At 37.9% G+C, this 144,179-nt stretch overlaps 1 protein-coding gene and 1 long non-coding RNA gene across 3 annotated transcripts; one reads left to right on the top strand and one right to left on the bottom strand.

The window, feature by feature from the left end:
• Positions 1–50,066: 50,066 nt before the first annotated feature.
• On the bottom strand, positions 50,067–72,873 carry LOC140332149 (uncharacterized). The gene is made up of 5 exons (XR_011921036.1): positions 72,763–72,873; positions 60,267–60,345; positions 52,678–52,732; positions 50,628–50,733; positions 50,067–50,166 (listed from the first exon to the last, which is right to left on the bottom strand). It is a non-coding gene; the product is annotated as an uncharacterized lncRNA (long non-coding RNA).
• A 189-nt stretch (positions 72,874–73,062) lies between these two features.
• Positions 73,063–123,684, top strand: SNRK (SNF related kinase). 2 transcript variants are annotated; one of them, XM_072412356.1, is made up of 6 exons: positions 73,063–73,386; positions 100,013–100,705; positions 110,842–110,983; positions 111,224–111,436; positions 113,084–113,218; positions 113,782–123,684. In XM_072412356.1, exons 2-6 carry the CDS (start codon positions 100,117–100,119, stop codon positions 114,995–114,997), a joined length of 2,295 nt encoding a protein of 764 aa, XP_072268457.1. In that variant the 5' UTR covers positions 73,063–73,386; positions 100,013–100,116; the 3' UTR covers positions 114,998–123,684. The 2 variants fall into 2 exon arrangements, with proteins under 2 accessions (XP_072268457.1, XP_072268458.1); XM_072412357.1 differs by lacking the exons at positions 73,063–73,386; positions 100,013–100,705 and adding an exon at positions 108,269–108,784.
• The last annotated feature ends 20,495 nt before the right edge of the window (positions 123,685–144,179 follow it).

The following is a 144,179-nucleotide window of genomic DNA, read 5'->3' as shown; positions in this document are numbered from 1 at the left end:
GGCAGCTATGCCAGCTGCTGATAGATTAATGTTTTGAAGATGCAAAGTCTCTAGGTCTTTTTTAATGTTATATAGGAGAGGCGTATAAATGAAGGATCTGTGATATTGGAACAGATAGTACCAAGGTACCAAGATAGGTGATAACTTTGGAGCTGGAGAGAGATGATTTCAGAAATATTTGTTTTTAAAATTGCGAATTGAAAAGACAATCATGATGCTTTGTATGGAATCAATTATTCATAGCCCATTAGCTAAATGTTCTGTGACAATGACGAAAAGAGGAGGAGAGATCGGTCACCTCTGTTTAGTGCCAATAGTAATAATATAGTTATTACAAGTAATAAAATGGGGTGACAAGGACCCTTAATCAAAAGTCTGTCATAAAGAGAGAAATAAAAAGGCATAGATTTAAAATGAAATCCCAGGCCCAACTATTCAAATGCAATGTGAGAGGGGTCCTTTTTTGTTGCTGCTTCCCCTTCTGTGTCCTAGCACAAGGTGAACGTTTCCAGAACATATAGACTAACTATATGTTAGTTTTTAAGTTAGCTTTAACTATAAAGCCTGGTAAGACTGGCGGCAATTCAAGTGGGAAAACTCCTTCTGTAGTCCATAGTTGCTAAGAAGATGAAAGTCACTGTTAAATCTATTTAGGGGGAGGAAACCAGAAACCGACCTTATAATTGGATGTGATGAAAAACAAGGAAGCTCGTAAGTCCAAACACACAGGCGGAACTAACTGGACTACAGTCCAGTCTTAAAATGTGGCATAGAACTTTCAACTTTCAAACTTTCAGGAACACAAATCCAAGTATTAAAAAGCAAAGAACTCATCAGACAATCTAAAGATACTTCCTTGGGATCTTTTTACTATGGTGCTTTTGCTAGTGTGTGTGGGTGGAGAATCCTGGCAGACGAGGCCTAAACTGTCAATTCAGTAGAGAAATATGTGGAAGATCAAAATTACCTAGGAAGACAGGCAAGTTACCCAGGTAATGACATATATCAGATTTACGAGCATGTTTAGTAATAAGCTGGAAGGGAAATCCTCATCGGTACTCTATCTTTTCTACTTGGAGCAATGTACCTTCAGAAAAGATTTAAGCAATTTGCACGTTTAAGGTTTGGCTGGAGAGATCAGAAATAAGTGTATTGCAAAGACAATAAAGGTGATAGCATCTTAGTACTTAGCAGCTTGTAGGATATCGTTCTTTTTTTCTTGAAGAATCAGTATTTTAAGAAATCAATTAGGTATTTTAACCATCATTGAGGCAGACTGGAAATAAAGGCAATTGTAAAATAGTCAGAATTTTTTTACTGCTTTTATTTACTGCTTTATTTACTGCTTTTATTTTGCAAAAGAATATGTAGTTTTATAAAAAGTGAGTGTGGCTTTCAGTGTAATGATTGTGTGCAAAAGTCTCTAACTAGCATTAATATTAATGAAGAGATCCTTTTCTATTCTTAATTCTAAAATGCAAAGGAAAAATGTTTGTTGAGCACTATGAAACCTTTTTTACTGCCAATCTGGAGTTGCACAAAATTGTGGATTTGCATCATACAACAGGAATGAAATGAATCCCCCATGCCCCTTCTGCGTTCCCTCTTTTTACCCCTCACTCTAACCTCACAAATAGACATATCTTTGCAGGAGGTAAAATAATGAACATATCACTTGTAATACCTAATGAGTTACACATTGTTAAATAACACTTTGAGATAAATGTTTACAATCTAATAGTTTAAGGCATATTTTTTCTGAACCTAGGACCTTTAACCACTTATTTTCCCAATATGTGGTGGACTCCTCAAGCACATGGATGAAGGTTTTCTCATTAGATGAGACTAGAACTGAATTTGTTGGCACCATCGGAAACTCCAAATATGTTCCAACACTTTTCATCACCCTGAAACCACAATTTCCCAGGTTTGGTGCAGGGATGTTTTTTATTGGCAAAAAGGAAAACTGGCCAAGACTTGAATTGAATTGATGGAGTTAGGACAGTTTTACCTTGAAGAATTGGGGGAAATCCCAGTTGCTAGATGTGCTAAATTATTAGAGGCATAATCTGAAAGATCTGCAGCTGTAATTTCAGCGACTCTACAAATACTAGGGCAGACAATAATTGGTTGGGTCAAAATAAAAAAAATATTTTGCACCTTCAAAGTTGTAGGCATGTTGTGTAAACAAATCCTCTTTGTAGCATCATGCGGTTTTTCTACTTTTGAACTATTTTACAATTAGTAATAATAAAAAAAAAAGGTAAAAATTGTTTTTTTGAGTCAAATGTGTAATGGCAGCACAAGAGGTACTTCACAGAACAGGGTCACTTGCTCTGGGTAAAATCATGGGTTTTGTGCATTGTACCTCTTGGTGCTTTTGACCACTTGTCTGTATCAATATTAAAAACCAGTTAATGATAACTAAGAACAAATATGTAATCCTGGATAATCACTAACCTGAACCCTAGTAAATCATTATCTCTAGCTAATCACAGTCTATTATTGGGACATCCTGTACATCCGGTTAAGGAACAATAGGTTTAAGTTTGCTGTTTTACTACACACACAGAAACATCTGTTGGAAAAGATTCTGCATTCCACAGAGATGTACTGCTACTTCCTATGGTATCAGTGTTTTATGATTTCTAAAAACCATAAATATAAGCATTGCTCTTAGTGAAGCTGGCAGCAAAAACAGGTACACAGGTTCCCATTAGAGTCTGTATGCACTCAGGGGATATTCATATTATCCATTAAATACTGTGAAGCAGTCATAATGGTATAATGTACTTGTCTAATGAATCATATATAAAACATTTGTGTATTTTAGAGTGCAGAGTGAACATGACCTAAAAATTGCATATTTTCATACATATTAATGTTTAAATGTAATACTTACAGGTGTAATGCACGCGGGTGTGGACCCACTGTGCCACTGACTGGGTATGCTCCGGAGGGGCATAACTAAGCTGCTACCTGGTCTTCACTAGAGCCTCTGATGGTGAGGATAGGCTTGGGCTGCAGGGTAGCTGCCAGGTGCCACTCCAGAGCAACCCCCAGGTCAGTGGCAGCTGACCAGAGAGGTCAGGGTACTCGGTGCAAGCACCGAGGGGGTTGCGTGGCCAAGAGGGTGATGGCAATCAGACAAAGTCCAAAAACAAGATCCGAGGTCAGGGTCAGGGGGCAATCAGGCAAAAGTCCATAAACGTAACCCGAGGTCAGGGTCAGGCGGCAATCAGGCAAAAGTCCATAAATGTAATCCGAGGTCAGGGTCAGGCGGCAAACAGGCAAAGTCCAAGGGTAAGTGAACAAGGTCCGGTACACAGCAAAGCAAACAGAGGAAAAACCTTTGCACTAGGAGTTACACAGGCTAAAACCTTGATTTTGCTCAGGCCACTTCCTGTAGTAGGAAGTGCCTTTAAATACTAGCAGAGATCCAGCCATAGGCTGTAGAAACAGAGAGCGTGTATGTGTTGCCTCGTAGATGAAGAGAGACACACCCACTTTCAACTAGCTTTATTGCGTAATCCAGGTACAGGCCGAGGTCAAACACAAAAGGGCAGTCCGATAAAGAGAGGTACAGAAGGATGAGGCAGGAGGCGTAGTCAGGGACAATCCCAAGTCAGGGCGGGTAGAGTTCATGCAAAGTCAGTAATCAGACCGGGTCGCTGTTGGTAACAAGTCCAAGCTGGTAACAAGACACGAGGGAAAACAACAGAGGTTAACACGGTAAAGCGATATAAGAACGCACCCCAGCACACTGTAACACAGAGGCTATAACGGGCAAGGGTGCTGATGACAGGGCAGAGTGCCCAATCACATTGCACCACCTGGCGCCAAGGGATAGGATGAACATGCTGAATAATAATCCCCTGCAGCAAAGATTGGCCGCAGGGAATTTAAGAAATATATGCCCCACCCTGGGGCGAAGCAGTCGGCTGCCTCGGCCCCAGGGGTTACAAAAGGCACGCGCTTCTTACAGAAGGACCCCTGGGCTGGGCTGTACTGCGCACGCCCGCAGGAGTGCTGAGGGCGCATGTAGTACTGTGCACGTCTGCAGGGATGCTGGGGAACTACTGTTTGGCTGGAACAGATCCCTCCGCCAGTGAGGAGGAGCACGCTGTAAGCAGAGCGGCAGCAGCCCTGGCCGAGCTGACGGCTGCAGTGGCTTCCCTCATGCTGCCTGCGATCCCTGGGGACGCCACGGGCGAGGGCCAGATGCCAGACCCGGGGATCCGCCTAGTGTTAAATACCTGCGAATTTGGGCAGGCGAGACCTCGCTTTTGCCAGTGGACTAGATCATTCACCCAAGTTCTTCTTTGCTTCCATAGATATATATCTATATATATATATATATCTATATATATATATATATATATATATAAATAAATATAATAAGAGGTTGTGTGCTGCACTAAGTAGTGAATAAGCAAAATTAATTTTTCTACTTACACACGAATTTCCTTTCTTTCAGATCATGTCTGGCTCTGCTGTTTCTCGTCGTAAGTGCCAAAACAACCCTGATTCATTTTGTTATATCTGTGGCAGTTTCACCATTCCTAGTCACAGGGCGAACATCAGCACATTTGTAGAGCAAGCCTATTTGGCATATTTCAAAGTTAAACTTGGTGATCAAGATAAATCTTGGGCCCTTATAAGGTGTGCAAACAGTGTGTTGATGGTTTACGGATGTGGACAAAGGGAACACGTGATAAGATGTAATTTAGTATACCTATGGTTTGGCGAGAGCCAGGAGATGATTTCAGTGAATATTACTTTTGTATAGTGAAAACTTCAGGATATAGCAAGATAAAAGAGTATCGTAGTCTACCATCGGCTATACGCCCAGTGGGTCATTCAGATGAAATCCCAGTGTTGGTTTCCATTACACTACCCTCTCTTGAAGAACATGATTATGGTGATGAACAAGGTGACAACAATGATGAACAGTTTGAAATTGAAGAGGATTCTGTTCGTAAAGGATTTGATCAGCATGAGTTGAGTGATTTGGCACGTGATTTTGGACTATCGAAGAAGGCTTCAGAACTCCTAGCATCAAGACTGCGTGAGAAAACCTTACTTGATAAAGGAACAAAGGTATCGTACTTTCAAACCAGAGAAATTGCATTTCTGCAGTACTTTAGAACTGACAGTCGCTTTGTGAACTGCATAACATACCTGGTTTAATGGAGGAATTGGGAATTCCAAGCTGTAACTCAACTGAATGGCAACTATTTATCAATAGCTCAAAGTTGAGTCTAAAGTGTGTCCTCCTTCACAATGGTAATATATTTAGGTCAGTCTCAATTGGCCATTCAGTTTCTCTTTGAGAAGAATATGCAGACATAAAGCGAGTCATTGAGTTGTTGCAATATCACCAACACAATTGGGTCATCTGTGTTGACCCTAAAATGGTATGCTTCCTTCTTGGTCAACAACGCGAATACATCAAGTATCCCCGTTATCTGTGCATGTGGGACAGCAGAGCTCCTGAGAGGCATTGGGTGGAAAGGAATTGGCCTCCAAGATCTGCCCCAAAACCAGGTGATCCAAACATTCTACATGAGCCACTTGTTGATAGAAAGAATATTACATTCCCGCCTCTGCACATGAAACTGGGTCTGATGAAGCAGTTGGTTAAAGCTTTGCCAACTGAAGGAGACTGTTTTAAGTACCTCATTTTGGCATTTCCTAGCCTGTCATTTGAAAAATGAAAGGCTGGTGTGCTTGATGGTCCACAGATTCGGCAGCTCATCAAAGATGAACATTTCATCAGGACAATGTCAGAAGTTGGAAAGAATGCTTGGTTATCATTTAAAGCCATTGTCAAGGACTTTCTTGGAAACACACAAGCAAATAATTACACAGAATAATTTCATTGCATTTTCTGCAATGCCATCTTTATAACTTACTGAAAAACCTCGGTGCAGTCAGTGATGAGCAAGCTGAATGATTCCACCAAGATTTGAAGGTCATGGAAGGACAGTATCAGGGTAGATGGGCTGACTATTGTTGGAGCATCCGGGGGATTGTCCTAACACTGAACACTCGAGGAAAAGCTATAAGCATTAGTCTTTTTACCTTAACCACTTACGCAATTAATTTTCATATATTTACATGTCATAGTGTAACAAATCCTTTGTATGAACAAAAGAAATTTAATAAACCGTACATTCAAGTTATTTCATTATTTTTTCATTGTATGTAAAATTTGTATGTTTTTTGACAAAAATTTAGGGTACCCTGTATCGTAAAAACTGGATGTGATAGCAAAAAACTGGGGACATTTCTGGATTCACCACCCAAAAAATAGTAAAAAACAAGTGTTAGATCTAACTAAAAAAATGCGTTCCCCAGTGTTATGGAATGTCCAACTGTCAAAAAACAAAAAGCCAAATTTCACGGACTGTGCACATCCCAATACAGGCAAATTCTTAACAGCTGTACAAAACGTAGTTGTTTGATGCGCATCTTTCTGCGCCAAACCTCAGGTGTTTGCTGAGCATTATTGTTCGCCAACGCGGACCTGCTATGTGCCCGTGTCCTATCAGTTGAAAAACGCACCAGCCACTTTTACAGAGAAGGATCCCCATTTGGATAAGTTTTTCTTTTTAGGTGTATATTGTTTGTTTGCCTTCATGTGCACTCATGTATGTACATACATGCATATATGTATGTATGCATTTATATGTGTGTGCATATACATGTAAAAGAGAAAATATAGGAAAAAATATGCAAAGAGGGTTTTATTTTGGCATATTGCTTTACATGCTTCAAATTGAAAAGATTGCCTATTTGTTCCTATGATTTCTGATGTCATGGGCTTTGCTTAAAACAACATTCATGGATGATATGGCTTCTGGTTAAAGGAGGAATCCACTTTTATGTGCTTCCACTACTGGTCGGCCAAGGTCTTAAATGCCATTCAAACCTGCATAAACACCCTGAAAAGCTGTAAAAGCAAGAAAATATGTTAGGCACAAAGTGTATTTGTCCCTGGAAGTTTGATATACTAGTACTATTTGAATTGTGTAAACACTTAAATAATGCATACACTCCACTATTTATCAGAATTAAGTTAAGCAACAACACAACATCTGTTCATTTCTAAGAGTGCCTGACCCTGCTTGTGAGCTTGGCAATCAATGTGGTTTGATGTTGTGCTTGGAACCTGGACCTCCTTCCATCACCATCAGGTGTGTTAGAATGAGTATGCAACTCAGCTGGACAACTAATTCACAACCAGTTTGGACAGCAAGTGGAAGTGTGTTTGTATACAATAGTGCTAAGATCAGGCAGCACAGCACAATGACAACAAACCTATAACACAACTACAAATGGACAGAGAGTTGTGTAGAATAGTGGCAGCAAATGAACTTATTGAGCAAATGTCAGACTATGAAAAAAAACAAATACAAGAAATAAAAACCATGACAATTTATTCATAAAAGGAATATGGTCATATTACATTTAAATGACAATATAACTTTGAGAACTGGACAAAGGCAACGAGGGGGGTTAAATAGCAATTTGTAGTTGAAACCATGCATACATTTGTACTAATTATTTGTGGATAAAATGACAAAACATTGCTGAAAAATTGCTAAACAACAGAAAACATAATTATAAACCAGGCACAAAAACATTGCAGCAACAGATGAAGCTAACAATAATGCAGATTACAAAAAGTCACATCAATGCATAACATCCAAGCAAACTTACTTGATTAACCCCCCAACAAACCAGTCCAGTTAAAATAGTAAAAATTAAATTGCCTATGTATTTATATTCATTTAAATTTATTTTTGACATACACACACAAGTGAAATCATGAAATGTTCCTTAATACACAAATTATAACATCTTTGGCAAAAATCTTTTGATCAAATATTTGATTTGTCTAATGCTAAACTATAATGACATTTGAATCAGATCCAAAATGCTTGGTCACATTTTTTTTACATTCATACTATTGTGTGATGACATATTATAAATTACTAATTATTAAATATACAGCTTGATATAAATTATTTTGCAGTGTTGCAACCAAACAAAAAAGTATCAAAACAACAACTGCAACAAAGTATAAATTAGGCAAGTTTGTGAATTAGTATAATGTAACCTAAAAAAAGTAACATAAAAAAGTAGCACAAAAAAAGATCAAGCAACAATGATTCCAACTGACCTGTAATGGACTGTATATGCGCACAGAACAGGGACCAGGTGTGCCCCAATTGATTGCAATGACATCACCACTGGCTGAGCTAAACAGATCCGCTAAACAGATCCTCTTGAATCGCGCAGCTGAAATTAATCACGAATTCTAGACCCCATTGCTCATTTATGAATGCCAGAAGCCGGCAGGCGACTGCACTAGCACTTGGTCCCGGCTCGCAATTGTCGAGTGGCACGCATTTTCTCTTTGATGCACACCGAGCCATTGGAAAGCAAAACAAAAATGTAATTAGACTTGCAATAAAAGGTTGTTGAATTGTACAAAGCAGAAAAAGGAAGGAAAAGGAAAAGGAAATTAAAAAAGTGGAAGGATATGAGTTCTTTTGTTACCAAGCTACAGTCAAGTAGACCAGTGGTCCCCAACCTTTCGGACGTCACGGACCACTAAATTTGCGGACTCCGGACTGTGCATGCATGGGGAGCCTTGTGTCACTCAAAGGGGAAGATACTTCCCCCAGAGTGACGTCATGATGCCAGAACCTGTCCACTCTCCCATTGCCGGTCTGAGCCAGAGACACAACCCGCCCACCGCCCTGAGCCCAAGATGCATACAAAAGACATGGTCCATGGTTCTGGCCGTTGCAGCCCCCCAAGCAAGGTCCTTCTGCTGATCTTACTGGGGAGTGCACCAGCCAGAGCCATAGACCAGGACCACAGGTTGGGGACTGCTGAATTAAACCAACCAAGATTTCAACCACTGTCAGGAACATTTGTTGGGGTGCAAAAAAACCCCACAATCCACTTCAGCTAAAATACAGGCTCTCTGCAACCAATTGGTGAATTTTAATGTGCCAACATCATAAAACAGCCAAATTACATTAAGCCAAACAACATCTGGACAGGCCTCAAAATATTAGGAACAAAGTCCTATAGAGGGATGTGACCAATATTGAAATTTATGGTCACCACCATGAAACACTTTGTTGATTATGTACACTATCCCTACTGTACAGCAAAGAGATTGATTGAAGAACAAGGATGTGGAGGCTTTTTTGCCAAAAAGAATGTGTAGTCACCTGACAAATTTAAGGAACTCGGCTATCTGAAAAGGACTGCATGCTATCATTGATGCTAAAGGGGGTGATACACAATATTAAGAACTAATGGTTTGCAAACTTTAGAACAGTGATCATCTCATAAGTTTCCTTGTTGTAATGTTTTGTTTATTGGTTATTCTGTAATGTCTTATAGTTTATTTGGATCTTATTAAAAGTTAATGAAATGTGTTTTGTCTGATTGCTCATGTTTCCCTTAAAGAAACAAATTCTCCCAAATGTAAACTGTATTTATACTGTATTTATACATATAAAGTATGAAAAGTATGTTAAAAAAAAATTGTCGATTAAAAAAGCATAATTTTCCAGCCTTGGATTGGCATCAGGGGCAATTTTGGTCATGAATATTGGTTGTGTACGGTCACAAAATTACAGATCTTTTCCATTTAGCTTTTTTTGTAATGTATAAAAGGTACGTAGCAAATCATGTTTGTATAATAAGTACATTCACCAGATGTATTCACCATGCTGTTATTCACCAGATGTAGTACCATTAGTAGTCTAAAAGAGGGCAGTGTTTACTCTTAAATTTTCCACTCTTCTTTAAAGTCAACAGAATGTTGGAAATACATTCCTTCAGATGTGCTGAAACAGAATGTCAAACCAAATACCGGACAATTTTTTTTTTTTTAACAAATTGTTCTGTATGCGCAATATTTCTGTCATTATATTATGAATTCATTCGTGTCATTTTATAACTGAAAACCAATTATTGCAGTGAAGTATGTATTTGTGTTAGCAGATTTCTGTTTAATAATAGCATTTTATGTACCTGTAATAATGTGCAATGGTATACCACATCATGTCATTATCTGTAAACAGATCAGTCGGTTAGATTTGCCTACCTTTGTGCTAGGATTGTCAGGCAGGAAAGCTGGCCCCCCACTGATGATCTCAGAAGCCAATTACAGCGTTATTGTTCAGGTAGAAGCCATATCAAATACCTCCCCTCACTGATGCATTTCACCTAATTTCTGGTCTTAATTGTAGAGATTATGAGAGCCAGAATAACCTGTCAGCTAAAAAAAGAAAAATTAGGTTACCTAATTACCAAACCTTGATGGCACAAGAATAATCATCTGGCCTTATGGTTCTCGATCTCTACTGTGATGTATGTTTGGTAGGGTCAGACTTTTACAAGCGCAGCATTAATTCATGAATCCATCCTTTATTGTGCCAGCAGTATAGAGGTGGTATAATGGGAAAAGAAAATTTATCAGCACACATTAGACTCCCTAATACCAATTGAGCATCATTTAAATAACAGAACGTAAATGTAGGGTCTTTGCTGACCATGTGCATCTTCCTATGGATACTAGACAATTAAATCTAATATTTATCTAGGGATTTTATGAACAGCTAGGTTATCTAATACACACAAATATTAAGATAAAAACAAAATGTTATTTATAGACATTAAAACAATTACAAAAGCCAATGTGCAGCATAATCAAATTGAGTTATCAGGAACAATACAAGTTTCATACAAGGCTTGTACTAGATCTCCCAAATCAGTGTTGCTCAATCACAATTCTGTAAGTTCCCTATTGTTTTCAGAAGCTATAAACTTAATGCGTTTCACAGCAATAAAGAGAAAATTAGGAGCAACAATTCTTTACTGTGTTGAAATGGAAAAACAAACTCATTCTAAGTGGATTTTCCATATGGCATCCCTTCCATCCCCTCCAAGGGATGTTTCCAACCAGCTCTTATAGTAACCTTCCAGATACAAGGCATTATTCTGTAGGGGGGTTCCCAGAATTTGTGCATTCTCCTGTCCTTTTCTCTAAAACAACCTGTTCCAGAAAGCTTGGCATTCCTCATAGAAGGGCCAGTTCAGTCTCAAGGAAACCCACCCAAATGGTACATTTTGTAGTTGCCATACTGCTAATATAGATCCACTTAGTGGGTGTTGAGTAGTATTAGTATTATGTGCTTTTGATCCTCTTTAGCTTCCTCTTTCTGTTCTTTACTCAACATTTCATTTGAAAGATTAATGGCTTTCAATAAAGGGTCAGTCCATATTTTATTATATTTTCTATATTCTATACTATTTTATTAATAGGGGTAGTTTTTAAGTCTAAGTCTTCCGTTGGACTCTTGTATTTCTAGAGTATTTCAGAAAGAAAAATGGCCTGGACAATCAGGATAGCCTGAAAAATATCTGAAACCCAAGAAAGGACCTGGTGAAGATGGGGGCACCAGGGATGCCATTAATACAGATCAGGCAGGTACAATTATTTTTTTGCAGAAAGGGACACCACTTGTCCCTCCTGTAATAAACAACCTGCCTGCTGGTTGTAAGTTTACTTCCACTTTATCATTTTTTAATAGTTGGAAAATGGAAATCTGCTGTAGGGTCGACTTCTCCTATGGGCTGGTTGTGTATAGTATTTTGTGGATATTTACCGGTTTAGTGTATGCATATCCCTAGGGAACAAAGCAATTTTAGCATTTCTGCTATTGGCTTAATTATTTGGTATTACCTTTGTCATTCACAAGACATATCAAAGAAATGCATACAGTATATATTTTTCTATGATAAAAGTACTTTGTATGTGTAAAAGGACATGCATGCTCATGCCTTTGTGTGAGATTCTTACAGCCTGTATGTCTGATCACAAGTTTCATTTGCCTTTTTGCTTTCTTCTTCAGAGGATACCATCTTTGTTTCAACAGTTATCAGCTGGTCATCATCATTTTCTTTAGTTTCTGTGATCTGATAGCTTATTCTTGGTAACTATCCTCTTGTTTAACCTAGATTGCTCCTAACAGCTTCTGAGCAATACGTTGACTTGGCTTTGGACATTTTACACGAAAATCTCTGTTAAACCTCTTCATTACTTTGAGGGCTGTTTTTAGGAGTTTTTGGGTTACTTTTAGGAAAGTAACCCAAAGCATATTATGCACTGTAATGAATGCTATATTTCTTAGTAATACATGAATCCCTCTTTTACTTGATTGTTCCCATTCCTTCTTAAGTACCTTAACTGGACCTGAACTCAAAATATGATTTTTTATAATATTGTACCTAAATAGTATTCCTAAAATATGTACCTTTGACTGCAACTTCCCTCTAGAATTAGCAAAGAATGTCTTATTACTTCAAAGCTGAATATCTAAAGCACTGCTGCCTCAAAACATGAGAAAAAAAAAGTTACATGGGGGTAAGACATGGTCACTAGTTCTTTTTTTGGGTAGAGGAATTCATGCAGAGATTCCAAAATTCCACTTCTCTTTCAATACAATTGATAAAAACATTCCTTTCTAGAGATATTTAGTAATCAACTAAGTGAAATCTCTTGATCAGATGAAGACCTGCACAAACTCTTCTTGCTAGAAAGTAATGCACCTATTGTACCGCATACCAATGTGAATGATGTTATCAAAAGATTTGTGTAGTGGCACGTTGTGACACTGCATTCCAATGATATTTTGCATCTCTTCTACAATAGTTAAACACTTTTGTAAGTCTATATATTTGTTCACTATTCAGAATTTAGTAAAAGAACAAATTCTTCACACATATGATAGGTATAACTTGCTCTCCAACCAGAGCCTGAAGTACACTGATGATGTCACAAAAGGTCTATTTACTGTATGATAATAATTTGAAGATGTTTTACCAGGATTAGACAAGCTGATAAAATATTTGCATTATATTCAAAATGATACATACATATCAGGCATGCAAGTGCTCCTGGTTTGCTTTTATAACTACAAAAAAAACCTCTCTTTTTCAGTTTAGGACAGAATAGGAAATAGTTAGAACCCCTGATGGGAGGATCTTCTCTTATTTCCTATTGTTCCTGACCTAAGCATTATTTTAATATGACAAAATAATACAAATTATGCCAAGTCACTCCAACTTGTTATGTCTTGCCTATATTTTGTTCACCAACTCCAAGGTATTTTAAAAATTATTATATCACGGTAAGGTAGCAGACTTCATAGTGGGGATAAATGGTCTTTTAAAAAAACTATCGTATAAAGGTAAACTCAGGACATGGTTGAAGGTGCCTGCACGATCCATACTTGTAAAGATCTATGGATCTAAGTTCAGTGTACACATAAACATTCTGCTCATTTGACCAACTGTGAAGAATGAAGGAGAGAGCCATATGTAGACTCCTCGGATGGTGTAGATAATATAAAATAATAATAATCAAGGGCTAGACTAATATGTCCAGTCTCTAACCTCCAAGATTTCTTACCGAAGATCATCTGCAGGTATCTATAGTTATGAGAAATTGCTTGGATCAGATGATGGTCATCCCAGGTCAATAAATAACTTTTTTTGTGTGTTAGTTCCAATTGCACTAAGAGGTCTCACTATTGTGCTCTGGTATTTGTGTTGGCCATACATATTGTATTGCCTCTATCATATTTTATTCTTGGAAAATTAGAGAATTTCTACAATAAAAAATTATTTTACCTTATACAATGAAAACATGAAAAAAATGGAGTCAGTTTGTCTTTAAACACTTATACACGCAAAGCTAAGCATGCCAAATCTTTTCAGGTAACTCCAAGTCTGGATTACTAATGTGTATAAAAGTATCTACAAATACAGTTGCAACTGTATCTGAAAGAAGAACACTACATGATTCTGTTATAAATAATACATGTGATCAAGCAACACAGGCCTTTAAATAATTCAAGCTAAAGTATTTTAATGATTGCCAAAAACGTCACTGTCAGGTTTATAATGATGTACAATGCTTGATTTTCTAACACTAAAACCTACAGGTGATATTCTTAATTACTGTAATAGCAAACTTGGCTTAGAGCTCTACATATGATGGACTTATTAATCACTTCTAAAAATTGTAATTAGCTGCTTCAATTGTTCTTGCCAGAAAAAAAAAGGGAAGGGACATGCATACAGAAAATTACACTGAAACCAGCTCTTTCAATAGAGCAATTAAAATAATTACATTTTATGCAAATCACTTGCTGATTCCGCTGAATTTCTTGCTACATTTTCCTTTGCATATAAATCTATTTGTGTGCGTGGCTTCGCACATTTCTTGCAGGTTAGGAATTGAACTTTTGAAATATCACCTGCTGATTGGATAGGGATGGCTTTAGCTTAGAGGTTGACTAGCCAATCAAAAGCAAGCAACTGGCCTGTTCACTTTTAAAAATTAGGAGAAAGGTAGAAATTCTTTCTCTGGCAACACACACAGCTATCTTCAGTAAAAATGATCTACTTTTAACCTCTCTGTGCCACCTTTAAATTACTAAAATGACCAATTAGACTAATGGTTCTTATCAGTTTTACTAAACCAATAAAGTCCATTGCAGTCCTTTCTGCTACTCCCAGAAATGTTGGGCTTGAAAATTTGTGGCCACAATAGAGTTGCATTGTGGCCACTTCCATGTAGCACTGGTGGCCATTTAAGTTACTATTCAAGTTATTTCTACCAATAATTCAAGTAGTTTGTACCTTTCGTTAGTACCATTCAAATTATTTGGGTTTTTGATTTTTAATTTAGGATGATTCCAGTAGAGAAATTATCACTGAAAGACAAAAATTTATAAAAGACAATTCTTAATCTGATTGCGGGTGTTTTCACAAATAGACACTGATTTCTATTGCTTCTATTCTAAATAAAAAAATGTCATCAGAATTAAAGTAATTAAAGGTGGCAATAGCGCAGCTGAAAAAAAGTGATGATTGATACTATTTAAAACATAAGCCTTCAAATATTTAACAAAACTTGCCTGTCTACTCTGTGTACATTTTAAAAACTGCAAATATAATGTCCAGCCAACAAATAGTGCCTCTGCCCAAAGTGCCTGTATCCCTCTTAGACTGGGACCTAGAAAAGCTGCCTAAATTTTGTCTAGATCAGAGGTTTCAAACTCAAATACACAGTGGGCCAAAATGAAAAATTTGGATGGGGGCCAACCTTAATATTTATTGAAAAAAAAACAATTGAGGAAGGTTGCTAATAAATGTCAACAGATGAAGGGGCGCTTGTGGGTCCTGATTGACACTCCAGCAGGACATTCTGGGATTTGTAGTATTAGCCGTGCGGGCCAGCTCTAGAAGACATTTAGTATTTTCTTGCGGGCCAAATATAATTACAGTGTGGGACAGATTTTGCCTGCAGGCCTTGGGTTGACACCCCTGGTCTAGATTTATCAAAGCTTTACAAAACTGAAGAAAATAGACTATCATGGGAGAACTTGGGTGATCCAGCAAACCTGGAATGGATCTCTTGAAATCATTTCCTATTAGTTGGAAAATGTTCTCCCATTATAGTTTATATTCTCCAGTCTTGGAAAGCTTTAACAAATCAGGCCCATTAAATCTTGAAGCAGATTGGCTACAGCAGCAGAATTCCAAACTTGGAGGTGCCACTCCTGTCAACTAAACAAGCATTTGGTCTGATAAATCTCGCTTTTACCTGCAACATTCCTTGGTAGGGTCAGAATTCGTTGTCAAGAACATGACAGCTTTGATCCTTCTTTGTATAAACATTTCAGGCTGGTGTTGGTAAAAGAGCTTGCAATCTAGGAGGTGGGGGAAGTAACACACAATAGGAGGGGAGATATGTGGTGGTGAGAAGTAGTGAGTGTTTTAAAATACAGGAGAAGACGGGTGGGCAAGTTTGAAAAAATGGGTTTTGAGTGTTCTTTTTAAAAAAACAGAAAGTGGGAGCAAGCCGAATAGGAAGATGAAGACCATTCCAGAGAGTGGGGGCGGCTCTAGAAAAGTCTTGGAGCCGTGTGCCTGATGGCTACATCCAGAAAAATACTGCATCATATCACAAAGATCAAATCATCCCAACCTGGTATTTTGAGCATAACAATTATTTGTACTGTCACCAGATCTCAGTCCAACAGAGCAGCTTTGGAATGTGGTAGAACGCTATATTTCCATATGGCTGCACAGCAAACAACTGCATGATAATATTATTACACAGTATTTATATAGCTCTAACAATTTACACAGCGCTTTGCAAAGTTAATTGTCATATGACTAACTGTCCCTCAAAGGGGCTCACAATCTAATGTGCGTACCTCAGTCATATCTCATTAACAAAGTCAATTTTTTGGGGGAAGCCAATTAACCTAACTGCATGTTTTTGGGATGTGGGAGGAAACCAGAGTACCCAGAGCAGACACAGGGAAAACATACAAACTCCATGCAGATATTGTTCTTGCCGAGATTTGAACCTGTGACCTAGCAAAGGCGAGAGTTCTAACCACTGAGACAACCATTATTATGTCAATATGAACCAAAATCCCTAAAAAATGTTAGCAGAACCTTGGTTAATCAATACCACAAAGGATTATGCTGAAGGCAAAAGAGTTTCAACCCAAGAACTTGCAAGTTGTACCTAATAAAGTGTTTGGTCACTGTATATTACAATTATTACATTATATTACAGTAAAAAAAAGAAGTCTGTATTCATGGTCTCCCCCTCTGATAATCCAGGCTTTACAAGTCAAGAACATTATTAGTTATGGATGTTACCTATAGGACAGCAAATCCTAACTTTTTAAACTCAGATGCACTTTAATGTTTTATGGTTAGGTACAATGTCACTGAATAGAGAGGACCTCATTCACAATTCTACTAGAGAAGATTAGAAAATAAAGAGAAATGTAGAATTTATGGACAGCCCAAACACAGAGGTACATTTTCTTCTTTTCCCAGCCACCACTGAGCTACTCATGCATTTATTTGTATGTATTTAGTTGGAAGCAAAGGTTATTTTTGCCCAATGCACTGCTGCTAGGGGCATGCCAACAATGAAACAATGAAGAAGAGAAATGGTTCTGTGTGTTGCTAACCTCCAGGTTATTTATTTATGTGCAGACGTAAGACGGATGAGATTTTCACAGACTAATGACTGGGATTTGTGCTATTTAAATGATTTATTGTAAATGTTTCCTTTTAATCCAAATACAGCATGCTGGCACTTGATTTGATGACAAACGGCATGTATCAGAACAAATAAATTGGGAAATGTAATAATAAGGAAGAGGTGCATCAATAATAAAACTCCAGGAAATGAGAAAGCAAAGGCCTGAGGCTCAGCTGCGGCTCTCCAACCTGTGGATTTAGGGATTAATGATAACTGTGAGGAGTATTTAGTCCATGCTAGAAATAGCTGCAGCTGTACTAGGTCATTTGAATGCATCAGTTACAAATCACAGAACGAAGGGGGATTATTCCATGCTGAGCCTGATGTGCTGTGCTATGTCATTGATGACAGATTTAACGGCAGAATACTTTTTTGGCAAGCTGGTTCAAAAAATGCCGGAACAATTAATTGTTGTCTTTGGCTTAAGCAGCTCTGCATGCAACTAAGAAGAATATTAAGTATTTTATCATATAAACATACTTTGAAGACAGATGTATCTTGTGTTCCTTTTAGATCTGTGTTTATCATTTGGGAACAGTTATGTTTCTAAAGAGTTTTTTTTCCTTAGCTCTATTTCTGTACTAAGACTGCTTATTATGATTTCACTTCATTTAGGCAACATCTCACATCTTCTGCATTTGAAGCTGCAGCAAATCAAACAGCATCCGCCTAATTTCTTGGCTGATGGACATTCAGCATTATCTATCTCTTCTTTCCCAGTTTTACTGTCCATGACCCATTCATTAGATGTTAGTCTTTTAAACCTTGATTGCTTAGCATTACATGAGAGTGGTCTGCATGATGCAGGGTGTAGTATAGCAAGTATAGCATCCTGATGCCTTTTACTATTCCTTGTACCTCCTGTTGTGTCAATGGGACCGGACATGAAGTACATTTTTCCCAATAGGACACCGTTAACCAAAACATTTTTTTTTTGTTTACCTTTGCCTATTTTGTCCAAACATTAAATATTTTTGGCTTTAGATATACTTTAACATGTACATATTTATTTGTAGTGTATGTAGATTCTGCAACTTTCTTTAATAATAAAACAAACCAAATGATTTTGTCATTGTCCTTGGTATGGCAATTTCTGGTGTTTCTCCATATTGTGTGTGTCGATGTATATTGCACACACATGTTCTGCCATTGCCCCCATCCAGAATCCTTGAAGGTGCCATACAGCCAAGTGCAGTGCTGCATATAAACAGAAAATAGATGAAGGAGATAAGCAGCACTAAGATGCAAAAAATTACTGAAAAAATTGTAAAATAGTATTTTGTGTATGTATGGGTTAAGTTATAAAGTAACATTGTAAAGCAAATTTTTATGAAATACACACTAATAAATATTTAATCACTTTGCCCTTTTCACCACTCCACTGTGGGTAACAGGTTTTATACATTGATCTTTGACTGTAAGCCATTGATTGGCTATTGATGATATATGATTAAGTTCAAAGAAACAGCATGTATCTCTAGTTAACAACAATTTCAGTATATTCACAGAAATCAGCACCTCTTCACTCCTAGGTTTCTATGTGCTATTAAACATTTAAAGGAAAACAGTGAAATAGAAGGTCATAGATATCTATGTGATGCTTGAACACCATGAAGGAGTTCATGCCAAGATGACAGGTGCATCCTAACCACCAACCAGTATTTCCGATTAAGCATTCAAATGAGCATTTAGAATCATTGAGAACACTTGGCAAAATTTCCTAAATTAAGATGCAAATTCATGTTTTTCTTTCTTGATCGATTCTTCCTTTGTCTCTTATTTTGTCTACAGGTGTGAAACTCCATGAGGTAAAAGAGCATTCTCCTCAACCAGATGTCAGCACTTACAGAGGATGTTAAAATGGGACAAATTAGGTGAAATTTTTTTTAATCAACATAGAAAATTAGAATCCAAAAAATATGTTGTAAGGAGAGAAAACTGGAGTCAAACATGTGTAAATTTGCTGGCATCTGTATGGCACTTTTACCATTAATTTGTGGCAGTTTCTGAGCATCCTGTGCCAGATTTGGACTAAGGCCAAAAAGGGCCAATGTAGCAACCTTTGACCCTTGCCAAAAGTGGGCATGTAAATGGGTCTATAACATGGTTCAAATAATAAAGATGTTTTTAGGCTGTATAATATTCAGGAGTAAAGTAAAGTTCCAAGAATTTGGAAATAAAAAATGAGAACATTAGAGAATAAAAAATGAGGTTTAAAGCCCAGTTGAAGCTTCAAATCTTTTTGTCCCTTAATAGCTTCAAACCAAAAAATAGTATGAGTTATATATAATGCTCTGTAGATGTGTTTCCATTTAAAGGTAATGGCACCCCGACACACATCTACAGTGAGTTACAACAAATCTTCACTATAGTTTACCATAATGCACAGATTCTTATGTTCTGCGCATGCTTTGTTCTTTTTTGTTTTACCAGACCATTCAAAAGTAATGGACTGCTAAATGAAAATGGGCACCATAAATTGTGCATCGCATCTGTGTTATAGTGTAAATAAAGTATTTTCAGCAGCTTTTATTAATTGAATGTAATGCTAGTAAAAAAATAACTATAATAATAGTATGCTGCTTCCCCACTTCCTGGATTGTAAACTCATTCAGGCAGGATTCTCTCCTCCGCCTCCTGTGTCACTGACTTTAACTGTCTGTCATTTGCATCCCCTATTTATTGTACAGCATTGCATAATATGTTGGTGCTATATAAATACTGTTTATTAATAATAATTAAAATATTAATGGGCACAGCAACAAATATGTACACAACTGACCCGATCCCTCTAATCAAAGGGCCATTCCAGTATGAAAATGTATCAATAGCAGATTCTTCCATTCATATATATATCATGTAGAGCTTTTATCAATGTACCTAAGTAAATCATCATTCAGAATTAACATAAATGTGTGATAATTCTGAGCAGGTCTGTTTATTATTTGTTTATTATGAGAATGTTACTTGGTGGCACTGTGTTCTGCCTTGGTGGATGGAGGCTCCTGGCTGTGTATTTGTACAGAAAGTCTGTTTTTTTGGCCATCTCCCTACCCACTACCAATTTTTCTACATAGACGTATGCACTGTTCTAAGCAGTGATGGCATGACATGTCTATCTGGTCTATATTGTAGCTTTATGTTGTTATTTTATGTTGTATTGAGTGGTTTATATTGTTTATTGTGTTATTGTTTAGCCCTTTCAGATACACACTAAGTAAGAGGTTATAACCTTTCAGTGCTCTGTTCAAATCCAATCTGGTTGGACATAAATTTCCGTTTTTATAAAAGGATGTGACTGGAGTATTTTTACTATTCTTTTTAAATGCTGAATACACAGTTGGATACAGCAAGAACTTCTCCTAAGTGCTGACTGTTCCCATATACTAAGCCCAGAAAACAAACACTACAATAGAATATAATAAAATACAATAAAATGTGGATTAATAATAAATATTCACTAATTCCCACCCCCACATTATTTTATTATTTTGTTCCATAGTTAGAAGTAAACGTTTCCACTGTATCATGAGGAGTTAAGATATAATTGTAATGGTTTATACATATATTAAAGGCCTAAATTATAAAATAGTTCTATATAAAAAAATCTTAGGAAAGCTCCAGTGTTAAAACTGATGATTTATAGTAATGTCTTTGCTCTGGTGGGTGTGGTAGTATTTATAACACAAGACTGAGGGTGATTTTTTGATCATTTGTAGTGACATAATATTTCACTACACCTTACTAGTTATTCTCTTCACAGTTTTATTTGATACCTTAACCCAGGGGTCAGCAAACCCATATCAAGAAGGCACACTAGGCCGAACTCTCTCTGGAGTCCTGCGCTGATGGCTCCGCTCCCCACCAGGAACGCCCTTGAAAGGAAATGCCTCTCCTCCTCAATGCATACGGAGGAGAGGGAATGTCCCCCTACCCTAGCGGCAGAAGTGTTAACGCTGGCCGTGGTAAATAAAAAAGGAAGGCATAACAAAAAGGCTCAAGGCCGCATTTGGCTCCGGAACTGCAGGTTGCCGACCCCTGCCGGTCAAGATTGGGCTAGATCGACCAGGGGGGGCGTTAGGCCAGATTGGACTACTGGCTAGGCTGTATCTGGCCTAAAGGCCGGAGTTCGCCTACCCCTGTCTTATCCTATCAACACTGTGGAGGTATGTCTTTCTGCAATAAGAATCACACTGCGTGAAGAATAACCTGCCATATTAGGAGGCATCTTATCGTCTTCTAGCACGCTTACAGCAGATGTTTTTAGATCCAATATTCTGTACCTAGAAGAAGACAACTGCTTTTCTAACATTTTGGCAGAATTTAAGCATCTGTGATCTTTCTAAGAGGCAGCCCTTGCAGTCAAAGGCTTTCATTATTACATGTTGTCTTTGTAAGTAGTTGGAGAATCTCATATTGGGAACATCTGATCCTTCACTTGGATTGTACACAAGGAGAAAGCTCAAAGCTATAGTTTTGTTCAACACTAAACTCAGTGCATACTACTCAAATCTGGCAGATGTTTCCCTTAATTGCCTACCATCTCATCACACACCTTATGACAGGATGTAATGGTAGCACTGCCATAGTTACACAGAGACATGGTAAATGCACAAAACACCAGGATAAACCTGACAGTATACTAAAACCTTCATCACTGGAAATGGCTGCAATGTCTACTTTCCGTTCATCTCATAAAAGCTCTATTTAGGCCTTGTTCTCAGCCATTGAGTTATCTGACTCCTTACTGCAGCTTTGTTCAGTGAACAATGAACAATGTGAATAATGTTCATTTTATCTCAAGTTTAATCACACATCCTCATTACTTTCTTTCATAGCCTATCTTCCACACTTGGTTCTGTTTGGCTCTGCTGAGAGGAATCACCCCAATAATAATAAAAAACAGAGGATGCTTTGGTGTAACATAATAATATTCACATATCTCTCCTAACATAGTCTTTCAATGTGGTCAAGGGGTTCTTTTTATACAATATAATCTCAGAAAAATAACACGTGTCCCAATATGTTAACATTTACCCCCCAATAGAAAGGCCCCTAGAAAACCCCCACACCTTCATTCAAGGCCAAGCACTAGGTAAAGCTAGCTATGGTTGGGAAGAACTACACTAAAGACCTTCTTAAGTCTTTATATTTTAAAGTCTATATTTACTTTAAATCCAAAAACTATGGTCATATGAGCAGCCAAGAAATGGCTTGTTGCCATTTCTTGCTGTTATAGGTCAAAAAGTATGCATTTACTTTAAAGTGTCTCATGATGGATCATATGATGAATCATGCTTGAAAACATGGACCTGGTGGGTGGGTTTAAAAATAGCTTAAAATAGAGATTAAGAAAATTAGTTGCATGTAAAGTATATAACAATAAGAAATACCCTAATTTTTTTTAACCCAAACAGCATGACAAATAGTGTGACAATTAGATGACTATCACAAGGAATGAGAGTCAAGCGTCATACACACTTTAGATGATTGATAAAAATATGGTGTGCATACAGCAGTCCTCCATCATCTGCATTCCCCAGGAATGGCCGCTCTTCTATGGGGGAGAGCACCGTGAAATGTCACTTACTTGTCCTCCCATTCTCTCTCTATAGAACAGAATAGTGCTACATGTACAGTGTGTATGTAAGAAATAGCATAAATAGTGCCGGTATCAGGAATATGTAACCCAATACATGGTTGTCAGTGGCAGGAAGACGGCCCCGGTGAGGCCACACGGTGGTTAGCACTCTTGCATTTCAGCAGTGAGGTCCCAGGTTTTCTCTATGCAATTCACTTTCCTCCACATCCGAAAAATGTGCTGGTATTATAAATGGCTTCTCCCCTCAAATAGCCTACATTAGAGACATTAGACAATGACTATGATAGGAATATATTTCATTTTGAGATACTCTGAAGGAAGATTAGTGACATGTGTACTGCCCCATAAAACGCCATCGCTATCTATTTATAATATTGTATTAAAAATAATAATAACTTGGGAAAAACTGGGCAGCCTTAGTATCAATAAGAAAAAGAATCCAATTTCAAATTTTAGGCACTTGCTTAGCTGTACCTCATCCCAATATATTATCAAACAGAAAAGAAAAAAAGAAATAGGGACTTTAATGGTACATACAATTCTTAAACCACACATCAATAACATTTTATCCCATCTTCAGCAAACAATACTGTCAAAAAAAGTGAAGTATTAATACCATCCAAAGTTGTTGTCACTACTCAACGCGTTTCGTTTCAACTTCATCAGGAGCGTGAGACTACAGAATGCAACCTAACCATGAAAAATACATATTACAATGTGTATTTTGTACAATGTGTATCATGTACATAATGAAAGAAATATATGTATCAAGTACAACATCAGTACCAATTTAGACACCTAAAGAACCATGCCATATCCTATAACATTGCTGGACCTGACATCAGTGCTGCAACTATGCAGGCACCAGTGGGAGGAGATTAGTCTGTCCCAAAAATCCAGCCTTATAGACCCCAGAATGCACCTGTCAATCAAAGTTCAGGGGCCCTTGGCAATTACTTATTTTGTTCCCCTTTTCACCCCTCAGGAAACATTAGAGAATTGCATCAGTTCAGGGCCTGTGCTAGGTTTCTTATGTAAAATTTTGAATTAGGAAAATTCCACATACCATAGACTTTTTAATAAGACTTGATTTTCCAGGATCTAAAACGGATAAAAAGTACTTTATGCATTTTCTAACATTTACTACAATTATCTGATGTTTAAGCCACCAGATTCCAGCTTTCTGAAATACAGAGATCAGTTCACTAAAACATTAGTAAAGGAGTATTTGTATTTTTTCCAATCTATTTAATTTATTTAAATTCTCTTTTTTATCACATGGATGATTTGAATGAACCATGTGCACATTTTGTTAGATAATTCATTTCAGTTTTGGTTTGTACAAGTTCATTCAGAAAATGTAATACTAAAACACCAGCCAAAATATAATTTCCCCAATTTTAGACTGTGATTGGCCAAATCTCTTCTTTTATTGCTTTGTAAGTCTTTACTTAGAAGATTCAGCTTCCTTGTTTGTTCAGACCTTTGCTACTCCAAAAAAAACTCAAGCATTAAGGACTTTAAAGGCACCAATTATAGAACATATCACAAATTTGTATTCACAGTTAAGAACATAATTTATTGTGTTGTTTATATAACCGAGATATGTTTATCATAAAGACATTGGCTGTACATCCAATTTCACATAGTATTCAATCCGTTTCGCAACATAGGCTTCCTCAGGACTGATATCATGTTAAAACTATAATGACAACAAAAACAGCTATAAGTACATGCCCCACAAATTCCGAGATTACAATATATAAAAATTTCAATCACACATATTGCTACTCCCAAAAAAGAAAATCAAAAACTATTCCAGTGATAGATGTTACTACTGGCCTTGACTATGGGGGTCTCCCTTGACTACGGGGGGACCTCTACTCCTTTCCTGTCCTGGAAAAGAAAGAAAATCTTTCCAACTTGGGAATTAAATTGGGAATTAAGCATTAAAGCTGATAGAGTTGGATTTCTACCTTAAATTTCGGGCATCTAGGATTTGTGGTCCTAAAAACAATCTTTGTAAAAAGTAATTATATTAAACTATGTAAATGATAATTTAATACAATTATTTTGCAAGTTAAAGTTTTTTTTTTTGTTTTGGATAAAGAAAGAGTCGAAATATTTCAGTTTTTTTTTTTATCTCAGTGTCTCATTGAGGAGAATTTCACTTTCTGTCCCAGAGATACAACAAGAAAATAAGAATTTTCCTATGCACTTGTAGACATATTTTGGAATCCCCATTATATTCTGCTTCAGCAATAGTTCAAAAGAACTAATATAGAGTGGTTTACAGATTATTATTATTATTATTAATAAACAGGATTTATATAGCGCCAACATATTACGCAGCGCTGTACAATAAATAGGGATTGCAAATGACAGACTAATACAGACAGTGATACAGGAGGAGAGGACCCTGCCCCGAAGAGCTTACAATCTAGTACAGATATTAAAAAAAATCCTGATATGTATTGTAATCTTTCCCAAACTTATATATAACTAAAAAGTGTTTTGACTGTACCTACACATAAAATATTATAATAGTTAAAATTATATTCTCTCATGTGTAAGTAGGGAATTCAATAAAATAGCATGAGTTAAACATGAATGTATAAAACACTTACACAACACATTGAGGCGGCTTACACATAATTGAACCATTTAACTCATGAATACTGACTGACTCATAGTCAAGGTCACAGCTCACAATGCTGGGGTAACAGACAACCCACATGATAAAGAGGAAATTACAGTCCGGGATGTCACCTTTCATGTAGCCTTTCCAGTTAGTGAAGATTCATCTATGCAGGAATTAATTAGCAACATTGAGAAGGCAGAATGCCACTAATATATTACAATATAGCCTACAGCAAATGTATTACTGGAGATAATTCACACAACACACATTATTTTGCAGATTCAAACACAGAAACAGATGTGAATGCACTGGCTTTATAGTACTAATAGAAGTTAACTAAAGGCAAATTATAGAAATAGCCATTTCCTTAAGCCCATTAGAGTCCTTGTTATGAATTACTGTAATGCAGTCAGGCTCCATAAACTCTAATATTATTTTTTTATTTTATTTTTTTTTGAAGTTTCAAAATACCCTGAGCTGGAAGAATGTAGAATAATCAGACCACTGCATATACTGACAAGCAATGACCTAAGCAGGGCCACCATCAGAAGGGGGGCAAAGAGTACTTCTGTACTGGGCCCTGATCAAAAGAGCACAACTTTTAGAATGCTGTAACTTTTGAACATGGGGCAGGGGGCCCAGGAATTTTATCTAGTATGGAGCCCAACGATTTCAAGTGGCGGCCCAATGATCCAATAAGGTCCTGTACAGTGCTCTAATTATTACTATATATTTTATGACTGTGTTACAGTAAAATAGAAGTATGGTTCCAATAGGCTTTAAAATAAAAAAACACTGGTATGCATCTGACATAAAAAGAATATACAATCTAAAATAAAACTATAAATTTATGTGAAGATAAGTAAGGCTAAAACCATAAAAGTTATAAATAGAGAAAAAGAGATATTAGTGTCACCAGTGGATGTCATAAAATGAGACATTAACATGCTAAGAGGCAGCAGTTGAACAGCTGCTGCTGAGGTTTTAATGATGGGTTTTGTAAATTCTCACGCTGGTCTTTAGACTGCAGGACATGGAAAATGTATCTGATCTAGCCGTTTAGGTAGTAGTAAATCGTGTCGTGTCTATCAGTGTCCTTTGGTTCGCCAGTACCTCAAGTCTTTAAGGTCAGACTTATACAGCAAGAATCATCCCTCTCTCCTTTCAGTAAAGTAGACCTGAACTCAAAAAGTAAATATTTGCTAAGTTACAGGGAAAATTTAGAAATCTTAAATGTCCCCTGGAGTAATACAAACTGACAGTGTGAGATATGCGGCATTGTTCCCCTTGCTGAAAGCTCTGGTTACCATGATTGCTGCCATTACACAGAGACATAGTGCAGAACAGGCATGATAAGTCAGGAAAAGGTTACCTGCAGGAAGACCACAAGCATTATTGGTGACTAGTCTTTTGTCCCCTATCACCCTTTTTAGGACACTGCAATACAGTTCCCTAAGCTTTTTTAAGCACTGTGACAAATAGCCCAAGTTGGTTCAGAGAATAATATGAAAAGGATTCTATGTGGCGCCCCAGGTCTGGCAATTTTAATTTATACAAAATGTTCCAGAGTGTGTTCCTGCCTTTGACTAGGGATGAGCGAGAATGCCTCTGGAATTCTCGTGAAAATTTCCATGAACTTCCAATGGTTCCGTGAAATTTCAGCAAACTGATTTCGCGAAACCACCGGAAAAGGAAATTAAAACTACCTACCTTTGACCTGATCCTGATTATTTTGGGCATAGGAGCCTGGCTAAGGAAAATAGGTATGGGCTCCCTTTCCATCATCCCTTTCTGTAATCAAGTACTAACAGGAAAACCTTGTTGTATGTGTTGTGAATGTGCACAGGTATGTGACTTTTTAGTAAAGAGCTGCCCCCCTGGGCACATCTTTATTCTAGGTATTTTGTTGGACATTAGAACTGCTTGGAAATAAACTATTATCCCAGCCCAGAATGATAAAAGTGGTCAGAAAAACCTTAAGTGGAGAGTGGGCACAGTCTTACAGGGGAGTTAACTGTATTTTGGGTACACTCTGATGGTGAACTCACACAGCACATGTATTTGACCATTATAACTGAATATCCATTTTGGATGGAATTTGGTATTTTGTTCCATTTGTTTCTCTAGCGTGAACTATGATATTTTTACATTAAAAAGCATGTATCACAAGACCTGGCATTTCAAGATGAGATAGGAATGCAGGAAGAATGATATTATTGAAAAACACTTGTCAAAGCAGATCCAAAATTAGAGCTGAAATTATGAGCAAATATAAACTTTTCATTTAAAATTTGGGTTTACTATGCCCCCACCCGTTGTTGAGCAAGACATGACATTAAAGCACCCAAAAGGACAGATATGGACTTGTCGGTATTTGCATAGTATAGCTGACAGTATTTTTGGATCTACTGATTGTGTTTATTTTCAGTGAGTAAAGGTTATATTTGCTTAAAGTTGAAGTTTCATCTGACAAAATTGCCATTGAAATGCTGATAACATTTTCAAATTAAAACCGCTCCCATGACATACCTTTTTTAGGGACCAGCAATGTCATCATTTTGTCTCTGTGTTTCCCTATACAATGCAGGCAATTAAAAAAACAGGCAACTGAAAACAGGAAGCTGTCTTAAAGCCACACTAAACTTTTTTGCAAAAGCATTGCATGCCTCTTTTGTCAATTGGTGCTACCTCCTGGTAACTTTATGTTTTTGTCTTTAAGTGTGCTTTATTATCCACATGTGATACTAAGCCTCCATGATTAAATTAAAAAAACAAAACAAAAAAAACAATATATAAAAGGAGAGGCCAGTCAGGCTGAGAGGGAAACAGCTGAATGATGGTAATTGTGCATCAGTTTTGAAAAAAGATAGGCTCTGTCCAAGGCTACGTACACACATGAAATAATTGTCGAAAACTAACGTTTAACGACCGATCAACAATTATTCATGATTATTTTGAACAATCGTATTCAAATATAATCCACCAATAATGTGCACACACTAGATACAATCATTTGAACAATGCAGGAAGTGACATGTACAGGAGAAAGTGTATCACAGAACAATCAACAATCACTGAACGACCGTACACACAATAGATAGCGAGCGATCATCGCCCAATCAGATCAGGTGGGGCGATTGTTCATTTGCAGCGACATTCCTCGTTGATTGGCGACGTTGGCCTGATGTTGTGCACTTTTTTTGTTCAAACAATTATCGGACGATCAGTCGTTAGTTGTTTATTTCCAACAATAATTATTGCACGTGTGTATACGTAGCCTAACTTGCTGCACTGTGAGAAGTGTACAAAGTGCAGTAAAATCAGAATAAGCCTTTTCAGTACAGTGGATGCCTATACAACTCTGGAAGACTGAAAGTAAGGCTGGAGTTCAGCTTTACAAGGCACATTTAGCCAAAACATGAAACATATTGGATAGAGAAATGAATGTTTAAAAATTCTGTCTTTTAGGAGAAATATTTCTTTATTTTTTGTTTTAATTGGCATTTACTTTAGGGTGCCCATTTCTATATTTGATAATATTATTCTCATGGCATTTCCTAGTATTCTAGTTTAATACTATTCTGAAAATATTATGATTTATGGAAAATAAAGCTGCAAAGACTGCTGAATGGACAAATAGTGGAAATGTAGACATCTGGTAACAGAAAAGAACTTTGCCTGCCTCTGGGTCCCTGGCTTAGATTACTAGAAGAGATTCCTATATTTGGGATATATATTTTGCTGACAAAAATGATGTTTCCTCTAGAATTTTTCTTCTGCCCTACTTTCCATGCTTAGCGCTGAAAAATGTGTCAGTTTTATATTAAGGAGGAACTTTGGTGGACCTGTTTAGATTTGTAGAAATAACCTATTGTTTAACTATTTCTGGATATATAGTTACATATATAGTTACATAGTAGGTTAGGTTGAAAAAAGACAGAAGTCCATCAAGTTCAACCACTAGGGAAATAGAGATATCCCAGATATAAAACCCTATAAGACATAGTTGGTAGTAGGTAGAGCAAGGCGAAAAAAAAACCCTGGTACAATTTGCTTTAACAGGGGAAAAAATTTTCTTCCTGATTCCATGAGGCAATCGGATGTTCCCTGGATCAACAGTCACTGTTATCTTTACTTTAAATCCTTAATACCCAGTTATATTCTGTGCTTCTAGAAAATCATCCAGCTTTTTTTTAAAGCAATCTATAGCAGTTGCTGAAACGCCTTCCTGAGGGATTCCACATTTTCACAGACCTTACAGTGAAGAATCCTGTCCTTATCCGGAGCTTAAACTTCTTTTCCTCCAGGCGCAAAGAGTGCCCTCTTGTCCTTTGTAATGATCTCAAAGTGAATAATGGGGAAGAGAGTTCACTATATGGACCATTTATATATTTATACAGGGTGATCATATCCCCCCTTAAACATCTCTTCTCAGGGGGAAAAGATTCAGTTCAGCTAATCTCTCCTCTTAGCTGAGCTCCTCCATTCCTTTTATTAGTTTAGTTGCCCTTCTCTGCACTTTCTCCAATTCCTCAATGTTCTTTTTGTGAACTGGTGCCCAAAACTGGACTGCATATCTGGATCTGGCTTTGCTTCTGTTATTCAGATAGGTTGATCTCGTCAGTACGACAATCAAAATATTTGTCGTGTTGGCATGCCTGTATTTAGTAAGTGTCTTGTGCGGGCTTCATTTGAGTCAAGCCAAGATTCATTTAATATCTGTTGTCTTGGTCCATTGAGTATGAATCCTATTGTAGGCATGTTCATTGTTTGTGTAGGATGTGGTATACATTTCACACTCAACCTAGGAGATCCCCCAGTAGGTTCGGAGGACGCAATTAGCCAGAGCTGGGGACAATACTTTAAAAAGTACTAGATTTTTTTGAGTGAAAACATCCAGTTCCATGAGTCCAGCACTGGTTCCATCATTACCCCCTTAGCCATCTTATGGTGGCTTCTATACATTGTCACTATCTATAGACCTTTACGCTGAAAGAATTTTGGTCCTCTCTCAGTATAGGTATTGCGCTGTGGCTGTCTTACTCTGTAATTTACAATATAATTTTCCTCCTCTTTCTTACTTCACCCCCTATCCAAGAACTCTTTATTACCATTGTTGGAATATTCAGGGCACACCACCGCTATATGCTTTACTGAAACTTTTCAACAATCCTCAATTGCTGGTCCATGCATGGTTCAGGCCTTACTTAGTAATTATTTCAATAGAATGTCTTACAGTTTCTGCCTAGGGTTTTTAACTGGAGGAACACAGTCCAGATCATGGTAGTAGGAATTATTTACATACCGAAAGCAGTTTCTTATATGCAGAGCAGGTCAGTATGTCAAACTAACAGCTAAGTCCTGCAGGTGATGCAAGCAAAATGACAGACAGAGCCTGCTTGTGTTGGAATTGAAAAAAGCCTAAAAAAATTTGCTTTTTATATCATATCATGCATATGGTATAGGGTAGAAAAGTATATTTTTTTTTGTGTATTTATGTTTTCTATTGTATTTGTATTAATATTGTTTTTATATCTAACTTTAGTTTAGCTGTAAAGATCTTGACACTTCCCTGTTTCAGGCTCTGTGTGTCAGGGTGTGCAAATGATGTCAAATTCATACTGACAACTCCTGTACATATATGTAAGCTAGTAAAGTGGTTTTACTGATAGTTCTAATCCATTCTGTTTTATGTGTGTGGGTTGTAAGATTTCCATTTAATAGGAAACTCTTCAGCGTAGTGAAACAGAAATCCTATCTCTCAGTAAAACAGAAAAAATGTATTTACATATATATAACCTCAGTGTCAATGGTATTTACAATATGTGTTGAGAACCCAGTGGTGCCACACCTTTTAGCATTACAAAGTTATGTACAAACGAAATAAAAGCTTTTTAAAATGTATTTTTAACACTAAAACTAAAATATAAATACAAATGAATGAAACTAAAATTACGTTTTAAAAATCGAAATGGTAACAAAAATAAGAATAAACAAAAAAATTCTTCAGGAAGTTAGTTAAAGCAGAATTAAAGTAAAAACAAAAAAGTCAGAAGGGTAGGGGCATTTAATGAAAAGGAAAAAAACATTGTTTTACTTTATATGGATGAGTTATCTACCCTTCTATATAAAGTGAGAATTGTGGGGATACATCCGCTTTAAAGGGAGAAGAAGGAGATAATATGGGCCGATTAGGAAAACTGAAATAGTTGGGTGCAGATCGTTTTCAATTTTGTGTTGTGATGCTTTAGCTGACATTATATGCAAATAGAACCTTTTTCCTTTGATCCGCAGATGAATGAAACAGAGTAAATACAAATGTACCAATGGTAACAGATGTATGGTTTGATAGCAGCAGGTATTATAGCTGCAGCAGGTATTATAGCTTGTACACAGCAATGACAGCTGGGAATTTCCTGTAATTGCAAGAATTGCTGCAGCAGGAAAGAAGGACATTCTACAAATGTCCAGTGCAATTTGATGAGCTTTTTTTTTTGCCAGTGTGCCCAATTAGTTTATATACTAACCTGTATGTAAGCTGATGTATCTTTAAACCCATATTATGTGAACAGCTTTCTTTCTCTGGATTTGAATAAAACAGCTAACTAGTTTTGATATTTTACACTTTAAGATTTATTGAAAACAATTGTCACTTGTTTTTGATGTTTTACAAATGTGTCATCAATGTGTTGATCGGTCTTTTTTGTTCTCTGGTATTAATAAAGATAAAATATTTTGTGTTGTTCCACCCACTCATGTATTCTATCACTACATTTCTTGTTTGTGCATTAATGGCTTATAATAAAACAATGAAATTTTTTTACCCTTCCCTGTACTATACAGAGCGAAAATAAAAAACACTTTGGCTGTAGCTGGAATCTGACAGCTAAAGTTGTTTTTGTAGATTACATTTTAAAAGTATTTGATCAATGCCGATGCATAAAATGCTGAACTGAGTTCTTTTGAGAGTTTGTATCTGTTTTTCTTATAACAAGTGAAGCATAGACTTGGTAAACTGGTATGACAATAGAGCAAGCATCCTGAAAAACTGGAATGATGTGACGAAGGTTAGGATAAAGCAGACAATGCTATTTTTAGCTATATATAGTGAAATATGTATATATATAAATATATATATATATATATATATATATATATATAAAAAAAAAATATATATATATATAAAAATATATATGTATATATATATATATATATATATATATATATATATATATATAAAAAAAAAATATATATATATATAAAAATATATATGTATATATATTTATATATATACCATATATACACACAGGGGGGCCAAAAATCTACATACACTTTAATATTAAGAAATATCTGCATAAAAATTTTAATTTATATGGTATAGACATAAAAAAGTTTCTGTAAGTCATGTTTGACTTCTGCAATTATATTAGGTGGACAAAGTGGTCGCCATTAGCATAGATAACCACTACTGGAATGGAAGGGGAATTTTCAGGCTGTATACCCTCTGGATATATAATTAAAAAAAGTTTTAACATTTTACATTACTTTTTTATCTTGCTACTTCAAGTTAATATTGTTATTTTTGTCTTTTAAGGTAACAAATAAACATGTTGCATAGTTCCTATTTTTATTTTTATTTTTTTTCTACATGGACTGGTAAATGTACCCACTATTTTTTTTTGGCCTGGGCCCACTTCTAAAAAATGCACTTTTTGTATAAGTAGAGCAGGACTATTAGCTGTGTAAAACTGTAGTGCAGAGATATGCCCAATACCAGGTGTATTTAATACTCTTTTTACTCTTGACAAAAAAAAAAGCTCAGGGGCCAGGATGCACAGTATGGGATGCTAATGTTGTGACAGGTTTGGAGATTTTTTTTCTCCCACATACAGCAACAATGGGGTACTATTACTTCTACTAACAATAGTATACTGTTCCTTGCACTGACCAACAGGGGCGCATAAATGCTCCCACAGATATGAAAGTGGAACAAAACCTAACAACAAAAAATGTAGACAGGCTCTTTACTGCAGACGGTACACACTTTGGTACACAACCTTTTTCCATTGGAACCAATAGTAGGGCACAATTCCTCCTACTGAAACCAACAATTTTGCCCCTCTGTTTGGTCTTAAGGATGGTGAACTGGCCTTTGGTGGATAGTTTGAGGACCCCAAGCTTTAGTCTGTAGGCAGTGAGCAATTCACACAAAGAATAAATCATTTTTTTTCCCAAGTATACAGAGTGCAAAGCACTTTCAGTTGCTATGGCTGCAAAGCAAGCAAGAATTGCAATTTTAGTTGGGTTTAGAAATTACATCTGGGCTACAGACAGAAAAGGTAATTTTTGGAAAAGTGATGCTTTCTTTTATATGAATTACCTTCATAAACTTTGTACAAGGTCAGAGGCAGGAGCTATTTATTATCATCAAATTTATCAGTGTCTTTAATAAAAGGACCAGTGGTATCTGTAACACATATGTCAATTTTTCATTATCATTGCATTGTTTGTTATGAATACTGGTGTAACTCAATAAAAATAAATTAAAAAAGGGCCAGTGGTAAATGTCTTTTACATAAAATCAATGACCCTGAAAAAGATATTCCACAATTTCAAACCATGTAAACTATATGTTGTACAGTTATGCATTTATTAAAAGTGTACTCTGGCTAGAATTACTACCGGAATTTACCAAACTTAGCTTTTTGCAGTTCCCTATACAGCATTACTCATAAACAGACTTTGAACATGGCAATCTAGGAACTTTCTACATAATAGAAGGAGAAAGCAGTGTTAGCAGAAGGGTGAACTCTTGTCAACTGTGTGTGTAGTTTGTTTTGTTTTTTTAATTTAGCTTTAAACTTTAAATATGTCATGACCAAATTCAGGAGATATAATTGATTAATAAAACAGGACTAGTAGTATTTTTGTTGCTGTTTTAAATATTTAGGTATATGAAACACTGACCCCTTGTTTTTAAGTTTTGTCAGTTTTCTCTTACTGGACTCCATGGGTTATATTTGCATAGAACAACTGAACCATTGTTATACAGAGCAGAAACGCACATACTGACACCACAGCTATTAATTTTCCCTGCCAGCCAGCTGACAAATTGGCTGCTATGCACACAAAATTGCATTGATAGTATTCTTCCTCTGCCTACGTCAATGCATTTGCTGCATTATGAAGTATTAATAGGATATTTTCATCAGTTGGAAATTGTGTGCATAATGTACTATAAAATCACAGCATGTATGTCTCCTATTCATAATGCCCTGGGAACAGTGTTAGCATGCAATTTATTACATATGACAGGTGCCCAGCGCTACAGGATTATTATTTATAATATCTTTATGTTATCTGTATTGCATGAATGGGAAACTGTGTTGTATGGAACAGATAGCGAGGAACATTTATTAAAGAGATATATTCCACTACATAATACAAATACATAAAGGTCATCAAAACATATTGTTTGGTAGGCAGTGATTGATTGGATAAAGCAAAGGCCAACAGACCAAGGCTAGGCTCTAAATATATAGATAGATACATGTATATGTTTGTTAGATGTGGGGGCGACTGTTGATACAGTTTTAGCTAGTCTCGCTCTGCTTTTTTCTTTATTATCACCTACTGATCCTGCCACTTTTTAGAAATCTTATGCTCTATTTGCTATATTCTTATAGAAAGGGAAAAAGATTGGGGACAGTTGTGGGTCAATGTCAGAGACTTTAGTATACCTGTATGGGAAGAGAAAACTAGGATGGGGTTTGGTGGACATACAGAGTAAGAGATCAATTCTACTGTTCTAGAGGACGGCTAGTGAAAAACTCCTCCAGGCAAATATACCAAAGTTCACCCTATTTCATCTATATATTACCCTACACATTCTGTATAGTATTCAACTTCATATAGTCACTGTGACAAATGCAGAATGAAGGATAAGAAATAATAGTGAACCACTGGTTACGACTACATTATGTCAATACAAAAGTATCCAGAACAATCTCCAACTAGTCAGCACAAATAAACATTCTATTCAAACTTGAAATAGGGCTTTTTCTTTCCAAAAATATTTTAAGCCACATTTCCGCATCATTGTACTTCTTCAAGACATAATCCCTAACTCAAAACTATCTGGGCTTGGGTCATTTACAGTGGTTCTTGAAAGTTTGTAAACCCTTTGAAATTTTCCATATTTCATATGAATGTGACCTAAAACATCATATCACTCCTGGCTATCATCCAATTCACGGAAAACACTCCAATTTCACCTTTAAATTACAGTACCTCAGTAGCATAGGTTACTGGTAGGTTACCTACTGTAATGCCCAATGTGACCCCTTTCATTCCTATTCTTTAAAATTCTTGAGGCTACAGATGATATATTGTCATCCCCTATCAATACATGGTTAACTAAAAGTTAACTAATAGGTATATAGTAAGTGACAGAACCAATTGTCCACCTTTACTAGATTATCCTTGTCCAGCTTTTACATTTTCAAACTACCTTTTGTGCAGTCTGCTACTTTTCCCTCAATTCCACCCACATACTAAAAATAACCCTGCTCTGTTGGTTACTTCATCCTTCTGTACTGCTATTCTTTTGCAGGTTGGTTCAACCCTCCCACCTTTCTACAATCCTTTTGTCTTTCTCTGTGCTGTCAATGAGGATGTCTCCTCTATCTCTACAGCAGCCCGCACCTTTTCTTATACACCCTGGGGAGGCTGTAATGTCTTTATTGCTTGTGTTAGTATGTTTGAGAATTAAGCTGCGTACACACGGCAAATTTTTCTCGCCCGATAATCGGTATCGGCCAATTATCGGGCGAAAATCTGCCGTGTGTACAGTCGGTCGTCGTCCATCGTCCGACGACCGTCCTGGCGGATCCATGGACGATGGACGACGACCGATCCTAATGAAAGGGAAGGGGAGAGCGCGCAGCAGGGTGCCGCTCCGTCGCTCTCCCCCTCCCCTCTCCATAGAGCATGAACGGTGCTGTATGTACAGCATCGTTCATGCATCGTGCAGTCTTTTCTCGTTGGAAAGGATCGTGAAAGATCCTTTCCAACGAGAAAAATTGCAGGTGTGTACGCAGCTTTACATATATGCTGCTAATCAGGAGGATTTGCCTATACCTAGAAATATTTTTTTTTACCTATTTGCTGCCTGAGATGAGAAGAACATATTTTCTGTGCTCTACCAGAAGCAGATCAGATGTATGATACACACAAATAAATACCTTATTTGTGCTCACATTAAATGTAGCTGTAGAATGGTAATAAATCCAGCAACATGTGCTGGGTAATGGAGAATGCACAATGCAATTTACAACAGCTTTGAGAAAGCTGGTTATTAACTGTGAGTTTGGTGCTCTAACAGAGAGATCAACTAAGAAGAAAAACAAATTCAGCCCCGTCATTGCTCTTTGAGCATGATGGAGTTGCTGTGGCTAAGGCAAAAACCCTCCGTCAAGGAACCACTGGCAAATTATAGATTGTGAATTGAGGATATGCCTCTTAAAGGGACATATTCAGTGTGCCCTTCAAATGATACATGGTGGTAAATGTAAGTAAAACAGACAATGAAAAACCATCATACTTCCACTGCTAGAAAGGTTTGTGAGGTTTCTGCCCCAAAAGTTCTTGTCTTAAGTATTGATTCCAGATAAATGTTTGTACAATGTAAAGGATTATTATTATTATTATTATTAAACAGGATTTATATAGCGCCAACATATTACGCAGCGCTGTACATTAAATAGGGATTGCAAATGACAGACTAATACAGACAGTGATACAGGAGGAGAGGACCCTGCCCCGAAGAGCTTACAATCTAGTAGGTGGGGAAATTTCACACACAAAAGGATGGGAGATATGTAGTGTGGGAAGTAGTGATGGTTTCAAATGACAGAAGAAGCCGGGTAGGCAAGTTTGAAAAAATGGGTTTTGAGTGCTCTTTTAAATGAGCAGAAAGTAGGAGCAAGCCGAATAGGACGAGGAAGACCATTCTAGAGAGTTGGAGCAGCTCTAGAGAAGTCTTGTATCCTTGCGTGTGATGAGGTTATGAGTGAGGAAGTCAGTAGTATGTCATTGGATTACTTCTCCAACACTGTTACTACTGCCCATTAAGGATAACAGTGGTGATATTACAGAATTTGCTAACTCTGTATACTGCCTAATGAAGTCTACCTGAAAGTAGTTTGAAAATTAAACACTTACTGCACCTATTCCTAAACTGGTTCAGTGTCTCCCCAGTGCCTTTTAACTGGGCACACCACCTGGCACTTTTCAGAAACCTCCCGGTTTTTGGGTTTTTACTGAAGAGTTGGGGCAATAGAGGGGCTGCCACCAACCTACAATTTTCTTACCACCCGGCTTAAAAAAATGTCTGGGTTCAACACTGTGGAACTCTTGGAAACCTGTGCTTGGTTGCCTGTCAGCGATCGTAACATTTCAATTTGCAGGTGTGCAAGTTTTCTGCATTATACAGAAAAGTACCACTTTAATGAGCACTGATCTTTTTGCTGTAACAAAGCTACAATTAGTGGGTGGTCTTATCATAGTAATTCAAGTTTACCTTTTGCAACCAGAACAAAAGTTTCACTGCTGGGCTTTGCAAGGAATTTTATGGAAAAAATAAAGTGTGTTTCTTTGTTTTAGGATTAAGATGCCTACCTTTCTCTGAAACAGAAACTCTACTTATTTAGGAATTTAAGACACTACTAGAATAGGATTTAATTCAAAGATGAGTCAAGGTTGACTGCATCTAAAAGAGTATCTTCTATTACTGGTGAAGGTGAATTTGTGGTGATGAAAATGGAGTATATTAGATTGTGTGCTGCCTTCCCTGAATCAAAGAATACTGTTGTTTTTCACAAATTGAAGAAGTATTTTCAAAACTCAGTTGAGCTTTTTTTTCCTACTGTGGATCTTATATCATCAGGTTTTGCTGGATAAGGAACATAGGGAGCTTATTGCACTTATTTCTCATGAGAGCATGTTTTGTTATAACCCAGTACCTTATAGAAATTCTTTGGCACCTTATTGTTTTCAAAAATCTCCTAGATTGTAAACTTTTCAAGGCAGGGCCCCCTCCTCCTCTGGTGCCACCGTATGTATGTCATTTGCAACACCTATTTAATGTACAGCACTGCGTAATATGTTGGCGCTATATAAATACAGTATAATATTATTATTATTAATAATATTAATAATTATAATAATAATATTAATAATAATAATAATAATAATAATAATAAAGAACCGTGTTTTCAGTTCATAGTGACCTGGCTGGTGTACAGTGTTTTTTGGATGACATAATTTTTTTATACCGGATCTTCATGACAAGTGTCTTAACATTGTTGTGATTCCTACTTAATCCTCGTCTGTCACTTCTGAGTCATATTATTTCACAAGCAGAAATACTGCCTGATTTGGAGCATGTGAAATCTGTGATAAAGTTGGTTGCTGCTATATCTTATTTCCAGACCTAACTTGTCTTGTACGACTTTACTTTATTGTATTCAAAATGAACTCCAACTATGCCTACATTATGGAGCAACTTATTATGTGAAAAGGCAATGATAGTCTGGTCAGAGGTCACCCAGTACAGCTAAAAAGCCCATTGTGATCAATTTGGAACTTGATTATATGATCCTTCAATCCTTACCATTGGTAATACAGATGTATTAGACTTTGGCATTGGTGCTGTCCTTACAAAATGCCATGCAGACCAGGAAGATGAAACTTTTAGTTTTATATGTAAAAACTTTATTGAAACAAAATTAATCTACCTAATATGTATTTTAAGAAGACCTAGCATGTGTTGTGGGGAACAGAAAAATTAGGAGCTTACAGTACCTGTAGGGTTCACAGGTTACCATAGTCTGTTAACTACACTGTTTGCCAGATGGTCAGCAAAGCTACTAAATTTTAACCACATACAATACAATACAATAAAATACAATACAATACAATACTAACTTGGTAGGCCAATGCTTCTTATGTCAGTTTAACTGACAGCAGTGATCTCTTTGGCTATCTGTAAGGATAACATTCTTCCCTATAGCCAGCAATGTAAGACGCATTCTTCCCACTGGCCAGCAAGTGAACGTACTGTGAGCTATGAATATAGTAGTTATTGCAGGGGCTTCCTAAAAATTATTTCAAGGGTTCTTCCATGTTAAAAAAAAGTTTGTAAAAGGTTGATCTAGCATGTGTACAATGGTCCCCTGACCTTGTTCATCAATCCACCCTTGCACATTGATGGACAGTCAGGGACAACTGCTGTATTTCCCTATAGTGAGGAGTTAAGCAAGTTCTGCTCGCATGTCCTCTACTTATCACAAAACAGAACAGCACTTTTTGTACAGTGCTTGTTCATTCTCCTGTCACTGGAAACGATCATGAAGGATTGTTTCCAGGAACAGAAATCTGTCTGACATTTGTACAGGGCTTCTGATTTAATCAGTTGCTAAGACAATTTAAAATTATTAAGCTAAAAGTAAGCCATATACTCATCAGAATAATGGTGTGAGAGAACTACATTTTCAGCCTGGATCTATATTTAGAGTTAAGAAACCTGATCAATGAGACTAGTCTAGTTAGTGAGGACCTTACATCTATGAGCTATCTGATGGACACATATGGAATGCTAATCTTTGTGTGCCTGTAACACATTGCATTATGACTTTCCTATTTCTACATATACCAACCCAACTGGAGAACATATGCTTAGACCTATTTAATTAAAAAAGGACTTCTATGTTGACCAAGGTTTATGTTGTGTAATTAATGTAGTTTTATATATATATATATATATATATATATTTGTTTACATTGTTGTTGTTTTCTATTTTTCAATACAGAGAAAAAGACTCCCTTGTCCAATGAGAGGAATATGTGGTGTTAATGTCTCTGCCCTGTAGATGTAACCATTTACAGTTGTTACTTATTACCCTCTGCGTTACAAAAGTTAGTTTCAGTTCCTGTTTCTATTATGCTATAGTGAAATTGTACAATATGGATGCCTGAACTTGTTATCATATATATAGCATACATGTACTAAAAAAAGCTTTGTTTCCCAGACCTCCCAGATACAACTAATTTCAACCCTTCAAATTCTTGTCCATTACCTTACTTCTTGTTGTCCATTCAAGATCCATTTTTCTCTCTGTAACCAATAGTCTCTTCTACTTGGCTTGTTGTTTAGAGTTCCTCTAAATTTGCCCAAAATATATTATTTGATTTCTGAAAATAGCAAAGGGATTTATCAGGGGCCTGAATTATTAAAGCTCTCCAAAGCTGGAGAGATACACTTTCATCAGTGATGCTGCATGCTCCATCAAACCTGGGTTGGATCTGGTCCAAGATTGAAAACATTTGCTGGCAAATTCATTTCATTTTTGCTGGATCACCCAGATTGTTTGATGAAAGTGTATCCTCTCCAGCATTGGAGAGCTTTAATAAATCAGACCCATGATATCTGCACTTACTTATCTCAGGGCTATTCAATTAAAGCAGTAATAACCTGATAAGGCTTGTCCAAATCTCTACACATTTTTAAACTGCAGTAAATACAATTTGTAATCCATGCAGCAAGGAGTCAGAACTGTGGTGGGGAGATCTCATCACCAAAGATGGGAATGGTAGAATACTTAACCCACCTTGACCCAAACTGAAATATTATTTTGGATGGACTTGCCCCTAAAATTAAATACATATTGTGGAAACGAATCTTACCATAACTCCCAACACAGAAGATTATTTCTATGACTGTTTATTGTAATTTAATTGTATGAATGTTTATTTATTTCATGCTTGGACCCATGGTACTTGTATTTGGACTGACAAATGCTGGTCATTGAGAATACTTCCAGCTGTGCTCTGTAAATAATAGGATACAGGAGAATAAAGCTACGTACACACTTCCAATTATTATCGTTGGTAAACGAACGACGAACGATCCTGCACGATATCTGCGAACGATCGTATAGCACCGATCCTGTACATACAGATAATGACACGATCGTTCGTAGATATTGTACACACAATAGATGCGATCGTTTGAACGATACAGGAAGTTACGTGCACCACAGGAACGTTCGTTCATCACGCATGCTCAGACCATGGATGATCAATGAACGATCGTACACACGAACGATGGTCAACGATCGTCGTCCAATCCGATCCGCCGATCCGGTCGTTCATTTCCAACGACTTTCCTCGTTCGTCGGCGTCGTTGGTTACTTTTTTTACGAACGATTTTTGCCCAATCGATCGTTCGTCGTTCATTTTGAACGATAAAAATTGGAAGTGTGTACGCAGCTTAAGAGTTTCGTATTAGCATGATAAAGTGTGTAAGTGTGATAGTGTAAACAAGTTCTTAAGGAACAAAAGAAAGGAGAAGAAGGGGAAGAGAAAAAACTCAAAAAAGAAGTATGTCCTACACTGGTTTGTGGTTTTATGACCACTTTTCTGATAATAAAGATTATTGTTTTAAATGACTGGAAAGGATGATGCATTTTCTCAATATATGATATACAATTCTATAAAGGAGAAAATAAATATCAAGAGGATAAGGACCTGAAGTTAAATATAACCAACATTATTCACTGGGGTGTGCACAATAAGGAAACCTTTTAAAGGAAAAGTGAATTTTTATTAAAATCGGCCGGAAAATAGTTGTCTATACGGGGTGACCACATCATTTACTTGATTCACAGTAGGAGTGCTTGAAGACCATGCCCTAGTAAGTGTTTGCTTAGCAGAGGTAAACACAAAATTAAGAAGCTTAAATTGGTGTTTGGTACAGTTTTTGGATTTCAATAGTAGCAACGCTTCATACGGGTCTTTCCGCATGTTTCATCCAAAGAGTGTGTACACTAGTTGGTATACCCCTATCCAAAAGTGTCTAATCCAACAAGTCCACCATATATGATAATACGTACCCACTTCACCACATTGCCTGAAACACAAATAGGACAATGTTTGATTAAATTTCGCCAATCTAACTGGGTCCAAGTATCAACTCATGAGCAATTTGTAATTAGCTTCATGGAAGCCAGCGTGGACAACACCCTCAAAAGTGGTGTGCGACAAAGGATTATGTGTATATTTGAGTAGGGATTGGTCCACATCATCAGCAAGAAGACATACTTTATGATAATATCCACCAACTTCCAGTACCGAAATATCCAGGTTCGACTTGATCAATAACGCCAGTGGCTTTATTGCCAAACCAAAGAGTAATGTCAATAGTGGACAACACTGACGTGTACCCCGGGCAATAGGAAAATATGCAGAACGAAAACCTGCATATATCACAGTAGCTCTTGGACCCATATATAGGGCTTTAACCCAGCCTAAAAAGTTGGGACCAAAACCCCACATGTCTAGAAGGGTGAAAAGGTATGACCAAGAAAGTGTGTCAAAGGCATTGCGGACGTCCAGAGACAACAGCATAGCAGGTACACTTTTCTGTTTAGCCAGTTGTATCAAATGAAGTAAACTACGAATGTTATCCCCAGCATGCCTTTGAGATAAAAACACAACCTGTTCACCTCCTATCAGACTACCAATTTCTGTGTTGAGGCGTGAAGCCAAGATTTTTGCTGGTAATTTCACATCCAAGTTTAAAAGCGAAATCGATCTATAGTTTGACCAGGTATTGTGATCCAAATTAGGTTTAGGTACCATACAAATACTTGCCAATAAAGTATCAGGACCGAAGGTCCCCCCCCCCCCCTGTAAAAGTTGGTTAAAAAATTTCACTAGTTGACGGACAAGCAGATCAGAAAAGTTTTTGTAGTACAAGGACGAGAAACCGTCTGGCCCTGGTCTCTTGCGTGGTTTGAGTGTTTATATGGCCTGCTGAACTTCCGTTTGCGTAATAGGAGCTTCTAATTAAGAGTGTAAAGATTCAGATAGCCGTGAAAGGTTAACACCCATCAGCTTGGTACACAATTCTTTGGAAGTAATAGAATCCTGTGCCTCATATAATTTACGTAGGTGCATGTGAAATTTGGATACAATTTTAATGGGATGACTAGAGGGACCAAAACTGGGTATATGTAAATGGTATGGTATGGATGGAATATCAAATTAGAGTATCCAGATATGATCAAAGTACCTTTTTGATGTTGTTTGACCAATGTAATCAGATGAGTGAAAATTTTCAACTGTTTGGAGCTAGGGGCATAGTAGGTTACAATCGTGACTGGGGTGTCGCCCAATTGGCCTACTAAAAAAGGATAACTCCCTTCTGGGTCTTTAATGTCTAAATTACATGTGAAAGTATTGACATCCCGAAAACCAATTAGTACCCGCTTTGTTTTTGTTGGTCCATTTGTGACAAAAACTTGCGGGTAAGAATTGCTGAAATACTTTGGGCATGAGCTAAGTGAGAAATGGGTCTCTTGGAGACAAATTATATCAACGTGTTTAGAGTGGAAATATCAGAAGACTTTAGTACGCAGGGAGTTCAAGCCCTGCACATTCAAGCTCATAAAATTTATCGGCATTACAGCCAATACAGTGAAACTCTTAATCGCATAGCACACCAAAACCAGCTGAAAAATACAGGATCGGTCCTTTTAGAATTAGTAACTTAGTATTAGGATTGGGATGGGAGGAAGGGTACAGATGAGTAAGAGAAAAAATAGCAAAGAGACAAAGCAAAAAACACGCCTTGAAGTTGCAAATACTGGTAGCATAACATCTAAACACGTAAACAGTAACCCACCATAGTAGTGGGAAAAAGGGTGAGCCTCGCCCAACCGGTTGCACCAATTGGGGGAAATGGAGCACGCAGTGGCTACCACCACAAAAAAGAGCGCAAAAAAGAACAATGACTTGTCAACACACATTATATAAAAGAAAAAAAAAAGAAATAAAAATAGTTCCTGTCCTGGAAGCAGAAATTAATCTGTAACACTTTCGGGCACTATATGGAAATTTTCTGGCCAGCTTGGGGCCAACCAAACAACAGGAAAAGACGGTAGGTAAAAGATGAAGAACGATGAGCGAAACAGTGCTTTTATGTATAAGGTCTTTGTGATTCCCCATCAGACCGGTTGCGATCGCGGCGGGGGGATCTGGAAGCCACTGAAGCTTGAGAGGGAGAGCAATTCATGAGGCCTAATTCACGGAGAAATTGTGCTCCTTTCTCAGGGGTTGTGACTGTAAAAGGATTACCTTGATAACGAAAAGACATCCTAAAGGGGAATCTCCATTTATGTTGCACTTGGTGTTGCTGGAGTGTTTGGATGTATGGCTTCATAGCTCTGCACTTTTGAATTGTTGTGAGTGCCAAATCAGAAAAGACCTGGTAATTATGGCCTTGGAAAGATAGGGGCTCCCTTTCCCTATAACAACAGAGAATGTGCTCTTTTGTACAATAGTAATGGAACTTGATGATAACATCACGGGTGGACCCTTTGGTTGGCGATTGGTCAGAGCTCTATGAACCCGGACCATCTGAAGTCGTTCAGTTGGTACATCTGGGGCTAATTCCTGCAAAAGAGCAAAGATAGTAGACGGTATATCCACAATGTGCTTTGGGATGCCCCTTTTGCACAGTTTTCAGCATCTTCCAATGTGTAATGCAATGTTTGAATTTCATCCTCAGGAGAATCAATATCCTCTCCATGGCCTTCTAAGACTGTGGTGACGTCGGTCATACGACCTTCTAACTGTGCAGTACAGTGGTAAACCTCCTTAATTTTCTTAGTAAGATGTGCAGCCAACCTGTTAAACTGAGCTTCCAATGCATTATGTAATATTGATTCTAAGTGTTCTAAGGTGAATGAGGAAGAAGAATAAGGTACTTCAATATTAGGTGGCGAAGGGTCCACTGCCTTTGAAATATGTGGTGAATGATCCAACTCAGGAGAGGGAGAGAGCTCTTCATTTGGATCAACAAGATCAGGCGTTTTAGCCCTGTACAAGGCCGCTTTGCGTTGCTCTAAGGTGGTGCCAGAGTTGTTGAGAAGATCCCCCTCATACCTGGGCCTGAGGGTGCAGTCGGATGGGAGCTGTCATCATCCTGGAAGCGTGACTGGGCTTCTGGCGCGCTAGAGGAGCCTGCAGAACTCGCAGGGCTTGCAGGCGCCATTTTGAAAAGGAGCCTGGCGGAGGCCGAGAGGCGATCTTTCTTCGCCTGTTTCTTCTTAGAGTACTGGGAATGAGTGCACATGCTGCCTAGAGGTGTCCGCTGTGTCCAGGACTGAAAACAGAAGGTAAGTATGCCGTTGTGCTCTGCTGCTCGCTGCTCTTTTGTCTGGGTTGTGCGGAGCTCAGCTATACTGCTGCCATCTCAGAGAGCATGCGCACTCCAACTTACACAATTTTTATATAAAAAATTTCCAGGGTCTCTTTTTGGAATTCATTACTATTCTGATTGCCTGTTATAGTCCAGGGGCCTTTGCTGTGGTGTTTGGCCCATGTATACAAAGTACTAACCGTCTTTTCTAAATAACTACTAGTTTTTAAAAAAAAATAACTACTAGTTCTAACTAACTACTGTTTGTAAGTAACCACTTTCTTTTTGCACATGGTTTCATATGCGGTCTATTGAGAGGCATATACACAGAAATGGATTTCCTAACTCATTTATGTATGTATATATATATATATATATATATATATATATATATATATATATATATATATATATATATATATATATATATATATATTCTCGATTCATGATCCTGAACTATCTTTTATAACAAAGCACCCCTGATGAACCAAACCAGTTTTGTTTTGAGTGATCATTCTGATTCTGTTCTTTTTGAAACTCAGTTAACAGCAATTAGAACATTACTGTTTGGTAGCAATACTCTGTCTAGTGGCCATTTAAGCCCCTGTTGAAAACTAGCCCCAGATGGGTGATTTTATATTTCCTTAGGATCATATGGATTATATTATTTTATTTTAAAGATGTATCTACAAATTTTGGTGTTGGTACCTAGAAAATTCTGCATCCCAAGGGACCTTCCTGTGCTGTGATGCCCAAAATGCCCATCGATATAATTGGGGTGCTTTACTCAATGCACATTTAGAGCAATGCTACAGACTTAAGTGGTAATTAATTATTACCATTTTTATGCCAGTCTACCCTAAACTGATACTTCATTTTTGTGATGGACGCTGGAGAGGTAACATTATTATTACATGATTAATAAATAAATTATTCATTTATGTCTTTTTAAAAACAGTATTAGTAAGATTTTTGCCCTGATTTATTGGATCAGCACACCTGCTGTGGCCACTAAGAAGAAATTCACTTTTCCCACTGGATTTATTAATAAGTTTACATTATGAAAAGTGTGACAGGAATTCTGGAACAGACAAAAGATGGGTCTCAAACGCCTGTGTATACAGAAAATAATCAGATTTTGCTCCTGAAATTTTATGTAACACATATATGAAGACAGTGGGCTTTTAAATATATAGAAATCATTAATTTAGAAAAGCAGGACAGATTTTTATTACCAATGTTTGGCAATTTAATGAATATTGTGAACAAGTTCTGCACTGATTACAACACTTGTCTTTATCTAATACCAAACACCAAAATGATCATTGATATTAACTGATTTACATTATGATAAATGAATCATGCTTAAGTATGATTGTTGATAAATTTTTTCGCTGAGCCCCACAAAAAGTTTCTTGTTTATTTTGTCTTTTATGTATGAATTATGTTAAACATTAACATTTTATATGAATAAAAATTGGAAAATGAGTACTGTTTTTATCCATTGAGAAACGTAGAGTTGAGATACAGTACACCTGTGGCTTCACTATGTGTTATAAAGTAGCTAGATGACTTCTGATAAAAAGATCTAATATGAGGTTCACTGAAGTTCACTGTTCAGAAACCTGTGCAAAAGGAGAAGGGCAATCTAAGGCCACTTATTATCCATTATCCATTTAGGTGTCCATTTCACATCCCAATCCTAATGCTGTGTGTATATGGGTGCAGGGATGCACTAAAATGAACACCAGCCTTGGTGTTAAATAAACATTCTATCCAGTAGATCAGTCTTTTTCAACCTTTTTAACATGGGAGGAACCCATTGAAATAACTCTCAGGTCCTCACGGAACTCCTGCTAGTTAAGACCTTATTACAAGCAAACACAACCATCCTTATTCACCCACCTATACCCAGACTAAAGACAACTTACATGTATGGTACAAAATTGCCTAATGGCCATTTATTTGCATCATCTTGTTAACATAATAATTTAAACAACTTGACACATATATTTATATCATATCTCTAACACATAACAATGTAACACCAGAAGCCCTTGTTAACCAGTATAAACAATATGCAGGTCCTCGAAGACATTCCACATTTAAAAACCGTAAACTTGAAAGCTGCACATTGATTTTGTTGGTTCCCAGTCACAACCCTACCCATTTTGGAACAATATCAATGACTGTCCAGCCGCCCCATTTAAAACATGCTGTTACAATCTCGCCACTTAGGAAATCACATACCGAAGATGGCTCCCCTTTACCCCTATCATATCTCAACATCCTGCCCTCGAGAACTTTAGTCCATCATGCCTAAACCAACCACCCTAGGGCCAAGTCTATCAACCAGATTTGAAGGGAGGATGGGAAACTTGTCCCTGTTTTCAAAACCTCTGACACCTATTTCCTGTTCTTCCCCACCTATATTTCCTTCCTTCCACCCCCATTTTCCTTTCCCACTGATCCAAGCCCTGAACTTCCCCTCCTATACCTGATAAACCCTATCCTACAATCTTTGCTTTACCACCCAGTCCTGTTGGCCCTCCCCCTAGCTTCCTCCTCTTTCTGGCTCCTGGACCTTCTTTAGTGTGGTGGTCACTGGAAAGAATGGCCAGGGAGTGTGCCGTAATGCAAAGCTCCCAACATGGGATAATGTCAGCATTTTGGGGGTAGCATTAGGCTACTCTTCTATTTTTTCTATTTCTACCAGATCCCTTCGTTTTTTTAAGCAGGTACTTATGTCATCAGCAGCCAATTAGGATCAAGGATTGGTTCCCACTCTTCCTAACAGTTCTTCCCAACAGTTTTCAGCATTTCTTCCCGCCTAGCAGTCTTCAATAAAAAAGACAAATTCAGGAGAATGTATACTTGAAGAGACTTACCTATCCAAGCTCCCCCACCCCCCACTCAAGAACTGTTGCATGTCACGGCCTTAAGTTAATGGGTTTTAAAATCATTTCATGAAGGGAGGGGATTTGTGTCCTAGAGTGTAAGTTTTTTGGGCTTGAGTTGTGGTGATGGCTCCAACAGTATTTATTTATTTATTGAAGTGTAATTGTTTAAAGTAATATATTTAGTAAAGAGAGTTATTTTAATAAGAAAACCATTAATAAAAGGCAGTGGGCATATAATTCCAAAAGATCATTTGGAAACAATTGCTGGCTATAATCTCATGCCTTTTCCCAATGCTGGCCATTGGGAAGAATGTTACCCTTACAGATAGTCAAAAAGATCATGTGTTTCACCTGAACTGACCTGAGAGGCACAATTTTTCTCATTTTTAAAGGAACCCCTAGTAACCTCTAAAAAAAATCTAGGGTTCCTGATTGAGAAACGCTGCAGTAGTTGAACAATTGAAGCAGTTTGGTTGGCTTAAACACAGCACAGTGTAATGCTAATACTTTCCAAATGACTTGTGTGTAATACTTTGACTTCAGGTAATACCTCTCTGACACCCCTTTGACATCTGCCTAATTCAAATTTGTGCCTTGCAAAACAACAGGTTTGCTGGGTAAAACTTCCTGTCCCATATAGTATATACTAACCTTTCCTTGTTCATATTTTTTATTGTCTGCATAGAGAACTGAAGAAAAATACTGTGTACTTCCAAGTATGAGAAGCAGTGATAGCACTGGGTTACTCAGCTATAAGCATTAGCATTTTCCAGTGTAATTTTGTAGATCGTAAGAGAACATATTTCTTAGACTTACTGAAAAATAATTGTCTACTAGTGCCATGTGGAAATGGATATAAAAAAGCTGACAATTCAGCTGAAGGTATCATTTTTAGCACTGCTGTGCACTTTTCTTTAAGTAGAATAGCTTAAAAATAAATTGTCACAGAGGACCTCCTGCTCAGCAAGAAAAGCAGGTGGAATAAAATGATAATGCTCTGGGATTCTTTGTAATGAAAATATACATAAATCATCTAGATAACACATTCAGTGCATTGGCTTGAAAATCCACATATTGGTTTGGCATTGCAAAGACTTGGTAAAGTCAGATTAATTGCCTTTTCCTTAATTGAAAAATAACTGTACATGTGAGGACTCTCACTTTATATAAAAAGTGTGGTTTACTCTCAAATACAGATATACTATAACAAAACCTACATATACGTACATGTTTGTGATTTATTGTTATCAGCATATTGGAGCATTTTATGCTTTCTTTTTTTAATAGCATATCAAACCTTAACCCAGCATTGAAAAGGCAAATTTGAACAGTTGTTTTTAAGAATAGTAATCTAACTAGGCAATAATGACATTTTTCAGTGGGGTAGACGCCTATGATTTTATTCCAAAAATGTTTAAAGATGAGCTTCATGTAAATAACTAAATAAATATACATACCTTGTTTTATCTCCTAAAGAATTTGCATTTTTGTATGTCCAGTTCAGTGATTTTGTAGAGACCTGCCAGGCTGGTGACCCTTTTTCTACTGCAGCTTAGAAGTACAGCAAGGCTCCTTTCACCCAGCCTATGATTGGAAAATAAAGGGACAGCAAAATACAGATATTTATTTTTTCTGTTCTCTCTTCCTTTACTACCCATGCATGCAGCTCACCTAACTGGCAGCTTTTGCTGATGACCTGGGAAGTAGTCTGAGATGCGGCATATGTTGCTGCCATATGGCAGCATTTTACTTAGGTAAAGACTCCAGAGGGGAACTGCTGTCTCAGGAGTTCTGCTCTATTTGATGTTAGAGTTTCCTCCTAAGTGACACCAGGAGTCCAACTGACACCAGGGCACCCAACAAGGGGAGATGGGCTAGTAGCCTTGGAGGCACTGGGCTCTTTACTGCAAGGTGTCACCAGGTCGCAGCCCTCAAGGTTACCCTACCTGAGAAGGAGTGAAGGGGAGGCTTTGGTGTGGAGGAATGTATGTACATGTATGTCACAGACATGCAAGCCCTGGGAGTGTGGTAGCGTGTGACCTCACCATCTTTGTCAGGCAGTGACAGGGAGCGCCACCTTTCCCCACAGCATGGTGAAAAAGGCCGGTGCAGGAAGCCACGGGATGGTTCTGCAGGGAGCACCACGGGAATCTGAAAAGAGCATAAGTAGATTGGTTCCTCTTCCTGATTTTATCTGGTATACTAAAATTGAATGCAAATAGATGAGTGTGGTCACCCTGGAGGAAAACCATACAAGTATTCAGCAAGTATCCATGTTACAGACTGTTTCTCAACATTCTCAAGAACTGTTGGCCTGGAGACTAAAATGTTTTGTTCTGTGTGATGCACTCCTTGTAATTGAAGATGTTCTATTTATTGATAGAAAAAATAAACTCAAAGAAAGAAAACCCACAAATTAACATTTAGCTAATGAACTTGTTTTATGTTGTGGTTTTGTATGCTGCCAGGCTCTTCCATTAGACACTGATCTCCAGCATAGGCAATATTTTTCATACCACCTTGTTATCATACTGCCCATCGTCTTTTATTCTGCTCATACTATATACAATACTATGTTTTATATATAGACCCCTTAAAGTGCTTTACAAAATTGTGCAGCTTCTACATGTATTTAAAAGTATATGGAACTGTGAACTTGTTGTTCAAATACTATATTATTAAGGGTAAATTTGTTGATTGGTTGAACAAGTTATGGGAATTTTTCAGCTGTGATTTGAGGCAGTGTACAAGTACTGCACTGGCACCCACAATGGATCAGTATGTAGACATCACTGCCTGTATTATTATACCCCCACCTTATAGATGAGCTAATAAGGTTTAGCATGTTTATTTTTCTTTGTGTTTGTCAGGGCTGAACATGCCCAAGGGCAAATGAGAAATGTGTTTGTGAACTTTATTTGTAAAGGTCCATGAACACACATGGTTCAAATTTTAATAGGCTGCAACGGCAAAGCAGGAAAACACTGAGTATATTACAGTGTTCACATCTTGACTTTTTTTTTTTTTGGCAGCTCCTCCAAACTCTCAATCATTGAGGTCTAGCCTTATCACTTGCAGTTGTATATTGTAACACCCTCATGAGGAGGAAAATAGGAAGCTGGGAAAGACAGCACAAAGGGAAGCGGATCACACAGAGGCCAGCCAATCGCGTGTGAGCTATACTGAGATCAGATGGCATGCATGCTATTTGTTTTGTGTTTGTGTCTTTACATTGCAATGTGAAAATGCCAGTAAAAATTATATCTCTGTTGGAATATATAGAAGTAATTTACACCCCATATATATTGATATAGTTTATTTTATGACCTAGGGTAAACAATACTCTAGGACCTAAATTTTGATTCATATTCATATAAATGTTATGGTAGATGGTATTTAATCCAATGTGAATACCTTGTTATGGCCTTATGGAAATGCCGTTTTCCAGAATTTAACAGATAACATCATCAGTAATCTGTTTAGGTAATATGCTGTCTGCATGAATTATTTCCTGTCTCACCTCCAAAAATCAACTGGAAGAACTAGTCTTCTGGGGACTATTAGTTGCCTACACTAGGACTGGCTTATAAAAAGTGGTACTACTTTCTGCAGGGAATTATCCACCAGATGTACAAATTGTTTTGGATAACGGTATTATGTACAGGTAGTCCCCAGGTTACATATGAGATAGGGACTGTAGGTTTGTTCTTAAGTTAAATATGTATGTAACTCGGAAAAGGTACATTATTTTAATAAATGCAATTAGGACAGATGTTTGTCTCAACATATTAATATGCAGCATGGTGTCAGTTATGCACTGTATAAAATCCTCACTGTGAGTTAATCACAAACAAAGCAAAAAAAATCTTTATGCAGCATAGACAGCAAGCTGTGCTTTGATATGCAAAAAAAAAGCAACTGCAGAGTTTGTCTTGGTCATTAAAGAGTTACAAAAGGCTGCAGAAAAAGCCCAGTCCTTAAGATCACCCACAACCTAAGCTGTGTGAGCTTTGTATCTAGGAGTTGTCCGTATGTCTGGTGTCCTTAACTCAGGGACTACCTGTACCTGTAAAAAAAGCCAAAATTTACACTTACTTTTCACCTGTCTTCTGCCCATGGTGCCATAGGAGAGGGAAATTATGATGGGATCCTGGAAAATACAGAACAAGTCTTAGTTTAGTTTGATTCATGCCATAGTTTACCTCCTCTTTCGAAAGCAAAAATTCTACATATCATAGGGAGGTAACACAAAGCGTGCAGCTGTTCAGTTGTTATGTCTTGAGTATTTGAAGATTAGATATGCAGATATATTGAAAATAGTTGAATATTAGATATGTAGGTTGGTATGGAAAAAAGCAAGCACACAACTAGCCAAAAGCCACCTCTTGCTTATTTCATTATTTTACACACTAAGACATGTTCTAATACTTGCTTCATTTGCACCTTCTGTACAAAGAGAGATTTTTGTTTAATGCACTAGACTTGATTTACTTAGAAAATAAAAACTCTTCAATTAGCACAATTAATTCTGTTCATTTTTATTACCCAATCGTATGTGAGGAAAATATTAAAAAGATACAGGATTTATACTAGCTCATGACTGACATACATACAAAGTGTTTATAGGTTCACCCTAATTTCTAGTATTCTCTTTGCAAAAAAACATAACTTTAGATAGTAAACTTTACAAATTTATATAATAAAAAACTAATATGTTTATTTATGAATTTAATGATGACATTTGACTAATAATAAGTTTCAGCCAAGAAAATTCAGAAATGACCTGATAATTACAAAAGATGCTCAAAATGTAGGATCTTTGCTTGTAATAATTGAGCCTCAAATGACCCAGTATTTATAAGCAATGCTTTTGAATTAAAATTCACTTGAGTCATCTTGGCTTTGTGTTTTAGTCCAAGGGTGATAATGAGCACCCACAAACATGAGTGGTGCTCGGTTTTACAAACAGATACTTGCCAGCTTGTTAAAAAATCTCTGTGGGAGTGCTATTGCCTGACCCTTTACTGTTCTAAAGAAAGGAGAGTAGGATGTCATTATTATCTATGTATTGTGGTCGGTCCAGGTGCTCCACTGAGCCATTTGGAGACAGGTAGGCATATTCTTACCCATTGTTCTAGGACAGATAACCTTTCTATTTATGGGCACCCACATAGTTAACTAATAGTTAAAAAATAGAGTTACAGCTCTTCATAAGACATGCTGGCAGTACTATTTCCAGATGTGCACAAAACACAAATGGTAACTTTCTAAAACAGACAATTTTCCACCATTTGCAGTTCCCAGACATCAACAGACAGGAATCATTTGCTGTAACCACTCAGGAGGGTTATTTAAAGGAAAAGATAAATTTAGGAAATTATGCAAGAGCTGCCTCTAAGTTTCCCAGAAGTATATGAAGGCACTTTCACTAGTTAGTTTAAAAAATGTTTAGCTTTGGAGCTTTATATGTCTGTCTCTTTGATGATATTTATTATATCCATTTGCTGAATGCTAATTAGTCAGCTTATTTACATAAAGGTGAACTTGGCTGATTACAACAAGCACTAAGGGTGTTGCAAAGTTTAAACAGAGTTTTTTTTTTTTTTTGCTTTGTTTTTTTTTGTTGCTTTGTTTGTGATTAACTTACAGTGAGGATTTTATACAGTAACTGACACCACACTGCCTAATAATATGTTGAGACAAACATCTATCCGAATTATTTAATAAAATAATGTACCTGTTGGGACTTACATACACATTCAACTTAAGAACAAACCTTCAGTCCCTATCTCGTATGTAACCCAGGGACTACCTGTAATAATAATATTACTTATACTCAATTAGGAAACAGACATTCAGTTGTAGCATGCAAGTATATATTATTATTGTTTAGGATTCACTGCAGATAATTATCTTGCTAGCACAAGGATAAACAAGTAACAAACTGAGTTATGGTTTCTAGAATTACCTTTTTTTAAATAATTTTACCATATAACAAACCATTTTCACATATTATCTTTAGTTCACTAGAATGTCTACACCTTCTCTATAAATATTGGTACATTTGGAGGGAAATCATATTGATTTAGGCCCAATTGTATTCATTTATTTTTAAGTTTATACAACATCCTTTAAATACAGCTGTTGGATCAGGTGATTCACATGTATTGCCAGAGTAATAAATAACCTTTAAATTAGCTCACAAGCTTAGATGACACTAAGCTAGAAATAGATTTCATAGAACATCATTCTATCAGTCCTGTCAAAATTAAATTTTAAGGGAACCTTTGACTTTACTGTTCAAACATATAGGTTCACCAAATTCCATCTAAGTAAATAATTAGATTAGAATAATTCCCACCCAATCCCTGGTCTTTTGACTGGACAGTAAAACAACAGCAACAGACTGATGAACTATCTCCTTTCTTAAGCTACATACACACTTCCAATTATTATCGTTGGAAAACGAACGACGAACGATCCTGCACGATATCTACGAACGTTCGTATAGCACCGATCCTGCACATAGAGATAACGACACGATCGTTCGTAGATATTGTACACACAATAGATACGATCGTTTGAGCGATAGAGGAACTATGTGAACGACAGGAAAGTGAACGAACGTTCGTTCATTACGCATGCTCAGCGCATGGACGATCAACGAACGACCGTACACACGAACGATGGTCAACGATCGTTGTCCAATCCGATCCGCCGGTCCGGTCGTTCGTTTCCAACGACTTTCCTCGTTCGTCGGCGTTGTTGGTTACTTTTTTACGAACGATTTTTTGCCCAATCGATCGTTCGTCGTTCGTTTTGAACGATAAAAATTGGAAGTGTGTACGCACCTTTACTCTGCTCACTCTTCCTATCAGATTGTTCCTTGTCAGCACATATGTGTCCAACACACCTAATTTACTCTCAAAGGTGACTCCACAGGCTTACAGTATACATATATAAATCTATACATGTATATATATAATGATAGATTACAGTGTAGGTCTATATTATCTTACTGTTATACTGTACTACTAAGATACAAAGTTGAGCACAAACATATTAGATTGAGTGCTAGTTGTGCATATAAGGCATATGGCTTGGTTTTAACAAAACATGGCTTTGACTGACATAAATTTTTACTGTATGGAATAAGAAATGACCCTAGTAAAACACAGGTTCTCCAAGACCATCTAACCAGACATGGCATAAATTGCTCTTATAAAATTGTTGCTAAATTGAATTCTCAGACATGCAGCAGTGGAAAAAAAATAATTTAACAAGTAAGCTGTGTGACATTTTTCACACATATTGCAATCACAAGGCAAATCATTCATTTATCCTCAGGCTTATGCTAAGGAAATCATATTTACCTACATTTATAGGACATGCTCTCACTATATCAAAATCACTTGGGCAAACAAATACCATCTCCCCAGGGCACAATAAATAGGGCTGTACAGGCATCCTATCATACCACAGGGTTTCACTGTGTTAATCTGATATATTTATGATGCTAGCCTGGTTACATAAAGATTATTTGTATAATGTAATAGTTGTGGGGTTAATTGACCATAGATGAGGAAATATGTATACTATAAATTATCTGTAAATGCTACATTATGATTTTACTAATGACCATGATATGTAAGTGTCCCAGATACAGTATCACCAGTGTATTTTGCTCCTCTTGCCTTTCTGGAGTTTATCCTATGCCTACTTCACAAGTAAGTCAAATGTTAAAAAATATTACTGCTTGATAATACAAAAGCAGCGTACTTTCTGTTTTAACCTGACACTGATCTGTTAATACCAGTGCATGTTATTCTGTAATCCCCTCGCAGGAGAAGCTATATGGTAAACCCTATTTACAATAATATGTAAATAGCATTGAGAAAGTAGGTTATCAGTAAAGAATAACTGTTTTTTTGATGGAAGGGATTACAAAATTATATTAAACTAAAACAAAAACAGCACGTTGAGACTTATGTAGGGAAATGATGGTGTACACATTTTGATGTTACGGTATTAATTTATGTCATTTGTCATATGTACATTTACAACATTGCATGTGTTACTCTTAAACATTTACTTTACCTATTTCATTATGATTACGATATATTTTTACTTACCTGCTGTTTAAAGATTTGAAAATGGAATCTCTTGTACACACTTAGATTTGCCCTGCACTGGGTGCATTACTGGGCTGAAATGTACCTATAAATAATTTACTGATTATGGTTTTGATCAGGACTAGGACTCTATCTGTATGAAGTTTGGTTTCCTCTGGGAACTTCAGTGGTTGTTAAACTTCCCCCAAACTGACTTTATTTTCTATTCATGACATGTGACTATGGCAGGGACATCAGAATGTGAGGTTTTTTGAGAGACAGTAACATGACAATAAAACCTGTAATGTGCTGTAATCGTTAATAAAATAGGTATTGCAACACCATGGATGATGACACAGGAAATGTAGTAGCTTGTTATAGAAAGGACATTGGATGGGCTTGTCAAAAATAACCACCACCCAATGGTGTGCAGCAAACTTCACTATCAAGGAACCTATTTGTTTACCCTTATCACTGATGACATATGCGATACAATCATCCAAGAAGACTTGCTATCAACCTTGGCAAACTTTGTAAATGTTTATTCCATGTACACTGAAGGGTGAGGATACCAAACAGTGCAGATTCTCAGGTGGGCACAGGGGTGAGCTCTCTATCAGGCTCCTGAAGAGTTGTGGAAACCTGTCAGGAGATCAACTAGCCCATTTCATACAAAGAATAGATTTCAATTCTCAATTAATTTTAACATGCCTTACGTTAGGGCCAAACTATTATGAATAGGCTTTAATGCAGAGCACAACAGACAGATTGTTTTTACCAGTGCTTGTGGTTCCCTAAATCCATCTGTACTAAATAGAACTGGCAAGGTTCATTGTGCTACTGCAATGCACAATAAATGTGCACCATGAGTTATCACGTGGGTTTAAATCCATCCTAAAAAAATTGTTCTATAGCAAACCCATCCTGCAATTGTTTAAATTGTTTGGTGGTGTGAGACACAATTGTGTCAACAGAGCATAGCGGATGTCATTAATCTCCCCTAAGGAGTTACTTATATGAAAACTCTTTCTGTGATTGGTGGATTTCTCAGGAAAGCAAATGTTAGTGTGTGTTGCACTGTGTGATGTAGCGACTTGGAGACCTGGAAAAAGTAGGTTGTGACCTCAGTCTCTTAATTAGTATTCACGGAATGAGAAGGCACCATGAAGTTGGTGTCTAGGCCCCCCCTATCCCGAATAAGTATGGCACTATTGACTGTGCTTCTCCTGTGGGTCATTGTGCATGTCTTCTTCATGTAGTCAAGCTGAGGAGGAGGTATCCTGGGTACTTCATGCAAAGTAGCCTAAAGAGAAGTGTCTTTAGTATACCTCAATCATTATGTGAAACCATCACTTTGTAATGGAGAATTGCTGCTATTCATTATACCCAGAATACATTTTAGAAGAATAAAGGTTGACTACAGTCGTGTAAACATTGACCAATACATAGATCATATTTGTAAAGGTACATTCTATAAAGGTTGCTAAAAAAATCAGTAGGGGAAAATGGTTAACATGGATTATAAAGAGGTCAAGAGTAATTGATAAATGGGTTATCTGCATTTCACTTGGAAGTTGCATGAGTAACGTACTGACAAATCTGTGTCTGGCCTGTTCATTACAAGCTGGAGAGTGACTAGTGGAGGGGTAATAAGCTGAAGGCCTAGTGAGGTCCTGTTTATGGTAAAACAGAGAGTTGGGCATTATAAAAAGGAATATATGGCCCATTGATTAATCTGTGGAGGCTCATCCGTGGAGCTGCAGTAAGAGTTTCACCATGGCATAGTTTGGGATAGAGAAGTTTTTGCCTCTGCTATATAATCAACCCCCTAAAAACCGCAGTTAAAATGTTCTATAGACACAATACAATTATATGTTTATAGTCATGCAGCTTGATCAGATGTCACCAATAGATAGCTCTGTAAGTGAAATTTAATTGCAGTACTAGTCAAAGTGAAATGTAGGAATTGTGGGAGAAGAAACTACGCAGTATATGTTTTGCTAATAAAATTCTTTGCTGCAGGAACATAGTACTTATTTGGTCAAAGTGTATTATTAGCCTCCAGAATAAGTAGCTTGCGTGACGTTTCATTTAGCCTTTCGTCTTTTTCAGTGTCAGACATATGAGTCAGTATAATTTCCCTAAAGGGAATGTTCTGACACGCCAAGTTTGGTACATGCATTTGCCTGGAAGCTGCTTGATTAGTTTGTGAATATTTCTTTCACTATATCAGAGAAAAAGGATCATTTAAATAAAGTGGTCAAAAGATATCAGGTTATGTTTTTGATTATCTGATAAAGTTTGCAGTGTGATCCTGGAATTAGGTCATGGTGTAGCCAGGAGCTTTTCTGCCTCAACTAACTTAGCGGTCGGACTCACATGTTCACTTAATTTTACTTTGATCTTTGCAAATATGCTAAAGGCACAAAGAGTGCTTTGTTTGTATCACTAATTGTATACTAAAAACAGCCAATGGGCTCCTTTATACCACTTGACCTAAGTCTAGTCAGTCAAGAGGGACTTGCAATTTATGATATAGAAAGTTTCCAAAGAGATGTCTTCAATTACAACCGACACCTGTGCCGAAATTGCCTTTATATCTGCGGTAATTTAGTAGTACTCCTGAAATTTACATCCATTAGGAATGAGTGAATCTGCCCAAATTTGGTTGGTGGTGGCATGGGGGGGGGGGGGGGGTCACTGAGGTTTACTAAGTGAGATGGGGGAACTGATACTGAAAATTAGCCATTTTCAAGATCAATAGGCAAGCTATTGTAAAATAGGACTTGGAGACATTTCACAAAGCAAATAACATTGGCTGAACCCCCTACCACCTTACCTACCCCCTGAACTGAACCCCCTACCACTTTACCCTACCCCTGCCACTTCTTATCTCAATTTACTTGTTTTTTTTCCTTGTGAAATTGACTAGCATAAGAACAGTAAGCAAGCCGTAGAACAGGCATCAAATAGGCACAGCAAACAATTTATCATCCAACAAAAATTAGGGTTTAGACAATTGTAATTAGTAGGGATACTATGATGATTTTTTTTTCACTTTTTTTTGGTATGAAAATGCTTTCCATTCAAAAATCATATTTATGTGAAAATTCAGCCAATTTTCCACATTACAAATTTACATTGTGGACCTCAATTCAATTCAATGTAAAGACCCCGAACATAGTATTGTCAGTAAAATTGTTGGTGGAGGTTGCTGTGGGAACATTAATGACTTAAGTGCATTTTTGCTTTTTTTAATTTATACTGTAATTTTGATTTACAGAAAAACTCAATGCTATCCCATGTGCCAGAGAGGAGATGTAACAAACATCAGTGGAAGGGTCATAAGTTCAAAGGCTGGGCAGTGCATTGTGGTTACTATGATGACTTTCTGCATTTTTTTGATGGGTTTGCAAACCTTGAACAGGCAGAATTGGTACCTTTGTTAGCCACAAGCGTTTTTCCTAAAATCCATTTTAAAACATTTCTAAAACCAAATCTGTATTATATTGTAGTTTACCAATCCTTAGATGTCACAGGCTGATTTTACTTCTTGATAATAAATGTGCTCACTTTTCTACGGTAAGAAGATGTGTATGTTCTCCCCATGCTTGAGTGGGTTTCCTCTGGACACTCTGGTTTCCTCCCACATCTAAAAAACATGGAGTTAAGTTAATTAGTTTCTCTCAAAAATTGACCTTTGACTGTGGTAATGACATTTGACTATGGTAGACGCATTAGATTGTGAGTGCCTTTGAGGGACAGTGATGTGACAATGGACTTTCTAAAGCACTGCGCAATATGTCTGCGCTATATAAATTCTAGGTTATTAATAATAACCCACCCTAGGTTAATGCAACACTAGCAATTACTTGTGCTGCAGTATGCACATGAAGAGGCAGGACAGGGAGGTGACTTTGCTGTATTGCTTTAATGTAAAAATCATGACACTAGGTTGGTCAAGTTATATGGCTGAGATGTGTAAATCTCAGACTGGGATTTTATGAAACATATAATATGGCCCCAGTAAATGATGTACTTCAGTCTATCCACGTGTTATCAAGCTGCTATTATACCATGCACAATTGTATATGCCTGCTATTACTAGTGTCACACTTACCTCTTCCATGCTACAGCGCAGGCAAATCACTCCTGCGCATGCGAGCAGTTCTGACCCTGGGCGCACCTGCTCTTCCAAGTTTTGTCAGTTTCGCCTATCCGGCCAGGCAATCAGCAAATAGCCTCTTAATCATCCCTGGTTATTCAAATACAGCACTCAGAGCCCTCTAGTGCTGATATACTACCAGGGTTTTAGAGAGTGCATAGTCTTGTTACTAACTGTATTTCAGAGGCGCTCACAATCTGAATGCCCCTAACATCCTAACAATCATAGATAAAAAATTTGTTTACTAATCTAAGTTTTAAGAGGGAAGCCTATTAACCACCTAGCCGTTAAGCCCGACCTTCGTACGGGCAAAAAAAACCGGCTAGGATGGTTAACCCCGAGATTTTTCCCATCCATACTTACCTGGTCCCCCTGTGCTCATCCAGCGTCGTTTTCCTATTTAGTCACCATTGGACACTATTAGGAATCCGGACTTTTTGTTACTTGTTGTTCTGTTCGGTTAAATTTTTTTTTGTTTGTATGCTTCCACCCCCCCCCCCCCTCCTTTTTATCCTGAAGGTGGGTGGTGGTTCTGTGTTGGATATAGAGGGAAATTTTTACCCATTTGTGCTTCTCGGGTTTGAGTATGTTAATACAAATTGTGATTTTTACTGTGTATATTTTGTGAATGAGTTCTCATAAAGGTGATATATTACAGCATAGACGAGGGGGGGGGGGATCTGTTTTATACTGAGTTATTTGTATTGTTCCTTTGTTAAATTAAAAATGTAAAAATTCAATAAAAATCTATTGAAAACAAATTAATCATGCATATTCGTTGATTTGTTGTTAGTCGTTCGTATTCTAACGACAATTATTGCACTTGTGTACCTAGTTTTAGGCAGGAGAAAGGGTGACTTTACAGACTGATACACAGCATGATACTGTAACATTGTAAAATAGATAATCCCTAAACAATAAGGCTAATCTATTATAGGAGTTCAGTAGTGGATATTCAAATTGTTTTAAATGACCATTGTTAACTGGCTTCTTCACAAAAAAAAAACATCTACATGTTGTTCTTTTATGTAGTGGACATCAGGTGGTGGGTAGTGGAGGCATCTAACACAACAAAAATATTAGATGCTCAAGATCATGCTTCCAGTTTAGCTGTGGAAGCAAAGGTTTATTCAAATGATAGTAGGACAATCATATATATTCTGTATTCTGTCTGATCTTATATACAGTCAAAGTAGTCCAGTTGACTAATTGATGGTTTGTCAAGGACTGTAACAACTACAATGACAACAGGTACTGAGGTGAATATTAAGGTTTTGCTGAGACCATTTATTTGTCCATTCCCATTGTTTAGGCCTCTCAAGTCTTTCATCCATACTGATATAAATTACAATGTTATGCCACTTTCATTGACATGAGTATGGGTAGCATATGTAGCAAAATTTACCATGAAAAAAGCTTGTGTCTTGTGAGCTGGTTATTACAAGATTTTGACATAGACAGGGGTTCAAATCCACAAATCAAGGTTGTACATAACTAAATAGGAGGCTGAGTGGAGACACGTGTGTCATGGGAGAACACAATCACACTAGCATTACTAAATGAACTGGATAATGAACCTTTCAAGATACCTGTAAGATGAAAAGGTTATGAACATGAAAGAACCGAGTCTAAGGGCAACCACCAGAACTTCACAAGAGCATAGTAAATGTAACATATTGCAGCCCCCAGACACGCTTGTGCAGATAAGAGCAACCAGGGTCAGAAGAAGAGTGCAGTACAAGGTAGACACACAATAGAGGATGACCTAGAGGTCCAGGCAAGCAGCAAGCAAGCCAAACCAAGAACAAGCCAAAGGTGGTTGCTGGAAACACAGGAATATAGGGATACAAGGACATGGGGATCACATGAGCTCTGGGGTCATGGGAGCAAATTACAGCAGCAGGGAAGCAAAGGGTCTTAAAGGAACTGGTTACTGACACAAAGAACACTTGTGGCAACAGGGAGCATGACTAAAACATAGTAACATTTTGTTCAAATACAGGGCCTGATTGATTAAACTGGAGAGGATACAATTCCATCAGTGAACCTGGGTGATCCCAAAAACCTGGAATGGATATGGTCCGGGATTGCAACAAATAGCAAGAAGAAATCTATTCCAGGTTTGCAGGATCCCTCAGGTTCATTGATGAAAGTGTATCCTCTCCAGCCTTGGAGAGCTTTGTTTCATTTTAAAAGCCCATGTTAAACAGGAGAGTTCAAAGAGGCCATGCACTGGTGGGGAAACCTGGTGCTTGATCCCAGCAGAAGTGTGTCAGATTTAGAACAATAATTCTGAGGTTCCAAATGATTTTCAGTCTCACTGTCATAATATGATATTTTCCACATATAAACCAAGAAAATAAAGTGGTATCTTACTTTATTCAATATTTTAATGTGAAAGGGAAACCAAAGGGTAAACTGTCGTTTGAAAACATAAATGCCAGTACTAAAACTATAAATGTTGTTTTATCTGCAACCCTGATGTAATGGAGACTGTAAGACTGACAAATGGCAGCCCTGATCATCAATCATTTGTACTATGGCCTCTATTTCAATACTCTTTTTACCCCCCCATACCAATATATATATAAAGTTATTACAAGAACACAAACTTCTCAATATCACATAGAAGGAACATCTCACAGCTCTCTACAGTACACGCTGAACTACAAATATTTGCAAAAGAATATTTACATCCTTACTAAAACAATGGAAAAAGATTACAAAGATTTTTTATAGATACTCTCAGTGGACAGTACATAAACAAGCTGCACTAATTAACTCTAAAAAGGTTCTAAACAAAGCAGTCAGCTGGTAATCTTGTCAAAAATAAAAAAGATAATATTAGATCCTGACCTCAAATTTGCATTCAAATTACACACTGGGTGGGGTGCATATTGCAGTCAGTTTAATTGCAACTTTTATTTTAGGTCCAGTGGCCAATTTCATTGGCCAATGGCCAAACATTTGCCTTCGGTTTTCCAAACATTAATGCATTTATGGCACAAAAATGGTATCAAACTAAAATTAAGGAAGTTCTTTTAGTGATTATTAGCGTCAATGTAATATTCTATTATTGCAGTGGGTCTTCAAAAAAACGCTGATATTCTTAACTGATCCTCAGGAAAGCCTCTTACCGCATTAAATGACCACTGATTAAAAGGTAGACTAAACCCAGCTGATAAATCCTTTGCTGCAGAATGAATATTTATTCAGAGATGGTAATCGATTTTCTGATTAGTTCAGAAAAAAAGATGCATAGGAATGTCACATCAATAGTCATAAGCTATTTAAACACAAATTCCACTCTGGGATAACATGAATGGCAAATGCAGCATTTGAAACCAAGGCCTGTGGCCACCTACCCCTAGGCCCATGACTCTAAATATGGTGTCACCTAAAGGGTTCCTTGGCTGATTAGAAAAGCGTCACCAGAAGCAGTGAGCTCCAATAAGATTTGACATTGACAGTATGGAACCTCAACAGGGAAAGATCCGAAGTTTCACAATCATGTGAGACCGATAAGTACAATCAATATGATAATCCGTTAATATGGTAAAGTTAAATTCAGTTATTTAGCATGTGAGGGGTTTCAAGTTGGCTGTTGACTTTATTTTACTAGAAATCCTTGTAACAATAGAAGAGTGATAGGAAGACTGCTATATAATTTTTATAATAACAATGTAGATCTTTTTTGTAGGGACTGCCTCAGATTTAGCCCAGATCTGTAGTTTATCACTTTCTCATTTGTAATAATTGCCTATAGAGAACATTATTACACGCAGGTAATACATCCACAGTGCTGATGATATTGAAGTTTCTGTTACCTGTGTTTTTATCATTGTATGAAATTATTGTATTTGGTACATTTTTTAGGCTTACACTTCTATTAGCATCTTAAACTTGTCTGATAAGATATTTTTATCTTTAAATGTTGCTAAAGGAGCAACGAGAAGGGAGCTAGGTGGGGGCCAACATGACTGTGGGGGAAGGCCATTAGGTCAAGTGAAGGTGTAAGGGGAAAGGTTTATGATTAGAGTATTGGGATTGGTTAAGTTTGTATAACAATAGGAGGGGTAACAAAGGACAAAAAAAGGCTAAGGAGATAAAAGAGGGCAGTCATTTTTACAAAAAATTTTAGAGAGATTCCTGCCCGCCCTTGTGGTTGGTAGGGGTGGGGATGTGTTGTAGGTGATGAGAGGTCCTCGAGGGGAAGTGTGTTGGTCAGAAGTGTGGTAAATAGTTATGGGGTGTGGAGAGTTATCTGCGGTATGGGGTCTCCAAGTTGGTGTAATGATGGATTAAAAGGTTATTTGTGGAAAGTATGCGTGATTGATATTGTTCTTGAGGCAGTGGTTTCCCGCCTGGGAGCAGCTGGTTTATCAATAACGCAGATCCCTGATTGATGTTTAAAGTTGGGTTAAATATGGGCGAGGACCTGCCACCTGAGGTATGTCTTTAGTATAGGGTTGTTATAATATTGATGCTGTTTTTTGGTTGATATTTATGGTTATTTATTACGTTAATTATGTTACATTTTTGAAGTTAATTAAATGGCCAGACAGCCATTTTCACTGCACCTGTATCACTGGTTTTATTAAAGGGAAAAGGGGATTGAGGGGGCGGTGTGATCAAAATGTTATAATGGCAAGGGCTCTTGCATGTCATAGTCATGATACTGCAATGGAAGTGTTTTAGTGTTTCTCCTGTTTTTCTTCACCATTAGTAAAAGATTGCTAAGTACCCCTTTTATCTGTCCCGATATTTCAAGTATCACTTCAAGCAGAATTCTAGTAAGAAATAAGATAAAAATTACCAGTATGTTAAATGATAAAATAAGGACTGCTTTTGCTACAATATTTAGTTTAAATTCTACCCATTTTCACTAATCCCCTGTTATCATGGAACAGCACCTGTGGCTGGAGAGTGAAAGAAGAAGCAGCACAGAGATACATTCTCTGTGTCGCCTCTTTTTACTCCAATCTGTATGCTTTATGTCAGCACGTGAACTGATCGTCTACCCCCCCCCCCCCCTTTCCCTGAGCTTTAATACAAGGAATGCAAGAGACTGACACCAATGTATTTTGTGGTACATATACTGCTTGCATTTAAAAATATGTTGTATTGATTGCAGAGCTGCATTCACTGTTATTTTTGGGTCTGCTTAGAGTTTAGGTTTAACAAAAGTACATTCATTATTAAAACTCTTTATTTATGTATAATTGTTCTTCAATTATTTTATGAAAAAAATTAACTACATTTCTTTTAACATACCAACTTGTAAAAATGTCAGTTTATCACCTTGAAAGCAAAAATAGAAAATTTGGATTTTAAGTTTTAGGTGTTCAAATTTTGTTTTATATTTTAAATGCAACACTGTACAATTCAGTATGTGTAATTTATAGTTACATAAAGAATGCTGTCTACTACAATTTTTTTATTGCTGTTTTTTAGTGTTTGTATACATGCCAATGCCAGGCCCAGAATGAAAAAAATGTTATACTTATTTTACTCACCTAGGTGTCTATCTTACCTATGTCTAGGTGAGAGTGATGTCACATCCCCTAAGACAAGATATTGAGGAACTCATTTCCCTGGATTGGAATGTCTTCTTGACAGATTTGGGACATTCATTGTTATCTGGGTAAAAAAGTAGTCAGGCCCAGTAAAGATGGAGGTAAAATTAATATAAAATCTTTACGTCAACTAGTTTTTATTAGACAGAAAGTTTTCTCCCAACCAACAAAACCCATTGACCTCCTCAAAAAGAATTAAGGTTCTAAGAAATGCTCAGCCATTGCAAAGAGTTTTCCAGCCGCCTTACAATCTCCAGTCGCTACTATTTATGATATCAGGAGTTCCTGGATATAAACCCTTCCTGTAAGCAAATTACCATCTATTGCCCTAAAGAGACTACATTATAACTAAGGAATATATATACTGTCCAACCAGGATCCATCCCTGGCGTTCTGTACATATTCTAAAACCTGGAGATGGGGAAAGCAACATAGACACCCTGGAATTCACCCCAGAGAAGGCATTTACACTTTGATGTCGCCTCATGGGGCTGTGCTCCACCACAAAACTCTATTTCTGGAGAGACTGGACACCCAGGGACGGATTTCCCATAAGGCCACCTAAGTCATGACCTAGGGTGCTGTGTTAACAAGGAATGGTATTTGCATACATAACTGCATGAGTAGGAGTTCATTCAGTACCCAGGACATCCAGGCATCCTACAGTAAGCTGCGCATGTGCTCATGCTACTTTCATTACATATATAGGGGCTGCTTCCCCTTTGACACATTGGACCTGATTTATTAAAGCTCTCCAAGGTTGGAGAGGTTACACTTTCATTAGTGGGTAATCCAGCAAACCTGGAGCAAGCCTATTTGGCAAATTTCAAAGTTAAACTTGGTGATCAAGATAAGTCTTGGGGCCCTCATAAGGTGTGCAAACAGTGTGTCGTGGGTTTACGGATGTGGACAAAGGGAACACGTGATAATATGCCATTTATGCACGATTTTTATTTTTCATTTTGATCGATCGTATTGTGCACATTTCTGTACATGTTGTAACAATACGATCGTTGAAATATAATCCACCAATAATGTACACACGCTAGATTCGATTGTTTGAACTATGCAGGAAGTGACATGTAAAGGAGAAAGTGTACTGCAGAACCGTCCGCGATCACTGAACGACCGTACACACAATAGATAATGAACGATCGTTGTTCAATCAGATCCACCGGGACAGTCATTCGTTTCCAGCGACAATCCTCGTTCGTTGGTGTTGTTGTGCACTTTTTTGGTAATGATTATCGGACACTCAGACATTAGTCGTTCATTTCCAACGATAATTATTGCAAGTGTGTACACAGCTTAAGAGATAGGTCCTTAGATGAGATAGATGTTTCAGCTAGCCACGATTTTTTATTAGTCAAAGTAGAAGAGAAAACATGGAAAGTTTAAGGAAATGTCTGCATTATAAAACAATTTAAAAAGCCTTTACTTGGATAAAACTTCTACTGCCTCTTAATGCTAATTTTCCATGTAAAGAGAAGATTTAAACCCATCAGCTGTGGGAAATACAGCAATGTAAGGGACAAGAGGATTCCTAGAACATAGCAGGAGTAGATGGTTTGTTTGTTCTAGACAAGTTTCTACACACATTCCAGATGCATCTAAATAATAAGTGTCTCAAGTTTATTTTCTTTCTAAAATACCTACAGCCTGAGTAGAAAAGCCTATCCCCCTGCCTGCAGCTACAGAATGAGATCCTTGTGACCCTTGGGCAATCAGCGATTTCACTGCAGTAGCCAGATCTAAATCTCTGCTATTACAACACAACTGATTTTGTAAAAGCCCTGAGATTTCTGCAGAGCCCTGTCTTGTTAGAAGTGATGTCTGCAGTCCCAGTAGACTAAGGGCTGTCGTTCAAGTGACACCCTTTGCTTTTTCCCAAGATGTTAATAAAGGTTATAAAAGGTAGATGATGGGAGAGGAGAAGAATTCTGACCAGCCCAGACAGTAATTAGACATGTCCAAAGAAACAAAAGACTATAATGTGCAAGTAGGTTTGGGTTTGTGCTAGGAAACCGACTCCCAGAGTAGCCATTTTTTTGTAGTTCAGAAATTAATTGCAAGTAAGGTTGATGATAGGGTCTCTGTCCCATGAGGTTACTTGAGGTTTAATTCAGGTATATACAGTGCATTAAATAAATACCTTTAAGGATGTATCAGTAATTACAAAGTAACAACAAAGCTGCTAAATTCATGCTTGATTTGCCTGCTTAAAGTTCATATTTACCCACTTGCTACAACAACCAAAACTGAAACTATGCGCTTTCCATTGATGTTTTCCAATAAATGAAGTTAGGTGTAAGGATGGTGTTTTAATTACCCCAGCTTAGAACCGATTTATAATAAGGAAGATGATGCTATTTGTTCTTTTGCATGCCAGTCTGCACCACATATCAGGGTCAACATGTCCATTTATAAAATTTAGGCAGAATTAATTTATTTGTGTAAAAATTGCTGGAGTACCCTTACGTTAAGTTTAGTTTTAGATCGAGTTGTGAAGGAGTTGTCACATTATACTGCTATGTGGGCTCCATTAAAGGTTTACCCTTACATTCTGCAATGGTTTTAAAAAACAGGAAGTAAAGAAAAATCTGCAACCAGGACACTAGCAGCATATGGCAGGGGTTCTAGCCTTCCCCTACACTACTTAATTGTATTGTATACGATCTGGCCTACTAATATTATGTACACATATCTATCAGACCTCTGATACAAAGAGAGGAATCACTAATAGCTCTGGAAAAAAAAGTTTACAGATCTCACTGGAATGTTTAAAGAATTTTCTGGTTCCATATACAATTTCATGTACAAAGCTCTTGTTTTTTATTTGATCTAAGTCTGGCCAGTTTCAAATGAGGTTGCCAGTCCCATTAATTTTTAATAATATAAACAATCCAGTAAATGGTGCAATGTGCATTTTCTAGCTAAATAAATGTATCCATATAAAACAATTACTCTAAAGGTATATCTTTTATAATCTGTCCTCATTTCCATGTTATTATTTTCCAGGTTTCTGGGACTGGGAGAAGTCTTTGGATAGTTTAAAATGCCTTATGGTAAGATATAACTTGGCACTTGATATTTGGCCTGTTTTTCAGTTACTCATATGATTTTTATTTTGTTGTTGCACTCATTTGACATTTATTGTGCTGGTATCTAGGTGGAAAGCAAAAAGTCCCAAGAGGTTCTTTTTTCAGACACATTTTGATATTAATATAACATAATATTGTTTCTTCATAATATTTTAGGTGGAAAATCAACTGTATATAAAACAAACAACATATAAATATTTACTCTTCTTAGAACTGAGACAAAGGGCAGACAAACTACCCAGAAAAAAAAATACTGGTGATGGATTTTGCAAGTGCAACAAGCATGCGCTTTAAATGGGCTGAGAAGTAAGTGCAATATTCTAGTTCTATATTGCTTTTTTTGTGACTAAAAGGGTAACTCCACTTATTGCTTTTATTATCTGGTGGAATTCAGAGCATTTAAAGTGGAACTAAAGTGGAACCTAATTCCTCAAAAAGGTTTTTTTTACTGTATGAAACTTCACATAGTTATGATTTCAGAAGACCACAAGTAAGAAGTGACTTCTGTTTAGGGAGCTGCCTTCTCTTTGCTCCCTCAATCTCCCAACCAGGCTTTTGTTAATGACATACATATTCTATTTAAGTAACAAGAACTGACACCAACTACAATAAAGATCTTCAGTCATTATCTGCCATAGCACTGAGATTATTGGGCTCAAAATGAGGTTTTCTATAAAAATGTACAGTAAATTTCTATTCTTCTATGGAGCATTAGGAGTTGAATCAGCTTTAACTGAATAGTGTTGTCATGCCTAATTATCCTATAAATCTATTACCAGTTTAAGTACATCAGTAAAGAACTAATCTTCTTTATACAATAGTCTATTGTCCAGTAAAGGCTTCCCCACACCACCAGTATTGGACTACATTGTCCATTGCAGTCCCAACATAAGGACAATACCAGAGGATTCCTTCATTCTTAAGCTCTGTAGGGGATACAGAGAAGTTCTTTGTTTTCTAAATGACCAAGCATATTGTGCCCTGTTCTACAGTGAAGTTCTTTGCTCTAGAAACCACCATGTATATTGTGCTATGTTCTACAGTAAAGTTGTTTGTCCTAGAAAACACCAAGAGTATTGTGCCATGTTCTACAGTGCAGTTCCTTGTTCTAGAAACCATCCAGCTTGTTGAACTCCCTTAGGATATGTACACACATGCAATAATTTTTGTTGGAAAAAGAACGAATAACGACCGATCAACAAATATTTTGAACGATTGTATAGTGCACGATTCTGTACATGCTGTGACAATTGTTCAAATATAATTCACCATTAATGTACACACACAGCATACGATCGTTTGAACAAAGCAGGAAGGGACGTGTACCGGAGAAAGTGTATCACAGAAACATCCACGATCACTGAACGACCATACACACAATAGATAGCAAATAATCCTTGCCCATATCATAAGATCTTTAGTCGTTTGTTTCCAACGATAATTATTGCACGTGTGTACGTAGCCTTATTGATGTTGCTGATGGTACGTTTTTCTTACAATCCTACAATCAAAATATCGAAGCTCATAGTCAACTGAACATGATCCTTCGATCATTAAACCAAAACACTAAAACTTATGAGTGTTGTTCCAGGGAGTAACTGATTGCCTTAGGGGTCAGACAAGAATTTTTCCCTGTTGGAGCAAATATATCCATAAAAGTTTTTCACCTTCCTCCGGATCATCTACAAGTTTGAGGTTCTGTGGACATATGTCTGTTTAAACTCAATGGACATGTCTTTTCTCAACCCAACTTGATATGTAAATATTGGCTAGTAAACCAAATTTATGATTGGAAGCATATAAATTAATATAAACAGTTAATGGTTTAGTTAACAATAAAATTGTTTAGTTCTTTTTAGTCTGAAGCACAAACTCGGTAGCCAGGTTCCATTATTGTAACACCTTAGATGCAAGGAGGTAGTTATCAGCTAAGCTCCAGTCCATAGCATGGTAGTGTTCAGAAACCACTAAACAAAGTTTGGCGTATGGCACAAGCAAATGTTCTGAATTTTATCAAAATTTTTTATTTTTTAAGTCTTGGTAATCACTTTTCCCAGAATGTGAAATGCAGACTGTTTGCTGCTTGTAAATATATGGTATGTAATCATATTGGTAAGGAAAAAAAGTAAGGTGTGCAAGGCATTAGCAGCAAACGCACTCCTTGTATGGAGTTATTCCCAACTCCATATTTTAGGGTGTTCGGCCCACTTTTATTTTTTTTTTACCTCAAAAACAGACCCCCACCCCACTCCAGTGCAGACTTCAGTGACAGACCCCTAGAAAAGACTTCAATAACAGACCCCCCCACGACAGACCTCAATAACAGACCACCCAGGACAGACCCCTAGTATAGACCTTCATAACAGACCCCCCAGTGACAGACCCCTAGTACAGACCTTCATACCAGACCCCTAGTACAGACCTCAATAACACAATAACAGACCCCTCACTGACAGACCCCTGATACAGACCCCCCAGTGACAGACCCCCAGTACAAACCTCAATAACACAATACCAGACTCCTAGTACAGACCTCAATAACAGACCCCCCAGGACAGACCCCTAGTACAGACCAGAACCAAGAAGCGTGGATAGCTTTTCCCCCACTCCCCTGTTCTTCCCTCACATACCAGGGCATGGGGCAGGCTGTGCCAGGGCATGTGACTGGCCCCAGTACAGTGGTATTGGTTGTCCCCGTCTGATGGTAGCCCAGTCTCTACCCAAAGGGGGGGGGGGGGTTCCAGCTCCACCACATAACCCCACATGCCAGCCTGATATTTTGTATACATACTAGGAAACTATTACCACAACTACATGACTGGGGCCTTCTCCCTACACTCCTCACAGCCTCCACCATCTTTTATTCTGAGTTGTCTGTGTGACTGGTATATTTTAGGTAACCCTGCTATTTTCAGATCCTCCTAATGGTTCAGCGCAATCTGCCCACTACCACAAACTGCCACCGCTAGGCGCTAAATCACAGCTTCCCTCCACAATCCCCTCCTCCGCCTTGGCCCCTGCAATTTGTGTGGCTGAGGTAGATAAGTTGGGGGGGGGGGGGCACTTTGGCCTTGGTTGCTGCCTATCCCCTATCTGTAGTAGAGGCCTGCTGCCAGCTGGAGGCTTTACCATAGATTTACATTTACTGAGACATTTTGTGAACGAGAGCACAGATTGTCAATGGAACAAACAGAAAGCAAAGCGTCTGGATAATGATTGGTTGTTACCTCCATCACTGACACCCTCCTCACTTTTATTTCAAAAACACTGCAGCGAATACTACAAATCTGTAGCGGAACAATTCACCCAAATCGTCAGAACGTCGTGTATTGTATTTATAAATACATAACTGGCAAGTACTTCTTAATGTCTGCATCATTTTAATAAAGCTTTTGAAAAAACAAAAAAATGCAGCCTTGAAAAAATCTACTATATGAGTTTAGTTATTGGCTGCGCCTTAGCCACGCCTTCTTCCTAGGTTGGCGACATACGACAGCAGGAGGACACACCCACATGACAAGACGTCACAGAAAGGAGGGGCTGCGGCGGAGTGCGACTGCGCTCCGGTGTCGCTCTTGTCCCTGCGGTCGCTCATAATAACAGCAGCTCCATCATGTTGGTTTGCAGTGTCAGTGCTGGATACTGGCAGACTATAGGGGGGCAGCCAGAGCCAGGACGCTGCTAATATACCACCCGGAAGAGGCACCCGGCGGAGGAATTACTGTGCGCACCACACTTCATTCTCTACCACCCATAGCCGGAGTACGTGCCCAGCACGGGATCATTATCATCTGAGCACCAGCTGGAGGGCTCTGCCTGGCCCGGCCTCCTTCCTTCTCCTGCCCGCAGATGTAAGTGAGCAGCACCCTCCCTCTTTCTGCGCACCCACTGATCGCAGGCAAACAACGGCTTCACTGTGCCCCCTCCTCCTCCTCGTCCATTCACCCTGCAGTCTATGCCAGACTGTGTGCCCACTGAGCTGTCATATGTGTGCCCCCTCCTCCCTGTACAGCCCATTCACCCTGCACTGTGTGCCCACTGCGATGTGATCAATGCCCATTCACCCTGCACTGTGCGCCCAACTGGGATGTGATCAATGCCCATTCAGCCTGATATGTGTGCCCACTGGGATGTGATCAATGCCCATTCACCCTATATGTGCCCACTAGGATTTGATCAATGCCCATTCACCCAATGTGTGCTCACTTAGCTGTCTTATGTGTGCCCCCTCCTCCCTGTAAAGCCCATTCACCCTGCACTGTGTGCCCACTAGGATGTGATAGGATGCCCATTCACCCTGCACTGTGTGCCCAATAGGATGTGATAGGATGCCCACTCACCCTGCAATGTGTGCCCACAAGATGTGATGGGATGCCCACTCACCCTTCACTGTGTGCCCACCAAGGCTCATGTGTCATCTGTACAATTCCTGTACTAGCCATTCACCCTGCAATGTGTAGCTACTAGGATGTGATCAATGCCCATTCACCCTGATATGTGTGCCCACTAGGATGTGATCGATGCCCATTCACCGTGATATGTGTGCCCACCATGGCTTGAATATGTGTTGTGCACAATCCTTGTACTAGCCATTCACCCTGCAATGTATGCCCACTGGAATGTGACAGATGCCTATTCACCCTGCACTGTGTGCCAACTAGGATGTGATAGATGCCCATTCACCCTACTCTGTGTGCCCACCAAGGCTCGAATATGTGTCATGTGCACAATCCTTGTACTAACCATTCACCCTGTAATGTGTGCCCACTAAGATGTGATAGATGCCCATTCACCCCACTATGGTCCTCAGTAAGATATAGTAGATGCCCATATGCCCTGCTATGAATGCCCAATAAGACAAAATACATGCCCATTCACCCTGCTATGTGTACCCACTAGGATGTGATAGATGCCTAATCACCCTGCAATGTGTGCCCACAAGGATTTGATAGATGTCTATTCACCCTGATATGTTACCCCAAAAAGATATAATAGATGCCCATTCACCATGCAATGTGTGCCCACTAGGATGTGATAGATGCCCAATCGCCCTGTATTGTATGCAAGTCTATGTTCCCACTGATGTATAGAGATGTGTTATGAGCTCTCTTCTTGCCTTCCTGCCCATTTACCCAGCAGTGTGTGCCCACTAAGATGAGAGATGTACCCACCCCCCATATACTGTCCGTTCATCCTCCAGTGTATGCCATACTGGTGTGCCTACGAAAGTATAAAAAGATGTTTGATGTGCCCTCTCCTCCTTGTAATGTCCCTTCATTCTGCAGTGTATGCCCACTAAGATGAATACAATGTAGGGTAAAGGACATAGATCACAAGACTGCCACCTTGTACATTCACCCCATACTGTGTGCCCCCTAAATGTTCTATGTTTATCATTCACTATTTGTAGTGTCAGTCACCCTGCAAAGTGTGGCTGTTAAGATGTAGTATGCCCCCCTCCCACCTTGCACTGACCATTCATCCTTCAATATTTGCCCATTAAGTCAGTAATATGTGTGTTGTGCCCCCTCCTCCTTGTACAGTTCATTCACCCTGCAGTGTGTGCCCACTAAGATGTGTGATAAGCCCTCCTCTCCCTTTGCACTGTCCATTCACCCTGCAGTATGTACCCCTCCTCCCTTAACCGTCCATTCCCCTTGCCATGTGTGCCCACTAAGATGATATTTGCCCCCTCCTCCTTGCATTGTCCATTCATCATTCAGGGTTTGCCCACTAAGCAGTTAGGTTCTGTGCTGTGCCCTCTCCTCCCTGTATTGTCTATTCACCAAGCAGTGTGTGCACATTAGGGCATTGTGATTTATGATATGCCCCCTCCTCCTTGAACTATCTATTCATCCTGAAATGTTTGCTAGACAGTATGCCCACTAAGGCACTAATATGTGTGATGTGCCCACTCTTCTTTGTCATCTCCATTCATCCTGCATGTGTGAACACTAACCCAGTAAAATGTGTCATGTGTATCTGTTATTCACTCACTGGCAGTACGAGTGCCCACTAAGATACGTCACCTCTTCCATGTACTGCCCATTTATTCTACAGAATGTACCCAGTAACACACAAAGGTGTATGATGTGCCCTCTCCTTCACATACTGTCCATTCCACCTGAAGTGTGTGCCAGATTGTGTGCCCACTAAGGCATTAAGTGGTGTGCTGTGCCTCTTTCTTCTTGTACTGTCCATATAGCTTGCTGAGCCCTGTATGCTCCTAGATGTGCCATGAAGATATACCTTCCCATGGAGTCTCTCTAGGGCACTGACATGTGTAATGTGCTTCTCCATGTACTATTTATTCATTGTGCATATTCCCACTCTGTGTACCAGTGCTTTGTGCCCACTTATCTTGTGCCCACTCTCCATAATTTCTCTTTGCTGAACTCCCTGTGCCCATCATTTCACTAACGTGTGTGGTTTACCCCTCCTTCGTGTATTTTTTGCTGAACTCCCTGTGCCCATCATTGCACTAACATGTGTAGTTTACCCCTCATTCGTGTATTTGTTGCTGAACTCTGTGTTATAGGTTTGAACCCGCTAGCACCAGGGCCCCTTCCTTTATGTACTTTCTGTTCACCAGGCAGATCTGTGTGGCAAGATAGAAAGTTGACATGTTTACCTGTGTGGGTAAATGTGATACATTGGAGGTGACACCATGCTTTCCTCATTGCTGCACTGTCCATTGAAGAGTGATGTGATTTCTAGATCTGGGTATTTATACTGCTCAGACTATAACAATAAATCTCCCATTCCCCGCATAGTATAGTCAGACCTTGGTGTATTTTGATAATGTGTACTCCCTAAAACAATAAGATTAGTTATATACTCCTATTTTCCTGTGTTGTCCATCCACTTTGTAGATACCAGTGTGCACCACCTTAAGATGAATGATGTACATTCATTCTCTGCGCTGTTACCCATTCACTCTGTAGACCCCAGTGTATGCAGTGTAGGAAAAGGGTGGGTGATAGGATCCCCAGTGTGAGTAAAATGCTAAGCTGTGGTTGGTAGCTGCTGATTTGTATGTAAGGAGAGCCATCTTCATTGAAATAATCCTTTACACACCCATTCATATGCCAGCTCTCAATTCCTTTGGTAATCTATGATCAGCATATGTCATTCTCCTCTAAGATCTTTCAGGTAAGCAGTTGAATTGTAGGGAAAGTCATGCCCGAGGTATGCACAGCACGATTATAATCTATGCATGGAATGTGCCAATAGTCTGTACTATTTCCATTAGTCACACCTATGACACATGTGTACTTAGGGTACATTTCACAGAATCCTGCTATGAATGGAATGCAGGCATGTGTGGCTTTGTGTCCAGATAATAGGCATTCATATGACTGTATTATTGTACAATGAGATTGTAAAAGATGAATGCAGCACAAGCTTGACGTGTATATGCTGACATCCATGCTTCTAGGTAATGTGTGCATATCTTTGCTTATTATGCATGGCCAGAAGCATTTCATAGGTGCGGTGAACACATTGCAGGCATGTTTACCCTTTACACTGCATACAGGTGGGATGGGTGAGATCATTTCTCTTCACATTTTGTGTTTGATATTATTGCCTGGTAGCAGATTGTTGTCCTGCTTGGGGCATTTGCTATGTCCCACAACTGCATATTTTGATGAAGAAAGCTTAGCTGATGCAAGATCTCTGCTATTATGTCTATATAGGCTGCAAATACCTGAGTATCATTGACTGCACAGCTTGTGTGTGCTGTTCTGTTTGTGACTTTTATGTGCTTCGGGTGAATATACACATTAATCATACTATGCATGAGAAATAGTGCATTCCAATCACTGAACAAAGATTACCAGGATGTCTTTATCCCAGCTGGCACATGTAAAATACATGTTTAATATTTGAGTAGCTGGTTTCAAGAAAGCTGTATGTTCTGTTGATTTACTGCACTGTTAAATATTTACAATGTTATATCATATTATACAATGACCGTGTGGACGTTGTTGGACTTAGGCATTGGTAGAACACGTGTGGTAGTAGCTGTACAATATATATGCAAGAAAATATATACAATAATATTAATAATGTTTTTTTTACCTTCACATTCAATTTAATTCATGGTAATGCATTTTGAATTCAAAGCATACTGAATCTGATAATTGTATCTGTTAACATATGTAGCCATTGTGTCATTTAGAATCTGAACATTTGACTGTATGCTGAGCAGCCTTATAAAATGATGTTGTTATTTGGGTTTACATGTAGACAGTATTGTCTATTCTTAACTTGCCAAAGCAGTTCTAAAAAGCTGTATGGTTTATATTGGAGGAGCAGCCATAGAGGGCTTTGATGTTTGTTGGTCCTCTCATCCTACTGATTAGAACTAATTAAAAAAAAAATTACTCAGTTTACTCTCTAATAACATAAAGTGAGCTAAATTCAAATGACCAATATTGTATATGGAGAGCTTCTTGGTGACTGTGGATTTCAGCAGCATTGTGTTGGAAGACAGCCATCTGGCTTTTCTATGTACGGATACAGTGCAGAAAACGACAGGAAAAGTTTGCTTCCTTCTATTGTAATGATGCAGACGTATGTCTTAGCTTAGTGAATAATTCATATAAACTAGAGGGTAAAAAGTTGGAAAGGTTGTCAATGGCAGCAAATCATTCAATTGCTTTTTTTTTTTTTTTTTGCAAGTTAATAAAATAATCAACTCTGGCAATGCCAAATTGGTCCTGCACCAAAAACAAACAAACAAAAAAACCCCATTGATTCAATTTATAAGATGGCAACATACTGACCACAAGATAACTCAGTATGTCTTCACGGTGCTCTCCCCCGGAAACTTTTTGTAGGCTGTAGGCATATGGTGGTTCCTGTAATGTGACCCAACTTCTCGGTAACCACCAAAAAACAGCCAGGTGTTTACTGAAAGGTGCCAGGTGGTGCGCCCAGCTAAAAGGGGCAGGGAAGGACACTGTCCTCGTATTTTTATGTGTCATTTCCAGCAACTCTGCAGGGGCCTCTTGCTAAATTTTAAATTATTGTTTTTTATGAGATGCTCTAATGTGCTTCCTGCATGCTGCATTGACTTTAATATATCTTCTGGGTCTCAAAAAAGGAAAAACTGGATGCTTGTAAGCATTGAGTTTTTATATTGATGGGCCCATAAGACACCTCCTTTTCTTAGCAATAAATCGTTATTTTCTATGTATTCTGCTGCATGTTATAACAAAGTACCTTTCACAGTCTTTGGCTGGAGATGGTAGAATTGCTGATAAAATAACATCAACATTGAGAAGAGTTTTATTCAAACAATAAAATAACAGACTAGTGTTTAACATAGAAACAAAAAAAAGGAAATGTTAGTCTAGCAAAACCAAACATTTCAATACCATGGACAGCAAAATGAGTTTATCTGGTTTCCATGATTGACCTTGGTTTTGAAGTAATATGGTAAACTGAGTGTGTGTAAATCTTAACAATATATGTCTCCTATTTGTTCCATTTGGTTAAGATTAATACCTATCTGTGTTCTCTGATTTGAATATTAATATTTAGGCCAGGCATTTTATTACTTAGTGGTCAGCTCACATGACTAATGATCATGTGCACATATTCCTTTTATTCTCTGTTTAAATGCACACATTTTAGTGGAAATTTAGAAATATTTCTACTATGTATATGGTTTTAGATTTTTTTTATAGAATGAATGGCAGTGCACCAACAGGTATAATAAATGTTATTGCAATGCAACGGTATCAGTCCAGCCTAAGTATTGTCAACTTGTTTTAAGACGTGAACCTGTGTTTTGCCTATTCTGAGAAAATGTGGTCACTTTATCTGCAGTGGCAGCTGCTTGTGGTTGCCTGCCACCAATATGGGGATGGTGTGGTTCACACTCCTTCCTCCCCTATGTTGGTGCTTTACAATTCACTGCCTAGGTGCTCAGCATTGCCCCATCGTTTAGGTGTTTTTTTTCTCCAATGCAAGAAATAAAAGAAAAGAAAAAGCCTAGATAATATGGTTTGCTTCCAGGCATCTAGCTGTGTCCATCAGGCACAAAGAAGCACCAAACACTGCATTGTTTTTAACATGTAGTCTAAACCTTCCCCAAGTTTACACAAGACCTTCTCTAATCTGGGCCTAACAAATGTAAGGTAAGTATCCACAGCCAGTGAGAGGAAAACAAATATTTTGCATTTTTTTTTAACATTATATTTATAGTTTTAGCATTTATGGACATAGTAAGTCTTTAGATTTTTATGATAAGAATAAAGTAAAAGGTGTTACATGAATGATTCTCCGGGTCTAGCTGGATCTGATCTGTAAAGACAAGTTCAGGAAGCTGCATGTCGCCTTCCATGACTGCCAGTTGTCTTCCAGTTTCTAATCTTCAAAGACAGAGCAACACAGCAAAGGGTCACAATGCATAGCAGCAGTTTTCCCCTAATAAAAACAACTTGTGGAGACATTGCTGCTGGGTGCAGAACTCCCTATTAAACTAGCATCCTGCTGGTCTTTTCTTCTGTCTACCTCTGACATGACTCTTGGCAATAAATCCTTGTAATTTAGCTTGTCAGGCCATACAGTCAAAACTAATCAACAGAAGTGTTTTAGCTTTAGGAAATGCATGGTTTCATGCGAAACAACCAATCTGAACTGTTAGTATTCTCCAGATAGTATACCAGCAGCACAAAACCCAAACTTACAACTTCCAGAGACACCTTGCTTTGAGAACCAAACCTGTATCACAACAAACCCATTAATAAGAAATCTTCAAATTCATTTGGATTTGACTGTGTAATGTTGTTTTTAGCTTGGATCTTTTTGAGCACCCTGCTTCATCCTCCTCATGAGGAACAAAGCCCGTTGTTCCTGTCCCTTAGTGATTGAGCAGAATAGATCACTAATACTGATATTGGGGGATATCTGTACACACCCTAGACTTTTTTTTAGGCTAAGGAAATCTATCGTCTGTATACAGGATGGATCCTCTTGATAACATTCTTGGACAGACCATTTATGAAATATTGATGTAGGTTTAGCCAGAGATTCTATAGAATTGTGTATATGATATGTACCGAAAACCATTGACTTGTTAATGTTCTTTAGAAATAACTAAAGAGGTGCTTATGGTGTGACCTCTAATATATTCCCTATCCAGTGGTGGTACATGGAAGTGGTATAATCTGCAAAATTGTATTGTCCTCATTAAAACAATGGACCAGTACTAAGTTATAGCATTAAATTCTAAAATATAGCTTTAAAGCTCTTTTAGGGAACATTTTTTACCATTTGCTTCAGTCGTTACCAAATATGCTAGTCCTTTATCTAGACACACCATTCAGAATTCATGCAGATGGTGTCTGCCTTTAAAATACCACATTACTGCCTACGTCTGTGGTATTTTGTGTATCACTCAGCATTGTAATACCAGTTGGTCTAGCTTTGCACCTGTCACACATGGTGCTTTGTTAATGTATGAGATCATTTCCAACAGTATACTAATATATTAGTAACAGTTTATTGATGTGGGTAAATCCTATATGATGTGGCTATAGGGTGGCCTATTATTTTTTTTGGGCTGACAAATACTGCAAGGTTAGGCTTCTCCAGAGAGGTTTCATGGCACTCCCAGACCCGCTGACAGATGTAATCCTGATGGCTTTTCTTTGGGTTGCCCAAGGCTCTCTTATTGTGCTTGCGTTTGGAACACAATGATAGCCTCCCAGGGGTCATGAGTAAAACATATCAAAAAACATTGCTGGACGTGAATGTGACTTTCGGTGTATATGAACTTGAGTAAACTAATCATAATCCAATTTTTTGCCAATAGATAAAATCTGTTCTTTATTAAAAAGTCAAAACCTAATGTATTTAAAATTTGAATTTTAAAGTTTTAATTTTTTAGCACATATTCTGTTAAAGGCTACAGCATTTTTCTTCTACTGATTTTAGGCCCATGGTGATTTACTCTGGCCACGTAAATCACTTTTGTAAAGTTTTGTTTTAATGCTACTGCATCAGTGGACAACTTTGTAGCTTTGCTAGCTGTTAATAAAATATATTATACATATTCATGCAGATCTTGATCCTGCATTTGATGGCAACGCCTCAGTGAATGACTTTATGGATGTTGTAGTCCAAACGATGCCATGTAAAAAGGTCAGTCCAGTCACAACAGGAATTTTAGAATTCTTTTAGGTTCAATTATCCAAATGTTAGTTTTATCACAAAACAGGTTTTAGAAATATTCCAGAGTCTGTTCTTCTTCTAAGGTGTTCAGGTGCCGAGACTATACATACTCTAAAAGATTAACATATTCAGAACCAGCAGTAAGGGCACTTTAAAACAAGCCCTTAGCCCTTACCTTCATATTCATAAGTCAAAAGGGTTGTGGAAATATTTGTCTTTAAGGTTTCCAACAAAAAATTAAATCTTAGCTCTCTGTCCAATTTTTGCAATAGAATCCTGGCAGACCAGTTGACCTCTAATGTAAAGACAGAGCAGGTATTTGTAAGCTGCTAGAAATGGCTAAAACCAGATTTTATGACTTGTTTGTTGCCTGCTCCTTGGTAGTTGTATAGCAGTGTGGTACCATAGTAAAAGTGCAGGTGCCTGCACTGTCCAGCAAAATAGAGGAGTCAGAGAATTGTTTAGGGGTGTTTGATGACTGCAGGTCACAAGGATTAGCAGGCTGTCAGATGCCTGGGAACTGCCAGTTGTCTGCCCAGAAGCTGCCAGTCTGAACAAGTCCATAGAGTCTTGCTTGTGCTCGAAGAGCATATCTTATTAATGAATTACTTCACCGTACAAGTAGCTAGAGAGGTTAAGGATGACTTGTTTGGAGCTCTTTTTCCATTTGCTAAAAATATGTAAAAAAAATGTAACTTGTATGTTTTTAATCTAAGAACTGGTACAAAAATAAACAGCGTGAAGGCTGGCATTGTAAAAGTCTGAAAAGTTGCTTGGCTTTCACGTTGGCCTTTCTTGATGCTTTAAATGTTAGACCTGAAAAATTTGCATAGAGGTGCATCCTCTTGAACAGAAAAGTGTGTAACTTTTCTGATATGGCTCAGTGATTGAAAACAGTAACAGCCAGCCAACTTGCATTTTTGGAAGGTCAGCAGCTGCAGTTTTGGTTTGTTTTACCATAAGCAAAGCAGATTAGAAATGCCGGTTGGAATATTGGTGCCATGGGCAACAAGGTAAACTTTCTTTTCTCCTACAGCAACGAAGCCCTCAGTCTGTTCTGTTAAAGAGTTAATGTGTTGCAACCATCTGATTCAGATTTCTCTTGATTTTGAGTCACTGGCTTTAAAATAAATCTAATTTTATTTGCAGCATTGCCCTCCCAAGGTAAATACCTGACAACTGGCTTAGGATCACCTACAGGACTGTTGATTTCATTATCATGTAAAGCTTGATGCATTGATAGATGTAAATTGGAGTGAATTCCCTTGCCATCTGCTGCAAGGTTTTACAGCAGCACTACTCATAAAATCAAAACACTAAACATATTAAATGCTGGGTTTTATTGTTAGTATTTCTGTTAAAAGGGATCTTTTTTGGTGAATGTATTTTTTATATATTCATACCTAAAGTCGTGCAAATAACCTATCAATGTTTTTGTATAGTTTGTAATACTCCATGTTCAAAGGTTTGGCCATATTTGCACTCTCCATAAGCAGGCTCTGCTTTCTGTTTTGTAGTGCTGGACAATGTTTCCCCTTGTCCGTCCTCTTTTCCACAATACAAGCTTTCTAGAGAAGGTCTGTTTGATTGAGAACAGACTTGCCATTTCTAATGACCTGCATGTACGGGTAAATACAGTTTCAGCATCCCGGTTCATACTATGACTCCACAAATGGGAACTAAAAAACCTGATGAATGGCACCCTTTTAATTGGACTTGTGGCAGAATTTTGCCAGTAGTCCATTGTTCAGGAATATTTGAGGGCTTCCCATTGTGGGCTCTGTTACAAGTTGCAGATCATTTTTTGTGGTTATTTCATATGGTATTATATTTTACTTCCTGACAAACTGGTATATAGAAAATGAAAATGAAACAAGCATAGATTAGTACTGGTGAAGTTATACATTTCCTATTACTGCAACCAGGTTGTAATTAGGATAAGACTGAGTTTTATGTTAGTGGTTATAGGTTGATGATTGATATTATTGGACAGTGATGAACTGGCAAAACAAAATTGTGCCTTCAGTGTATTTGTCACCAGGGCCTCACTATCTCTACATGAGAGAATTCTCAAATATCATAATTACCTTCAAAAAATGATAATTTTATAACCAACATGTTACATCCGTTAGGCATTTTAATTAGGGATTATACATTTTGTCATGGTTCTTTCTACTTTTTGTTATTCCTTAAAATGTGATATAGAATGTAAAGCGGCATGCTTTAGGTTTGATATAATTGCTCTCCTGTTTGTTTGCAGTTGCAAGTAACTCCCCAAGCAAAGCAGGACTGCTATTTTTATTGCTGGAAATTTCCACTTAGCCACCTGTTCAAGGTGAGCATAAAATGTGAAGCCTTTATAATGTCACCTAAGTGCTTGAAATCTTGAAGCATGTGTGTATATTGCTTTAGAATAGAAAAAGGTTAAAGAGAAACCCCAGGCAGAATATTGTTACAGCTGCTGCTAGCCCTGTTAGAAATTTTTTTTTTTGTGTGCAGCCAGTCCTCCTGTGCCAAGGTGCTTTTTTTAACCAAGTTTAACTTGTTCCGGGGCATTATTAATTCTGTGGAGTCTCAACTGGTCCAAACACTTCCTAGTCTCAACAGTGAATCCAGGATGACAGATGAAGATATCATTTTGCAATAACCTATTGGTAATTTGCCTCCTTTATGGCATGATAGATTCAAATTTAGCACAAGTTGCTAAACATACCTTCATAGATTTTACTGTTGCAAACCTTCAAAACTGGTTAGTCATGCGATGTGAACATCCAACAATCAAAGAATTTGGTACAGTGTGTATATCTAACCCTGGTGGCTCGTTTGTACTCAACAAGCTTATGGCTTTGTGTAATATTCCACAACCCTCTGCAGTGTTCTCCCCAGCCCCTTTTACCTGGGTGCACCACCCGACACTTTTTTAGTAACCACCCGGCTATTTTTCGGTGGTTACAAAAACGTTGGGTCACAATACGGGGGGACCAACACCTGTCTACATAATGTTTCCACCCAGCTTGAAAAAATTTTGAATGCAGATACAAACACTTTGGCAATGGCGTCATGCTAGAAATGTATTCCTGTGGTATGCCATAACTATAACCGTAAGCCAAGTTGCAGGGCTTTCTAGATAAGATTTCTAATTTCTAACTGTTTGTCTCTGCAAACGTTTGCCAATTTTATTAAGTTGGTTAGGGTTTTTGTTGAACAGTTAAGTCCTCTCCGTTTTCCCTTTGTTTTCCTAAAATATTAAAGTTTAGTTGTTTGCCTGCTGGGTCTTTGCCTTTTAACAGAATGAGCTTAATTTATTCAAGCTCTCCAAGGTTGGAGAGGATACACTTTCATCAGTGAAGCTGGGTGATCCAGCAAACCTGGAATGGACCTGGTCCAGGACTGAAAACATTTGCTAACAAATAGTATCAAATTACTTTTAAGAAAATTATTTCAGGTTTGCTGATTACCCATATTACTGATGAAAGTGTATCCTCTCCAGCCCTGGAGGGCTTTAATAAATCAGGCCCACTGATTCGAGAAACCAAATGTTGTGTTTATTATTTACATTGCATGCTTGGCGGTCACAGTTCTTACATTAGTTGGTTGGCATATTTTTTTTTTTTTTACATAGAATGAGTTTTTTATTTGTTATCAGCAACTCCGTACACATAGTTCTGTGCATTTGTGTGTTCAGTCATGTTTGTTCAACCCCAACCCAAAACATCTTAAATTGGAATATGTTATTTTCGTATAAACACAGATAAAGAGTATAGAAACATAAGGACCAACAATTTTATAGACGGTCAATAAGCAAAACAAAATTGGCATAATTTACTAAAGTTCTTCAGGACTGTAGAAGATAGACCAGGGTGATCCAGCAAACCTGGTTTATGAAGAGTTTTGTAATAAATCATTGTTCTTGACTGCGGGTCGCACACAATGTTATTTCAGTTCCTTTTGGTAATTCTTACTATTATGTGCTCTGGTCAATGATTGAAGTAATCTGCAACTTAATAACAAACAATTTTGAAGAAATCTATCCTAAGTTTTCTGGATCACTTTGGCTCACCTATGATGGGCTATATTCTCCAGTCTTGAACTTGAGTAAATAAGGCCCAATATGTCTTATTAAATAAGAGACATACACAAGAATATGGTAAGAGATCTTTGATTCTATAGACCTCAGGCCAAATCACATCTTTTAGTGGAGGCTGAAGGTCCTCCTAAATCGCTTGGGTGGCACCGCATAGTAGTCCGCCTTGGGCCTCTGTGAGGTGATGAGTAAGAAGGCGTCCAACATTAAAGCAGCCAACACAAGTAGATGCTTGTTCTCAAATACGTACATTGAACATTCATCAGGTGTTTCCTCAATATGAGGTGTTTCCTATTACTGCTGAATTTACAGTATCATTGTACAAAACAGCATGTGTTGTAATGTGGGGATGACTTGGCATCCTTATTCATCATTAGATAAAACAAAAGAGTGATTCTTGCTATTTTTACTCTTGTAAATCTTTTGAATCCTTTCAGGTTAAACTGAACCTGTCCTTCCAGTAAACCTATTATAAAGATGCAACATGTTTTGGAATCCAAACTCCTACAGATGGCTGCATGTTCCTTTTAAAGTTTGACTTCAGAGGGAATTGTTGAGCTTTGGTCTACATCTTTCTTCTGCTTAAACCTGACAATGTGGCAGTGCCACTATCAGTAAGAGGAGAACTAGCAAACATGATAATTCCGATTCCAGGATTCTTCCACAATAATACCCTGGATAATTTCTACATAAAATACATTTTTAGCTATGTTGTTATGGTTGTGCTAAGCTGGGACTATTTAGACTATTGTTGGTTCCATTAGGACCCGTTAGGATCTCAGCTCAGGAGAAATGTTAGAGATGGAACAGTTTGCTGGGCCGGTTTGAATTTTCATGTCAATAGAGACTTTGTGAGAATTGGTCATTGTTTCCATTGACAAACTCAACATTATTTTCATCTTCTAAATAGCAGAATTGTTAAAAAAAAAGTTTTTATTTTTTGTAGTGAACAGTAAATAACCCATTGGTGATAATTGTTCAAGACCATTAATGCTTGCATGCAAGCTTTTACCTGGCCCAGTTTTACCTATTCTCAGATCAGCAGCTTTTTAAATGGTTTTGCTGTAATATACCCAGTGTAGGAGACTTTTTCTGCCTTTACTGCAGCATAGATCCCAGACGCTGTTTTTCAAACAAGCAAGTTGGTTAATAAATGTGCTCTTGTTTTCTTCTTTGTTCTGCTGTAGCTTAGTTTTAGTGCTCCTTTAAAAAGTTTGAATGCAGTCTTTTCTTTTCTAAGTGTAATTCAAGTCCTGATTTATGTTTTCAGTGCATTAAATCTGTCTTGAATAAAACTTTATAGGTTTGGCCACCAACATGGGAAATATTCAAACGTTACTAATGGGATGACCCCTAGGTCCCTTGTAAAACTGGAAATAATTGTTTTTTTGGGAAGAATATCTATAAATGCTGACTTTTATATATCACTATGCACAAAGCGTTGTAGTTAGTTTTCCCTGCCTCAAAATAGGAGGCAGCCTGTATGTAACACATTAGCTTCAGTACTGTAGGTATGCTAGGAGACCCCATTCACTGTAACCCGCACTAATATTGGCAATGCATTGCACATAAAGCACTGTAGTGCCTTGCCTTATTTATCCAACATTTTTTTTAACCATTGCTTTTGTTAATAAAACCATAGTTACGTTAATTCATCCTTAATAGCATGCCTATTGGTTCCAAGATTGGCCAAAACACTTGCTTAAGCGAGTTGATCACGGCACATGCAAATGCAGCCAGGATTGAAGCCTTTCCCTGGCACCCAAAGCTAATGCTGCACAACTTTGACTTCAGAAACCCGGAGTGATCAGGCAAGTAGGACACAATATTGCAGAATGGACATCGCCTGTCTCTTTCTGCAATATTGACCCTCATGATCATATAAGCTTTAAAGTTGAACTGTAGGTTGCCAGCCCCTTACTGTCTCCTGCACATTTCAGTTGGCTAATTGGCAATCAATAGCAGTCAATGTGTGGATTGTGGGAGGAAAAAGAAAGCTTCAATGCTATAGATGTGTTTGCTGGTTAGAACAGCTGTACAGCAGGAGCCCTTTTAAGTCCTAGTAAGAAGTGTCATGGAATGTGGTGCTTTTATGTTTGTGTATTCAAAGTAGGTGTAAACCCTAAATGTATGGGACTTTATATATTTATATATATAATGTGTGTGTGTGTGTAATAATATCTATATCAGTTTTTGATTTTTTGTAAATGTACTGTATAAAAAGTCTATATTTAATTCCTTTTACGTGTTTGTGCTGTGTTTCACACAAAAGTCATTGGGCCACATTCATTAAAGTTTTGAAAGTGCTGCTCATTGCAAACAATCAACAAGCAATTCTCATTATGCCAGTGGTGAATTGGAAATTAAGAATTTGTTGGGTTGATATATGAGCTGCACAGGCATTACTTCCCATATACAGAGCATACTGGGCCATATGCTATTTAAATTAAACCGCAATTGCTTGTATGATTGGCTGGCCATTGGGAAGTAAAGCTGAGAATTTAGAGCAGTAGAATACAATAACCTTCTGTCTTTTTTTAATTAGCTGTTCATAGATACTCATTTATCATACTACATTTGGTGTGTGTGTGTCTAGATATAGATGAATATATATTGCAGTCTAGTGCAACTTTATCTGCAATCATGCTTGGATAAATTCATGCTGACACCCAGAATGCAAAAGCACTGAGAAACTATTATCTGTACAAATACCAATTGAAACGTTGGGTGGGTCCCAATCTCCCACCCAGCAGCTAGGGCTTAGGCTGTGTGTACACATAAACATTTTTGTTGCTTGAAACAATCTTTTCAGGATCACTGAGCACTGTACACACAGTGCCCATTGTGTTCTATGGAGAGAGGAGAACAAGCGAGTGGCACCCTGCTGTTCTCTTCTCTCTTGACTTCAATAGTGATCATTCCCAATCATTGTTCATGGATCTGTTGTGATGGATCTATGAATGATGTTCGGTATTCACAGTACATGTCACATTCTGAGGTATGTGTGTGTATATATATATATATATATATATATATAGCCTTGTTTTTAGATAAGTGGTCAATTTTTGTTTATGAAGCAGTATTTAGGTGCATAGGCGTTGGCATATACAGATCACCCCGGGTTTTGGGCTTTGTGGGGCGCTCTAAATACAACAGTTCACTAACCTTTAACAGTGTGTTATTGGTAATATACCAACTTTTTACCAAAGTTGGTTAATGCCTGTTCTATTTTATACTGATTTATTTAAGTATGTTATGCATAATATTTCTTTTATTACAAAAATGACCAACCTTTATGGAATAAGAAATCTAATAGCAAACTTTGGATAATGAATACCTATATTTGTGTGGGGCAGGGGTGCCAAACGCAGGCCCGCGGGCCAAATTTGTCCCACACTGTAATTATATTTGGTCCGCGAGAAAATACAAAATGCCTCCTAGAGCTGGCCTGCCGGTAGGCTAATACTACAAATCCCAGAATGCCCTGCTGGAGTGTCAATCAGGACCCACAAGCGCCCCCTCCTCTGTTGACATTCATTAGCGACCTTCCTCAATTGAAGATATTTTTTCAATAAATATCAAGGTTAGCCCGCGACCAAATTTTTCGTTTTGGCCCACTGTATATTTGATTTTGACACTCCTTGTGTAGGGAAATAGCCACAGTTCCCTGTTAACCTGAGCAGCTTAAAGCCATTTAATCCAATTTAAGGTCAGACAGCCTTCCTGTGATTCATATGGGTCAAAGCTGTGTGTGTGTCTCATTCATTTCATACAAGTTTTACATGCAGGGTAAAATTTTGATCCCATTGGTACAACTTTAAATGATGAATGTGCATTTCAACCAGGGTCTTTGATGAACTGGATCTGAGCAAGATCAGCACTGTATGGTTATACAGATTATTCTTTAACCAGCACTGGGAAATGAGCCATGGATTCCTGGTTTTATCCTGTACATACATTACATAGCCCGGACACGTTACAGCTAAAGCTCCAAGCCCTGCTCTGTTTCTAAATACTGCAGGGCAGCGCTATTGAAGTAACCTCTGTATTCCAGGTATGTCCACCTATTTACTGTTTTATTGACACAGGCAGTTACCCTTTATAGGGAGTCTACCATGCATGTGTATGTAAGTTTCTGTGGTATGTAAGCAAAAAGAGGTTTGCTTGATGGGAAAGAGATAATCTGTGTTAATATTTGCTCATCACATACTAAGGTTTCTTCTTTGCATGGATCTTGTATGCCTCCTTATATTCTGTTATCTGAAAGCCATAGTCAGATACTTTAAGGTGCATTTTATAAACTGCTGATGTAATAAAGTGCAAAAAAGCCTCTGAAACTGTTCATTTAGAGCAGAGGTGCCCAACAGGTGGATCGCAAAGGCAACGCAGAGATCGCGGAGCTCTGCCTTTCAAAATAAACTCTACCGTGCACAGGAGTTATTAGGTCCAAGTTTTTATTGTTGGTAGATCATTTTGACTTTGTCATTTTAAAAGTAGCTTGCAAGCCAAAAAAGTGTGCGCACCCCTGCCTTTGAGTCATATTCTGGACCACGAGGCAAAACACTAACAGGTGCTCATCTGCCTAAACTAGCTCACCCCTGTCTCCTGCATATTCCTAATAGCTGGAATACACAAGTGTGTGTTGTAGGGGGGTAGCAGCAAGCTCCAGCTCTACACAGATGACCTGTCCTGTTCTCTGTGTCTATATATCACATAAATCTGGCATCTGGTACTAATTTATGTGACACATTCCTGAGAGGTTGAAGCCTGTTCCTGGCTAATTCATTACCACGCATTTTTTCTCAACACACTTAAGCTACGTACACACGTCAGATTTTTATCGCCCGATAATCGGCATCAGCCAATTATCGGGCGAAAATCTGCTGTGTGTACAGTCGGTGTCGTCCATCGTCCGGACGACCGACCTGCCGGATCCACGGACGATGGACGACAGCTGATCGTAATGAAAGTGAAGGGGAGAGCGCGCAGCAGGGTGCCGCTCCGTCGCTCTCCCCCTCCCCTCTCCATAGAGCATGACCGGTGCTGTATGTACAGCATCGTTCATGCATCTTGCAGCCCCTTGTCGTTGGAAAGGATCGTGAAAGATCCTTTCCAACGACAAAAATTGGCAGTGTGTACGCAGCTTTATTAAGCATTTGTAGACTTGGTTGCCAATCCTTTTTAATGCCTTAGATTGTTAGCTCTTCGGGGCAGGGTTTTCTCCTCCTGTGTCACTGTCACATTACCACATGATTGTGCACATTACCAGCGCACTGCATAGCAAAGTCTCTTGCTTAGCACTGCACTTTCAAAGGCATAGTATGCACTAAATTTTTTTATGACCTGGTGTGCTCAGCTGCACATTCCAATAATTGCCAAATGCAACAAATGGCTATGGGCATGCATTTTGCAAGATGCAATGCACAGCTTTAGTAGAAACAGGCCCTGAATGACTCACCAGAAGTGGTGAGTCCTCAAGCATGCTGCCTACAGGTATATTAAATTTTAAGCTGTGTGCCCAGTTAATATTTAAATATTGTGCTGAGCATGATAGAAAATATACAAAATAATATTCATTTAAACCGGATTGTAAGGATTTTCAGTTTAGGCCCCCCAGTTAAGTTTTGCTGTTTTTGCTTTGAAGAATATAAACAGAAGAAACCATTTTTTTTCTGTTTTTTAGCCAGTGTTTCACTTTTTTTCTATATTTAACTGTCCAAATTACCTTTGGGCAAAAAGGAAAAAAAATAGCTGGCTCATAAACAAGTAGTAGAAATGACCTGAAGGTATTTGTGCATTGATCTGAATTTTTGCATCATTAAACAAGGTGTGGTGCCGAAAGGCATTTTCCACATATGTTCTGTGATAATGGTTATCTCTGCAAGATAATCTGATGTACATGAGAAAACGTGCAGAAGAATGGTTGCTGTTGGAGTTAATGTTTGCTATTTGGGCAGTCTTTTATGCATGTTATGAACCCCCCCCAACCTACACCATAACTGATTCCAATGCTATGCATGATGGTGCTGATCATTATTGGTATTGCAGAGGGCTATGATATTTGTGTGACATTCAATGTTGCTGAATAACTACTCCCTACTCCTTGATTTTTGGTATATGAACCTGGTCCAAAGGAATATGGCTTTGCTCTGCACGCCTCGAAAGCCAGTAATAATTTAGGAATGATGACATAGTGACATAGTTTATTAGGTGGCTGCAATTTCTGCGGATTCTGCTTTTTTTTTACAAGGGTGTGGTACACTATTTCATGAAAGGGGAAATCTGGTATTCTTTAAAAGAAGAATTCTATAAGATCATCAAGATGCAGACATATGAATTTGGCATCTGTTGTTATGTTGCAGCTGTAAGAGGATATTAATGGAAACCTAAAATGGCTGATGTGTACTGTTGCTCAAGATGTACATCGTAGCAGCCATGATTTCAGTAACTTCTACAAAAACTACAGTAACTTCTACTAAAAACCATAAAAACAACTATATGCAAATGTGATCAATAGCCGTCTAGTAGAGCAGCGGTCGGCTGGTCCACAAGAAAATTTTGGTGGTCTGCCGCTCTGGCCAGTGCGTCCTCCAGCATTGTCAGGAGAAGGACCCCACTGGAGGGGCGCATCGGCAGGTTCTGGCATCATGGTGTCACCCTGGGAAAAGTATCTTCCCCTTTGGGTGGCACACAGCTCCCCGCGCATGCGTGGCCTGGAGCTTGTAAATTTAGTGTTCCATGAGGTCCAAAAGGTTGGCGACCACTGTAATAGAGTGTTTTGTTCTGACCAGAGAAAAAAATAATGGAATCTCTCAACAACTGGGGAAAATATGCAATCAACCCAAAACATTAAACTTCGTACTGTGTTGCCCCACCTCTGGCTTTTATGACAGATTAAATTCTTTAAGGCATAGACTTCACCAATAAAAAACAATATACTTAATGAATCGGGCCCAATTTTCTTTTTAGATTAGATTTACTTATTACTAATTACAGGGAGTTTGCTAGCCATGTCATTGAGTTGATATGCCTTTGCTGAAGAGCAGAAATTTCATAGTGTATGCCAGGGATTGCAGAATGTTTCGATTAGTATCGGAGTTTCATTTTATTCTACCCATCCTTGCCATTAGGTCCTAAATTTTAGAGCCTTTTCTTGAATTATGTTTTTGTGATGAAAGTAGTGTGTACCTAATGAATTGATAGAGGATTTATTTTACATTGGTTCAACTACAAATAGGATAGCTGTATGATACTGTATAATAATACATTTCCTAAAATATAGGCAATAGAATAAACCTCTGTATTCCTGCTTGACAACCACAAACCTAATGGATCTGACATCCTTGGCACATCTGAACTGTCATAAAGACTTTTATTCATGTGTGAGCTCTTTCTGCACCAACAGGGCCTCCGCAGTTAAAGTGTATAGGGTTTAGCAGAGAATGTTCTTACCTCAAAGAGTGTAAATGTAGAGATTGTAGAAACAACTGTGCATAAACCCTCCAAGTACAGCTGGCTGGGCTATATAGAGACAAGATAAACTTTTAATAACTGAATGATTTTCTGGCATTTGTCATGCATGATCCCCTGTGAACACGTGTGCCTAGAGTTTCCTTTTGGCAACAAGCATAATGCCAACAATTGTCTGCCAACCTTATGGGTACCCTAATGTATTTAAACATTGTAGTTGCTTGATAGAATATTATGATTTTATGAAACCAGCTGTTTTTTGTTTTGTATTTTTTTGTTTTTGTACTTTTTGAACATTACATTGACAACAAATCTCAAGACATACACACTGTAAAGACTATAAGTACATACTAATACCACTGTTGAACCCAGAAATTCTTTTTAAGCCGGGTGGCAAGAAATTGCAGGTGGGTGGAAGCCCCTGTATTATGGCCCAACTCTTTAGTAACCACCCAAAAACAGCTGGGTGGTCACCGAAAAATGCTGGGTGGTAAGCCCGGCTAAAAGGGGCTGGGGAGAACACTGAATACTGTCACACAGGGAATCAGAGCCAGTGTTCTAAGGAATGCCACATAGAAAAATATGATTTCTTCATGTCTGTTCTCAGAGTCATTTATGGTTTATTGTAAGAAAACCAGCTGTTAATAGTAAAAGTCTCTGTCCTTTTCTAACTGAGAAACTCTTACTGCAAAACTAATTGTCACCGCTACACCGTCTTGTTCATCAATGTTCTTGGTTATGTCCTGTTAGTAGAGCCATGCAATCAAGACCTCTTAATCAGATCTACTAGGCAAGGCTGGTATCAAGACCTGTAGATCAGAGTTCCCAGAGATATCTTTATATTGAGCTAGCTGGTGCAATATTAGGGGAAAAAGTAATCGTGCCACCATTTGTACCAGAGGAAGGCCATACTAAGAGATCCAGATTTAAACTATGAGACTCTGCAGGGCTTATATGTGGTCTTTACAACTTCATTTGACCTGAAGAAGCATCAGAAAATGTACTGGGTCCCATGGGGTCCTGTGGAGTTATTGGGAGACTCCATACCAAGCAGGCTACAGTTACAAAAGACATCTGTAACTCCACATTCTGGATCCTGCTCTGGCAAGACCTGGTAAGAGGGCAGAGACTTGGGGATTCCAGTGCTATATTGTCACCGGACTGGCAATGTCTACACAGCGAGGTACATTTACTGCCTGAATGCGGATGTGGGATATTCTTTCTGTCTCCCCATACCTAAAGAAAAATGTATAGGTGGCAGGCAGGTAATTTTATTGAAAATGCATTCTCACAGTGACAAGACCACACTGCCCTTGGGAGTTTATTTTATTCATTTGCATTTATAGCTGCTTGTGAAAGTTTGTATTGGAAGCTGATTCATTATAACTCCGGTTAATATCCCAGTTTTTTGTTAAGGCTTTCGGATATCATGATTTCTTTTTTTGTATAATTTACAGTACTATACAGATCTTAATGATAACTTTTTTTTTGCATCAATTCCTTAAAAGGTAAAAGGCGAACAAAGTAAACTATGTAATGTTCCATGAAGTTGTATGTGAGCAGTTATTTGTGATAACAAGCTTATTAACTGATCTGTGAGGGTAAAAGTGAAACCAATTAATAGAGTACAGTGGTGGTTAAAACATAAAAATAAATAAATACATAAAGTCAGTTTTAAATTGGCAGCACAGGAACAATACCTAGATTGTAAGCTCTTCGGGACAGGGTCCTCTCCTCCTGTGTCACTGTCTGTATTCATTTGCAACCCCTATTTAATGTACAGTGATGCGTAATATGTTGGCGCTATATAAATTCTGTTTATTAATAATAATAATAATAATAATAATAATAATAATAAGAAGAAGAAGAATGATACCTTTTATTTCAACAGAAGTATGCACATCATTAAAGCAGAACAGAAATTCCACTTTAAAAATCTGCGACCAAGCAGAGCTTTATTGCAAAAAGGAACAGGCAATCTACTTTCTGCAATAGACATTCCTAAATACCTCATCACTCTCTTCATCTGTCAAAATGATGGCCTTTTAAATCTGAGCTTCATTAAAAATGATCCATTTGTTCCTACAGATTTGCCACATTAGTATTTTTAGGAATAGCTATAGATGTAACATAGCTCTTGTTCAATGTGATGTACAGTATGTGGGTTACTTGATGGTGTTACTTGGTGAATCCAGTAAAGAATAAACTGTTTGCTGACTGCTTGTGTACGTATGTTTGTAAAGCTTTTGTACTAGATCTGCAAAATAAATATTTTAATCAATTTGAAGATTGCATGTATGTCCCTAGTGTATTGTCATCAGCTGCCAGTATCCCTTTATAACAAAAATACACTTACTGACCATCTATCTGTTCTCATGTGTTTATTTAGTTTATCTCCGCCATATGTCCTTTTATTTATTGCAGCACTGACATCTGTTTCACCCCCACTCTAAAATAACACAAATGTGTATAGAAGAATGTTTTTTGTGGTTGTTTCTAGACCAGAAGCAAATAATTTATGTCCCCAAACATCAGTTTCCACATTCTGTATATTTGTGGTTCCAGAGCACTCTTCTCTGCATTGATCCTAAAGCCTAAAAGGTGATATTTAGGGTTTATAGCTGATGATGGATTTAAAAATGGCCAAATGTAAAGCTTGAAGGATCAAAGATAACATGCATCCTTCCTGTAGGCTGTTTTCTTGACATGATACATGATATAATTTAGCAATTATTTCCTTTTTGTTTATTTAAAGTTGCTAATGCTCTTGACAAATGTTCTGTGTTATATATTTTATGCATACAAATAGTATTCTACTAACCCGACTCTCTACTTTACAATCTATTATGAATGCTGCAGCCAGTCTCATCCATCCTTCCCACTGCTCCTCTTCTGCTGCCTCTCTCTGTAGTTCTCTTCATTGACTTCCTTTTCACCTTAGAATCAAATTCAAGTTCCTGTGCTTCGCCTTCAAATCCCTCCACAGTTCTTGTCCCTTACATTTCTGACCTGGTAAAAAAATACTCCCCTATAATACTCTCTTTGCTCCTCCAATGACTTACTACTGACTTCTTCACTCATAACCTCATTATACACACGGCTCCAAGACTTTTCTAGAGCTGCCCCAACTCTCTGGAATGGTCTTCCTCGTCCTTGGCTTGCTCCTTTATTCTCCTAATTTAAAAACGCACTCAGAACCCATCTTTTCAAACTTGCTTACCTTTCTTCTTCTGTCTTCTCAAACCCTCACTACCTCCAGTGCTACATATCTCCCCTTCTATTGTGTGTTACTTCCCCCACCTCCTAGATTGTAAGCTCTCCTCCTGTGTCACTGTCTGTATCTGTCTGTCATTTGCAACCCTATTTAATGTACAGCGCTGCGTAATATGTGGGCACTATATATATCCTGTTTATTAATAATAGTCTGCATGAGATTGTACCTTTGTTATTCACTAAATAGGATTTTTAAAAAAAATATTTATAATGTTGTCCTGATACTTTTAGCCAGTTGTTGAATTTGAATAGGATGAGTAGCGTATACTGTACATTCATACGTATACATTTTTTTTTCTTGGGAGCTCTGGTGAAGTTGTTGGTTTGCTAGACTTGCTGTTCTGGTGTGGACATTCGGGGGATGTGATTTTATGAAAAAATGCATTGAAGCAGAACAGCAGATCTGATTATTATTGGAATATATAATCAAAAGTGACCTCTGTGCAACATTTTTCTTTTACAAACCAAAACACATGTACATGTCCTAAGAAAAGTGGGAACTCCAAGTCTAGGTTATCATTTGATTGTGTGAAATTCGTTTATTGATTCGACATTGGTAAGCTGATATTTTTCTGATGTTGACTATTGCATTTTGTTTTTTATCAATTTGCATGACTTTTTACATATTTTGCTTGGAAATATGGATAAATGGGTTGGGAGAGTGGTTTAGTTTTCTAGTTTTGTAAAGTAAAACAGTATCTAAGCCAAGTGTCTTTTAATGAAATTGTATATAATATTGCTTTTATAGGGTTGAAAGATATAAATGAGTGATAAAAATATAATTATGTTGTGTGTGACGTGGTTTAGAATTACACAATGTAATGTTGTAGCTGTGTTTTGAGTATTGGTTCCTTTTTTTGCTTAGGAAGTATATATTTTTGTCATTTGTACATTGAAACGCCTAAATATATATATTAGCTCTTCCTGTGAATGTTTGATGTCCACCCACTCTTGGCAAAGATAGAGTGACTCTTGAAGAATGAAGCTAATGTAAAAATAGCAGTTAAACAGGATGATATGAATTCTTAAGTCAGTTGCCTTTATGTGTCAGCAGTCTGCAAACATTCTCCCTGTTCTGCAGCTCATAAAAGTTAACCCACAGGGTTCCAAACATTCACTCTTTTGTGAAGCCACTCGGATTAGTGTCCCGTGCATCAGGTTTCTACATTTTCTAATTCAAATTATCACATGCAGTTTGTTAATGACAATTAATGCATGAATATTGTTTTTAAGATTCAAGCTTCATTTGCTTTGGTCACATAAATTATTATTAATATTAAACAGTATTTATATAAAGGCAACAAATTACACAGCCCTGTACGTTAAAAAGGGGTTGGAAATGACAGATAGATACCAGCAATGGGTCTGATTTATTAAAGCTCTCCAAGGCTGGACAGAATACACTTTTATCAGTGAACCTTGGTGGTCCAGCAAACCTGGAATGGATTTCTTAAAAGTAATTTGCTATTTGTTAGCAAATGTTTTCAATCCTGGACCAGATCTATTGCAGGTTTTCTGGATCACCCAGCTTCACTTATGATATCTTATCCAGCCTTGGAGAACTTAAATAAATTAGGCCCAAATAAAAAAGGAGGAGAGGACCCTTCTCAGAAAAGTTTATAATCTAAAGCTATGTACACACATCCAATGGTTCTTGCCCATTAATTGGCTCAGGGCTGATATCGGGCGAGAATCAGGCGTGTGTACGGTGCCCACGTTCGAACGACCGTCCTGGCGGATCCACGGATGATAGACGACAAACGATCCTAATGCAAGAGGGAGAGCGCCCAGCGGAGTGCCGCTCCATTGATCTCTGCCTCCCCTCTCCGTAGAGCTGAACGGTGCTATATGTACAGCACTCGTTCATGCATGTGCAGTCTTTTGTCGTTGGAAAGGATCTTTCACAATCCTTTCCAACGACAATAATTGCAGGTGTGTATGCAGCTTGAGTTGGGGAAAGTAGCACACAATAGAGGGAGAGGGATATGGATTGGTGGGTGAAATAATAAGGGTTTAAGGGAATCTTGGTGTATTTTATTCAGTAATGTTAGGCTTGTACAGCACCAGAATGTATGTTTAGCATTATGTTGCGTATTTAGCTTGCATATAACCAGTAGGGGAGAACTTTACTGGCTTGTAAAAAGAAGAAAAAATGCATCATAGGAGATCCTTAGCTAATGATTGACCTACAAATCATAGCAAAGTTTACCTTCTTGCTTTCTAAAACAAAGAACATCCCTGAAATGTGTGAGATGCACACTGCCAGACCACAACTGTGTATTATTTGTATAGATCTTCAAATATTAAACGATTTTTTATAAAACTTTTTTTTTCCTTTTAGGTAAAATATGGCCATTTATGACAAATAATTTTATTTGAACATAATAGAACATTAGAAATTATTACGTGATAGGAGATCATCCTGAATGGCCAAACCTGTTGTAGAAGAACAGACAGGCATTGATGAAAATAGAATCTCTGTCTTTGTTTTCTTGGCGGGTACAGATTGTACCTTTCAGAAAGAGACCTACACCATCAAATGAAACGTGTTATTTGTATAAACTGTTTTATACAATTGTTTTGTTTTACATGTGTAGTAATAAAATGCTTTTCCTAGTTTGTTTTGGTACTATTTTTGGATGTATTCAAAGTTGCCATTTATTAGGTTACATGAATATTCTAATGTGATTTTAATTAAATGCATTTCCCTTACCAAGTTAAATGAGTAGAAAGTAATGTAGCATTTGCATGTTATAATTTTTTAATTTGAATAAATATCCATAGTTATAAGGAGAAGGAGTGAAACGTAGAAATGCCAGTGCTGACTGAGCCCCAGGGATGGGGGTTTGTATTATTGCTGCTCCCCTTTTCTGTTTCTCCAACTGTTGGTTATACTGCTACCTATTGGCAGATTGCTTTAGTTGTATTTGACTTTAACAAAACCGATTAGATTTTCTCCAAATCTTCCAAGATTCTGTGTTCAGAAAGTCCAGCATTAGAGGCAATAGAAACAAAGAGGTAGCTTTTCTATTTAGCTGGCCACAGGGTTATTTTTTTCTCTCCATAGTTTAGTTAGGTTAGATGTTTCATTATGAAATTATATACACACTCAGGGTCAACAAACATTAAATTGTAGTGTCTCTACGTTCCATAAGATACACACTTACTAGCAGTGTTCTCCCTACCCCCTTTTCACCCGACACTTTTTAGCTACCACCCGTCTGCTTTTGGGTGGTTGGGTTGATGAGTTGGATCACAATTTAAGGGCTTCCACCCACCTATCAATTCTTCCCGACCAGCTTAAAAAGGATTTATGGTTTGAGCACTGTACTATTTTCTGAATAGCGTAATGTGTCTTCATTTGCATTACTGATTTGCATGGTCACCAATTTTATGTATTTAACATACCATTTTTGTTTGTGTTGGTTTATATTGATGTTTTTTTCTCTCCTCTTTTTATTCAGATGTGCATAACGGCAATGAAAATGCATTCCTTGTTGGCATCTGATATTCTGTTATGAAAGTCAACTGAATATTCCAATCTGAGGACGTGGGTGTCTTTAACAGCATGGCTGGTTTCAAGAGAGGATATGATGGGAAGATTGCTGGACTTTATGATCTGGATAAGACCTTGGGCCGAGGACATTTTGCAGTCGTCAAACTTGCTCGTCATGTCTTTACAGGTGAAAAGGTAGCTGTGAAAGTCATCGACAAGACCAAATTAGACTCCTTAGCTACTGGACATCTTTTCCAAGAAGTCCGATGCATGAAACTGGTTCAACACCCCAACATAGTTCGTCTGTATGAAGTGATTGACACACAGACCAAATTGTATCTTATTCTGGAACTTGGCGATGGAGGCGATATGTATGATTACATAATGAAGCATGAGGAGGGCCTCAGTGAGGACCTGGCCAAGAAATACTTTGCTCAGATTGTGCATGCGATATCCTACTGTCATAAGTTACATGTGGTACACAGGGACCTCAAACCAGAGAATGTTGTATTCTTCGAAAAACAGGGACTGGTGAAACTCACAGATTTTGGCTTTAGCAACAAGTTTCAGCCTGGGAAAAAGCTGACCACAAGCTGCGGATCATTAGCTTACTCTGCTCCAGAAATACTTCTTGGGGATGAATATGATGCTCCTGCAGTAGGTAGGTATTTACACAATCACCTTTTTTTATTCTTTTTATTTTTTTTATGCTTGTATTGAGATGATTAGTTAAAAATTATTCCTCTATGTAGGTATGTACCCCTTTTCTGTTCAAAGTATATCTGCACTGTTTCACTATTTCCCAGTGAAGTAGTGGGCTCATCTTAGATTGTTAAATGGTATGCTGTATCTTTTCATTGAAGGAAGCCATTTTTTTCCAATTTGCACCATCAGGATTTTTTGTTTTCAGTATGTTTCAATCACTTTACCTACTATTGTCAAATGAATCATGTGTCATGATGCTAACTAATAAACTAGGAGCAGGCTGCAGGAATTATTCCTTATGTCTTGTTTGGTGGAACATTTCCTTGCAAACTCTTCCTAGATCTGGGTCTGTTAATACTGACAAATGCATTGTTATAGCTTTCCACTGCTGGATTGCTAAGGGGATGGGTGCTCCTACTGTAATCCTATGATCGGTGCCACTGCAATATGACAAATCAAGCTGGGGAAAACCGTTTATGTAATGGAATGTTTAAAGCCCAACACAGCAAACTTTTCCAAGGCAAATCCTTAAACCAATCTTGCAGAAAAGTGTAAATAAGTATTACCTTTTGGATTTGAAACCCATTTTGTAGCTGGACTCTGCTGTAGATGAGCACTTATCCACACAGCTTGTTAGTTCTATATTAGTTCCTATTAGTCCTGCCTCTCCTCATCTAGACACATGGTTTCCACTGTCATGTAAGAATTCAGGGAAATGTAGTCTGGCCTCTATTGTTCTGCCTACTGTCACTTGGTCACATCTGATGAACCACTCATCGGCTGAATCATTTGAACCATAAAACTGACAATTCACCAATGCTCTAGAATTTTGCCTTTAGTTGAGCATTAAATAAATTGCTCAAGAAAATGGAAGGAGAAGAATCCCTCTGAGGGGGCGCACTGACCAGAGCCATGGACCATGTCCCCCGTGTATAGACACAACCCACCCACTCTCCCATCGCAGGCTGAGGACAGTGGGTGGGTTGTGTCACGGGTTACGTGCATTTAGTGGTCCGTGGGTCAGAAAAAGTTGGCGACCACTAATATATATCATAACATTATGTATTGATAGCCATACCTTTATATACCAATTGATTGAAGTATATATTTATACAGAAAATTGACACTAGAAGGCCTTTTAAATTTTTGGTTAAAAAAAAAACCCTGTGATGACATGGAGGCCAGCAATATTTTGCTACCAGCAGATCACCGTACAGGTTTATCAATGTACATAAATTAATTTTGGCCCCCATACTTTGCTTTTGTCTTGTGTGTGGCTGAAATCACAAAAGTTTTCATTGATACCTTGGCTTCATTCTATGGAATGTTGTACAGGCGTTGAGTTCAGTGTCACTATGCTATAGTCAAAGGAAAACATGCAAAAGCCACCATTGAATTGCCGATCTCCTGCTTTATTTAATGAATACGATTGTTGCTATTGAAACTGCTTTTTTCATGAAGAAAAGCAAAATGACAACTAAACAGATTTATTACTTGCTTTTATTGGATGTCTTTTATTATGTTGTGTTTGCTGCTTCTGAAACTTGCTTGCTTCTTTCCTGCATGAAGAAAAACAAAATTACTTAAAATTGCGTTTATTAAATGGCTTTCAATTTGTTGTGTCTTGGCATTGCAATTCAAGCTACTTGCCCATTTTGTCAGCCAACTTCCAAATAATGCAGCAATCATGCAAATTTAAAACCTTTCATAGGAGTATAATGAACATTTTGTTAGTTTTTTTTATCGTGAAAACATATTTATTCCTCATTTATGTATCACTTATTAGAGCCCCTGTAAATGTAATTGCTTTCTTGGCTTTCTCTTTAGCAAGTGCAGTTCATTGTCTATTGGAGCAGAGCCTAGATAAGGAAATGCAGAAAAACTATTGCTGTACATTAATATTTTTCTGTCTGCTTTGCATGACTTTTCTGTGCTCACTGCTAATGTAAGGAGACTGACATCATTTGTTGCCGTGACAACGGCCGCTGCATGTGCTACATTAACTGATATCATCTGAAATGATCACATTGGTATGTGTGTGCTTTGTTCTGGAAATTGTGTCTTCAGGCTTCTAGGTATCTTTGCAGTGTTAGATCTGATCTCTACAAATGCAAGATATGAATATATACCTAACCTGATGGTGTATGCCCAATATATTGTACTGTCCTCCTTCTGCCATAAACCCCTACTCACATATAGTCCCTAAATCCATCACTTTTAAAGTTCTGTAGGGATTCCTCTTCCTTTGCCTGCTGCTAATGTCAGCTGGGTAATGTGTTGTCCAGTTAAAGATGTTGTGGTTAGGCTGGTGGATTCCGAAGTCTATGTCAAGGAGTGAGACCTATGATCAATGTATTGATGTCCTGTGTTTGCAGCAGATAGGATACAGTACTCTTCCAATATTTACTACAGGTTATTTTTATGGTTGAATATTACATTACAACTTGGCACAATAATTCAAACAGCAGCGTTTCTCAACCAGGGTTCCTCCAGAGGTTGCTAGAGTTCCAATGTGCAATTTGTGCCTCTCTGGTCGGTGTATCTGACACTAATGATCTTTTTGGCTATCTGTAAGGGTGACATTCTTCCCACTGGCCAGCAATGTAATGGTCATTCTTCCCAATGACTACCATTCATAATGGCTAATCTACGGTATATACTTCATGTAATCTAATACAGGTCGTCTGACAGGTGGTGCATCGGCCAGAACTGTCTCCCGTACGCATGGCAGGCTCAGGGCGGTGGGCGGCTTGTGTCTCTGGATTGGAGAGTGAGCAGTTCTGGCATCATGATGTCACCCTGGGGGAAGTTTCTTCTCCTTTAAGTGACACCCAGCTTCCCGCGCATGCACGGCCCTGGGTCCGTGCATTTAGTGGTCTGCAAGCTCCAAAAGGTTTGGGACCACTGATCTAATACATCTAATATATACTATACACACCATGCACACTTTTTGCACTTGTAACTACCTTTATATGAGCTCCTGTCTAAGCAAGCCTGGCTTGATATTACATTTAAAGCTCATTTTCCTTAATTGAAAGGTGAACCTGACTTTAGTCTTTGCCACTCCACATTCTACATTCAGTTTCAAAACCGTTTATGGGTTAAAGAGATCCCTGAGGCTAAGAAATGGGTGGCAATAAAATAATAAGATCGCTTACCTAATCTCTTTGTTCAGTACACTCATTAGATCCTGTATGGTACTCTGAAAGCTCAGGCAAACACATAACTTATGACTTGTAATATCACTATATTCACGCAATCTTTATTTGCAGGAATAAAGAGCCTACATGAATTCCTCCCCTATTATAAGGATAGCACTCTTCTAATAGCTTCCTTGGTTTTCCATTCAGGCTTTATCTAAATTACATTTTCAACATTCTGAAAACAGATGTGAAGAATTAGGTGCTATATTTAGAATAGGAACATTAGAGGCTATCATTGAGAGAGCCATTCTTATAAAGCTTTCTGGCTATACAGATTCATTAATTTTAAATTAAACTTTTTTGTTCTGGCTTCTCAAAGAGTGAAATATGTTATAGTCTTGTAGCTATTTATGCAGACGGTGTTACAGACCATTTATATGAATTTTATGAAAATGTCAGTTTCTAAGGCTTTACACATTATAAACTGTACGATATATGTTGTACAAAATGGAATGTTGTATGACATTAACTATCTCTTATCTTTAGACCTCCCTACCTATAATTTATGGAGAACCTTCCTTTTCTTACCTGATGCTCTGCAGCTTGCCCTCTTGTACTTTATTGATGTGCCACATCATTATTGTTTGTATTGACTATATATTCATATCTATATTATAACCGTAAAATATGCAAGGCTTGGTTTCAAGATAAAATTACACAGCTCCTTAGTTTTTTCTTAATTCTTTAGTGTTTTTAAATCTAATTTTTTTCCAGCTGGTTTTTACTATCATCTTGTTTTCTATGTTGCTCACTTAAGTATGTCTCCTAATGATGGGTTTTAATTATGAGGGACAATATAAGGGATCTAATGGTCTCTAGTTTGTAAATATCTCTTAGTCACTGGTGAATTACAAATTTCCATCACTGATTCCTTCCTCTTGTTTGTAGTTGTGTTTCTATTTCTCTGAAATATTTCTCTATTATTTGGCATATTGTTGCAGTCTGTGCAGTTGGATGTGGTGTCTGCTGGACAGTAAGACTTTATTGAGATAGTAACTAAGGCTGGAGTTGCTTGAATATGGAATATACCTGTTGGGCTGGAGTCGTGTTGGGCTTGGTGACGGGGTTCCATACATTACAGAGAACAAGGATTCTTGGTTTGTTTTGTGCTATTGGAACACCATGATTTTTGTTTTCTTTGGGTTAATAGCTAGTGCCCAGGTTGTACTGTGTTTCTTCAGCTTTTCCAGGCGGTTTTGTAGACCTCTTTGTCGGTGACGAGAATAAGAGGTTATCTTCATACAGCAAAAGCTTCACCTGTGTAGTGTAAGTCCTGGTGCCGAGGACGATTCTAAAGCTGCAATAACTTTGTTGATATAGATTAAGGGGTAATATTTACTGGAGGTAATTTGCTGCTCCAATCATACCTTGTGGCATTACTTCATAGTGATTGTTTTAGAATCTTGTGTTCTATCAAATTTTATTTGCATAGCCAAGTAAAATTTAGCATTAACCAAAGCAATAGTTGTTATGGGTTGGATAGAATAACTGCTGGGACATTACGAGAGATAAGGTATAAGTGTTCTCTTCAGCCCCTTTTAGCTGGGCGCACCTTCCAGCACTTTTCAGTATCCATCCGGCTGTTTTTGGGTGGTTACTGATAAGTTAGGTCACAATACAGGGGACTGTCACCCACCTACAATTTCTTGCCACCCAGCTTAAAAAATTCTGGGTTGAACACTGTATAATAGAAATGGGGATGTAAGATTGTGTCCAGGGATCCAAGGGATTTGTAGATCCAGCTTCTCATGTCCCTCTCAGGTTGTGATATATAGTGCCTTACCATTCTATTTTCACAATTGGCTCCTCATCTTTCAGAACAATGTTATTTACTTTTTTTATGCTCTCTTGCTCTCTCCCTCTCGTTCTTTCTCGTTCTCTCATCTCATTATTTCTCTCTTTATCTCTCATTCTCGCTATTGCTCTCTTTCTCTTGCATGGATTTTTGCACATGGGCTCCTAAGTTAAGACTAAATAAATACATTTTTGCATGATGACCAGTTATGGTACAACCAATTCTAATGTTCTGGTCAGTTTCCAGAAGCTTTTTGCCGTTATGCCTAAACTTTATTGTAATGTTTGATTAGACATACTTAGGACAAATGTTTTACATTTTGGACATCCATTTCTCAAGCAGATTGGGCAGTGGTACTGGTAAAAAGGACCCCACAGCCAGTAAACAAAATGCTAAGGTAATTGCTGCAGAAAATTAATGTAGCCAACCTTAGCTAGACGAATCATAATTCAGTCTAGGTAGACAAAAAATTATTTCATGTACCATTGCATTTGGTTGGCATATAGACTTTATAAATGTATGCTTATGTGAGGGGGCTTGCCTCCGATCTGAAGTCTGAATTGGACACAGAAAATAATACTCCTTTGTACTGTGAAGTATAGTGAATATGGAATTGCAAACAGCCTAAAAATTGTTTCTTGCCTTTTTAGACCTCTGGATATTTGCTCACAGCTGCAGTGGGCCCTGGACTTCAAACTAAGGTCTACAACTGAGTTATGCTTCATGTGCAAGCTTTGTATGCATATGTGTTGTAGTAAATGTTGGACATTAGGACTCTTATGTTTTGTAGCTAACTTGCTTTTGCTACAATGCCCATGGATGTTTCAGCTTTGTCCTCACAGATGTGACTTGTCCATCAGTATGAAGGGAAACCTTGTACTCTGGTATACGTCATTACTCATTTAATGACAAATCATAAAAAACAATAATCAAATTGTTTGAGCAACCAGAAAGACCCTTTTGACAAGGTAAATGGCTTTAAAACTTGTTGGGATTGTTTCATAGGCTTTTATTTAAGAAAAACCATTGAATACCTCAGAGTACTAACCTTTTTCTTTACAAATCCAACTACTCTACAGAGATGGCAACTAAAGTTCTAGTGTCCACTCAGGGTATTTGTGCAGGATTCCCTAATGTGCTAATATTAAAGCACACAGGTTCTAGGAAGAACAGCTTTAGCAAATGCAAGGATCTGGATGGAATTTTGCTGCAGCAGATTGGAGAATACAGATTACAGATTTTTTTTCAGCTGTTGCCTCATTGTAGAGATTTCTCTCCCTGTCCTGAAGATGCAGTCGGAAGTAGGAATAAATCTCCACAAAGTGAATCCTAGTGACCTCTCTAAAGTGTCCTGATGACTTCTCTAAAATGTCAAGGTGGCCTAGTGACCTCTCTAAAATATCAAGGTGGCCTAGTGACCTCTCAAATTTCCTAGTGCCCTAGTGACCTCTCTTAATGTCCTTGTGACTTCTCTAAAATGTTCTAGTGCCCTAGTGATCTTTCTAAAATGTCCTAGTGACCTCTCTAAAATGTCCTAGTGACCTCTCTAAAATGTCCTAGTGACCTCTCTAAAATGTCCTAGTGACCTCTCTAAAATGTCCTAGTGACCTCTATGTTGGTGTTCTGTCTGGCAGACAACTGTCCACAAGATTCAGTAAATCTAACCAGTGGGACTGCAGACTGCTGTGTCATGCTGTCCAAAACCAACAAAAGAGAAAAAATGTCTAATACATACAATTTAAGCAGCATGTTAATCCAAACATTGTTACATTTTTTCTGGATAGCTATAGTGGTTCACTGTGTTTTCTGTAATTCTGATAGGTCTAGCTGTTACACTTGCAGTGTTATTTGTTGCATACTTGTTGTTCTTTTGTGATTTATTTTTTTTTCCTGTGGGTTTCTTATATTTCTGGCATTATATGCATGACAGTTTGTGGAATGATACAGTGGGTTTTTTATTTGTTAAGCCCTGTTTTTTTTAACATAGAAGAAAAACCATATAAAGTGTTATAGCTGTTCTATAAGGTTCACAAAGCTTATGAACTCACTTAGGATGTATTTAGGCTACCATTGCCGAAATCCTCTTTTAAAATACTAGTTTTATAGCTGTCATTTTAATCCTGTGGCTTCAGCACTACCACTAGTGTCTCTGTGATTCTCCCGGCCTGCATGTTTGTTTTGAGCCTGATAATAGTAAAAATCAGATTGCTAGACATAGTAGCACAGGTACTTGCAGAATCACCTTGGAAACTATGTTTATATACTTTAGTGGGTGTAATAGGTTTACTTTAAACAAAATAATAATTGCAAAATGTATGACGTCTAAAGGGATGTAATACAGGTCTGTAAAAAAAAAAAAAAAAAAAAAGTTTCACATGGTATGTGCCAACTTTTGTTGTTTCAGCAAGATTTATTGCAAAATATGTGATTTGTTCAGTTTTGTGCTCCAATAACATCAGTAAGGTCAGACTGCATGTAACCTCTATGGGGAGTGTGACCACCATGTATTCTATTCTATACGGCAATTTCTAAAGCATGTCTGAACCCCAAAACTAAAATGTATTGCACGTTAACAGTTCTTAGATGTGCTAGCTGCACTGGTGTGCCTTTTTGTAGGCTTCATTTGCTTCTTTTTCAGCTGGTAGTTCTGTGACTAACATTTCTTTCTGACTTAGTGTGGCTACTCTCACATTTTATCTCTGGAAGGAGCTATGGTTGTCCTCCAGGCTGCTTTTCTTATTTGGGCTGCAAATGAGTCTTCTTCATTAGATGTACTGTTCATACAAAGCAAAATAACTCTCAGCAACTGAAGCTGCATGCAGCACTAGGAGTTTTATAGACCCATAAGCATCCTTGCAACATTTACACTGCCTACCAGAAACCTCTGACTCATCACAAATAAACTGTACTATGAACAAACATGACATAAGATTTCCTTGAAGTGGTGCTCTCTGAACATTGTCCTGTAACTAACAGTGTTGCACTTGCATTACTTTCTATACTTACACAACTTGGTTCTCAACTGTAGCAGTGAAAGGTGAGACCTCCTTTGTTGATGCTTTTGCTCCCTATTGCACTACATATTTTATGTTTTCCTTTTATCATCCATTGAATGACCAAGAACTTGTAGGGGTGAACCTGCTGATGGGTTGCACCCATAGGCACCTTGCAGCTTCTTCCTTAAGGCTGCCACTGGTGAAAATCCTTTTTTTTTTTTATGAAGCTGAAAATTACATTGATGATAAAAAGTTTATGGTGGGAGCAAGGTAGGAGTGAAATTCTAGGTTTGGTTGCTACCAAATATTTTGCACCATGGCTGAAAAGCTTGGTTTGAAGTTGGATGTAATAATATGTGATGTACTGTTTGTTTTAGTCATTGTTTCATTATTCGGCCAAGCTTACAATCTAATTTTAGTGCGTAAGACTCTGGGCCAACAGTAAGTTGTTCATTTTGCACTGAAGCAAATCTTTATTCTTTTTCCAGCATGCACATACTTTTAGATGAATCTTGTACTACAGCAGCTTGTCATTGTTCTGTGAATGTCACAAGACTTTTCACGTTTGTTCTCATTTATAGAATTGTATTTGAATCTGCATTTACATCTCCAGTGATCTTAAATCCTTCATAAAGTATTACAAGGGCTCTGTGGACTTTACAGTCGCAGCTGTTTGTGCATAATATTTGTACAAACATATGCAGCATATGCAGTGCACTACTCGCATGAGCTCCAAAATCGACTTTGTACATCAACCTAAGTGGAAAATAAATTCAAATGTTAGGGGAGGGGGAGTTGTGAAAAATGTAAAAACCCTTTTAATGTTTGCTACAATTCCACAGAATTTGAGTATTCAAATTTCAGTTTAGTGGATTATGCCTTGCATGTGTTATTTGTGAACGCCATTTATTCCTGTAGTAGCAGTCTCCACTTCCATTACTAACTTCATATTAAAGAAAGTGATGTAATGAGTTTTAGCTTTGGTAACTGCTGGTCATACAAGGTAAAGGCTCATTACTTCACCCTTGGTGTTATTAGACAGTTTTTTTTTTTGTTTGTTTTTTTTTTCTGATCAGGTGTTTTTTTTTAAGCCTGTTATTATTTATCTTTCTTTTCTGAAATGTTGTCCTGTTTTCCGTTTTATACTTTTCTAGTGCTTTGTGTAATACATAATCTCATCACTTCTACTTTCTCTGTACACTCTGGTCATCTCAGGCCCCACACATTTTAAAGAATAGTTGATGAGATAGAGTTGTCAGGATAAGGAGATATCTGTTTTGCCATGGAAAGATGTGTTACTGAGAAGAAAGGATACATTATAACAGAGCCATGTGTGTCAGATAAATTGAAGGCCTACCTGTATCCTTGGTAAAAGATTAGAAACCTAATCTATTATATGGGGCTCCCATAAAGAGGTTTCTTTCCATAACAGGAAATTAGGTACAGGTGAACTATCTAATTGATTTTGTTTTTAATTGGCTTTGTCAGGGGTCTTTCGGGTGATGTTGCATGTCAGTAATGTATAGCACATGCACATTACATGGGTTTTTAATAACCATAAACACTTCAATGGACAAGTGAGTTCTGATGGGTTTGTCTTGTCAATGGAGGGTTTTTAAAAACTGATCGTGTGATTCAGTTGTCAAATATTGGAACAACAAACATTTGAAGAACTTGAGCTTTAATATTTACATATCTACAAGATTACATTGCCAAACATATGATTTAACTTCCTATTTAAAAATATTAGTGAAAGTTTTAGCAATAGGGGTTACTCAGAGTTAGAAAGATATTGGTAACCTGCTATGAAGCCATCAGATTGATACTGTTTTACTGCACTCATACTGTACCAATTTCCTTAGATGTTCACTTGAAATACCAGGAACACTAACCTGCTAACAAATGGATTAGCAGCTATATTTTCATGGTAAATTACATCTTTTTCTACAAAGTCTCCTAATCGCTGATCTTCAAAAGATAAATATTGAGTTCTGGAAAGTGAATATTCAGAATTAAGGGTTCTTACCATTTCACACTTTGACTTTAAGTAGAAGTTAGAATAAAATATTGATACCAAATGGTTTTATCTTTTTTTTAGATATTTGGAGTCTGGGTGTAATCCTCTTCATGCTGGTGTGTGGGACTCCTCCATTCCAAGAAGCAAATGACAGCGAGACATTGACTATGATCATGGACTGTAAATATACTGTGCCCAAGCATGTATCCAAGGATTGTAAAGAGTAAGTGATGGCTTTCCTGAACACTCATGCAAGTTAAAATATCAAAGTCATGTTCAGTTAAAACAAATTTGTTAAAATATCTTTACAAGAGAAGAATGCTTGGTTGTGGCAATGGTAAATTTAGTTTTGTGGCTACCACTTTGTTGGTCAGTTGATCTCTGGTGCTTTCCTATAAGCTCTCAAATTATCTCTCCTGGTAATGACTTGTATTTTACTCAGGGTTATGCTTTGTATTCCCAGTTTAATTACTCGGATGCTTCAGCGAGATCCTAAGAAAAGAGCGTCTTTGGAGGAGATTGAAAACCATGCTTGGCTCCAAGGAGTTGACCCATCACCTGCAACAAAGTACAACATTCCTCTAGTGTCCTACAAGAACCTCTCTGAAGAAGAGCATAACAGCATCATACAGCGGATGGTTCTTGGTGACATAGCAGATCGCGATGCTATTGTAGAGTAAGTTGTTGCTTCAGATGATGTACCTGCTGTCTCTTATTACAATGGGTGAATCAAGTATGTTTTGTATATTTTTTCCTATAGCATATCTTATGTATACAGCCATTTGGTTGGATACATGATATTGGTTTCAGCCTAATAGATGTATGCAGGTCTTTGCAGTTAATCTGCAACTGCACCCAGATTATGGACATAAATCAATTTCCATTTTAGTAAGTTAGAGCTTTAAAAGGGCTATCGTTGACCTCTTGCTGCTTGAAGGTATTCATTCTCAAAGATGCTCAAAGTTCTTTAGACTGTAGACTCCGCCAGTTTATAAAAACCTGCTGGTTGTTTACGTTGGGGAGCTAGCAGACTGCCAAGATCTTCTCTCATTTAGGTCAAGTTCAGACTACAGTTTTACATTGGCCTTAAAATGTTTATTCAGTACCCTTTACTGAACAGGCAGTAGGAGACGGCAGCATCGCTATGCTTTTTTTGGACATTAAAATCTGCGTCCAAGGGTGGTTTGCCACCCCTGCAGCCTCCATAGACTTGCATTCATGTGGTTTGGAACTACCTAAAAACAAGGTGTGCAAGTATTTAAAAGTGTGTTGCAGACAGCTGCACAAGCCTAGCAGTTATAGCCTGTTACCTCTTCTAGGCACCCCCTGGGTGGTGTATGCCTCAGTAAAATACTCCAAGACTGAACCTAGCCTTAAAAGTATAGGTTAAGATTTCAAAACCTTGTTGTAAAATTGTAATTTCTTTACAATAATTAAATATATAATAATGAGATGCTTTACTATGCTTTACTACTCTGGTGTACAAGAATTGGGCTTGTAGGGCAGCATGGTGGCTCAGTGGTTAGCACTCTTGCCTTTGCAGCTCTTGATCCCAGGTTCAAATCCGGGACAGGGCACTATCTGCATGGAGATTGCAGGTTCTCCCCACGTTTGCGTGGGTTTTTCTCTGTGTACTCCAGTTTCCCACTTTCCAAAAACATGCAGTTAGGTTAATTGGCTTCCTCTAAAAAAAATATGAAATTAGACCACATTAATGGCATATGACTGAGGTAGGGGGACATTAGATTGTGAGCCCCTTTTGAGGGAGTTAGTGTCAAGACTATGGTCTTTGTACAGCAATGCGTAATATGATGGCGCTATATAAATAGGGTGTAATAATAATAATAATTCCTCAATAAACTTGCCTTATTTTAGACTATAACAATCCCCTGAAAAAGTTGTTATCCATAGATATAACCAACTGCTGAACAGGGCAAGGATTTTTTTATTTTATTTTAGTTTCTCTAAGGTTCTGTTTGTGATACTTCATACCCTTAATGTGCAGAGGGTCATTGGCAGTGCAGTAAAATCTGCTCTGTGCACTTGAGGTAGCACAGAGACACACAGTTGTGCGCAGATTGTGACCGTTGAAGTGAGTCTAGCCCAAATCTTATGTGTGTGAATATGACAGCGTCCTTTTCCCACAGAGATTTTACAGCTTGGGTACGTATAACTTAAAATGGGTAGGTTAAATGGCATGATTTCTAAGTCTACCTTAAAGCAGTTACAGTATTCTACTTCTGCTTGTAACATTTAAATTTGTTGATGCACAGTTAATCTCTTTTAGCAGTCTCATGTTTCCTGTGTTCTTTTTCTACTTTAGCGCCTTGGAAACAAATAAATACAACCACATAACCGCTACGTACTTCCTGTTGGCCGAAAGGATTTTGCGAGAGAAACAGGAAAAGGAGATACAGGCTCGTTCTGCCAGTCCCAGCAACATCAAAGCCCAGTTTAGGTACCAATTTGTTATTCCTAATTCATACATACTCTTAATTTATATTATTTATATGATTATTATTATTTAGATTTTTTTTTAATTGGCTGTGGTTGATTAAGTGGTTTGAGCAGTTCTGTCACTTAACATGTAATTGGATTTATACCTTCGATGGTAAAGTCTTAAAAAATGCAAAAAAGAAAATAGAGGAAGGAGAAGGAAAAACAGCATAAAATAAGTGAAAATAAATGATGTTTATTAAATGGCTGTAACATTGAACATTTAAATAAATGGCACCTCAGTCCATGCACAGGGGTACACATTTTTCAACACTAACTATTCATACCTATAAACTATTATTATATACATCTCCGATGGTCAATTTATAAAATCTTATTGTATTTTTAATGCCATTTGTGTAACTACCAGAATTTGACTTGATATCAACCTCTTGTGATTCACTGTTCAATGGTATGGGCTAGAAAAGGTAAACAAAAGCCCTTTGACATTGTCCACTACACTGGTTCGATATACAATACTTTGTTTGGATTTTTATAACATTCTATTTTTTTGTGTGTCTATAGGCAGTCCTGGCCCACAAAGATTGATGTTCCTCAAGACTTGGAGGATGATCTGACAGCTTCTCCAATAGCACATGTGGCTGTTCCACCAACTCCAGCTCGCAGCACAGACAGTGTGCTAAATGGTCATAGAAATAAAAGTCTTCTGGAGCCCCTTAAAAAAGAGGATGTGCCAGATTTCGCTGGTGCAGCATCTTCGGGAATTCCTCCCGCAAACCTGAACCCATCAACTAGTGGTAGAAAATGCCTTTTCAGAGTGGAAGAGGATGAAGAAGAAGATGAAGAAGAGAAAAAACCCATCCCACTCTCCACACAAGTTGTTTTACGGCGCAAACCTTCTGTTACAAACAGACTTACATCAAGAAAGAGTGCTCCGGTGCTGAATCAGATTTTTGAGGAAGGAGAGTCTGATGATGAGTTTGACATGGACGAGAACCTTCCTCCAAAGCTTAGCAGATTAAAGATGAACATTGCTTCTCCTGGCACTGTACACAAAAGATACCATAGAAGGAAAAGCCAGGGTCGGGGCTCAAGTTGCAGCAGCTCGGAAACAAGTGATGATGACTCTGAAAGCAGAAGACGGCTAGATAAAGATAGTGGGTTTACCTATTCTTGGCATAGACGTGACAGCAGTGAAGGTCCACCTGGAAATCAAGGTGATGGAGGAGGCCAGAGTAAACCAAGCAATGGAAGTGGAGGTGTTGATAAAACTAGTCCAAGTGATAACAAAGGAGGGGGAAGTCCTTCCAATAATTCTAGTGGTAACACCAACAATTCATCTGGGAACACCCGGACCTGTTCTGGTGCTGGTAACCCAGTGCAGCAGTCTCCAAGAAGTGCAGGAGAACTTGTAGAGAGCCTAAAACTAATGGGCCTTTGCTTAGGTTCCCAATTACATAATGGGGCTAAGTACATTATTGACCCACAAAATAACCTGTCCTTCTCCAGTGTCAAAGTGCAAGAGAAATCCACTTGGAAAATGTGCATTAGTTCTAACAGTAGTGCCAGTAAAGCTGCCCAACCCAACGGTATAAAGTTATTCTCTGATCAAATGTCAGATGCCACTAATGAACTGGAACGTCTCAAGAACAAGAACTTTAAGAACAATGTATTACAGCTACCTCTGTGTGAAAAAACTATTTCTGTGAATATCCAGCGGAATCCCAAGGAGGGACTTCTATGTACCGCTAGTCAAACCAGTTGCTGCCATGTCATATAACAATGGCTTGATGTACAAAGCAGTAAAATGCCATTGTTTATATCTGAGGACATTTGCTGTTGTGTATTCCATTTTTTCGTCTTCATTTTTTAAAGTGGGCTTCATGGGCAATTATTTATTTTTTTCTTTTCCCAGATAGATAAGCAGCATGTTTTATTTTGTGCAGGCTGCTAGATGTCCCGTTTTTCTCTGCCAACTTTCAATAATTTTTATTGTGTAACTTTTAACTTGTTTTAACTGAGAAAAATCACGTTGAGTGTGACCTACAGGCTTACAGTGTGAGGAGCACTTAAGTCCCAATTTTAGCACTTAAGCTAAGGAGACCCTCCTGGGTTTCCTAGTTCTTAAAATTCCAGTCCTTTATCTTGTGATTGTGGTGTATTTGTGTCTGAGAGAGAACCAAAGCAATAATGTTTTGTTGTTGAATCTGCCTCTTGGGGTAGATTGGCATATTCCAAGGCTTGCACAAATTAAACATGCACTGAATACAGTGTTCCAGCTGTAATTTACCACAGCTGGCTTAGAAAATATTAGAAAATGTCTCAAACTGGTCCCAAAAATGAAACTAGTGTCTAAAAACATTAAAGCAAATTTATTTTTTTACATTAAATAAGACAATCTTTATTTCTTTATTTCCTTTTTGTGTATCTTCACAGTCATGAAAAAGTGGTTAGTGCAGGTTAAATCCACCAACTTTTCAAATTTATTGGGGTGTACAACAGAACTATGTCTTGTATAAGCTAAACAATGTTCTGGATACCAAGTAAACCATGTCATAGTGGTTGTTTACAAAGCCAGTTTCCAGAATACTTAGTGCACATTTTGCGTTATTGTTATGTTTAGCACGCCTTTAGATATTTAATGGTATACTGTAAAATATTTCTATTTTCATTTTAAAGTAAAATATTGAACTTGTGCAGGATCATTTAGAGTTACCTATAGCAAAGGATATATTTCTGAATAGCCTGTAAAGACGAAAGAATATAATTTATCAAACCCTGAAACAAGAAAGAATTTATACAAAGCTGTCATCCACTATATGATATGACAGTGTATTTATTTTACCATTACGTGGCGTAGTAAATAAAAACTTTTCTATTTGTGCATAAATGGGTTTTGGGGGAAGAATTGAAAGTTGGCTCTATATGTAGCATCTGGACACCTAATCTAGCTAATGTTCAGGAGATGGTGGCTAGATTTGGACATAAACGCAATCCTTTTTATAACTAGCCTTTTCTTTACACTCGGCTTGCTTGATAGAAACATTAGTTGGTTAGATCTTGAATAGATCAAAGATGAGTAAAAGTATAATTATTCTAAATGTTTGGTACCTAAACCAAACTTTAGGATTGCAGAGCTGGTAATACAACCTGTTAGGCAACATATTCATCACACAAGTATCATCACAACCATTTGATACAGTTTTTTGGTTTTCAGGTGTATGAAATGTAGGAGCTTTCTTGGCTGTTGGCTTTAGATGAGATTTAAAACTCCTTACACTTTTAAAATACTTTGTAGTGGTCAGCTGACTGCTTTTTATTTTGGGCATTAAATAGTGAGTGGGTCCTGGGAGTGGAGCAACTGTTCCATATTTACATTAACTGTGAATACAGCCATGGTGGTTCTGCAACCTTACTTTCATCCAGGATATTCATTGCTGGGGGGTTTCCTCTTCTAAAGTCTGTAAACTGGTTGTTTTTGGTCCAGCTGCCTCAGTTGAGCAGCAGCATGGGTTTTACTTTGTTTAGTCACTCTTTATTGCCAGACGTAGCTATTTGTCTCTCAAATGGCATTTTAGGGCACAATCTAACTGGGTATCAGGTTTTAATGTCATTCCATTTAATCAATGCATGCTTAAGCTTATGGATGAAAAGGGAGAAATGAGTCCCATGAGTGTGTCCTCATCTCAGAAGGACACAGTAACAGTCAACAAAACTGCAAAAAACTTCAGCAGCTTAGGCCATTTATATATGGGGCCAAAACAGGGTTTCCAGATTGTGTTCCTTGTTTTCTGAGTACTCACCTAGTCCATATGGCTATTTTGGTAAAAAAAAAAAAAATTGTTGCTTGCACAGTCTAGCCAGCATTTACTCCGCAGCACTATTTTGCTAGGGGAGCAGCAATGACAGGCCTGCAAAGGGAAGTGTGTTTGCATTGTACTATTCACCCAGTGCTTGTGTGTACCTGCTTGTTTTCCTCTTTTTTTAGTATTACCCCTTGGGGAGCATTTACATACTTGATCATCATTACAATCTACTTTTCTGGGGGGCTGTGATAACTGATGCAGCGGTAAATGTGGTTATTGCAGTAACCAGGCATTTGATAAATTAAGTGGATGTCCTGTTTATTGCACCTTCCCGAGCAGAAAAATCTGTCCTGGGAAACTTCACTTTGACAGATGGACCACATTTTCATAGTTCTATGGTGCACAAATGTTACTTCTAAATTAAAGGACTTTGTGCATGCTTTGCAAGCATTCCTGTACTCTACACAAAACTACACAAAACTAGATAACCACTATTTGTAGATACTTCTGTTTTTATGCCACGAGATAAACAAGGACTGTCTTTAAGAATTTTGATACCTTTCAATTCATCAGTGGTTCCTGGTGTTTTTTTCTTTTTGTTTTTTTTTGTAGTTCACAAGTGGGCACCACTAATATGGTTTTTAAACTTTTTAATTCTGAGGCAGATAATCATGTGTTTTGTCCCAGCAGTTCTCCACGGTTGTGTATAATATATGTATTCATTTGTTCTTGTTAAAAAAAAAAAAAAAAATCTTTTGCACATACCCCCAAATTATACATACATCAGTTACATTCTTCTTACCTGCCTTAGGTCCTGGCATTTCCCCATCATAATTCCCTTTATTCTTCTAGTGTTTTTGTGGCGCGTGCATGTACCAGGAAAATCTGGTGCTTTGATCATCCCACTTGTGTCCCCGGGAGATTAGATGATGAATGAACCTTCATAATGTTTTTTTATCAATTGACCCCTAAACCATGAGTAACTTTTAACATAGCAGTTGTACTTGATATTTAATGTCTTCAAATAAAGCCTAGTTTTCAAACATTAGCTTAAAAATGTATCTGTATAGCCCTCTTGAATATGTATTACCCTCACCAGCTATGTCTGGGGCTTGCATGGTTGAGAATTAGGCCATAAACTGATTCTAAACTGTTTCCCCCATATTTTTATTATAAATGCCTTCTTTTAAAGCAAAGTTAAATTGCCTTCCTTCGCTCCTTTGGAAGCGCCAACATTTTCAGCTAATGCTTTGTCAGGTTTAGGTTCTTTGGCCTGACTGGAATGATGTAAATCCCATTTCATTGGTACATCAGTTCATTCATTCCACCAAGGTATGCGGAGACTGTGCACTGACCTCTACAAAGCAATTTGTGTTTGTTTGAAATTTTTACATTATTGAGCTTCATTCTCCTTTAATCCCCTTTTGAAACTATGCACTGGGTTCACTGTTGAGTTGCATTGAAACAAGTGTTGAGGAGTGCTGGCAAGGTGCATTCAATTTCCTTGCAAAATTGTCGCTGCACCCCTTTCATTATTTTATTATGTTTTTCCTATCAGGGAAATGAGCACTAGCAAAAGCTATAGTGACCAAATGGTATTCAATATATGAATTATCTGTAGCTGTGTTTTTCAATTTCTGAAGAACCACTAATTAAAATCCAAGTTTGGCAAATTAAGTAATTACTAATTGATGTATCTCCAACCAAATATATTTATTTTTTTAATAAAGTAGTTAGAAGCCTAATATTTTTTTTATTTTTTCTGATAGTAGTCCCTTTTGGGAGATTTTGCTAAATTTTCTGTCCAGGTGACAACAAAATCCTTAGGATTTCATGAGTGGGAATCAGTGACACAATGGCAATACAACCACATATGGGGGAAGGCTAGTACCTCAGGTAGCTTTTTATTGCTGTTGTGTTAACATAGGTGATTTATCCTCACTTCCCGCTACATTGACAACTGTAAAAATGTGAAAAACTTTCCCATTCATAAAGCAGTAATAAAAACTGGGCAGAGGATGTCTCTTCTGTATCCAAAACAGTTTTGTTTAGAGATGCATTTTAATGTAGCAGTGCTCCTACCTGGAATACTAGAAAATGTATTGTAAAATGATCTTGTCTGCACAAGGTCACTTTGTATATAAAAGAATTCCTTTACAATACACTTACCTTTCTGGTGGCTCATCTGTTAACTGCTAGTTGGGGGTGGATGTGTTGCAGTGTTCTTCCTATTAATTTTTATCTTAAGCTGGACAGAAAGGAGCCTTAGGTGGGTAGCCGCCCCTATATTGTGACCCAACGTTTCAGTAACTACCCAAAAAAAAGCCGGGGGTTACTGAAAAGTGCTGGGTGGTGTGCCCAGCTAAAAGGGGCTGGGAAAGCACTGTGTGGGTTTACAGGGGTGTTAAATGCCTGCTTCTCTTTCTGGCTTCGCTAGAACTTCTGCGGATGGCAGATGAAACAGGTATCAACAAACTGGCTGCCAGAAAGGGGTTTATATTGTCTCATTTTTTACAGGTATGTTTTTTTGTTCAGTTGCCTTTGTGCTGACGGTTACTTAAAAACAAACCTAGGGCCAGGGGGAAAACCACTGGGCATCCTTTGTTAGTGTCCAAAAGAACCCATGTATTAGACAGTCTTGGTTACTGTGAGAATAAAATTCTCAATTTCCAAAGGAACCTTTTTTTATCCAGTTTTAACTGCAAACCAGGCAGTGACTGTGCTGTGTTTGTGCTTTTATATACTGCATGTTACTTTATCCTGCTTATGTGCACTTTTTTGCTATTCTGTGAGATAAATAACGTTATATATTTAGTACAGCACCTATATTGCCTGGCTTTAAGTCTGTGCTAGTTTTCTGGTGTACCCCCAGTGCATTACCCTTCAATACTCCCAAGCAGCTGCACAACCAACCAAAGACCTACAAAGTTGACAGAAATTCTGTAGCATCACACTGGCATACCCTCCACCTGTCATCCTTTCTCTGAATTGTATCTGTTGAATGTTATTTTATATGTATAGAGCTACATTTAGTTTTAGCCCTAGTTTTATTACTGCAAATTTAATTTAGACATTTTAGAAAGTATTTATTATCTGTTATCATGGTGAAGCCATAGTGCAGGTTTTTGCTGAGAAGCCCTAAAGCAGGGATTTTGTAAATGAATAGAGAAGGCTATAACTTTATGTAACATGAAACAAAACCTGTTATGTACAAAATGGCCATATTTTTTTCCTAAGGGGCATTGGCAATAAATTATTTTGCAGCTAATTTTTTCCAAGCTTTGTAAATATATTTGATTTTTATGTGCAGCCTTGGAATGGCACTTTTTAATTATTCCCATGTGTCTGCTGTTTCAAATTGTTTATATAGTCTATATATAAATATATATAAATATGTATATACGGTGCTGTTTTATGAATGGCTGTGTTGACAGTTTATGCTGCATATAGTTGTATTATAATAGCCTTATTATATATGTATGGTTGAGCCTGAGGTTGTACAGCAGTTATTCTGTTTTTACATTTGTCCATAAGTGCGCGTGTGCATGTCATGTCCGTCATGTTTCCTCGATCTCTAAATGGGAGGGAGACTGTAAGCACTACGATAAAATAACCTTGGACCAAACTGTTAGGCGTGCTTTAAACCTTTCTTGTACCCTTGATTTGTCTTCAGAAGTTGCATATAGTTACATTAGTGTACAGAATAATATTTGTGGAAATCAATAAGTCTTGTATTTTTTCCTGTATGTGTATATGATGTAACTAGCAACAATATGTAGCTGAAGATCTTAAAATCTTATGTAGATGTAAGGTTATAGCACTGCAATGAAGTCTTGTTGAATTATCAGTGTGTCTAAACATATGGTGAGATTCAACCAATCGTGTGTACAAGGGTGTATAGAGTAGAGTAGAGACCCTTGCCTTTACCTGTGTTAGACAAAATGAATAAAGATGCCGTGGAACAAACCAGTCCTTTATTTCTAAATCATTTTTTTTCAGTGAATAACCCAGTAAATATGTATTTCTTAGCCAACTTAAATGGGCAATGTACTCTTTTAAAAAGAACTAATTTGTGTGCTAGGAATATATGTAGAATCCTGTGGAATGCCTGAAACTTTTTTTTTGTTTTTTAGAATGTATGTTTATTACACAGCTCAGTTCTTGTGTTTCGATCTTCAGATTTAACAGTATGCTAATATACACAAAGGTATGTAAATACAGTGGGCACCGTTTAAAAGAACTAGAATATACGACAACTCGGAATAAGCAAGTTTAATATTGTTAGGGCAACTTCACACAAACCAATAGTGCTGGTCACAAAAAGGGAATTTTTATGTTTGTTTTATTTTTTAGCCAGTTAAAGAAGTGTTCACCCATTCCAAAAATACCACAGCATGTTTTCTTAAGCTGCGTACACACTTCCAATTTTTATCGTTCAAAATGAACGACGAACGATCGATTGGGCAAAAATCGTTCGTAACCAACGACGCCGACGAACGAGGAAAGTCGTTGGAAATGAACGACCGGACCGGCGGATCGGATTGGACGACGATCGTTGACCATCGTTCGTGTGTACGATCGTTCATTGATCGTCCATGGTCTGAGCATGCGTGATGAACGAACGTTCCTGTGGTGCACGTAACTTCCTGTATCGTTCAAACGATCACATCTATTGTGTGTACAATATCTACGAACGATCGTGTCGTTATCTGTATGTACAGGATCGGTGCTATACGATCGTTCGCAGATATCGTGCAGGATCGTTCGTCGTTCGTTTACCAACGATAATAATTGGAAGTGTGTACGTAGCTTTAGTCCTCAGTGGTCATTCAGACTAGACAAATATCTGACCTGTTGGATATGCAGTAAAGCTCACCATACACAAGTAGGTTGCTTTGATTGTAGTTCTATATTTGATTTGGTCAATATGGTACAACAATTAAATTAATTTGTATTGTTTGATTTAGGTCAAATTTATTGACCAATTGTGTGATACCCTAATCCACAGGCATCTGTGTGGATAAGAATTTATGTAAAAAAATCTTCCATATTTGGAGTCCAGCCAAGCTATTCATCTGCAGATTTGTGGCAGGCAAGTTGGCAGCCACTCGTGCCTAATGTTCCTTGTGATTTATTCAAGCAAAGACCAAATGGAAATCCTATAAAGCATTGCTTGTTTTGACCTACGCAAGCTTGTTTTCTTCACCCTTTCCTTGAGTTTTCTCAAAGTTATCAGCATGAAACTGCAGGGGTTTTTTTCCCCGAGATTCATTTTTTTACTAGTTCCATGGACCTTTCCTGCTTCGGATACAGACTTTCACACCAACAAATAAATGCAATAGCCCCTTTTTATCTTTTGAATGTTGAGGTTGTAAAGGGGTCCCAGTAATTACATTCTGCCTAATTGAATAAGCCCACCTTGCTGGTTAAGGTGAGCGACAATAGAACAATGCAGCTGTTGGTCAACCTTCCATACAAACTGAATTTTCAGTTATAAAACATGCACAGCTATATTCTTGACACTTACCTCTCTTAGGTGTATTTAGAATAAATCATGGCTAAAGCTGTGTACACACGTCAGATTTTTCTCGCCCGATAATCGGCATCGGCCAGATATCGGGCGAAAATCTGGCGTGTGTACAGTCGGCGTCGTCCATCGTCCGAACGACCGTCCTGGCGGATCCACGGACGATGAACGACGACTGATCCTAATGCTAGGGAAGGGGGAGAGCGCGCAGCAGGGTGCCGCTCCGTCGCTCTCCCCCTCCCCTCTCCATAGAGCAGAACGGTGTACAGCACCGTTCATGCATCGTGTAGTCCTTTGTCGTTTGAAAGGATCGTGAAAGATCCTTTCCAACGACAAAAATTGCACGTGTGTACGCAGCTTTATTGTAAGTAACTTACCAGTGGTAAGGCACCAACTTGCTCACCTCTGGTGGTTGATGTATGCATATGTTTCCCGTTTAAAATACACCGTTGGTTGGTAAATCTTTTTCTTACAAATTAGCTAAATTATTCATGTGTAAACACTAGAACTAACACAGTAACCAAATTTCCCTAAAATACTGCAGAAACATACATCTTTAATCACACTCTATTTGTTTTCTGATCTTGATGAATGACAGTTATTTCAGGCACATAAATGGTTAAGCTTATTAAACTGCTTCAGGGGAGTTAATTAGGATAAATGAATAGCATTCAGGCCTAATTGTTCATATTGGAAATGGTGTAGGTTTGGTGGTAATATGTTGAATACAAGAATGAGCAGCTGTTTCCCAGGACTGTTATTTCACAGCAAAAAAGTCATTTAAATGTATGGATGAGAAACGAATGAGAGAGATAATTTTAACGCTATAGTTTAATTGCTAAATACTTAATCCGCTGTTGTAAATTGATTTGTAATCTGCTTTTTACAGTCTCCCGTAAGTTATGCAACATGTTCTTCTATGTACAGTGTAGAACTGTAGCATTTTATGTATTGACTATTCACTGGAAAAAAAAATTGTTGAACATGAACTCATATGGGTAGCAGTATGATGGCGTCTGTTTCTTGCAGCTTGTTAGATTTACTGGTTAAACATCAAGTGGCACTTTTGCAGCTGCATCAGTGAGCTTCCATGAATGACCAAAATCACGATTTTAATAAAAGTTAAAAAATAAACCCTGTGTGCTTTTTCTTTATCATCACCAACAGTACCATGTTAAGTAAAAAGTTTAATTTCCTTATTAAACATGAGCATATCAACCTGCCATATACCAATGAAAAGCACTTACAAATGTATATTTAGTGGTAAACACTTTATTAGGAAAGTACAAATATTCCGCAGCAGCATGCACAATGACATTAAAGAGTGTCCCTCTAAAACCTTCATTGAATGATTTGTACCATTCTTGGGATTTATAACACAATTATCAATGCATTCTGAAAGTGCTGAGAATCTTTGGCTGGTCATTTTATAGTAGCACCAGAGCCCAGGGGCTCCTGCAGGTGCTGGCAGGGTCTAGGGTTGAAACCCCGTGCCACTAGTGTCAGCCAAATTATTCAGCCTCTGGTCTTCTGATCCTGCTATGCACTTCATAGGCTTGCTGTGTTTGCAGAACAATGCTTCCACATTGTATAGAGAGAAAGTGATGTGACATCATACACTTGTATGTTTCCAGATATTAGAGCAGAGCTGCAGCAGCTGAATGTGTTTTCCCCTGCAGCAATTGATTACTGTTATAAATTATTTGAACATGAAATACATTGGCAAGTTACAAGTATTCAGCATTTTCTGATGTCTAAAATTTGTAAATCTGTCACCATCAGACTCATTTCCACAAAAAACTTCTATTCAACTTACTTTATTGTTGTGCTGCTAACAATTTGCACAAACATATTTTAGGTAATTTAGTGTTTTTCTTTCTCTATTTGTTCAATGCAAACATTAATATTTTCCTATATTAGATAAAAATCACATTTATATGATGATCTTTCAGTCAGGTTATCATATACTTTATTGGTATCCAAATCTTTCACCGAATTTAAAATGGTGTAAATGATGTTAATATAAACTACTAAATCCACAAGGTAGGGACAGAAATAACTGCAAAAATATAAACCACTTAAGACTTAGGGGGACTATGGAGACAAAGTGCCAGATTTATTGAAGCTCTGCAAGACTGGAGAAGATAGAATATCATAGGCCTACCTGAAAAACTGGAACAGGCTTTAAAACATTTGCAAAATATTAGGAAGTGATTTGAGGAAATCCATTCTAGGTTTGCTGGATGACCAAGGTTCACCCCATGATAGTCTGTTATCTCCAGTCTTGAAGAACTTTGAAAAATCAGGCCCTCAGACTCCATTGAATGATCGAATATCCATTTACTAACACCATTTCTCTGACCAGTAGGTTTCAGGCCATCAAGCCATGTCAACACGATTTTGAATACATAGCTGTATGTGTGTCTATTAGAGGGTGGAAAGGAGAGAAAACAGTATAACTGCAGAAATTATCCTCTTGGTAAAACCTATTTTTTTTGTTTCAATCAGTTTATATTATTATTTAAACATGTTATTACAAAACAAGTAAGGAAAATATCACATACATAAACAAAAGAAAAAGGAGGACCAGAAGAAACTCCCGGCCCACCATTTACAATCACGAATTATGATACAAGTGACATTTTACAGGTATGCAACAGTTCAGATGAAAATGTGTACAGAAAGAAAAACAAGGGGTAGGAAAAACACAGAAGGAAATAGACTTAGCATAAAACCAACCAAATCTGAAATAAAGTGACTAACCAAATATATGAATCTAATGAATTGAATAGCAGACACGTCCCCGGATATACCGGAGGGTACATCAGATAATCTCTTGTGCAAAATTATTTTAAAGGGAAGGGGAAAGGACAATCAACTGGGTAGCCCAGGGGTGGAGCAAGGGTTAGGCAGGGGAGAAGAGAAGGGGGGGGGGAGGGGAGCGCCCGACTGGCCTATCGCACACTCACTCTATCAAGTTACTACATGCCTACTTAAAGCAATTTGAACAATATTTTTAGATCACTGCCAAAGAACTTTAAATTGGGTGGATTCCTTGAACCAATCCCAGGCAGACCATATCAACTTATATTGTTCCCACTTATTGTCGTCCTCCGCTACAAGCCTTTCCAGGTGCTGTATCTTTTCTAGTTCTATCAACCAGTCTTTCAAGGTGGGTGCCGTGGTCTGTTTCCATTTTCTGGGAATAATTGACCTGGCAGCCGTAAGGAAATGCCTCAATACGTCTCTCTTGTTTGCCCTTATAGACCCTGGGAGGATGGATAACAAGGCTACCTGAGGGGTAATCCTCAAATCAGATCCAGTCACACTGTTGTAAATATCCACTATCTGAGACCACAACTTACGGATACTGGAGCATTCCCACCAAATATGTAGCATTGTACCCTGATGGGTATGGCAACGCCAGCATCTATCAGATAGGGAAGGAAACATGTGATGGGTATCCGTGGGGCAGAGATACCATCTGGATATAATTTTATAGTTGGTCTCTTGAGCCTTACAAGGGAGTGACATCTTGTGAGTTAAGATAAAAGCTTTTTCCCAGTCTAACGGAGAAATAGCTACTCCCAATTCCTTTTCCCAGTACCTTGCGTAGGTGGGAGCATTGTTAGTATGTAATTTAATCAGGATCTCATAAATCTGATATCACGTGGGTTGGTTGGTGAGCATAGTAAAGTTTCAAAAGCCGTGAGACTCCTCTGTGTGGGATACATGGCCAGAAAGGTTGAGATAAAAGAGGACATTTGGTTATAAAGTAACCACGCTGAGGGGAGCCTCTGCACCCTGGCGCCAAACGAAGAAAACGGCGGAATTCTTTCATTCTGGAGTATACTGCATATCTGCCTATTATCCTGAGCTGACCAAGCTAGAAATTTTTTAGCATTCATCGCCGGTGGAAATGAGGGATTGTCAAACAGGGAGTCATGGGCCCTACTGTAGAGGACACATGACCTGTCTTAAGGAGATTGTCCCATTATTTTAGAAGATCAAAAGTAATACTGGGTAACGGATGGAGGAATTGCAGCTTAGACCTATTCACCCAAAGTATAGAACATAGATCAATTGGGGATAAAACATTTTCCAAAACTACCCAGCTTTTTCTGTCTCTATTGTGAAACCAATCAACTTCACGGGTTAGCATAGCTGCTCTGTAGTAAGATCTAATGTCGGGAACACCTGCTCCACCAAGATTTTTAGGTCTGGCAATATACCGAAAGGCTATTCTTGGATGTCTTGTTTTCCATAAGAACCTTCTACAGAGTTGCTGTAGCTTACTAATAAAGACCAGTGGCAAATATATCGGGACCCTTTGGAAAATATACAGCATTTTGGGCAAAATATCCATTTTAAGGGTATTAATTCTGGCAAACCATGAAAGAGGGAGCAGATCATATTTACCTAGTTCCATCTTTAATTTACTTAGCAGTGGTTCATAATTATATCTAAATAATTTAGTCGGGTCAGCTGATATAAAGATTCCTAAATACTTAAGTTTCTCATTGCAATGCCTAAAAGAAGTATGTTCTCTGAGGTACTGTACCTGGGTAGAGTGAAGAGAGATATTAAGTATTTTGGATTTATCAAAATTCACTTTAAAGTTACTCAGAACCCCAAATTTTTCAAATTCCTCCAAAATTGCAGGGATAGTAGTCTGCGGGGATGACACATACATTAACAAGTCATCAGCAAATAATGACAGTTTATAGTGATGTTTCCCAATCTGGATCCCTTGCACTTGATGTGGGTTTGTCCTCAGCGCCACCACGAGATGTTCCATCACTATAGCATATAATAAAGGAGATAATGGACAACCTTGTCTAGTACCGTTAACAATAGAAAATGGGGTTGACAGGCCTCCATTGACCCGCACACGAGCCGTAGGGGATGAGTATATTGCAGCTATCCTAGCTATCATCAGTGGGCCCAAACCTATCTGGTGCAATGCGTGATACATAAATGACCAATTCACCCTATCAAACGCCTTTTCTGCATCTACTGATAGCAGACACATGGGAGTGTTGGCCGTTTTAGCTGCATGAGTGATCAATATAGTCTTCAGCGTATTATCTCGGGCTTCCCTTCCATTAATAAGTCCAACTTGATCTGTATGAATCAAAGTCGGTAAGTGTCGGGACAATCGATTAGCTATCAGTTTAGGAAAGAGTTTAGCATCCACATTAATTAAAGAAATTGCTCTGTAGTTTGGGCAAACCGAACGGTCCTTACCGGGTTTGGGTATAACAGTAATGTGTGCCTCCAGGCTTTGAGGAGGGAAAAAAGATTTCCCCGATATAGATGAAAACACCCTTGTCATAAACGGGGCCAAAAGTTCAGCAAATAACTTATAAAACTTGGGTGTATATCCGTCTGGACCTGGGCTCTTGCCAGCCGGAGTGTTTTTAATTACCGCAGACACCTCCTCCACCGTGAAGGCAGATTCCAAACTCGCGGACACTTCCGGATCTAATTCCAGCAACGCAGTGGATTCTATGTAGTCACTGAGAGAGGTAGGGGTGTGCGGTACAGCTTGGCAATTATACAAATCAGCATAGTACTGTCGAAACTCTGATAAGATCTCCTGAGGGAAGGCCGTAATATTACCCTTAGTATTTCTGATATGGGGGACATGGCAGCCGGTCTCGGGTGAAGCCCCCTTGCCAACAGACGGCCACATTTTTCCCCGTATTGGTAAAAGGATTTACGATATTTATCTCTATATTTTTGGTGAGCAAAATCATACAATTCCAATAAACGTCTTCTTGCAGATGTGAGGTCAGTAAACACATCCGAGGACATATTACTTTTATGCAACCTTTCCAATTGCCTTATATTGTCAAGCGTACGGGCTATCTCCTGGGATCTGATTTTTTTAAGTCTAGACCCCTGTTGGATCAAAACCCCGTGGAGCACTGCTTTAAGAGCCTCCCATTGAAAGGGCAGTGGGGTCTCGTCCTCTTCAAGGTCTTTTAGAAATTAACTTATAGTATCTAAAACTGCCCGCTCACACACAGAATCCCTAAACAATGAGTCGTTACATTTCCATGTCCACTCCTGGGAACCTATCAAAGGGATTTGAATAATTAAGGAGACCGAGGCATGGTCAGACCATGGGCAGCTGTCAATACTTGCCTCAGGATGCCAGTCTAAAAGCCTATGGCTAACAAAAATGTAATCGATTCGGGAGTAAGTGCAATGGGGGTTGGAATAAAACGTATAGTCTTTGTCATCAGGGTGCAGGGCTCGCCACACATCAATCAGTTGAAGATCGTTTAATTTGGCCTTAAATGCATTCAACTGGAGTAAGATACAGAGGAATGACCCGTTGACGTATCTACTCTAGGGTCAAGGGGAAAATTAAAATCTCCCCCAATTATCAAAGTACTATCCGCAAATGTAGTAATTTTATTCAGGAACTGGACAGCCGCTATAGTTGGTTGTTGATTTGGAGAATAAAATGATGCCACCGTGTACTTCTTTTCCCATAAGGAAATCTTAGCAATAACATCTCCCATGCGGGTCCACGCAGGTGTCCAGTACCTGGATTGGGATAATTTTGTGAAAGGCTGTGGAAACCCCCTTAGTTTTACCATCAGGATTGGAGCTATGAATCCATGTAGTGTAATAGCGATTATGCAATGATGGGATCTTTTGAGAACAAAAATGTGTTTCCTGGAGCATTAAAATATGTACTCTAGACTTGTGTTGACCATATAAAAGTTGGGATCTCTTATTAGGGCTATTGAGTCCTTTGGCATTAAGGGAACATATTTTCAAACCTCGTGAGTTGTTCGACCGATTAGGTAGCATATTTGTTTTTGTAAAGTGAGGAATGTGTCAAGTAACTCCTATGAAGTAAGAGGAGCACTGAAATATACTAACAAGGCCAGTCGGGTAGGGGTGGGTGAAATTAGGATTCGGAACAGCTGACGGCTGGGGGGGCTGGTTCCCAGTCGTCTGTGGGAAACTAAAAAATTTAAGGAACTTCCCTATTTACCGCCTTCACCGGTGGAACTCCTATGCGGGGTAATATAGCCGAGCGATAGGAGAAAAGATTACTACCGTTATAAATAGATCCATTCGGGGGAAAAGCCAGTAATATAGTAGGCCATCTGGGACCCTGGCATAGCTATAAGTAATAGGAACAATACACCAATCAGAACAATACGGAAAACAAGCCAAAAAAGTGAAAGCACCTTACTATAAATGATAACCGAGGACACCCCCCGCACATCCCGTTCAAAACCTTATTAAACCAGAACTGATGTTCTCAGCAGAATCCAGTAGCTAGTGATCTATCGCCAGACAACAGCCTACTTACACATCACTCTAACCATGACAATATTGTATATAGTACAATGACTCCATACTATACCCGGAAAAGGACCCGACAGTAGGCCTTGATGGAAATGGTCTTTCGAGCCATAGGGAGCAGAACAATGAAATGACCGTAGTAGGTATATGTCCTTATACAAATGTGGATAGAAAGTAGTTTGTAATTTGTAAGGCAACATAAGCATGAAAAAACTGTCCAACGATCCACCGAGACCATCCAATGCAGGCTGCGGGGTTGTCCTCCATACATCCATCATAACCTGGGTGCCTATTAAGAGTGTGCAGTCAATGCAGATGAAAAAGAGCCTGTCCCTCGTCTAGGACTTTGTGGGTGATCAGGAGGAGTGGGAGCTGAAGTATGGTGTTGATCCACGCGACTAGGTCCTCTGATAGGCATGGATAAAGGAACCGTAGGCCACTCTGCTAATCTTATGTCAGGAAGCTGAAGGTCCCTCAGAAATTGTGGTAAGTCCGCAGGACCTCTGAGAAAATAATTCTTATTGCCAGATCTAACAATAAGATGAAAAGGGTATCCCCAGCGATATGGGATATTTCGTTCCCGGAGCACATCCAATAGGGGTCGCACTGCTCTCCGTAGATCTAAGGTATGTTTGGACAAGTCCGGCAGCAGTTGTATTGGGGCTCCAGCATATTCAAGGACTTTGGCAGCTCTAGCTTTCTTAATGATGTCTTCTTTAGTTCTATAGAAATGGACGCGACAAATCACATCCCTAGGTCGTTGGGGATCTCGACCCCGAGGGCCCAGGGTTCTATGCACTCTGTCTATTTCAATGTCCATATCTGGGGGAATCGCCAGAACATTGGCAAAGATAGTGTATGCAGCAATAAATAACTCAGAGTTAGGCACTGTCACTGGAATCCCGTGGATGCGGATATTGTTGCATCTGTTACGATTTTCAGCATCATCCTGCATTAAGTAAAGCATATTAATTTGTGCCGCATGGCGCTCTAGAATAGCGTCATGAGAGGCCATTTGAGAAGAAAGTTCTGAACAAGTATTCTGAAGCATGGTAGTAGTACTGGACACCTGTTGCAGGGTCTGTTGAATATGAAGGAACTCTGCTTTACAGCTTGCTTCCAGCCTCTCAATACTATGATCCAAATCAGAACGGGTAGGTAACGCTCTGAGGTGGGCTTTCCAATCCCATGCATCATCATCTCTCTCCTGGGTAAATAGAGGTCTAGAGTAGTCACCTGAACAGGATGGATCACTGGGGCTTAACTGATCAAGGGCAGGGTTGTCAGTTACCTGCTCTGGAGTAGGCTCTGTTGTGTTTGCCAGGGCCAAATGCTCTGGGTCAGAGGCTTGTGCTGCAATCGCGGGAAGGGTCCGGTCCGCGTCACCACTCATACAGTATGCACAATCCCTTTAAAAAAAAAAACCTGTTATGAGATGCATGCAGGCATTCCATCACTGACCTCTCCTTAAGTTTTTGTTACCTAGTTGCTGTGACCCTGGATCAGTGACCCAAAGTATTGAAGCTAGACCGAAAGAAATGCAACTAAGCCTTTGGAGAACTCAGCATCAAGTCCTTATTCTTCTCGTTTTTTTATTAACTTTAAATGTTAACTGTAAATGATTGTTTATGTGCCAAAAAGCAGAAGAATATGGAAATTCTTCGCCTTTTAAGCTTTATGTCCTTGTACACTTTTATTGTTTGTAGCTAAATGGGTACTTATCGATAAAGGAACATAAGGATAGTCAAAAGTCCTGAGTAGTTTCTGTATGCTGTAGTACATGAAGTTGTTGAAGATGGAGCTGTCCCAAGCACTTTATAACAGATCTATTTTTCCAGGCAAACTTGTAAAGTTTTTCTATACACTTTTACTATGGTGCTTGGAAACAAAGGCGTTAATGTTGTCATTTTGGATTTGTACTTCAGAGTGTACAACCCCTTCTGCAGTAGCAATGTTTTGGTTAAAAATAAAGTGAGACAGCTTCAAAAAATCTTTTTTTTTTCATCAAATTTGATGGTACATTACGTTTTCTAATTTTCTATTATCTATGAGCCTGTGTTGGGTAGCACATACGGTATATGTTTGCATGCTGGAAAAGCAAAAATGTGTCTGCGATAGCTAATGTGTATACATTACTCTGTTAGAGCTTGTGAAGCTATGTGAAGATGCAGAATGGTTTCAGATACATAAAGCTTGAGTTCTTGTAACTGCATTTGACCTCTTAAGTGACTTTTTCATACCCCTTAACATGCACAAACAAAAGCTCTTGTACTTGGGTCCTTCATGTACCCTATAATAAAACTGAACACCAAGTTCTTCACATTCACACTCCTCCACCAACTGACAATGGTATGTTGTGTTGCTGTCTTCTAACCTCTGTCTATGTCTAATAATCTTAGCGAACTAAAAATATTGCAACTCTGTTCAAATATTTACACAAGGACCAAATATGTTTGTGCATACATGACTTGAAGCTGGAAACTATTGAAAAAATGCCTGGTGATAGTTTAAGGCTGTAAGAGGGGAATGGATTATAAAGAAGCCTTGGAAGACTTCCAGTTAGACAGTCCTGAAATAGAAAAGGAAGTACAGTGAAATGATCAGATGAGCAAATCCAAAACAAAAACATTTATAGATGAAGGTTATACGAAATACATATTATTGTATAGAAACATTTGGGAACCCTTGTGCTTATTCTAGATATTTCCTTAATGACTCTTAAAATATAATCTTTTTTTTTTTTTTTTTTTTTTACAAAAAATTAATTTGCAACAAAATATTTTATAGAGTGGGATTATAAATTAGCAAATTGTTTATGCAATTAAGGTAATTTATGGAAAAGGCACAGAAACATTTTTGGGATAATGAGAAGGTATTTAAAATAAGGTTATCATGAAAAATAACTAATTATTATTGCCTGATGAAGATATTCACAGAAACTTAGAAAATAGCTGATTAAGCACAAATTTTAAAAGACCAGTTGTATTCGACCAATATTAAGTCAGTATGCAAACTAAAAACTTGGCAAGGGCTTGCCATGCACTATACAGAGGGGTGCCAAAGATGTCCCTGGTTGGGAGCTGACAATCCATAGGCATCCTATGCACTTAACAGTGTCTATGTCCATGACTCCAGTGATTCCGCAAAAAAAAAATGATTGAAAACGGGCAGCGTTGATGCTTACCACTAAGTTTGCTAAAGACTAACTGAATGTGCCACTGCATTACAAAAACAGCAACCATTATATTTATAGGAAAACTTTGTTGGATGGAACCTAAGGCCATGGGTTTGCTTTGCTCCCTGGAAAGCTAGCAGCCATTGAGGGACCAAGTTATTTTTTATGAGGTTATTCTAGAACTATTTTGATTTATACCTGCTTTTTTTTTTTCATCAAATTTGATGGTACATTACGTTTTCTAATTTTCCATTATCTATGAGCCTGTGTTGGGTAGCACATACGGTATATATGTTTTCATGTTTGATATGATATTTGCTTTCTCATATCAGAACTTCCCATAATGATAGGGGATAAAACTGATCTTTTGTAGTTAACATTTCAAAAAAAAAAGAAAGAGATCCAATAGATAAATTAATTATAAACCAGGATATCCTTGCACTGCAAATCCTCATATACATCTTTCTCTCTAGCATGGAGAAGAGTAAGAAACACAGGGATGGCGTCACCAGATTGGGCAGAGATACAGTTCCTTACATCCATACTTTTAGATACTTAGATATACAACTATTAGGCTATATGTTCCCTTTTAAAATGCTGGCAAACTACAATCTCACATTAATCTTAGGAATCTGCATTTATTTGCCTTTTGTATGATGTTGACATAAAAACATTTGTTGTGTAAAAACCTTATAGGCTGCAATTTTAACACCCAGTTTAGATTATTCATTGCCTGGTTGTCTTTGGCTTAAATACTTTCTTTATCATTGACCCAGAGCAAGCATGCAGCAAGTGAACTCCTGATCTGCTTCCTTTTTAGGTTGAGTTACTACGAAAGCATTTAGGACACTGAATGTACACAAAAGCAAGGTTACCAGGCTTTTCAAATTGAATGGTCAGCATAGACAGACTACATGCACATCACTCAAATTAGTTCCTGTCAATTTACCTAAAGCATAGAAGGCACATGATTAAATTTGCTGTGCAAAGTTAAAGCTCTTCTATTTTTTTATTCTAATTTAATGCACCATCTAAATGTGTTATTGTGCCTTCACTTTAAGGATTACTACACCTTATCTCTGTTATCAAAACTTCCACTGTTTTGTTCGATAGAAAATGTTCACTTAATTTAGTTTAATAGAGAATGTTTTCGCATATTTCAAAGGATGTGGAAACATGTTATATATATATTACTCAGTTTATTTTTTTGCATTACAAGGAGTTTCCTAATATTAGAATTTCCAGCAGAAATATTGAGACTTCTATCACTTTACCAACTCAGGGCAAAGTAACTAGATCTCTTTAAATCTTGTCCACCTAACCCAGTTCACAATGATGAGCAGGATAGTATTTTCTTTCAGATATCTTGGAGGTTTAACAACAGAAACAATAAACATACAAGTTAATAAAACAATATACAAAAAAAAAGTAATTCTGTGATGCAATAGGAGGGAGGGGTGCTAGGGCATGACGGGTGTCGGTGATCAAATGGTAATGTAACATCCATCTTGGGTTCGATGATAGCATGTCTGTGATTAAAGGAGAATGGAAGGAAATTGTCAGCTCAGAGTGACCAAAGGAAAGTATTTTTAATATACCAGTGAAATACAACTCTACAGTTCTCCAACACATGTAGTAAGTAATTTATTCAACCACTTGTGAATTGAAAACTGCTTGAAAAAAGCACACACAACAGGAATTTGGGAAGTATTTTTACAGTAAGGAAAACCATAGCTTAGTCTGCTTTGTCCCCATTGGAACACTTTCTTTGATGTGATGCTCATAATTTTTGATTTTCCAACACTTTCAGTGCCATTGATAATGTTCAACAAAATAGAGTGAACTAAAAATATTTTGGCTTTGAGTACAAGTACATATAAATGCCTGTTTACACTTATGTATACAGAGTGTAGAATGTACAACCTTCATGACGAGATTGTTGCCTTTAGGATCATTGTTCACATATCTGAGTGTTCCTAATGTAGTTCAGACACCATAACTGCATTTATGTTTACATACATTTTATATGCATATTTTTACTATATGAAAACAGGTCTAAAGTTTCAGGCAGTGCATGCTATTACTTTCAAACCTGCCCAAAAGTCCTAAGTGAGATGGATGGTGGTGTTGGCATTTTCACCTGGCATATAGATCAGAATAATTTTTTTGAGAGATATTTTTAACAGCTATTTTATGTATAATATGTCTTGAGTTTCAAAAGGAATTGTACATCAACAGATATAACAGAAAGTACAAAAACCAATAAAACAAAATGACACGATATATGGAAGTATACAAAACAGAGAGGGAAGGGGAACAACAAGGAAGGACAAAATAAAATATATCTCTTATACACAATTTGAAAATGGGCAATCCAACTAAAAAAAAGGAAAAAAAAACAGAAAAAATGGGGAAGAGAGAATGGGAAGGAGATAGGGGGGAGAGGGGAAAGGAGACGGTGTAGGAGAAGAAAAGAAGACTAGGGGTAAGAGGACAAGAGAAGAGAGTAGAATAGAAAGAGAGAAGAGGGAAAACATAGCTCACAAGTCAGTAGCATACCATTGACAATATTTGCATAGATGCTAATATTGAATATCAGTAACCCTTCCATCAACTAGAAATGCCAGTAGATTGTTATACCAAAATAATGCGGAAGGAACCACCCCAACCATATAAAATAAACAACTTACATATTCTATCGGGCAAGGTAAAGCTTCATATCAGTGGATTTAACAGCTATTTTAAATGGTATTTAAGCTTTTCATGCTGCAAACAACTAGTTTTCCTTACTTAGACCAACAAGAAAGCTTTTCGGTTGCTTCTACTGCCAATGTAAGAACCATCTATCACTATGAGATCTAACATCTGTCATACATCAGAATAGCCTTCACTTCACAGCAAACATAAATACAGTATCATGCAGTGTTATTGTATGCCCTCTGATGCTGTTTTGTCTGCCTGGAATAAAGATCAAAAGGATTCTGCTAGGATCATCCTGTGACAGATATAAGATCAGAGAGAAAGTAAGGACACTACTTGGAGCCCCTTGCACTTCATTGTGTATCCCATGCAGGTATTCTCTGTATTGTTCTGTGCAGAAGGATGGAGATGTCCAGCCTAGCAGGATTTCACTCTGCAGGAAACAGCTGACTGTTTCTGGCAAAGCTAAGTGACACAATTTTGTACATTGTGTGTTGTATGACTGCCTTTAGGGTTTATGCACACTGGATCCACTGGATGTTTCTGCATTCACAGAAATGTGTTTTTGTGCTATGACTCTATTTCTATACAAGACATTTAAATGGAAAACTAGGAGCTGTGGATTCATGCCAGCTTTTTCCAGAATTTTCAGTGTGCGATCAATAGGAGTATTTCTAGATCCTGCATTTAGTACTTGTGCCCAGGGTCTTCTACTGTGTACCCCAGTTGTCTTTTGCAGTATTTGTTGCTATTAAGCTAAGCATGTCAGCCTTTACTCTACCTTTTTGGATGTGTTTTTTATCCTAAATTTATCCTACACCCTAACCCGTTAAAAACATACCATATCTTTTTTATTACCTTTTTATTGTGGTCAATCAAAATTTTTTGTGAGTAACAGTAAAGCAACAAACTTGGGGTAACATATGCTGTACAATTGAAAACTTGGAATATCATACTGGCATGTGAGTAACCAAAAAGCTGCAGATATAACAAGTAGTAGTGATAGAGATAATGCACATAAAGGCAAGAGTACCAAATAATACAGAGGAAAGTGATCAGGTAATGGCAGTGCATATGGTAAAATCGTGTTTTAATGGCGAATTGGTTTGGGTGGTGAGGGGAGTAAAATAGCTGATAGCTGAGTAAATACCGTGAGGAATGACAAAGGCAGCTATTTCATTGAACTTTGGTGGTTGACATTTGAAAGTGTCAATAAAACATTCCCATATGTCAAAAAACATAGAGTTAGGCTAGGTACACACGTGCAATGGTTCTCATCAGATAATCGGCTCAGGGCTGATATCGTTCGAAAATATTGCATTTTGCAGGGCTCATCATTCATCTTCCGAACGACCGTCCTAGATGATGGACGACGAACGATCATATTAGAAGTGAAGAGGGAGAGCGAGCAGCAGGGTGCCGCTCTATCGCTCTCTCCCTCCCCTCTCCATAGAGCAGAACGGTGCTGTATGTACAGCGCTCATTCATGCATTGTGCAGTTGTTAGTCGTGTGGAAAGGAATGTGAAAGATCCTTTCCAACAACAATTATTGCACGTGTGTGCATAGCCTTATGTTATTTTGGTGGGAGGAGGCTTCAAGCCACTCCATTCTCAATAAATGTTGGCATTTGAGCAGGAAAAGTTGGATTGTGGGTGGGAAGTTGTTCAACTAGCAGTGTAGTAAAGTTTTTCTTCCCAACAACCATTTAGCTCCAGAAGTTTTTTTAACAAAGGAAGGTATAGAATTTACAAATGGCTTTAGGGAGAACTGGCTTTTTTTCCTAATTAATTTCTTAATATATATGTTTACCTGTACCTTGCAATGCATTTTGTTCTCACTTAATAGACCAATATCCATTGGTTACCACTGATGTAGTATTGTTTATTTAATATATATATATATATATATATATGTGTATATATATATATGTGTGTGTATATATATATATATATATATATGTACGTATGTTTTTTTAAGCAGTGATAAATCTGATTGTTCCATTTGTTCCCTACCACAGTATTACCACTACTGTATAGCCCACCACATTTTTCCAATCATTTTCCTTTAACAAAAAGAGTATTTATGCGGCCAGTTGTGCTGGTTCAGCTACAGTCATCTATATTTTGCTCATGGAAATACAAACTCTCCAGTGTTGATTTTAGCTAACAAGCTATGGATTTGTTATGGTCAGCACAGACAAAGTTATTCATTTTCCACAGCTCAATCACCTGATGTCACCTTGGGTTTCTTCAAACTCTGTGCACTGAAGGGCACTTGGGTCACTGCTACATATATAGCTTGTTGGATGAATTCACCCTGCAGTATAAGCTGACTTATTTAAAGCTTTATGACAAAGGTGAATCTACACTGTATTAATTAAAATGCATCAGCAAAGACCAATCTATTTATACATGAGAATGCCTTTTTGTGGATTGACTTGTTGGCCCCTGTTAATTACGCAAGTTCTTTGGTATGCTGCTTTCATGTATGGTACAGCTATTCCTTCTATTTAACTTGCCCCAATTTCAATAGAAGAGTCAGCAGGAAATGTGATTATATGTGATTATATGGAGCTTACATGCAACAGTCTTTTCTGTATAAAGATGTGATGAGAAGGAGGTTTGAATTGTCACCAATAGTTAGACTTATTCTCAGCTCAAAGGATGGATCATTTTCCAATAAGAGGAAGAGTTGCCTGAGATATAAATCGGGGCTTTCCAATTCGAGTCCTCCAGGGCCACATACACACTAGGATTTTCATAATAACATTCTTTTTTTACCTTTGTGTACACCACACTTTACTTAATGTACTGATGCCTCTTGTGTGCAGATCCTGGCCCTCAAAGACTGGAGCTGGACATCTTTGTTATAAATGGTGTCTTGGCCTTGCACAAGATTGGAGTTTTAAAAAATTGTTGACATCTGAAGTATAGAAACCAGCAGATTGATGAAGAAAATTTGTCTAAAACCAAAACCTTTTCTTTTTAGTTGATGGTGACATTTAGGAACCTCCATCAGGTTTATTGTTGATGTCTCTTCTCACCCCCCTTTTTTTCATGTTTTTATGTTTTTTTTTGTGTTGCATTTGACTTCTATGAGATTTCTTTGGATTTCCCCAATGGGTTGCTCAAAGTTCTCAAAAAATGCTTTTGCATTCACATCATCCATGATGATTCTTTTGCCATAAAGGGGTAAAACAAGACTAAATTAATTGGTATTTGATTTACAGACTTTTTGGCCTTCTGAGCAGCTGATTACCCACACGTATGAAATAATTAATGTTTACCTAATGTATTAGGTCTTTGTAGCAGAAAAGGGAAATTATGGTATTGGGTACAAAAGTGTCAGTTTAGCATAAATCCAATCTAGTGTGGAAGCCCCAGGGTTTCAAGCATGTTACAGACTGCCAACCCCTAAATTAATGATCAGATGGCATTTTTATATCAATAAGGCAAGGTGCATAAACCATTTTTCTATTTACCACTGTGCTAATGAGGGTAATGAATAAATTAGTTTACACCCAATCACATGGACATGTAACACAATGTGATACAAGTAAATAGAAAGTAACAAAAACAATGTTAGGATACATTTTAGAAGGGAAATGAATATTGTACATATCATAAGCACATTAGCCCTCACAAATGTCTATCTCTTATCCACAAGAGCAGTTTTTACGTTTCTGCTATAGGTTTTGGCATTATAACTTTGGCATTATTAGAATTGCTGTTTGCACTCAGGCATTTTTAAAAGTGGCAAACATTTGCCCTGTTTGAGCTTCCTGCTTGGTGCAAATGTCGTGTGAGATATGACCGCCAGGTGGAAGGAACATCCCTGACACGGCTAGGCAGTGATTATGTCATATTCTCTGATACCCTCTATCCAATGAAAATGCTCACCACATTTTTGATTGACATTGGGTCTATAGTTGATTGTATACAAACGGAGGTAGCAGCAGTTCTAAATATCCTTTTAGAACTAAAGCTATCTGCTTTTTTTTGCTGGCCACCACCATCTTTCTCACTTTTTCCACCCAGCAACAATCTTTAGCCATCTTGAATGGCCATGCTGGGGTGACAAAACTCCCACACACATCCATCCAGGGCAGTGGTCGCCAACCTTTTCGGACGACTAAATGTGCCGGCTCCGGACTTCACATGCCGGGTGTCACTCAAAGGGGAAGAAACTTCTCCTTTAGTGATGTCATGATGCCAGAACCTGTCCACTAAAATCACTAATAGGCTAATGTCTGCGATGGGAGAGTGGGCGAGTTGTGTCCAGAGACACAAACTGCCCACTTCCCTGAGCCTGGGATCTGTACAGGGGATGTGGTCTGTGGCTCTGGCCAGTGTGCCCCCCCCAAGCAGGGTCCTTCTCCTGATCCAGGGAACATCCATCCCTGGCACACACAAGAGAAGCCAAGATAGCTGGGTTTCCCCACGGACCAACGCTGACTCTGCTCAGCTCAGGTTTTTCACATATTGCCGGGGTGATCAGGCAGGTAAGTTGTGTTATTCTGCAACAACCACCTGCTTTGTTCTTTATTTTGTAAAGAGGTAATTTAGTTTTACTTTAAGGGCTCTGAAATTTTACGTACCTTGCCAAACAGTTGGTACCTCTTTGGCCTTTGGCTTTTTTAGGCAATACTAATTGTTATTAGACAATACAAATTGTAGTAAATATAATTTGTAGGGAAATTTAAGCAATATAAGATGATTGACGTTTCTTTGTAAACATAATGCCAACTGTTGTGGAATTTCTTGATCTCCTTCTCCTGGGGAAGCGGAGTTAGATTCCATGAAACGTGTTGAGAAACTGGAATACCTAGTTTGTGAGAGTTTCTAGAAGGAGATGTAGTCTGGTGCTTGCCTTGTTTTTAGTCTGCTCTGTCAGATATGTATGTTTTTTTATATGTTTGATAATAAAGTGATTTTATTAAAAAAATTTAAATATGTTGTAGAAATTGATATTTTGGCCTTCAAAGTCCCATCAATTGATTGTTTTGAACCCATGATCATTTGTAACACTAATTGTTATTTAAGACATCAAAGTGATACAATTTTTTAGGTTTTTTTGCGATATTGTCTTATAAAAATGATTTAATCTTTCATGCAATCATAGACGAAAAATGGCACAAAACAAAAAAAGACATATTGGCCCTGTTTTGATTGGTGTATTTTTTTCCTCTGTCACTATGAATTGAAAAGATAACCACTCCATTATTTGTTGTTTTTTTTTTTTTTTTTTTGCAACACAAAAATATGAGTAACACAAAGAACTCACAGACTAAAAAACTAGAACTTAAAACTGATTAACAAAAAAATATTATTGGTTAGTAAAAAAAAAAAACAGCATGAAAAACAGCATTTAATTGGGCTGATTAGGGTATAATAGGAATTAACTAGGGGTAAGTTAAATAATTTTTTGTTGCATGTCATCAACTGGATAAGCAAGTTCTACCCCAGCAGCCTGTTTTAATACACAGGTGAATACTAAGTGTAGTCAAAGGTGAGTTTAAATTTAATACAGCTGAAGCACTTCAATACATCATTTGGGTAAGCAGCATGAAAACATATTTTGATTCAAGGCAAAATATAAAGAACTGTATAATAAAACTTGGAGGAGGGTTGTGATGAATGGTGGTATTCTGTCTGATTATTAAGTCATTACGTCTTCACTGATTACTGATCTTATTCAGAGACACTGCATGTATTTGATTATGTGATATGTCAGCTACATTTATTTAGTGTTACATATATACATATACATGTGTGTATATATATATATATATATATATATATATATATATATATATATATATTACACACTTGAAACAGTTAAATGATGGTAGTTGGCAGCACAGAGAAGACTGATGGTCCCCAAGGATATACCACTAAAAAGCTGGCCATATAATAAGGCTTATTGAACAATCTTTTCTAAGTTTACAGTTGGACATAATTCACATACATGAATACATTAGTATTCATATTATGTAGTTTAGTTATATCTAATTAAATATAAATTAAAATCTAAATGAATGGGCAACTTGACACCAATCCTCCATTCAGATGACATACATTTTTTTATTGCAAAGCTGCAGTGTGTCAATTGCATGAAAAACTTCCAGGGGTGTTAGATGTCTGCCCCCCGACCCCCCACTAAGCACTGTGGTTATTGCCAGCAGCCCCTTTGTCAGATGGCACAGTAGTATCCCTCAAAATAGTAATCTATTACAGTGGGGGTTATGTGCTGGCTGTTCAGCAGAGAATGCAAAGAAAAAAGTTCCATGGAGTACTATGGTTCCTTCAATAAAATGCAGAAAATAATTCAAGGCAATCTTGTGTATGCTTCATATATATATTTATATATATATATTCAGGACACTAGAGAGTTTTTCATTAAGGAAAGTGTTATCAACTGGTTTCGAAACTTCAAAGAATGGGTGTTTGGCAATGGTTTGTTTTGCTGCAATCAATATTTGTACACACATTTGGAATTGAACACTAGAAAGGTTAGAAGGCTTAAAATGCAGGAGGGCCACCCAGGGGTCCCTACGCACATGCTTGGAGGAAACAGTACCCAGCAACTCTACTCCAGAATCTAATACCAGAGGTACAGGACCACCAAATATGGGAGTCTGTACCTCGCTCTTGACAGCCTCGGAAGCATAATTGTGATATCGTGGGGGAAACATATTTCATTTTAGATGGCACCATGTACCACTGCATCATAACATTGAAAGCGGATTCCAAAGGTAATACATTTGTCGAGCATTTCGCCATTTTTGCCCAGGTACCAAACCATTCTTCATCGGATCTAATCCCACCTAAATCTCTTTCCTACTGTGACTTGTATGAATGCACTGATGCCCGAGTGACTTCCGATAGCTTTGCATACAATATAGATATCAGTTTCAGGCAGTGAGGTGTTCTTTAGCACACATGTTCAAACATAGTTCATTTGACCGATAAGTCCATCCCTCTAGTTAGAAAGTTAAGCCAATGTTTCAGTTGTAGATAGCGAAAAATCTCAGTGCTCAGGGCTCTGTGTGTAGTACGGATCTCCTCACAACTGAGGATAGAATGCCTCCCTAGAAGAGAAAAAACTGTCTCATAATTATGAGCTGTCCACCAATTAAAAGCTTCAGGGGATTCTAGACCAGGCTGAAGGAGAGGGTTTCGTTGAATTGGAAGAAGGGGGAGATGTGGAGACCAGAGATGAGCGAGTTTTAAAAATTGAGCGAGTTTTTAATGTTATTTTTTTTTTTAACACTTATTATTAAATTTATTAACTATTGGACATATTTCGTAAATTTTTGAATAAGATTTATAGCCTACAATGTAAAATAAATTTCCATGCAAAAAAATTGTAACACTTTTTGCATGGAATTTTGGACAGAATCAGACCGCTAGGGGGTTAATATATAAACTTTCTGCAGAATTTAGCCATTGTGCCCTCTAGGACCTGCAGAGAATCACCAGATATTTTTGATGAAAAGATGAAAGATATAAATGTAAAATATATTGGAAAATATAATTAAAATTACAACTTGAGAGGTCTGCAGTATATAATGCAGAGTTTTGGTGCCAGTGTGGTGTAGCACATAGTTCAGGGGTTAGTAGTATGTAATGCAGAGAAAGTAAAGTAAGTAAATTTAAACTTAAACTTCCATAAATAATAACAATAAAACAATAATTATGCAGGTGCAGGTGCAGGCCTCAGACAGACAATTTAAAGAGGAAGTAAACCCAAAAAAGACCCAACAATCCTGCAGAGCAGTCAATCCAACCAGAAGGTTCTACTATCGGGTTCCGCGCCATCCCGGCATCTTCTCTCTTCCGGGTTCTTCTTCGTAGGTCACCCGACACAGGCGCAAGATCGGGTGACATAGGTGTGTGAGATCAGCAAAAGGGCTCCTTCTGCGCACCATTATTTTTTAAAAAAAAGTGTGTTGCACCTAAAAAAAACACAAACAGAATTTTTACCTTACATACCAAGGGTTATCTACCCTTTTATGTAAAGTGAAAGTGTAAGGAACACTTTAATAGTGCAGAGATTGTATAGCTTTATTTACTTATTGTTTTTTTGGTATTAGTGTATGGGGGAGTTGGGAAGGCATTGCTGCAGGGAGGTCTGCGCAGCCCATTTTATATAGCAACAGCATTTTTTGGGCCATATATACAGCGACCCTAGGCACCATCATGCATGAAATTTTGGACATATCACAAACAGTTTGCTAAGCATTGTGCCACAGGTCCCAAATGTTTGGACCCAGTGAAGCCACTATACCTCTGACAACTTAAAAGTTCAACGGGCTGCTTCCCAAGATTGGGCTTTCTAGTACAGAAAAAGCAAAATGATGACACAAAAATCAAAAAACTAAAGACATATCTCAACAGAAAGAAATACATTTCATTTGAT

The sequence above is a fragment of the Pyxicephalus adspersus genome, chromosome 5 (genome assembly GCF_032062135.1).
Source record: "Pyxicephalus adspersus chromosome 5, UCB_Pads_2.0, whole genome shotgun sequence".
NCBI lineage: Eukaryota > Metazoa > Chordata > Amphibia > Anura > Pyxicephalidae > Pyxicephalus > Pyxicephalus adspersus.
Note: the sequence above shows the minus strand (reverse complement) of the source record. Positions and strands in the feature narration are given on the sequence as shown.

Excerpts from the sequence above, each read along its gene's own strand:
- SNRK (XM_072412356.1), top strand. The coding sequence starts at position 100,117 with ATGGCTGGTTTCAAGAGAGGATATGATGGGAAGATTGCTGGACTTTAT. Across the intron at positions 110,984-111,223 it reads GTATCCAAGGATTGTAAAGA|TTTAATTACTCGGATGCTTC; the intron begins GTAAGTGATGGC and ends TTGTATTCCCAG. Across the intron at positions 113,219-113,781 it reads AACATCAAAGCCCAGTTTAG|GCAGTCCTGGCCCACAAAGA; the intron begins GTACCAATTTGT and ends GTGTGTCTATAG.